Source organism: Eleutherodactylus coqui, chromosome 12, assembly GCF_035609145.1.
Source record: "Eleutherodactylus coqui strain aEleCoq1 chromosome 12, aEleCoq1.hap1, whole genome shotgun sequence".
NCBI classification, from domain to species: domain Eukaryota; kingdom Metazoa; phylum Chordata; class Amphibia; order Anura; family Eleutherodactylidae; genus Eleutherodactylus; species Eleutherodactylus coqui.
The window spans coordinates 27,125,158-27,269,336 of NC_089848.1; positions in this window are offsets into that span (position 1 = coordinate 27,125,158).

A 144,179-nucleotide genomic window follows, 5' to 3' on the forward strand; every position below is an offset into this window, starting at 1 on the left:
TGCATAATACGTATTGCTTAGGTATCGCTGCTGTCCGCTGGTGAAGAAGAGAAGTCTGGGGAAATCCAGGCTTTGTTCATCTTGATGAGTGTAAGCCTGTTGGCACTGTCGGTTGACAGGCGGGTACGCTTATCCGTGATGATTCCCCCAGCCGCACTAAACATCCTCTCTGACAAGACGCTAGCCGCAGGACAAGCAAGCACCTCCAGGACATACAGCGCGAGTTCAGGCCACATGTCCAGCTTCGACACCCAGTAGTTGTAGGGGGCAGAGGCGTCACCGAGGACGGTCGTGCTATCGGCTACGTACTCCCTCACCATCCTTTTACAGTGCTCCCGCCAACTCAGCCTTGACTGGGGACCGGTGACACAGTCTTGCTGGGGAGCCAGAAAGCTGGCAAAGGCCTTGGATAATGGTCCCCTGCCTGCGCTGTACATGCTGCCTGATCTCTGCGCCTCCCCTGCTACCTGGCCCTCAGCACTGCGCCTTCGGCCACTAGCGCTGTCGGATGGGAAGTTTACCATCAGTTTGTCCACCAGCGCCCTGTGGTATAGCATCATTCTGGAACCCCTTTCCTCTTCGGGAATGAGAGTGGAAAGGTTCTCCTTATACCGTGGGTCGAGCAGTGTGTACACCCAGTAATCCGTAGTGGCCAGAATGCATGTAACGCGAGGGTCACGAGAAAGGCATCCTAACATGAAGTCAGCCATGTGTGCCAGGGTACCTGTACGCAACACATGGCTGTCCTCACTAGGAAGATCACTTTCAGGATCCTCCTCCTCCTCCTCCTCTGGCCATACACGCTGAAAGGATGACAGGCAAGCAGCATGTGTACCCTCAGCAGTGGGCCAAGCTGTCTCTTCCCCCTCCTCCTCATGCTCCTCCCCCTCCTCCTCCTCCTCCTCAACGCGCTGAGATATAGACATGAGGGTGCTCTGACTATCCAGCGACATACTGTCTTCCCCCGCCTCCGTTTCCGAGTGCAAAGCGTCTGCCTTTATGCTTTGCAGGGAACTTCTCAAGAGGCATAGCAGAGGAATGGTGACGCTAATGATTGCAGCATCCCCGCTCAGCATCTGGGTAGACTCCTCAAAGTTTCCAAGGACCTGGCAGATGTCTGCCAACCAGGCCCACTCTTCTGTAAAGAATTGAGGAGGCTGACTCCCACTACGCCGCCCATGTTGGAGTTGGTATTCCACAATAGCTCTACGCTGCTCATAGAGCCTGGCCAACATGTGGAGCGTAGAGTTCCACCGTGTGGGCACGTCGCACAGCAATCGGTGCACTGGCAGATTGAACCGATGTTGCAGGGTCCGCAGAGTGGCAGCGTCCGTCTTGGAGTTGCGGAAATGTGCGCTGACCCGGTGCACCTTTCCGAGCAGGTCTGACAAGTGTGGGTAGCTTTTCAGAAAGCGCTGAACCACCAAATTAAAGACATGGGCCAGGCATGGCACGTGCGTGAGGCTGCCGAGCTGCAGAGCCTCCACCAGATTACGGCCGTTGTCACACACGACCATGCCCGGTTTGAGGCTCAGCGGCACAAGCCAGCGGTCGGTCTGCTCTGTCAGACCCTGCAGCAGTTCGTGGGCCGTGTGCCTCTTCTCTCCTAAGCTGAGTAGTTTCAGCACGGCCTGCTGACGCTTGCCCACCGCTGTGCGGCCACGCTGCGCGACACCGACTGCTGGCGACGTGCTGCTGCTGACACATCTTGATTGCGAGACAGAGGTTGCGTAGGAGGAGGGAGGGGAGGAGGGTGGTTTAGTGGAGGAAGCATACACCCCCGCAGATACCACCACCGAGCTGGGGCACGCAATTCGGTGGGTGGGTAGGACGTGAGCGGTCCCAGGCTCTGACTCTATCCCAGCCTCCACTAAATTCACCCAATGTGCCGTCAGGGAGATATAGTGGCCCTGCCCGCCTGTGCTTGTCCACGTGTCTGTTGTTAAGTGGACCTTGGCAGTAACCGCGTTGGTGAGGGCGTGTACAATGTTGCGGGAGACGTGGTCGTGTAGGGCTGGGACGGCACATCGGGAAAAGTAGTGGCAACTGGGAACCGAGTAGCGCGGGGCCGCCGCCGCCATCATGCTTTTGAAAGCCTCTGTTTCCACAAGCCTATAAGGCAGCATCTCCAGGCTGATCAATTTGGCAATGTGCACGTTTAACGCTTGAGCGTGCGGGTGCGAGGCGGCGTACTTGCGCTTGCGCTTAAACAGTGGCGCTAGCGACGTCTGGACGCTGCGCTGAGAGACATTGCTGGATGGGGCCGAGGACAGCGGAGGTGAGGGTGTGGGTGCAGGCCAGGAGATGGTAGTGCCTGTGTCCTGAGAGGGGGGTTGGATCTCAGTGGCAGGTTGGGGCACAGGGGGAGAGGCAGTGGTGCAAACCGGAGGCGGTGAACGGCCTTCGTCCCACCTTGTGGGGTGCTTGGCCATCATATGCCTGCGCATGCTGGTGGTGGTGGCTCCCCAGCTGATCTTGGCGCGACAAAGGTTGCACACCACTGTTTGTCGGTCGTCAGGCGTCTCTGTGAAAAACTGCCACACCGTAGAGCACCTTGACCTCTGCAGGGTGGCATGGCACGAGGGGGCGCTTTGGGAAACAGTTGGTGGATTATTCGGTCCGGCCCTGCCTCTACCCCTGGCCACCGCACTGGCTCGGCCTGTGCCCACACCCTGACTTGGGCCTCCGCGTCCTCGCCCGAGTCCACGTCCTATAGGCCTACCCCTACCCCTCAGCATGGTGTATTACCAGTAGTACAGAAACAGAACGCTGTAATTAAATGTGCCGCTTATTGGCCTGTGGTTGGAGGCTGACTTCGCTTACGGAACGCCAGGAAATAATTTTGAGCAAGCCTGCTGTAACACTTAGCTGGCTGTGTATGAATTAGGAGGACAACTACACCCAGCACAGACCCAGTACACTGAGGACAGTCACAGGCAGCCCAAATAGATTTTTTCCCCAAATGTTTTTGGAAAGGCCCACTGCCTATATACACTGTATATGTCTTCTCTCTCTGCGTCACCACTACTGGCCCTGGAGTATGTCAAATAACTGCACACTGTTGCACTGTGGACTGGAATACAGCGGTGATTTACCAGCCAACACAGAGCCAGGAAATAATTTTGCGCAAGCCTGCTGTAACACTTAGCTGGCTGCGTATAAATTAGGAGGACAACTACACCCAGCACAGACCCAGTACACTGAGGACAGTCACAGGCAGCCCAAATAGATTTTTTCCCCCAAATGTTTTTGGAAAGGCCCACTGCCTATATACACTGTATATGTCTTCTCTCTCTGCGTCACCACTACTGGCCCTGGAGTATGTCAAATAACTGCACTCTGTTGCACTGTGGACTGGAATACAGCGGTGATTTAACAGCCAACACAGAGCCAGGAAATAATTTTGCGCAAGCCTGCTGTAACACTTAGCTGGCTGCGTATGAATTAGGAGGACAACTACACCCAGCACAGACCCAGTACACTGAGGACAGTCACAGGCAGCCCAAATAGATTTTTTTCCCCAAATGTTTTTGCTAAGGCCCACTGCCTATATTCAATAAATATGTCTTCTGTCCCTGCCTCACAATATATGTCTTCTGTTCCTGCCTAACCACCACTTCTGGCCCTCTAGTATGAATAATTACTGCAGGGCGCAATGCTCTGCACGGCCGATATACAAAAAAAAAAATTGTGCAACACTGCAAAAAGCAGCCTCCACACTACTGCACACGGTTAGATGTGGCCCTAAGAAGGACCATTGGGGTTCTTGAAGCCTAAAATACTCCTAACGCTCTCCCTATAGCAGCTCCGGCACCAACAGCACTTTTCCTCCTCGATGTCAGAACAAATCTGTGGCGAGCCGCGGGAGGGGCCGATTTATATACTCGGGTGACACCTGATCTCGCCAGCCACTCACTGCAGGGGGGTGGTATAGGGCTTGAACGTCGCAGGGGGAAGTTGTAATGCCTTACCTGTCTTTCTATTGGCCAGAAAAGCGCGCTAACGTCTCAGAGATGAAAGTGAAAGTAACTCGAACATCGCGTGGTACTCGTCACGAGTAACGAGCATCTCGAACACGCTAATACTCGAACGAGTATCAAGCTCGGACGAGTACGTTCGCTCATCTCTATTAAAAACAATGGGCGATATTGCACATTCTTCTTTGCAATGTGAGGCTACAGTGAAAGCATCGCTAATGAGAATGAAACCATTGAAAATCATTTCATTGTCATACATTTTCACTCACTCTTGCATCACAGGGAAGTCGTATCGCTAGTGGGTGTGAGCCCTAAGTCATCTTTTTGTATGTAAAGCAACAACAAAACTACTGTAGACATTTAGAAAGTCTTCAGACTCTTTCTATTTTTTACATTTTGTTACGTTGTGGCTTGTGCAAATTTTAAAAAAGTCAAGTTTTTTCCCCATCATTCTACAGTCAATATCCCACTTCTAAATATCAAACTGCCATTGAAAATCATGGCTACTAGCCTCCTTAGCTGTTTTATCCATAGCGATCAAATGGGATTTATTCCCCACTGACAAGCCAATGATGATATTAGATAAGATATTGGTATTTCTCAACTAGCCTTCACATGCTAACTGTCCTCCTTGTTACTCTCCCTTGATATCGCAAAGGCAGTTGACGCTATCATGGGACTGTATGACTCTTATATTTTAAAGATTTTTTTATTTAACTTTTTAAGTTGGACCTCTGCTCTCTATACCAATCTCACATCTTAAGTAAAACATGCTGGGTATAAGTCCCCTCCATTTCCTGCAGAGAGGGGCACAAGATGGGCTGCCCCCTATTCCCCATCCGTTTGTCCCTATCAGTAGAGCTAGTAGCAGGAGCTATCAATGCCTGTTATAATATTAAAGACACTGAAGTAGCAGGGGTAACGCATAAATTATCTCTGCAGATGACATTCAATTAAAGGGGATGTCCAGAAATGCAACAAAATGGCTACAGTTTAGCCCGTGGAAATCCATTCTAGAACAGAAGAATACATCTGTAGAACAGAGGCAAATCGAGTAGGGACAGGGGTTAGGCTTACCATTCAGCTGAACAGGACTGAATAGTGTGGCTTAGGCTCCGCCCCATCCCATTGCCCCTATTTTCCCCTTTTCTCCATTTTTACAATCTTCGGTGAAATCTCTGGCCCTACTATAATTGATTCAAAATTACATGTCCTCAAAATGTCAATACATGAGAACATTGTTTATACCCATTCCATTGGTCTTTAAAGCCCCTAGATTAATCTAGAAATACTCATCCCATAGTATTCTTGGGTAGTTGCTTTGGGATGGCACCACTATCAGTGATATGCTACATGTATGGTGGCATTGCCTATGCATTACGTTTTTGGTGCCGCATATACAGCCTGGCCTGCATCATATTCCATAATCCTCTCAATAGAGACCCATGGGAATTCCTATTGCACCACAAATCCTCCTTTCTTTTTCTGCCACAGTATGGTACCAGCTACTAACACTACTAACATTTATCTTTTCAGTGGCCAAAGATAATCACTCATGCCTTGAAGAACCTATATATTCCATATCCAGAGTTTTCTATTCAATTATATCGCTTCATAACTAATGAGCAACTCATTAGTATTCTCTTCATAGCACAAAGATTTTCAATATCTAGGGCTTGTGGACAGCTCATACTCATTGCAATTGTCAATTGTCAGCCTTTTGCTTGTATACAATGCAGCAGTTCTTTCTCCTTCCCAGATCTCCTTATTCACCCAATGCTTTAGAAAGGAAACTTCTTCCATCCATCCATCCATCCATCCATCCATCCATCCAATCATCTCCCTTTATTGCTTGACCTCATATGACATAAGTGAGAACTGTTTCTAACAGGATAAAATTCACCCAGCTCTGATTCTTACTTGGCTAATGCAGTACTATTGAGGAGATGTCCAGAACTGACTAAAGTGCTGTCATTTGAACATTTCAATGTTTTCCATTCCTTAAAAATATCTTAGCTAAAAAAATGGTTTCTTTTTTTGCTGTCACAGAGTATTACATGTAATATGTCTAGATGGCTGATCCAGTCTAAAATATTTATATTTGTCAGAATTCCCACAGAAGCCAGATTCTCAAAGGAGGTTATTTTGCTGTGTTCAGGTTTCTTAAACTATGGCAAGTGATCGGCAGGAATTTTTACCAATTTTAACAATTTGTCAGAATGTAAGGGGGTGGTTGAGATGAACTGCTTGCAACCATGAACTACACCCACTTATCTATTATATGTCTGAACAGGACATTATTACATTGACTGTAATATGTGATTGTTCTCAGTAAGAGAAACGACGTAATCTTCTAGATATGATACCTTTTAATGGCTAACAAAAATACATGATGTAATAATAGCGAGCTTTCGTACCAACGCAGGGGTACTTCTTCAGGCTTATGGATTGGATCTGAAGAGGCATGGATATTTATACACACTTATAACATACATACTTATGACAAGGCACAGATATGGATGTGATTGGTTCGCACTTAAAAGGAATTCTGCAACAATACAAGGAGAAGGAAAGAAACAATCGTGTGCCTCTAGTAGTGACCTACAATCCGCAACTAGAGATACTAAGGAAAACTGCAAGAAAACTCCACCATACCCTGCACAAGGATGACCGACTGAAAACCATATTCCCGGACCCTCCGCTTCTGTGTTACAGGCAGCCTCCTAACTTGAGGAACTTTATAATCAGGAGTGCATTACCCTCTGACACACAAAAAAGAACTTATCCCTGTAATGTAAGGAGCTGTAAGACCTGCTCACATATACTGACTGCGGACAGGATACGGATCCCCAACACACAGCAGGACTATAAGATCCCAGGGACATTTACATGTTCCTCGTCCGATGTTGTGTACCTGATCATGTACAGTAAATGTACTGTTGGGGGTCTTTATGTTGGGGAAACAGGACAGAAACTGAAAGCCAGGATGAGATCTCATCGCCATACAATTGAACACAGAAAAAGAGAATTACCTGTGGCCGAGCACTTCTCTAACCATGGACATGACATAGGAGATATGAGAGTTTTGATATTGAAGGGTGGTTTCAAGTCACAAAACCACAGAAGAATTTGGGAATATAAATTGATAACAACCTTTGACACGCTGAATACGGGGTTAAATTATTCCCCAGGATTTATGCGTGAATGGGAAGTGTGAGACTTGATTGCACAGATAAGACCCCCATCAACAGTAATTCAGGGACCATAAACTTTCACTCCCTTATCAGTGCTTAGCTAAAAATGTTTGTGTATCTCTTGTAGAAAGTCAAGCCTGATTACCTCCCCCCCTCCAACAGTAATTTAGGGACCATAAAACTTTCACTCCGCTATCAGTGCCTAGACAAAAAAAGTTTGTTTGCTGTTGCAGAATTCCTTTTAAGTGCGAACCAATCACATCCATATCTGTGCCTTGTCATAAGTATGTATGTTATAAGTGTGTATAAATATCCATGCCTCTTCAGATCCAATCCATAAGCCTGAAGAAGTACCCCTGCGTTGGTACGAAAGCTCGCTATTATTACATCATGTATTTTTGTTAGCCATTAAAAGGTATCATATCTACAAGATTACGTCGTTTCTCTTACTGAGAACAATCACATTTTGCTCTACTGGCTAACACGGTACCAGATCTTTGTTTTTATTATACATTGACTGTGTTACATCAGTACTGCATTCACATGTAAGGTCCACTATTCTACAACACAGCATACCCTTACCATTGTTCAGATCACACTGGGAGATGTAGTTTCACATGGTAAAATCTTCTATAGCAGGTGATAGGTTGCCAATAAAGCTTTGGGATACTAAGTATACCACTAAACATCAACATATAAAGTCTGTGAGAGTTGAGTTGGGTCCAGCCGGTGAGCCAAGCTAGAGCCGTTGATCCTGATATCCTGTTGGGTGGTGAATGTCCACCCTGCCATCTTGAACTTCATTGGTTGAATCTCCACCCTACCATCTTGAAGATCATTGGTCGTGGCCTTGCTCGAGACTGCCGAGCCTAAGGAAGTGCATTAACTGGAGGTGTCCATGGAGTATTAGTGAAGTTCCTGACCGCTACCGAGAGAGAGACTGTACTCTGGGACCAGTAAAGCCCTTAGGAATATTGCTCTGTTACTAGAGACTGTAAGACTGCCAGCCTAACATGCCCAACCAAGTTCAGTTACTGTGATGTGCTCTTGAAGCCTACTGTCCCTATTAACATTGCAACCAATAAGCTGTGTCCTTGAAATGATGTATACCTTTACAGGAGAAACTGTAATCAATGTGCTTACTCAGAGACTGATCCATTGCCACCAATAACCATCAAGCGTAGTGCCTTTAGGAGACACTGTAAATGCCAAGCTTTGTGCCTATTCTATCTGTAACTGTCAAGTCTTATGCCTCAAGTTAGAGTAAAGATAAGTTCAAATTTACTGATGCATGCCTGCGTCTGCACTCTGCCATCCTCGAGTGGGGCTCTGCAATATTGGTCAAGGGACATACACAGAACTGAGCCTCTTACATGCAAGATGGCATTAGGCAATGGTATTGTTTTGCTAACAGCATGAGTCCTACTAATTGTGTTCTTTTGGTGATTTTCAAATGGTATATTATGCCAACCTGACATTGACAAGGTATTAACACAGTTGTTGTTATTGGTATTTGATATATAATGGCCAATAACAGGGAAGTAGCTTTTTTTATTGGATGACTGCCAATGGCTGTGTGTTTGGGGATTTCGTTCATGTTCTGCGTTGGCACTCATCCTTAGATTTCTGTGGTTGCATAATCTGCTGAATAATTAACTGGCATACTTAGCTGTTGTATGTAAATTATACGAAATAGTTTTAGACTTGAGTATAGCTTGGGTGGGTTATAGAACATTTTTTATGTATGTGACTAAAAGCCCTTTTAGACACGACGATTTCCGCTCAAAAATCACTCAAAGCCATCTTTTGGGCAATAATCGTTGTGTCTAACTGCACTGACATCATGCAGTTTTCGTTAAGCCGACACTAATCTTTCAGCATGCTGCAAGATCAGCGATAAGTTATCAGGAATTCACTGCAGGATACAGTTGATACTATTGTTTCAGCTGTATCCTGCTCCCTGAGGGCAGGGGGGTATAAAGAACAGAGCTGTCTAGCTGTGCTCTGCATACCCCGCTCGGAGCGACCTACTGTATAACAGCCAGGTGCTCCGAGCAGAGAACAGCAAGTGGCCCCGCTTGTCTTCTGCATCCCCCGTTCGGAGCGCTTGGCCGTATAACAGCTCGGCATTCAGAGTAGGGAACAGCTGGATGCAGAAGACAATCGGCCCCTCTTTTCTTCTGCATCCCCCGCTCGGAGCGCAAGGTGATCTCAACGTTTGAGCGATCACCTTGCACTGTAAAAAAGCACACAACAATTATCGCTCAAAAACCGCTCAAATGAATTTTATACATAAGTATATGTAAGACTATATGAACAACCGTTTGTCATAAGAAAAGGCTGCATTCCCTTATGATATCCCTAGGCAAAAAAGTTTTGTGAATGGAGAAGTTATTATCTGGGATCACAAATAATATTTTAAAGAAGGGAGAAATACAGAGCTGAAAGGAGCAACATGTCTCCCGGCTTTAAAAAAACTCTGGCAGCTACAAATTGCATAATGTAAGTCATACTTGGTAATCTTTAGTTAGAGCTCAGACAGGCAAGGGGTTTATTTTCTTTTATTGCATGTGTCTAAGTGCTGCGTGTGGCTGTGTTTCAATGAAACTTCCATTTCCAACCTAGATAAAACCAAGTAGACTATTAACTGGATTGTATCAGTGATTGTGTCATTGCCAAACTGCGCCCCAAAGCACACATTGTGACAACTGATAGCTTTGTTTTCCCTGAAGACTGCATCTCCAACCACCTGCTACCTGAGCATCCCTTCCTGGTGGCCCCCCATTCCAAGCATGACTGCAGGAGGCATAAATGTGAATATTAAAGTTGGACTTCACCAAGGCTTACATGATAAAATTGGGTACCCAGGCAGAGATAAATAAATCTCTATTAAGGTTGGAAACGTATTTCTAACATTTTTATTGTTTGCATGCTGTACTTATTGACATATTTATTTACTGATTGCACACAAAATATTTGTTCATAGAATGATGCTTACAGTAAATATATCTGCTTCCAGTAGACCTCACTACTCTAACTGCAAACACTCACATTAACTTACTCGTTCACCCCCCTTTCTTCCCCAGTTCCATTTTACTTTTCCAGCTACCACTACCATTCCACCTGAGAAGCCTTGCTACGCTGTTTGCTTAACATCCATTCACTTCAATGGGTGATATGGAAACAGCATAAGGCTGCCGCACTCGGCTGTTTCCATAACACTCGCCAAGATGGTCAGAAATCTAACTGCGATTTTCTCAGCTTGACCAGGAAGTGCTGAGATGGGACAAGCTCTTTAAGTTGGGTGATTGCGAGGGCAACTACATAGGGGCCTGATTGTTTTTCCCACTTTTCCTATCTGGCACTAAATCAGGGCGTCATTGAGGTAGGCACGAACCCGAAGGTGAAAATGGAGTGGTGCACCGTCCTGCTGGTTGACGTAATCATCAAAGTCATCATTCAGTTGCAGCATTATTTAATTTTTCAGCATGTCCAGATAGGATACGTGGTTACCATGGACTCTGAAAAGAAAAACGGTCTGTAGAGTTTGCAATGACACACAAAACAGAAGACATTCCATTTTAGTAAGTCACAATGATGCTCAGTCATGGCATGGGGATTCTCATATGACCAAATTCACTGACAGGGCTCACATTGAATCGATGTAATGTGGGTAAAAACCTTGTGCATCATATAAATCAGAAAACAGCCTCTCATACACATTGGTTGCTGAGTAATAAATTTATTGAAGGGGGACTTTAGAGACACCTTGTGTTATATGCTATTGTAGATGTATAGGGGCAGCAAACCAAAAATTCCCTTGTGCGTAAACATAGACATCAGATGAAAAATATATCCTCCAGCTTTTAATGTGATTTCTTTTGTGATGATACATACGGTGCTATGTTTTCATCCTGGATTTTGCACTGGAAAATCGGTTGTGTGGCATACAAATTTTAACAAATCTTATGCTAATACTAGCTGATATACCTGGCTTTGCCCGAATTAATTTGGTATAGGTGTTTGCCTGTTGTTCACATGGAAAATTTTATGAAGTTGTGGTTACTTCAGAGGAACTGAGGAATAAAATATGCATACACTTAGAGGAGTGTTAGATTCTCCTCAGACTGCATGTACTGATGTCCCTCTGCAGACTGTGCCACCCCTCGCACTCTCCTTACTTTTTATCCTTAAAGGTAATGCCCCTTTTTATTCAAATATACCCCCAGACTGGAGGTTGCAGCCTCTTCTTTGTCTTAAAGGCTCCATCCCTGCAGTCCATGGCCACTTCCTTATGTATTTCACAACCTTTAAGTATATGCACACAGAGGTCAGTTAGATTCTCCTCAGTATATAAACCTAGAGGGGAAGTAGTTAATTCAGTATATACACATAGAGGTGAAGTAGATTTTCCTCAGTATATACAGATAGAGGTGGGGAAGATTTTCTTCAGTATACAAATCATTTTCCTAGGCTTTATGGTTTCTGAGGAAAGAATTCTCTCATGTATCTCGGATTTTCAGTTTTTCATGCTTAGAATTAAATATTGAAGTTGTGATGCCTTTAAATTTCCTATTTACGACTTAAAAAATGGTCATGCCAAATTGCAAGTTTGTGCAGTACAGATGTGTGTTATTAGTTACATTACATAAGGGGTCACTTACTTTTGTGCTTAGAATTGAATAATCAAGTTGCGACCCCTTTACTTTTCCTACTTATGACCTAAAGAATGCTTGTGCCAAATTTCAAGTCTGTGCAGTAGAGATGCGTGTTATTAGTTACAATACATAGGCGATCACTTATTTTTGCCCTTAAAATTGAATAATCAAGTTGCGACCCGTTTACTTTTCCTATTTACGACCTAAAGAATGGTCGTACCAAATTTCAAGTTTGTGGTACACTTGTGTGTTATTAGTTACAATACATAGGGTGTTAGGAGTGTTAGATTTTCCTCAGACTGCATGTACTGATGTCCCTCTGCAGAATGTGCCACCCCTCCCACTCTCCTTACTTTTTACCCTTAAAGGTAACGCCCCTTTTTATTCAAATATACCCCCAGACTGGAGGTTGCAGCCTCTTCTTTGTCTTAAAGGCTCCATCCCTGCAGTCCATGGCCACTTCGTTATGTATTTCACAACCTTTCAGTATATGCACACAGAGGTCAGTCAGATTCTCCTCAGTATATAAACCTAGAGGTGAAGTAGTTAATTCAGTATATACACATAGAGGTGAAGTAGATTTTCCTCAGTATATACACATAGAGGTGAGGTAGATTTTCCTCAGTATATACAGATAGAGGTGGGGAAGATTTTCTTCAGTATACAAATAATTTTCCTAGGCTTTATAGTTTCTGAGGAAAGAATTCTCTCATGTATCTCCAATTTCAGGCTTTTATGCTTAGAATTAAATATTGAAGTTGTGATGCCTTTAAATTTCCTATTTATGACTTCCAAATTGCAAGTTTGTGCGGTATGGATTTGTGTTATTAGTTATATTACATAGGGGGTCACTTACTTTTGTACTTAGAATTGAATAATCAAGTTGCGACCCCTTTACTTTTCCTACTTATGACCTAAAGAATGCTTGTGCCAAATTTCAAGTCTGTGCAGTAGAGATGCGTGTTATTAGTTACAATACATTGGCGGTCACTTATTTTTGCCCTTAAAATTGAATAATCAAGTTGCGACCCGTTTACTTTTCCTATTTACGACCTAAAGAATGGTCGTACCAAATTTCAAGTTTGCGGTACACTTGTGTGTTATTAGTTACAATACATAGGGTGTCACTTACTTTTCCACTTAAAATTGAATAATCAATTACATTTCCTATTTAGGACCTCAACAAATGTTGTGCCAAATTTTTTGTACGTCACTTGGAAGTTAGAGAATTAGATTGAATTTTTTAGGATTGAATAATCGAGTTGTGACCCCTTTACTTTTCCTATTTAGGACCTAAAGAATGGTCCCGCCAAATTTCATGTTTGTACGTCATCGGAAGGTTAGAGAAATACTGGCGAGCCAGTCAGCTAGTCAGTGAGGCCTTTCGCCTTTATATATATCCAAAATATAGATTTTCATGATATAGTTTATCTTAATACAGACCACTAGAAAACTTTGCATGTTAGACTTCCTGTCAAATTACAATATGATGTAATGCTATGGCATTACAATATACTGCAGGAGCGATCAAAGCATCGTTAGTTGTTGTCCCTTCTGGGAACTAAAAAAACGAGTGAAGTTTTGCTAATTATTAAAAAAAAGTAATAAAAGTTAAGAAAATAAAACCTTTTGCCATATTTATAAGAAAGGAATCTAGGTAATAAAACAAAAGTAAAACATTATTTACCCCGCATGGTGAACGTTGTCATAAAAAAAAAAAAATAACGTCAGAAATGCGCTTTTTTGGTCACCTTGTCTCCAAGAAAAAATGCAATAAAAATTTGGCTTTTACAGCAATATTTTTAAGGTGATCCAAACTCCATATGGTGCCCCATTGGCCAGGGTTCTGTCGTATGTTTTTTTCCATATCGTTTCAAATTACTAAATGGCATTCGTCAAGGATGCCCCTGTCTCCTTAATTGTTCTCCTTAATAATAGAGCCTCTTACAGAAATTATCAGGTCAGGCTCCAAACTTAGAGGGATAGTCACTGGTCTTAGGCAGCATAAAATAAGCCTACTTGCGGATGATGCACTACTGATTCCTTCAGATCCTCTTCGCTCTTTAAGAGAATGATATCATTTTCTGGGTTGTTTTAGCCAAATCTCCAACTATAAACTTAATATTAGTAAATCACAAATTTTTGGTATTAATATTGCAGAAGAACCTTAAAATCTATCCAGCTTGAATTTCCCTTCCTTTGGTAGCAAGATAATATCCCATACTTGGGGATTAGGCTATTCTTTCCTCTAGCAAATCTTGTTTCTATACATTTTTTGCCCCTATTGTCTTCTATCAAATAGAATTAAATCGTCTCTCAAGCCTCAAAGTCTCTTGGTTTGTTTGTGCTGTACTGTACAAGATGCTAATTCTTCTCAAAACTCTATATACTATTTCCGTTCCTTTTCCCCATTTCATAATTAGAAAATTCCAAACGCAACTTTGAAATTTCAGATGGAATAATAAAAAAAACATTGTGGCTTCATCTATTATCTACCTTTACCATAAGCAGGGAAGGGGCTGGGAGTACCAAATTTACTTTGCTTACTATTACACTATAGTTCGTAATTAATCTAAGAACTGTGACTTCGACTCCTCAGACTAAGTGGCCTTCTATAGAAGTGTTCCCTAACAACAACAGGCCATTAAAATGACTTCTATTAGCTCTAGCGATTACCTTGTTAAATGTAAAGGCTCGTACTTACACTTTTCTGGAGAAACTTTTCCCCCTTATGTTGGCAACAGTTCATGTAGTGACCTGAACTGTGTCACTACAGTAAAATTACTTAGCTGCAAGTCAAGTGCAACTCTTAGCAAAGGGTGGTGATGCTGTATTTCATTTAATAAGATGGTGCCAGAATAGGGAACTAAATAGGCAATTTAGCCTAGTCATTTTTACGTTACTACAATTGTTGAAGAACCTGTGAAGAACTTCATGCATGCAGCAAAGATCTTCCACTGCCATTGGTCCACCTGACCAGAAGAAAAGAGGAGCTTTCTTATTGGTTAGGGGCAGAGCTGAAACACGTTTCCCTAAGTGGAGGAAACTGAGGAATTTCCATTTTATCTGAACTATGTCGCAGCTGCAAAAGATAAAAGGCCTGAGAGGTGAGAAAATGGGGGACTGACTAGACAGGGAGCCATAAGGAGGAAAGGGGGTAAGGTGGTCTGCAGCCTTCTTGCCGGCTTTCTTCCTTGTCCTGTCACTGGAGGAGCTACTGAACCTTCCTGCCACCCCATGTTGAGCTGATCATTTACCCACTACTCTGAGGGAAGCTTGCGGTCGTTTTGAAGACTTAAAATCCTTTCAAGCCATGTCTAACCTTAATGCTTTCATCAAACAGCCAGAGAAGCCCCAGCACTACAAGCTGCAGACAGCAGAGAATTTCCATAGGAAAAGCTTCAGGTTGGAAATTATTGTTAGTTGGGTTAATAAAGGGGTTTCAGTCTCAGTCAGTCTCTCTATAGCCTTCCCATAGCTCAGGTGGTGCCCCCCGCCCCACCCCCGGGCTTATCTATCCCTGGATCAAAGTTAAATTCTACTTTTAAAAAGTCTTTCAGACTGCCAGGTTAAATAGTAAATGGTATCCCTGCAGTTTACCCAAACATGTGTGATAGTCTTATTTCTCTACAAAGTTCCTTAAAATCAGGCACTGGCATCACAACTTTTTTAACTGCACTATCCTGCCAGATCCTGTTGTATACCTTCTCCTGTTTCCAAGATTTTATAGAGCATACTGCACTATTTGCCACTGTGACACGGCTTCTTAGAGATCCCTCAGAATAGGGAGTAGATTATATATTATATATATGTGCCGCTTTTAATATGTGAATGTATTGCTTGATAAAGGCGTCAGCCGAAACGCGTTGTAATAAAAGACGGTATATTATATACCAATCTTTTATGGACTATTGAATTATCTGTCCTGGACCCTGTGAGCACTGAATCTTTCTTTTCTACGTTGGAATCCCTCAGAAACCGCTCAGAAAATGCAGATGTCTTCCCATTCGTTGCAGGTTGCATCCAGGCTTGGAATTTTTGTCTAGGGGTAAGGTTCTCAAACCTGTACACAATTGCCCTCTATTTGATGTTTGTTAAAATCTTCTTTTTAAATAAAAATCCTTAATGATTAAAAAAATAAATCACAACAAACAGTAGCGAAATACCGTATTTTCCAGCATATAAGAAGACTTTTTAACCCCGGAAAATCTTCTCCAAAGTCGTGGGTCATCTTATACGCTGGGAATATGCTGTAGAAAAAAAAATTAATACTCCCCTCCCGCGGCGCTGCTGCAGGCTGTGACTCCCTCCCCCGTGTCGGCAGAGCATTGCTTTCCGGAGGTGGGTCTTGAATGCCCCACCTCCAGAAAGCTAATGTTCTGATTGGCTAACTCAGCATGGCGTCAGCCAATGAAAGCCGACGCTGTGTTAACTAATCACAGCCATTCAATGACATCAGGAGCGACAGCCTGCAGCAGCGCCGCGGAAGGTGAGTATTGTTTTTTTTTCTACAGTGTATTCCCAGCGTATAAGATGACAGTTGGGGGTCATCTTATACGCCCAGTCATCATATACGCCAGAAAATACGGTAGCTTTTTTCCCATTGCCAAAATTGATTCCTATAAAAATCAGTACTCGTCCCTCAAAATACAACCTGTCATACACATACAGTGATACCTTGGGTTAAGAGTGCCTCAGCTTACAAGCTTTTTGACTTGGAGTCAGGCTCTCTTCCAAATTTTTGCTCTAATTTAAGAGCAAAAATTTGGGTTACAAGCCTTGCTCTTAATGGTGCACCCACTATTGCTGGTGGCACTATTGAAAGCAGTGGCCTGCTGGCAACCCCTGCAGTGATTTTTGGGGAAGGGCTTTAAATATAAGCTCTTCCCTGAAAATCATCCCTAGCTGTAGTAAAAAATATATACTTGTTTTCCCTGCATTTTTAATTAATCCCCCCCTGCTGAAAAGTTTCAGAGCAGTGCAGTGAGAACAATCGGTGGCTAGATGCACCAGAGCCCTGGCAGACAGGTGAGTATAATTTTTTTTTTTTTACTACTGTTAGGGATGATTTTCAGGGAAGGGCTTATATTTAAAGCCCTTCCCTGAAAATCACTGCGGGGGTGCCGGCATCCTATTGTTTTTAATGGGGCAAGCCATCCCCATTGAAATCAGTGGGAGAACTTTGCGATCTGGAATGGAGTAATGGCTTTTCCATTCATTTCAATAAGAAAAATTGATTTGACTTACGAGTGTTTTGGGTTAAGAGTAGAGATGAGCGAGCACCAAAATGCTCGGGTGCTCGTTACTTGGGACGAAATTATCGCGATGCTCGAGGGTTCATTTCGAGTAACGAACCCCATTGAAGTCAATGGGCGACCCGAGCATTTTTGTATTTCGCCGATGCTCGCTAAGGTTTTCATGTGTGAAAATCTGGGCAATTCAAGAAAGTGATGGGAACGACACAACAACGGATAGGGCAGGCGAGGGGCTACATGTTGGGCTGCATCTCAAGTTCACAGGTCCCACTATTAAGCCACAATACCGGCAAGAGTGCCCCCCCCCCTCCCAACAACTTTTACTTCTGAAAAGCCCTCATTAGCATGGCATACCTTAGCTAAGCACCACACTATCTCCAACAAAGCACAATCACTGCCTGCATGACACTCCGCTGCCACTTCTCCTGGGTTACATGCTGCCCAACCCCCCCCCCCCGCACGACAGTGTCCACAGCGTACACCAAATTGTCCCTGCCCAGCCTTCAGCTGCCCTCATGCCATGCCACCCTCATGTCTATTTGTAAATGCGTCTGCCACAGGAAAAGCAGGCACACACTGCAGAGGGTTGGCACGGCTAGGCAGCGACCCCCCCCATAAAAGGGGCGGGCCGATAGTCCACAATGCTGTACAGAAGCAATGAGAAATCCAATCCTGTGCCACCTCCATCTGGAGCTGCACACGTGGGCATAGCAATGGGGAACCTATGTGCCACACACTATTCATTCTGTCAAGGTGTCTGCATGCCCCAGTCAGACCGCAGTTTTTTATAAATAGTCACAGCCAGGTCCAACTCCGCAATGGGAATTCCGTGTGCACCCACAGCATGGGTGGCTCCCTGGAACCCACCGGCGGTACATAAAAATATCCCATTGCATTGCCCATCACAGCTGAGGTAATGTCGTGCTTAATACAGGTGGGCTTCGGCCCACACTGCATGCCCCAGTCTGACTGGGGTTCTTTACAAGTGGACAGATGTAGGTTAAACTCCGTGTGCGCCTACAGCATGGGTAGCTCCCTGGAACCCACCGGTGGTACATAAAAATATCCCATTGCATTGCCCATCACAGCTGAGGTAATGTCGTGGTTAATGCAGGTGGGCTTCGGCCCACACTGCATGCCCCAGTCAGACTGGGGTTCTTTACAAGTGGACAGATGTAGTAACAACTCCCTGTGGACCCACAGCATGGGTGGGTGCCAGGAAGCCACCGGCGGTACATAAATAAATCCCATTGCATTGCCCATCACAGCTGAGGTAATGTGGTTAATGCAGGTGGGCTTCGGCCCACACTGCATGCCCCAGTCTGACTGCGGTTCTTTACAAGTGGACAGATGTAGTAACAACTCCCTGTGGACCCACAGCATGGGTGGGTGCCAGGAAGCCACCGGCGGTACATAAATAAATCCCATTGCATTGCCCATCACAGCTGAGGTAATGTCGTGGTTAATGCAGGTGGGCTTCGGCCCACACTGCATGCCCCAGTCAGACTGGGGTTCTTTACAAGTGGACAGGTGTAGTAACAACTCCCTGTGGACCCACAGCATGGGTGGGTGCCAGGAAGCCACCGGCGGTACATAAATATATCCCATTGCATTGCCCATCACAGCTGATGTTATGTCAGCTGTAATGCAGGTGGGCCAAAAATTTATTGGATTACACTGTAGGCGAGGGCCCACAAAAATTGGTGTACCAACAGTACTAATGTACCTCAGAAAAATTGACCATGCCCAACCGAGAGGGCAGGTGAAACCCATTAATGGCTTTGGTTAATGTGGCTTAATGGGTAACTAGGCCTGGAGGCAGCCCAGTTCAAATAAAAATTGGTTCAGGTGAAAGTTTCAACGCTTTAATGAGCATTGAAACGTATAAAAATTGTTTAGAAAAATTATATGACTGAGCCTTGTGGGCCTAAGAAAAATTGCCTGTTCGGCGTGATTACGTGAGGTTTCAGGAGGAGGAGCAGGAGGAGGAGGAGGATGAATATTATACACAGATTGATGAAGCTAAAAGGTCCCCGTTTTGGATGGTGATAGAGAACGATGCTTCCATCCGCGGGTGCAGCCTACGTATTGCTTAGGTATCGCTGCTGTCCGCTGGTGGAGAAGAGAAGTCTGGTGAAATCCAGGCTTTTTTCATCTTGATGAGTGTAAGCCTGTCGGCACTGTCGGTTGACAGGTGGGTACGCTTATCCGTGATGATTCCCCCAGCCACACTAAACACACTCTCTGACAAGACGCTAGCCGTAGGACAAGCAAGCACCTCCAGGGCATACAGCGCGAGTTCAGGCCACGTGTCCAGCTTCAACACCCAGTAGTTGTAGGGGGCAGAGGCGTCACCGAGGACGGTGCTGCAATCGGCTACGTACTCCCTCACCATCCTTTTACAGTGCTCCCGCCAACTCAGCCTTGACTGGGGACCGGTGACACAGTCTTGCTGGGGAGCCATAAAGCTGTCAAAGGCCTTAGAGAGTGTTCCCCTGCCTGCGCTGTACATGCTGCCTGATCTCTGCGCCTCCCCTGCTACCTGGGCCGCGGAAATGCGCCTTCGGCCACTAGCGCTGTCGGATGGGAAGTTTACCATCAGTTTGTCCACCAGCGCCCTGTGGTATAGCATCATTCTCGAACCCCTTTCCTCTTCGGGAATGAGAGTGCAAAGGCTCTCCTTATACCGTGGATCGAGCAGTGTGTAAACCCAGTAATCCGTAGTGGCCAGAATGCGTGTAACGCGAGGGTCACGAGAAAGGCATCCTAACATGAAGTCAGCCATGTGTGCCAGGGTACCTGTATGCAACACATGGCTGTCCTCACTCGGAAGATCACTTTCAGGATCCTCCTCCTCCTCCTCCTCCTCTGGCCATACACGCTAAAAGGATGACAGGCAAGCTGCATCTGTACCCTCACCAGTGGGCCAAGCTGTCTCTTCCCCCTCCTCCTCATGCTCCTCCCCCTCCTCCTCTGGCCATACACGCTGAAAGGATGACAGGCAAGCAGCATCTGTCCCCTCAGCAGTGGGCCAAGCTGTCTCTTCCCCCTCCTCCTCATGCTCCTCCCCCTCCTCCTCAACACGCTGAGATATAGACATGAGGTTGCTCTGACTATCCAGCCACATACTGTCTTCCCCCGCCTCCGTTTCTGATTCCAAAGCGTCTGCCTTTATGCTTTGCAGGGAACTTCTCAAGAGGCATAGCAGAGGAATGGTGACGCTAATGATTGCAGCATCCCCGCTCACCATCTGGGTAGACTCCTCAAATTTTCCAAGGACCTGGCAGATGGCTGCCAACCAGGCCCACTCTTCTGTAAATAATTGAGGAGGCTGACTCCCACTGCGCCGCGCAAGTTGGAGTTGGTATTCCACTATAGCTCTACGCTGCTCATAGAGTCTGGCCAACATGTGGAGCGTAGAGTTCCACTGTGTGGGCACGTCGCACAGCAGTCAGTGCACTGGCAGATTAAACCGATGTTGCAGGGTCCGCAGGGTGGCAGCGTGCGTGTGGGATTTGCGGAAGTGTGCGCAGAGCTGGCGCACCTTTCCGAGCAGGTCTGACAAGTGGGGTTAGCTTTTCAGAAAGCGCTGAACCACCAAATTAAAGACATGGGCCAGGCATGGCACGTGCGTGAGGCTGCCGAGCTGCAGAGCCGCCACCAGGTTACGGCCGTTGTCACACACGACCATGCCCGGTTGGAGGCTCAGCGGCGCAAGCCAGCGGTCGGTCTGCTCTGTCAGACCCTGCAGCAGTTCATGGGCCGTGTGCCTCTTATCTCCTAAGCTGAGTAGTTTCAGCACGGCCTGCTGACGCTTGCCCACCGCTGTGCTGCCACGCCGCGTGACACCGACTGCTGGCGACGTGCTGCTGCTGCTGACACATCTTGATTGTGAGACAGAGGTTGCGTAGGAGGAGGAGGAGGAGGGTGGTTTAGTGGAGGAAGCATACACCCCCGCAGATACCACCACCGAGCTGGGGCACGCAATTCGGGGGGTGGGTAAGACGTGAGCGGTCCCAGGCTCTGACTCTGTCCCAGCCTCCACTAAATTCACCCAATGTGCCGTCAGGGAGATATAGTGGCCCTGCCCGCCTGTGCTTGTCCACGTGTCTGTTGTTAAGTGGACCTTGGCAGTAACCGCGTTGGTGAGGGCGCGTACAATGTTGCGGGAGACGTGGTCGTGCAGGCCTGGGACGGCACATCGGGAAAAGTAGTGGCGACTGGGAACCGAGTAGCGCGGGGCCACCGCCGCCATCATGCTTTTGAAAGCCTCTGTTTCCACAAGCCTATACGGCAGCATCTCTAGGCTGATCAATTTTGCAATGTGCACGTTTAACGCTTGAGCGTGCGGGTGCGTGGCGTCGTACTTGCGCTTGCGCTCAAACTGTGCCGCTAGCGACGTCTGGACGCTACGCTGAGAGACATTGCTGGATGGGGCCGAGGACAGCGGAGGTGAGGGTGTGGGTGCAGGCCAGGAGACGGTACTGCCTGTGTCCTCAGAGGGGGGTTGGATCTCAGTGGCAGGTTGGGGCACAGGGGGAGAGGCAGTGGTGCAAACCGGAGGCGGTGAACGGGCATCGTCCCACCTTGTGGGGTGCTTGGCCATCATATGCCTGCGCATGCTGGTGGTGGTGCCTCCCCAGCTGATCTTGGCGCGACAAAGGTTGCACACCACTGTTCGTCGGTCGTCAGGCGTCTCTGTGAAAAACTGCCACACCGTAGAGCACCTTGACCTCTGCAGGGTGGCATGGCGCGAGGGGGCGCTTTGGGAACCAGTTGGTGGATTATTCGGTCTGGCCCTGCCTCTACCCCTGGCCACCGCACTGGCTCGGCCTGTGCCCACACCCTGACTTGGGCCTCCGCGTCCTCGCCCGCGTCCACGTCCTATAGGCCTACCCCTACCCCTCAGCATGGTGTATTACCAGTGATTTGATTTCCCAGCCAGGAAATAAATGGGCGCAAGCCTGCTGTTAAACTTAGCTGGCTGCGTATGATTTTTGTTTAAGTTCTCCACCCAGCACACACGTACCCAGAACGCTGAGGACTGTCAGAGGCAGGCCAAATAGAATTTTTTCCCTTTTTTTTTTAAAGGAAAGGCCCACTGCCTATATTCAATCAATAATAAATGTGTTGTGGCCCTGCAGTGTGTCACAGAACTGCAGTCTTGCACTGTTATTAACTGCAGCAGAGCGGTGATTTCCCAGCCAGGAAATAAATTGGCGCAAGCCTGCAGGCCAAATAGAATTTTTGCCCTTTTTTTTTTAAAGGAAAGGCCCACTGACTATATTCAATCAATAATAAATGTGTTGTGGCCCTGCAGTGTGTCACAGAACTGCAGTCTTGCACTGTTATTAACTGCAGCAGAGCGGTGATTTCCCAGCCAGGAAATAAATTGGCGCAAGCCTGCAGGCCAAATATAATTTTTGCCCTTTTTTTTTTAAAGGAAAGGCCCACTGACTATATTCAAGCAATAATAAATATGTTGTGGCCCTGCAGTGTGTCACAGAACTGCAGTCTTGCACTGTTATTAACTGCAGCAGAGCGATGATTTCCCAGCCAGGAAATAAATTGGCGCAAGCCTGCTGTTAAACTTAGCTGGCTGCGTATGATTTTTGTTTAAGTTCTCCACCCAGCACACACGTACCCAGAACGCTGAGGACTGTCAGAGGCAGGCCAAATAGAATTTTTTCCCTTTTTTTTTAAAGGAAAGGCCCACTGCCTATATTCAATCAATAAAATATGTCTTCTGGCCCTGCCTACACAATTCTGTCCCTGTAGTATTACTGCAGGGCGCAATGCTCTGCACGGCCGATTTGGAAAAAAAAAAATGTGCAACACTGCTAACAGCAGCCTCCACAGTACTGCACACGGTTAGATGTGGCCCTAAGAAGGACCGTTGGGGTTCTTGAAGCCTACACTAACTCCTAACACTCTCTCTGCCTAACCACCACTTCTGTCCCTGTAGTATTACTGCAGGGCGCAATGCTCTGCACGGCCGATATAGCAAAAAAAAAAAAAATGTGCACCACTGCAAAAGGCAGCCTCCACAGTACTGCACACGGTTAGATGTGGCCCTAAGAAGGACCGTTGGGGTTCTTGAAGCCTACACTAACTCCTAACACTCTCCCTACAGCAGCTCCAACACGATACCACTGTCCCTGATCTCTGTCACAACGTATCTGAGGCGAGCCGCGGGAGGGGCCGATTTTTATACTCAGGTGACACCTGATCTCCCCAGCCACTCACAGCAGGGGGGTGGTATAGGGCTTGAACGACGCAGGGGGAAGTTGTAATGCCTTCCCTGTCTTTCAATTGGCCAGAAAAGCGCGCTAACGTCTCAGAGAGGAAAGTGAAAGTAGCCCGAACATCGCGTGGTACTCGTTACGAGTAACGAGCATCCCGAACACCCTAATATTCGCCCGAGCATCAAGCTCGGACGAGTACGTTCGCTCATCTCTAGTTAAGAGCTCCATCACGGAACGAATTAAACTCTTAACCCAAGGCCCCACTATATATTGAAATTGTTTATTTAAAAGGCATGACCATGAAACACAAAAGGAGAAACGATTTACAGGTTCCCAAGGTTAAAATTAGTTATGTTACTGTAAGCTTAAAACTACACTGAAGGTGACTTAGTACTACAAAAAATATATTTATATGAGACATAAATTCAATATCTACAGTTAAAATAAGTGAAATTTTTCGCAGAGTTTTTGCAATTTTAATGTGACTGTTACTGTCAAAAGAAATTGTCCTATATGTACTCTCAGTGGCAGGGTGTCTTGGAGATTCACTTTAAGCACTATATACCCAGGAGCAGGAAACTCCACTATTAGGAGAGGCATACTAAAACAAGTAGCTTCCTCTCTGAAGCACTTGGAGCAACGATTGACATGGCTGCAATATATTACTGCTTCACCCTCCTTTGAAATATATTATCACTCACTGGTTATGGCGATAATAGCTGATGGCCCGAGCTTTTAGCAGCGGGGCCTGTGAGTACCAAATGATAGCCAGTGATGATGCCTTGAGTATGAGTTGTAGGACAAGCCCTTAATAGCAGATTGCTCCCTAATAGTAGAACAAGACTATATATTAAAAATACTAGTGAACCTACAGTTCTTCCTTTAAAGGGGTTGTCTCGCGCCGAAACGTTTTTTTTTTTCCCATAGGCCCCCCGTTCAGCGCAGGACAAACCCAAGGGATGTGTTAAAAAAACACAAATTTTATTACTTACCCGAATCCCCGCTCTGCGACGTCTTCCTTCTTCTTCCTTCACCAAGATGGCCGCCGGGATCTTCACCCACGATGCACTGCGGGTCTTCTCCCATAGTGCACCGTGGGCTCTGTGCGGTCCATTGCCGATTCCAGCCTCCTGATTGGCTGGAATCGGCACACGTGATGGGGCGGAGCTACGAGGACAAGCTCTCCGGCACGAGCGGCCCCATTCACCAGGAAGAAGACCGCACAGCGCAAGCGCGTCTAAAAAAGCAAGAAGACATCAGAATTAGACGGATCCATGGCGACGGGGACGCTAGCAACGGAGCAGGTAAGTGAATAACTTCTGTATGGCTCATATTTAATGCACGATGTATATTACAAAGTGCATTAATATGGCCATACAGAAGTATTTAACCCCACTTGCTGCCGCGAGACAACCCCTTTAAGTACTTTTATTGTTACTTTTATTGTTTCATGCGTATTTTAAATCAATTTTATGTTATTTGCATGGTGCTTATCTGCTGTTGTAGCCATTAACAGGGTTTTTATGTATTGGTGATACTACATCCCATAGAATTAATAACCTGGAAAATGCCATACTCAAAAGCTGCATCCGGTCTATTCTGGATTACAGAACTTTATACTTTAGGAGTGGGTATGATAACCTCATCAATTTCTGGCACACAATGTTTCTTTAACCATGTAAAAAAGCGTAACCGTGCTGTTTATTACCCAAGAATCAATGTGAACACTGTGTGCCCTTGGAAACAAAACACTGAGATATCAATAAGTTATTGAAGGCTTTGGGGTATAAACAATAAATGAGCATGTCATACATTGAAAATTCATATTTTACAAGTCATGATGTTCTACTTGTTTTTGCATCAAGTCAATTGAAATCTATTTTCCAAGTTCTGTTCAGTTTAATGAAACACATAGTTGCATTGAGCTTTACTCCAAGGATTATGTTTCTTTCTTACATATAGAGGATTCTGTAATAGTCCACCGTTGTCACATTTAAAGATGCAATACCATGAAAGTATAACAACCAGTTCCAACTGCTCAGATATGTGGTCTGTGATAATGCCTGCACTTCTTTTGGCAAGTCTTTTTACTTCATTTCCCTCTGGGATTAGCTGACATAAAGACATTTCATCAACAGCCAATTGTTGAAAGTCATCTCAGGAATATATCAAGATCCATGCTTTGGGATATGAAAGGCTCTTTGACATGAGTATCTAGTGGGGAAATGGATTGTAATAAGGTTTGTGAGTCTGGCTTATGAATATGTGTTCTGAATTGCCCGAAGTTCGTAGTAAGCATGTTGCTGTGGTGGTTCTGGGATTGCTGCCATACTGATAGTCTGGTGCAGGTTTTGCGGTCGTTTTCAATCTTCTGGCTCTGGTAAGTGTGGTATTAGGTGAGAGATGCCTAACCGCACCTGTGGGTAATTACTACGGCTATTTAGTCTGGCAGATGCTGGACTGAATTGCCATTAAATCTTCAGTTTAGCTCTGACTGTGGCCTCAGTCAGAGCTTGGTCTTGGACCGATCATTTGACTGCTGTATCTAACCTATATTTGTATTTGTTTTCTATTGTTTCTTATGTTTCCCTTGTCCCACATAGGGTTAACTAAGGGCCAAGGTATGAGGTCAGGTACGTCCTTGTCAGGGCAAATTGCTTGCGTTTAGGCAGGTCCCCATCCCTGAGGTTATTTTGATAGGGAAAGAGTTCCCATATTCTGGTTTGTTATTTTTTTACACAGAATGCGCACATTTGTACAAGATCTGCAGGTTACATATCCAGCACATCCTGGGTGGATGTAACACATGTGAGGGAAGGTTCAATATTTCTTTATGAAGTAGGCTAGAAGTAAAAAGGCTTCTTGGTATTTCTAAATTTCATACACTAAATCTCATCTGCTATATGGGACTACACCATAGCCTCAGGCATAAACCATTAGACATTGACAGTAAAAAACCTCCCCTAAAACTGTTTGCACACAAATGGGTCAGATTCTGCATGGGGGAACCCGCAGCGGCGACCCTGCGTACATGTCATTTTCCTTTTTTTTTGGGCTGCAGATGACTGCGGCAAGACGCCGCCGGGCAGGCGCAGTACAGATTTTTTTTTTTTAATGTTTCATTTTCCTACACCATCACTAAGCGATGACATGGGTCAGATGTCTTCAATTGACTTCAATGGAAGCTGTCCATGCGCACACCACACTACAATAGAGTAAGCCCGATTTTTTTTTCCTCTGCTTGCGGAAATCACTTTTTTTTTTTTCCGCAAGTGTGCAGGACGAAATGCTTTTTCATCGCGTGCTATGAATGGTATTTGCTGTGGATGTGCGGTGCGGATGTCGACCACGTATTCTGCAATGCAAATTCATTTGTGTGCAGGCAGTCTTATTTTAGGAGAGACCAGAACACTATACAGAGCTTCCAAGCTTCCTGCAACAAACTGTCCAGATGCCATTTTTTTCAGGTCTAGCCTAACATCTCTCCAATAGTGAAGGCCAAAGTGTTCCCAAAATGATGTTATTTTCAATAGTTCCAATATCAGCTACCATGTCCCTATGTGTGCCAGACACTTTGAGAGTAAAATAATAAACAATGTGCACTAACCTGGACTTATGTACTACAGATTCAGTGCAAGATGATTCCTTTCATACACACCGTGAATCTACGGCAACACAAGTCCATACATAAATAAGAGCCAGCTTAAGGGTGCATTCAAACGAGCGTGTGCGTATGCGTTCATTGGTGTGCACAAAACCATGCACCCACGTATGTGCACAAACACGCATGAATGTAGGTCTGTGCAGCATCGCCTTCAATGGGGCCACAGCTGCTGCCAGCAGCCGCATTAAAGAGCAATAGGATGCCGCCACCCCTGCAGTGATTTTCAGTGAAGGGCTTGAAATATAAGCCCTTCCCTGAAAATCAGCCATGGTTTGTGTTAAAAAAATAAATTACAAATTAAAAAAAATAAATAAAAAAAAATATATAAATAAATGTATGTGCTCACCTCTCTGCCGCTGCTGTGTAAATATTCCCTGTGGGGAGTAAAGAATCCCCTGCCACAGCTGTGACAGAGGATCGCGATGTTCTCCCAATGTTTGCAATGGGACCGGTGCTTTTGCAGTCCCATTGAAAGCAATGGGCTGCCGGCAAACCCTGCAGCGATTTTTGGGGAAGGGCTTTAAATATAAGCCCTTCAATGAAAATCATCCCAGGAATGTGTTAAAAATAAAAAATATATATACTCACCTCTCCGCAGCTGCTGGGGCTCAGGCACGTCTAGACTGTCTTTTCCCTACACTGCTCTGAATCTGTTTCAGCAGGCGGGGATTTAAAATCCCCGCTTGCTGAAAGGGCTGCGTCTGATTGGCTGAGCACTCAGCCAATCACAGGCAGCACTCAGCCATTCATTAAATTCAATGAATGGCCAAGAGTGGCGGGTTCTGTTATTGGCTGTAGCACCTGTGTCGTCCTGAAAACAGGCTGGGGCAGTCTGTAAACACTCCATGATTTACTGCATGGGGAACATACTTTTACTGACAAAATATTACTTGGGCCACCCCTTTAAGTAAAAAAAGACCACTAAGGTGATCTCTTGTTGATCAATCTTATTTAAACAGTGGCACACTTGTACACATTATCCATCAGTAAAAAAGAATGCAATATTTTGGACATCTCATTTAACCATATTTTATTCACAATAGAACATGGAACACTCATCAGATGTTGAAATAAAAAAATATATCAGGGAGAGCGCCTAGTATACGGACGGAATAGTAAATTGACAATCCGGTGTACTCTCCCGGTGTTAGGCGAGACAACAAAATTGGATTTGTGTCCCGCCTACACCTGGAATCCAAGAGAGCCTTCAGTAGGTTTCTTTATCCTTGATCCTCCATTTCATCCAAAAGAAATACCTGTGTATGTTCTATAATACACGTACTAATTCTTATTGGAGAGCTGCAGCTCTAAAGGTACCCCAACTTTCTGGCAGAAAAATGGGGGTGATACATAGACAGAAAAAAAAGAAAAACACCTTTCTCCAGCTGCGCTCTATTGCAGGATCTCAAAAACGTTTAGGGAATGAGCTACTACCACAACCGTACATGGTAAGCCAAGTTTTATTCCCAATACAAAGGTATAACATATAAATAGGGTAAAAATACCTCTAATGACAAGTATGCAACGCGTTTCTGCGTCTTCTGACGCCTTTATCAAGCATAACATATAATAACCCACTGCATATATATATATATATATATATATATATATATATATATATATATATATATAAAATAGACATACCTTAATCATGTATCAAAATGGAGAAAATCTGCTATCAAACTCTCGCTAGACGCTGACTCCGCGTGTATACACGGGGAGTGGAGATTGGAGTATTTCCGCTTACGGTCCTGCGTTCCATCAAATCATCAATACTAAAAAGATATGGAGATGGCGCCATACGTCATCACGTTTTCGGAGGGGGGGACTAGATAGACGACGTAGATAGACGACGTAGACCTTCACGTCCCCATCTATCAAGTTTCTGACTGATATTAATCTCCAACCATTGTCTTCTGGAATGCATGTTTTTCTTCAAGCAAAATAGGTTCTCCACTTTCCACTTATGCTCGGGACTTTGGTTCCATAGATTCCATGTATAGGATAGATTTTAGGGTGGCGAAGTCCCCAAAGCACCAGTGAACAGCGAGGAGACCTAGGATTGGGCTCTTACAGACCTTCGTTTGCTGAAACTACTCTTAATGGCAAGACCTCAGACCGTAAACTCGCAAAAAGGTAAAAAATTCTGCCGTATATAAACTCATGTACTCTTTACTCTCCTCTCTTCTCCCAGGTTACTCCCATTCCCTCCTTACCAAAGTTTATACTTAGGAATACGTGAAGAATATAAAAATATTGTGCTATACTTGAAGCATGACTTTATATAATGGGTTTATATACTTGTGTATCCACATTCTGAATCAGTGTTAAACCAAATTGTAAAAACTTGAATCGAAAATTCCAATTAAAAAAAAAATAATTATATTTTGAAATTGATGGCAGCAACACATCTGAAAAAGTTGTGACACAGTTAACAAAAGGCTGGAAAAATAAATGGTACTCATGCAAAAACAGCTGGAGGGCCAATTTTCCAGTAAGTCATATGGCTACATACAGGGCAGGACCTATGTTTTATTTAAACTCACGCAGGAGTGAGGAATTTAAATACTCCAAGAAAAAAAAATCATGTGCAACTAGAGATGAGCGAACGTACTCGTCCGAGCTTGATACTCGTTCGAGTATTAGCGTGTTCGAGATGCTCGTTACTAGAGGCGAGCACCACGCGATGTTCAAGTTACTTTCACTTTCATCTCTGAGACGTTAGCGCGCTTTTCTGGCCAATAGAAAGACAGGGAAGGCATTACAACTTCCCCCTGCGACGCTCAAGCCCTATACTACCCCCCTGCAGTGAGTGGCTGGCGAGATCAGGTGTCACTCGAGTATTTAAATCGGCCCCTCCCGCAGCTCGCCACAGATGCATTCTGACATAGCTCAGGGAAAGTGCTGCTGATGCTGGAGCTACTATAGGGAGAGTGTTAGGAGTAATTTTAGGCTTCAAGAACCCCAACGGTCCTTCTTAGGGCCACATCTGACCGTGTGCAGTACTGTTGAGGCTGCTTTTTGCAGTGTTGCACATTTTTTTTTTGTATATTGGCCGTGCAGAGCATTGCGTCCTCAGTCTGCAGTAATTTTACATAGTATAGGGCCAGTAGTGCTGAGGCAGGGACAGTGAAAAACGTGAAAGACATATACTGTCTATATAGGCAGTGGGCTTTTCCAAAAAAACTTGGGACAAAAAAATATATTTGGGCTGCCTGTGACCGTCCTGACTGTACTGCGTCTCTGCTGGGGGTAGTAGTCCTAATTAATACGCAGCCAGCTAAATGTTACAGCAGGCTTGCGCAAAATTCTTTCCTGGCTCTGCGTTGCCCGTTACATCACTGCTGTCATCCTGTCCAGAGGGAAACAGTCTGCAGTAATTTTACATAGTATAGGGCCAGTAGTGCTGAGGCAGGGACAGTGAAAAACGTGAAAGACATATACTGTCTATATAGGCAGTGGATTTTCCAAAAAAATTTGGGACAAAAAAATATATTTGGGCTGCCTGTGACCGTCCTGACTGTACTGTGTCTCTGCTGGGGGTAGTAGTCCTAATTAATACGCAGCCAGCTAAGTGTTACAGCAGGCTTGCGCAAAATTCTTTCCTGGCTCTGCGTTGCCCGTTACATCATTGCTGTCATCCTGTCCAGAGGGAAACAGTCTGCAGTAATTTTACATAGTATAGGGCCAGTAGTGCTGAGGCAGGGACAGTGAAAAACGTGAAAGACATATACTGTCTATATAGGCAGTGGGCTTTTCCAAAAAAATTTGGGACAAAAAAATATATTTGGGCTGCCTGTGACCGTCCTGACTGTACTGCGTCTCTGCTGGGGGTAGTAGTCCTAATTAATACACAGCCAGCTAAGTGTTACAGCGGGCTCGCGCAAAATTCTTTCCTGGCTCTGCTGTGCATTCTGTAAGCGAAGTCAGCCTCCAACCACAGGCCAATAAGCAGCACATTTAATTACAGCGTTCTGTTTCTGCACTACTGGTAATACACCATGCTGAGGGATAGGGGTAGGCCTAGAGGACGTGGATGCGGGCGAGGACGCGGAGGCCCAAGTCAGGGTGTGGGCACAGGCCGAGCTCCTGATCCAGGTCTATCGCCGCCGACTGCTGCGGGATTAGGAGAAAGGCACGTTTCTGGCATCCCCACATTCATCTCACAATTAATGGGTCCACGCGGTAGACCTTTATTAGAAAAGGAGCAGCGTGAGCAGGTCCTGTCGTGGATGGCAGAAAGTGCATCCAGCAATCTATCGACCACCCAGAGTTCTGCGCCGTCCACTGCTGCAACTCTGAATCCTCTGGCTGCTGCTCCTCCTTCCTCCCAGCCTCCTCACTCCATTACAATGACACATTCTGAGGAGCAGGCAGACTCCCAGGAACTGTTCTCGGGCCCCTGCCCAGAATGGGCAGCAATGGTTCCTCTCCCACCGGAGGAGTTTGTCGTGACCGATGCCCAACCTTTGGAAAGTTCCCGGGGTCCGGGGGATGAGGCTGAGGACTTCCGGCAACTGTCTCAAGAGCTTTCAGTGGGTGAGGAGGACGATGACGATGAGACACAGTTGTCTATCACTCAGGTAGTAGTAATTGGAGTAAGTCCGAGGAAGGAGCGCACAGAGGATTTGGAGGAAGAGCAGCAGGACGATGAGGTGACTGACCCCACCTGGTTTGCTAAGCCTACTGAGGACAGGTCTTCAGAGGGGGAGGCAAGTGCAACAGCAGGGCAGGTTGGAAGAGCCAGTGCGGTGGCCAGGGGTAGAGGCAGGGCCAGACCGAATAATCCACCAACTGTTTCCCAAAGCGCCCCCTCGCGCCATGCCACCCTGCAGAGGCCGAGGTGCTCAAAGGTCTGGCAGTTTTTCCCTGAGAGTGCAGACGACCGACGAACAGTGGTGTGCAACCTTTGTTGGGCCAAGATCAGTCGGGGAGCCACCACCATCAGCCTCACCACCACCAGTAAGCGCAGACATTTGATGGCCAAGCACCCCACAAGATGGGACGAAGGCCGTTCACCACCTCCGGTTTGCACCACTGCCTCTCCCCCTGTGCCCCAACCTGCCACTGAGATCCAACCCCCCTCTCACGACACAGGCACTACCGTCTCCTGGCCTGCACCCACATCCTCACCTCCGCTGTCCTCGGCCCCATCCAGCAATGTCTCTCAGCACAGCGTCCAGCCATCGCTAGCGCAAGTGTTTGAGCGCAAGCGCAAGTACGCCGCCACGCACCCGCACGCTCAAGCATTAAACGTGCACATAGCCAAATTGATCAGCCTGGAGATGCTGCCGTATAGGTTTGTGGATACGGAGGCTTTCAAAAGCATGATGGCGGCCCCGCGCTACTCGGTTCCCAGTCGCCACTACTTTTCCCGATGTGCCGTCCCAGCCCTGCACGACCACGTCTCCCGCAACATTGTACGCGCCCTCACCAACGCGGTTACTGCCAAGGTCCACTTAACAACGGACACGTGGACAAGCATAGGCGGGCAGGGCCACTATATCTCCCTGACGGCACATTGGGTGAATTTGGTGGAGGCTGGGACAGAGTCCCAGCCTGGGACCGCTCATATACTACCCACCCCTAGAATTGCGGGCCCCAGCTCGGTGGTGGTATCTGCGGCGGTGTATGCTTCCTCCACTAAACCACCCTCCTCCTCCTCCTACGCAACCTCTGTCTCGCAATCAAGATGTGTCAGCAGCAGCACGTCGCCAGCAGTCGGTGTCGCGCGGCGTGGCAGCACAGCGGTGGCAAGCGTCAGCAGGCCGTGCTGAAACTACTCAGCTTAGGAGAGAAGAGGCACACTGCCCATGAACTGCTGCATGGTCTGACAGAGCAGACCAACCGCTGGCTTGCGCCACTGAGCCTCCAACCGGGCATGGTCATGTGTGACAACGGCCGTAACCTGGTGGGGGCTCTGCAGCTCGGCAGCCTCACGCACGTGCCATGCCTGGCCCACGTCTTTAATTTGGTGGTTCAGCGCTTTCTGAAAAGCTACCCACGCTTGTCAGACCTGCTCGGAAAGGTGCGCCGTCTCTGCGCACATTTTCGCAAGTCCCACACGGACGCTGCCACCCTGAGCACCCTGCAACATCGGTTTAATCTGCCAGTGCACCGACTGCTGTGCGACGTGCCCACACGGTGGAACTCTACGCTCCACATGTTGGCCAGGCTCTATGAGCAGCGTAGAGCTATAGTGGAATACCAACTCCAACATGGGCGGCCCAGTGGGAGTCAGCCTCCTCAATTCTTTACAGAAGAGTGGCCCTGGTTGGCAGACATCTGCCAGGTCCTTGGAAACTTTGAGGAGTCTACCCAGATGGTGAGCGGCGATGCTGCAATCATTAGCGTCACCATTCCTCTGCTATGCCTCTTGAGAAGTTCCCTGCAAAGCATAAAGGCAGACGCTTTGCACTCTGAAACGGAGGCGGGGGAAGACAGTATGTCGCTGGATAGTCAGAGCACCCTCCTGTCTATATCTCAGCGCATTGAGGAGGAGGAGGAGGTGGAAGAGCATGAGGAGGAGGGGGAAGAGACAGCTTGGCCCACTGCTGAGGGTACCCATGCTGCTTGCCTGTCATCCTTTTAGCTTGTATGGCCTGAGGAGGAGGAGGAGGATCCTGAAAGTGATCTTCCGAGTGAGGACAGCCATGTGTTGTGTACAGGTACCCTGGCACACATGGCTGACTTCATGTTAGGATGCCTTTCTCGTGACCCTTGCGTTACACGCATTCTGGCCACTACGGATTACTGGGTGTACACACTGCTCGACCCACGGTATAAGGAGAACCTTTCCACTCTCATACCCGAAGAGGAAAGGGGTTCGAGAGTGATGCTATACCACAGGACCCTGGCGGACAAGCTGATGGTAAAATTCCCATCCGACAGCGCTAGTGGCAGAAGGCGCACTTCCGAGGGCCAGGTAGCAGGGGAGGCGCGGAGATCAGGCAGCATGTACAGCACAGGCAGGGGAACACTCTCTAAGGCCTTTGACAGCTTTCTGGCTCCCCAGCAAGACTGTGTCACCGCTCCCCAGTCAAGGCTGAGTCGGCGGGAGCACTGTAAAAGGATGGTGAGGGAGTACGTAGCCGATCGCACGACCGTCCTCCGTGACGCCTCTGCCCCCTACAACTACTGGGTGTCGAAGCTGGACACGTGGCCTGAACTCGCGCTCTATGCCCTGGAGGTGCTTGCTTGTCCTGCGGCTAGCGTCTTGTCAGAGAGGGTGTTTAGTGCGGCTGGGGGAATCATCACGGATAAGCGTACCCGCCTGTCAACCGACAGTGCCGACAGGCTTACACTCATCAAGATGAACAAAGCCTGGATTTCCCCAGACTTCTCTTCTCCACCAGTGGACAGCAGCGATACCTAAACAATATGTAGGCTGCACCCGCGGATGGAAGCATTGTTCTTTATCACCATCAAAACGGGGACCTTTTAGCTTCATCAATCTGTGTATAATATTCATCCTCCTCCTCCTGCTCCTCCTCCTGAAACCTCACGTAATCACGCCGAATGGGCAATTTTTCTTAGGCCCACAAGGCTCAGTCATATAATTTTCATAAACAATTTTTATACGTTTCAATGCTCATTAAAGCGTTGAAACTTGCACCTGAACCAATTTTTATTTTAACTGGGCTGCCTCCAGGTCTAGTTACAAATTAAGCCACATTAACCAAAGCGATTAATGGGTTTCACCTGCCCTCTTGGTTGGGCATGGGCAATTTTTCTGAGGTACATTAGTACTGTTGGTACACCAATTTTTTGGGGTCCTCGCCTACAGTGTAATCCAATTAATTTTTTGCCCACCTGCATTAAAGCTGACATTACATCAGCTGTGCTGGGCACTGCAATGGGATTTATTTATGTACCGCCGGTGGGTTCCAGGGAGCCACCCATGCTGTGGGTCCACAGGGAGTTGTTACTGCATGTGTCTACTTCTAAAGAACCCCAGTCTGACTGGGGCATGCAGTGTGGGCCGAAGCCCACCTGCATTTAACATGACATTACCTCAGCTGTAATGGGCAATGCAATGGGATATATTTATGTACCGCCGGTGGCTTCCTGGCACCCACCCATGCTGTCGGTCCACACGGAGTTGTAACTGCATGTGTCCACTTCTAAAGAACCCCAGTCTGACTGGGGCATGCAGTGTGGGCCGAAGCCCACCTGCATTTAATCTGACGTTAGCTCTGCTGTCCAGGGCACTGCAATGGGATATATTTATGTACCGCCGGTGGGTTCCAGGGAGCCACCCATGCTGTGGGTGCACACGGAATTCCCATTGCGGAGTTGTACCTGCCTGTGACTATTTATAAAAAAACGCGGTCTGACTGGGGTATGCAGACACCTTGACAGAATGAATAGTGTGTGGCACATAGGTTTCCCATTGCTATGCCCACGTGTGCAGCTCCAGATGGAGGTGGCACTGGATTGGATTTCTCATTGCTTCTGTACAGCATTGTCGGCTATCGCCCCGCCCCTTTTAAAGAGGGTCGCTGCCTAGCCGTGCCAACCCTCTGCAGTGTGTGCCTGCGGTTCCTCCTCATGGCAGACGCACTTATAAATAGACATGAGGGTGGTGTGGCATGAGGGCTGCTGAAGGCTGCGCAGGGACAATTTGGTGTGCGCTGTGGACACTGGGTCGTGCGGGGGAAGGGGGGGGGGGGTTGGGCAGCATGTAACCCAGGAGAAGTGGCAGCGGAGTGTCATGCAGGCAGTGATTGTGCTTTGTTTGAGGTAGTGTGGTGCTTAGCTAAGGTATGCATTGCTAATGAGGGCTTTTCAGAAGTAAAAATTGTTGGGAGGGGGGGGGGCCCACTCTTGCCGCTATTGTGGCTTAATAGTGGAACCTGGGAACTTGAGATGCAGCCCAACATGTAGCCCCTCGCCTGCCCTATCCGTTACTGTGTCGTTCCCATCACTTTCTTGAATTGCCCAGATTTTCACAAATGGAAACCTTAGCGGGTCGCCCATTGACTTCAATGGGGTTTGTTATTCGAAACGAACCCTCGTGCATCGCGAAAATTTCGTCCCGAGTAACGAGCACCCGAGCATTTTGGTGCTCGCTCATCTCTATGTGCAACTACACTAATGAAATAAAAAATGTCTCCCCCGATATGTTTTATTGTGACTAAAATATGGTTAGATGAGATTTCCAAATCATTGCTTTTTTTTTACTTTACATTTCTTTACATTTTACACAACTTTTTGAAATTGGGGTTATATTTCCCCCACTGCTGACGTGTTAGTAAGCAATGACAAACCACCTGAAATGATCCACTTCTATTCATAACAGGGTACACGCCGCACACAAGGGAACAATGCTTACTCATCTATAACATAATTGTAAGTGGGAGACTTACCTGTAAAGGACAAAGCTAGCAAACGGATTAAACGACAAAAGCTTCTCTGCTTACTCATGATACATATATTCCATGTTTTAGATGTCACTTTTTATTATTTATCGGTATTCTTTATCTTATACTACTAACACTGAAATATAAAGGAAATAGAAATATAAAGTTTATTCACCGTGTTTTTCATAGTTCTTGTAGAACTTCAATTATATGAAAAACAAAAAATTTATGCTGAAACTATACCAAATTGCCCTACGTTACCACAGTCCAAAGGTCACAACAGGACCTGCTCATGGTGGCTTCATCTCTTTTGTTATCTGTTTGTTATCACACAAAAGATGGCACAATTGTGTTCTCCTTCCATTTCACTCCATTTATAAATTCTTAAAAGTTTTTTAATATATTATCTGGTATGTTCATTGGTACCATTAAAAAAATACAACTCATCCCACAAAGAACAAGCCCTCATATAACCATGTCAAAGGAATACTTTTTTTTAAATAAAAAGAAGTTATGGCTCTTGGAAAGTGCAGGTGAACAGGCAAAAATAAAAAAAACAAAAAAAACTCTGGTCATAAAAGGCTTGAAATGCGCCTTTCAATTTTTAACAATAAAGATAACTATGAAGTTCTAAATATAAATAGGAAATCCTGAAAGCATCCGGGTTTCTAGAGTCAGCTGTCAGCCCTGCCAGTCCGATCCATTTATTGGTTGGGCGACACAGTGGATCCACACTATCTGTAAAATCCCCAACAATTAATTACTGGTCATTCCATGCTCTTGTTGACTTTCTCCTCTAAGGACATCTGCCATTTTCCAGAATAGAAGTGCTTTGGGGGGGCAAGACAATATTAGGTTAAGACAAGGGACAGGCTCCCGTAAAGACTACTTTTTCTGGGTGAAACCCTGCAAGAATCTGAAGCAAGAGAGGTTGTAGGAGGATTTAGGATGAAGACCACATACCATTTCATTCGGGAGCTCAACAGGAAGTTATTCTGATTTATACACAGAATACAACTTCTAGCTACAGAAAGCAAATACGGCCAAGTATTTTTTGTCTTAGTTGTAAAAATAATGATAGCCTAATAAAACAGTTCTGAAGTCTCTGACATTGACGCTACATGACAACATAAAATCTTATTAAATCATGATCAGAATGCGACACACAAAATCTGTCTCTACCTATAGAAACTGTTGGCTGGTCACAATAGGCAGGTCTGAGGGAAGAGGATCTAAATTGTTTTAGATAAATGTAAATTCTGTATTTATATTTTAATCTAGCACTCACTACTATTGGGATGAAATAAGTAAACTCAAAGGGACAAGGGTCAGACTGCATAGGGTGCTAGATATTGTGAGAGATGTAAAGACAAACAATTTAAAGCCATCTATCGCTTATAATGTGGATGACTTGTTGAGCAGAGTCTGAAGCACCAGGCAATCTGTGCCCAGCGACATATGAAGTGTAAATCTAGTACTGGAAGCGCCTTTTCTTCCTTATGTTGATAACAGTTGCAGTCATCCTTGCCCTATCTCAAAAATCCCCATCCTTATTATATAGGTGCCATCTTGTATCACAACTACTTCTACTGCGCTGCTGCTGTTTTCTGTGTTTATACTTGTTAGGGTAAAGGGCCCCCCTTGCATGTACAGTAGCCATTGTGTGGGCTCAGTCAGGGTGACGGCCATGATTGTTTGCAAAGTACACGATTCTTGGTGCAAACTGCTAATGGCCCTTTTACATGGGACAATAGTCGGCTAAACGACTGTACAAGTGCTGACTGAAATGAGAGCAGCAGTGACAGCATAAGTAGTGCAGTATAAAATGTAGTCTTTATTCCTCCACAGTCCACATACAATGTTTCAACTCCGAGGAGACTTTCTCAAGTATAAAACAGATCAGAGCATACCATTAATGAAGGTGTCACCTGTCATCATAGATTACACCTAGACCTGGTATCATCATGGCGCTCGGCCCCTCAATCCTTGCGTCATTGCACTGTTGCTGCGCATGTGTGGCATCCCACGGAGCACCACGTCATCACATGATCACTGGGAATCATCACGATACTTCAGCTTGAATGGACATCGGCGCATGTGTATAGGCATGTGATCCATTATGTGTTTCATACCCATGGCATCAATTCATACACGGTAATAACACCGGAAGACCGCGCATGCGCACAACACATCGGAGGCCTCAATGGATACTATTCACCACAGTTACTGTCATTATGTCCAGCATAAAACTTGTCACCCTTCACCAAATTCCTGCAGCACAAGCAACCCAAACAAGGGCAATTGTCCACCTTACAGGGTGTGAATGTCATCTGTTACTGTGCCGTCGGCTTATTAAATAAGGAGTGAATACGTTTGTCCCTCAAACTTGGACAACGCCGATAAGCCATCATTGGTGGACTTGCAAATTCCTCGGCACCACTTGTAAGCCTCACTATTGGCCAATGTTTTTTCAAAATTGCTCTTATACTCTTACTCTTAGGGCTATACATGGACACAAATGGTACCCGTTTAGGCTTATCCTTCCTCACTTTGATAGCTAGGAGAGCATCCCTACAAATCTAGCCTTTTCTGCCGCATCAGTGATCAAATCATGCGGGTAACCCCTATTCAGAAATTTGTCACACATTTGTGTTAATCGTATATCCAGTGTGCTGTCATCGGTGACCCATCTCACCTGGAAAAACTGACTCCATGGTAAAGAGTTTACGGTTGCACGTGGATGGAAACTGGTATATTTTAGAAGGCTGTTACGGTCAGGTTGTTTTACATATAAATCGGTCCCAAAGCCATCACCACATCTTGTCACCAGAACATCCAGAAATTCCACACTATCAAGTGAATATTTTACCATAAACTTAAGCTCCGGTCGCACATTATTCAATTCGTCATGGAAACACATCAATTCACTTTCAGTGCCTCTCCAAATCAAGAAGATGTCATCAATATATCTACACAAATAATGAAGAGGCAGCAGCACTCAGTCATAAACAACCATCAGATGTGAGGCGCGGGTCCTGTGTGCAAGCTCCACTGATCCCCACTCCTGGGATCCCCATGTCAAGTAACTGTAGAAGAACGGAGTCTTTTTCAAGCTGACCCCCATTACAAAACATCACAGACTTTATAAAAGACATACACCAATCAAATACATCAACCACTACACACCTAATTAAAATAGCAGAGGCTCACCTGTGACAAAGTGCAATCATAGAATCCCTGTGGCGTGCATGATGTCGGGAGCAGCTACGGTGTGCGCTGTAGTCCAATAACAGAAGCGTACTGCACATGCGCGAGATTGCTGGATATCTCGCGGTGCTACCCAGGCAGCTACGGTGTGCGTTGTGACTCAATACAAAGGATCCCATATCCACTGCGCATGCGCAAGAATCCTAAGCCTCTCGCGATAGTTCATAAGCCACACAAGCTTCAACATCTAATGCGCCGGTCTATACTGACATGATTTAAACTGTAACCATACAGTACAAGTGCATCCTTCATCCCTACAGTTGCATAGGGCTACATCGGCAGGTCGTGTGCTTTTTAAAGATCGCGGCAGCTACCCCCGTAGAGCATACTGATCTTAACTATATATTGCCACGCCCCCCCCCCACCTAACAGTCATCCACAATATTCTACATAACATCATTTGGTTGTCATAGTAACCCTATAAAGTGGGGTTAGTTCATGCAAGAACTGGATTTAATCAACAGAAAGAACCAAGTCCTTAGCGCAAATGCAACATTATGTAGCCGCCAGTATATTAAACACAAAAAAGAGCATCAACATATCTGTGCCAGGAGACCACCTGTTGCCAATGGGTTGAAGTGTACACAGGATGTTCCTCAAAAATGCCCATATAAATATTGGCATATGTCAGTGCCACATTCGAACCCATGGCGGTCCCCTGGCACTGTCTATAGTATTTGCCTGAAAAGACAAAATAGCTTTTGGACAAGATAAATTCCAACAAAGTTAGAATAACATATTCACATTCAACTGTGAGATCAGATGCAAGAATTTTATGTCTAACAGCTTCCATACCTCTTTCGTGGGTAATGGAAGTGTATAGAGAGGTCACATCCAGAGACGCGAGGATGATATCGCCAGAGATTTTTATCTCATTAAGCCTGGCCAAAAAGTCTCTTGTATCTCTAATATATGAGCTGCCCATAGTGGAAAACTTGTTCAAAACTTTATCCAAGAACACTGAAACATTCGTGAACATGGACCCACAGCCTGAGACTATCGATGGTCCCGGTGGGTTTCCAAAGATTTATGTATCTTGGGCAGCACATATATATCGTTGGTACAGTGGGTGCATCAATATACAGAAAATCATATAGGGCTTGATCAATATTGCCCTCAGCTAATGCATCTACCAGGATAGATCGTAAAGACGCCTGGTGTTTCATCGTGGGGTTACTCGGTTACAGCTCATACACCTGGGTATCACCCAGTTGTCTCAGGATTTCTGCTTCGTATTTGGACCAATCCATTATCACCACCGCCCCGCCTTTGTCAGCTGGCTTGATGGTGATGGATCCGTCCTGTGCCAGAGCGCACAAGGCCTGGCGCGCCCTCTAATTCGAGTTATGTTGCTGGGAACATGAATCAACAAGTGCAAGTAATCTATTGATGTCACGGTTGACCAACTCAATGTATGTTTCAATTCCATGATCGTTATCAGTGGTTGAAATCTGCTTCTATTTCGCAGACCCACCCCACTCAGGGTAAATGCCTCTCTGTGGGTGATCTGTGCATCAGAAGCAGATGTAGAGGTATCACTAGGCACCTGTTGGGAAAAATAAGACTTCAGTCTCAAGCGTCTACAACAACTTCGTAGATCCATATCTATATTGAACCAATCAACCCGAGGAGTAGGGCAATAGGACAATCCCTTAGATAATATGTTGGTCTCTACCTTGGTAAGTATTCTAGAGAAGATGTTCACCACTACCGTAATCCTCTTCCCGGACCGGGTTGTCCTGCTCGATGGTTATTTTCCGGGTCCTATGATGTTTGTGTTCACCCCTTTGCAGGGGCCCAACTCTCCCGTTTTTTTTCTTTTCCTGATCCATTGTGCCATGGCCTAAAAAATTCACCGACCTATTAGAGTCTCAAGTGGTATCATCTGTTGATGCGGATCCCGCAGACGTAAAACCACATTTCACAGGTTCCTTGTTCTGTCGTTTCCTCAGCATCCTTCTGTTGCGTCTGGTTCCTCTTATTTCATGATTCCCTTTAGATACCTGGCAATTATATACATGGCCTTTGTCATAATCAAAAACACGGAACCATTTCGTCCTTCTCACCGCTTCTATATCCTCTTTATATTTCTGTAATGCATTCTCCAATTTCTTAACAGAATGTTAAATCATGAATACAATGTGGCTCAATTCTTGTGATTTGGGATTTCTGATGTTTTCGCACCATAGTATACATTTTATACTGTGTACATTGATGTTATTAATTTTGTTTTCATTTGTTCACATTTCAGATGCAGACGGGTTTTGTCGTGTCGACGGTTCCCCTCTTCTTCTTCTCTATGCATCCCCTCATGATATATGGTTTAGGATGGAGTACACACAGTAACTATATGATCGTTGATGTACTGTATTTATTGCACCAAAATTTTTTTATATGCATAATCCTTAAATGTGTATAGTATGGAGGATTAAGGTTCTAATGAGACATCATTTTAGGTTAAAATAAAATGTAATTATGCTTATAGGGTGCTGGACATAATGACAGTTTCAGTGGTGAATAGTATCCATTGAGGGCTCCGATTTGCTGTGCACATGCGCGGTCTTCCGGTGTTATTGCGATGTATGAATTGTTGCCATGGGTATGGAACACATAATTGATCACATGCCTATGCACATGCGCCAATGTCCATTCAAGCTGAAGTATAGTAATGATTCCCAGTGATCATGTGATGACGCGGTGCACCGTGGGATGCCACGCATGCTCGGCAACAGTGCAAGGATGCAAGGATTGTGGGGCCAAGTGCCATGCAATACCGGGTCCAGGTGTAAGCTATGATGACAGGTGACACCTTCGTTGATGGTATGCTTTGATCTGTGGATATATTATGTCTGATTTGTATATAAATGTGCATGTAAGTGTTAGGGGGGGTTCACACAGGGCGGATTTGCCGTGAAAATTCCGGACGGAATTTCCGCGCAGCAAATCCGCCTGCGGCCGCTAATCTCGGGGTTGGCCAGCCATGTGGACGAGATTTCTCAGAAATCTCGTCCACACGGGATGGCCAATCCGCTGCAGTTAATCTGGCCGAAACCACGGCTGCAGCGCGGCTTTGCCGACCGCAGCATATCCATTCTTTTTTCTTTCCGTTGCGCCCGCGCTCTACTCTATGGGAGTGCCGGCCGCAGCGGAAGAGCGAGCGGCCGGGCCGCTTCAAAGCCGCCGCGGGTTTTTCCGTGGTGCTTCTCCCGGCGGAAATCTCACGGTTTTTGCTGCGGCCAAACCGCGAGATTTCCGGCGGGAATCCACCCAGTGGGAACCCAGCCTTAATGTTTTATACTTGGAAAATACTTCTCGGAGTCGAAATGTTGTAAGTGGACTGTGGGGGGAATAAAGACTACATTTTATACTGCACTACTTATGCTGTCACTGCTGCTCTAATTTCACTTGGATGAAGTGGGTCTCACTTGGATCGGACCTATTGGTGACTTCCCATGTAAACCCATCCAGCCATATCATGGTGAGAAGTGTGCTGCTGGCAGTTCCTTTTTCATCTATTGCACAAGTGCTGACGTCACTGCTAAGGTCGCTAGCGCTCATGCAGAGTGTTAGGATAGACAGACTTTGCCACTGGATCCCTGGCTTCTCGCTCAGCGCTTTACCTTCTATGCAAAGCGGGGAGCATTGACACGAAACAAGAAGCCCATGTTCCAATGATAGTTTTTATGCTGACTGAGAGTCAGCGATAACGACTCGTGAACGAATAGCACGCAATTTTTTTGCATGTACATTGCACCATTATTGCTCAAATTCATTCATTTGAACAGATTTTGAGGGATAATCGTTACATGCAAAGATAAGTGTGGGTGAACATTCCTTCTCACAGTAACATTTAGATTAGCCATAGCACTGTCGCCATCCGACTGTATATAGCCATAGACAAATACCGCATCACTCAGGAGCCTTGAGGCTAAAATATTTCCTGAGGAGAGACAAACAGCATGTTCAGGGGTTAATGTTAACATCTGCTATGATTGGGTATATGCTTAATATATAAGTAATTGCCTGCTCGTCCGAAAAGATTCGGGGGGCGGGGGGGGGGGGGGGGAGCTGGGGGGGGGGCCCAAATACTGAAATATTCTACCAACACCATAGTTACATTTACTCAATTCAGGAGACAGTGTGCAGACCACTGCAGAGCTAAATCTATTGCTTCCAGGTGTATTACTAGGGTACACAACATCAGGGGCACAAGTACCAAGGCATACTGTATGCCGCTGCCCCAATACACACACAAACATTCTTTTTATACATATATAGTTATCAGATTATGCCACCATTTAACCCCTTGAGTGGCAGGTTTCCTACCACCCTGTCGTGCCCACCAGGGCAGGTTTTTTAAAATGGTCTAATCATTGAATTTCAACTAGTTTTGCAGTTGCGTCTCAAGAGCCATAACTGTTTCATTTTTCCATTGACACGGCCATATGAGGGCTTGTTTTTTGCGGGACAAGTTGTGATTTTTTAAACAGGGGGGAGGAAAAAAAGAAATGGGGAAAAAAGAAAAAAAGGGGCCATGTCATTAAGGGGTTAAATAATGTATTAACTTCCTTCTCTGGGTCATTACGACGCACACGGATACCACATGCGTGATTGTATTTTTGATTTTTTACAAAGTAAAGGGAGACAAGTGTTTTTTTTTTATTTTTTTAATAATTTTTTTACTTTTTTTTTAATTTAATTTTTTTAATTTTTTTTTTTTTGTCCCTTTAGCGGACTTCCACAGGGACCCATCAGGACCCCTGATCACATTCCGGGGGTCCGATGGGGACAGCCCTTTACATGCTGCAGTGACCACCCCCTTACATGCTGCAGTCACATAGACTGCAGCATGTAAAGGGTTAACACAGCAGAGATCAGAGGTTTTCTCTGATCTCTGCTGTAAGAGCAGGTACCTAGCTGTCCTCTGACAGCTAACAACCAGCTCTCCCTGCCACAGAGACCATCGGCTTGCTTCTGACAAGCCGATGGTCTCTATGGCAACCTGTAAACAAAGCAGGAGGTTGCCGACATATCGGCAATATCTTCTGCTGGTTTTTCAAAGCCCTTGCTTTGTTCTCTGTGGGTCTGTGCAGGCAGAGCACACTGTCACAGCTTGTGGCACTGTGCTCTGCAGCTTCCATAGTGATACATAGCCCGGAAATCTTCCGGGCTGTATCACTACGGGCAGTGGAGTTCGTCCCGGAAATTTTCCGGGCGTGCCACTCAAGGGGTTAAGGTGCAAATAATGCTGCTATACTGTTACTACTATATACTGAGTGAGTGATATTACCAGAACATAAAGAGACCAGAAGAAAGGGAAAATCAGCTGTTAGGTCACAGTCAGCACACGGTCAAGTTTCTGCCAGCACACCTTTGCTTCTGTGGGTTCTATCCTGACTAGTTGAGGTTAACATCACCTGTGTATACCAGTCCTGGTTAATTAGTCCTGCATCTCTCAGCCTGGTGATTGACATATCTGTCAGCCAATCGGCTTCTCCCTCTTTCCTATATAATCCACTGACGTATGCAGTGATCCCAGGTGATGTCCTCTCTGACTGGAGCTGATCACGTTGCTTTTTCTTACTCTTCCAGCCAGACAGCAATGATGACTTCTCCTGGTCACAACTTGTCTCTGCAGAATTTGACAGGCAGATATTTTGGCTTCTTAGTTTTACAGCATCCTCTCTATGTTATCAACATCCCTACACAATCTCTCCATCCATAGTGCCCTAGATAGTAATAATACCACCCATGGTATCCCACACAGTAATATTGTTCCCCTGTAAGCTCTGTACAGTAAGTATTGCCTTTACTGCCCTCATTCAGTAATAATGCCCCTTGTTATACCCTCACAATATAATAAAGCCCCCTGCATGCCCTCACTCAGTAATAATGCCTCTTTTATGCCTCCACTCAACAACAATGTGGCCGTTATGGCCCAACTCAGTGTCAGGAATCAAACCCGTGATCTACTGCACTCCGAGTATTAGCCATTCCTTCTGAGTTGTCCAGCCTTTCTGGACAGTTTCCCTTGCATGACTGTTGTCCTGTACCCAGATCCTGCTAACCCAGCCCATGTCCTAGTTCTGCCTGATTCTTGATTAGGATCATTATAAAAGCCTGGTCCTGCCACTCCCTCAGTGCATGTTTATTGTGCTTTGTGCCTCTAGCCTAGCCACTTCTCTTTGTACTGCCTACCTTGCTAAATAGAGCATCCCGTGAACCAGACCCCAGCTATTCCTCTTGACTACGCTACTGCTGAAATCATCTGTGCTGCGCTGTCATACCAGATCCCGGCTGCCTCCTTGACCCAGTTTCCTCCCAGTAATGGCTACAAGAAGAGACTCTAGTCCCGCACCAGATTTGTGACACTTAGTAACAATGCACCCTTTATCCCCTCATTCTTTAGTAATGCCCCTTTATGCCCCTGATGATGATTATCTGTTCAGTCGCACCCAACCCTCGGTCACTCCGTGGATCTATGTTCTCCACGCATTTCTGTCTTTCATGGCTTCTTTCAATTCCGTGATTGACAGGTTCATGGTGACCTTGATTATGCCCCTAGTCAATATTAATGCCCCTGTTATACCACTAGCCTTTAACCCCTTAGTGACTGGCATATTTTGCACTTTAGTGAACAAGCTATTCACTTAGTATTTTTTCATTGTCGTATTGGAAGTGCCGTAATGTTTTTTTCATTGACATAGGCATATGAGAGCTTGTTGTATTTTTTAATGGCACAACTGTTGGGTACATATAATGTGTTATAAAACATTTATACATTTTTCGGGAGGGGATGTCAAGCAAAAAAAAACAGAAACCCCATTGCTTTTTGGGTTGTGTTTTATTGGCATTCACCATGCGGTGAAAAGAAACATGACAACGTTATTCTCAGCAGCAGCATGATAACAGAGATACTGCGTTCAATCATTTCTCTGACGACGCATTACGAGCCCCATAATATTTAATTTTTTCAACGAAAAATCTGTAGAAAGACTTAGTTTTTGCAAGAAAACCTGTATTTTCTATTGGTACCAATTTGGGCTACGAAGACTTTTTGATCACTTTTTGTGAGGTAGGGCTGGCAGAAAAGATCAATTTTAGAATATTTTTAAAGCTTTCGTGTTTGACATTCACGGTGTGGCAGAAATGAACTTCTCCCTTTATGCTGAAGGTCAATATGATTATAGCGATACCAAATTTATGTCGTTTTTTTACATTTTTATATTTTTACTGCTTTTACACAATAAAAACACTTTTTTTTTTAAGACATAAAGATTGAATTTGCATTGTGGTATTCAAAGACCCATAACTTTTTTATTTTTCCATCTACAGAGCTATTTTCAGTATTGTTTTTTGTGGGAAGAGTTGTAGTTTTTTTTATACTACTTTGGGATACATGCACATTTTTGAGATGCAATCATTTGATCTTAGCATGGCATACTGCATTATTTATATGCCGTCAGCCTATGAGGCTCTGCTGGAAGCAGGATCTGATACTGCTGAGATACTTGGTAGACGCGAAGGTCTTTGTGAGGCCTCCTGCTGCCATTGAAATCCATTGGCACTTCGCAATCGCTCATGGGGTGCCGATTGTTGACAGGAGCCCCCTTTCCCTGTCACCCTCTTATATGCTGCGATAGATATTGATCGCGGCATGGAAGAAGTTAAACAGTCTGGAAGGGAGATTAAAGTAAGTGCCTGACTGTCAGTAGACAGCTGAGCACTGGACCTGCTTCTGCTAGATTGCAGGAGCTTAAAGGTGCGCTATAAATTTACAATAGCGCTGGTCTAAGGCCAGGATGAAACGCCAGATATTTATGGCCTTTAGTCACTAAAGGGTTAATAATGCCATTTTTATGCCCCCAATCTCTACTACCCTGTTTCCCTGGAAATAAGACAGGGTCTTATATTAATTTAGGCTCCAAAATATCTTACTTTTTTCCATGTATAGCTGCCTGGACACTATTTAAATTGACTTTTTTTATTTCCTGTAATTAGGGCTTAGTTTTAGAATAGGGCTTATAGTTCAAGCATCCTAAAAAATCCTGAATAATCATACTGCATCCTCAAAAATCTTGAAAAATCATGCTAGGGCTTATTTTTAGGGAGGGTCTTACTTTCAGGGAAACACGGTAGTGCCCTAAGTGTCAATGCACCCACTCTTTAGTAATTCCCTTTATGCCACCAGTCGCAGTGCTTCTTATTCTTTGCCTTCCTTCATAATATAAAATAAAAAACTGTTTACTCACCTGTTGCTTCCTTTGCTGCTGCTGTTCTGGTCTCACCTCACTTCTGGAGCAGAGTGATTATGTGACCACGATCACTAATTAGCGGTATCAGTTTCATGATCACACTACCCTGGTTATGTGACTGCGTGCTAGGGGGCAAACAGAGATCGAAACACCGCGGATCAGACCAACAGTAGTGGGAGAAGCAACAGGCGAGGTAAGTAAACTGTTTTTTTTTTTATATTATGTTTCCCTATGTCATGGAGAGCTTGGGGGGCCCCCTTGAGGATGGGGGCCATAGACAATTGCCCACTTTGCCCCCCCCCCCCCTTCCATAACACTGGCCCTGGAGTCAGGTACAGGGAGAAGTGTCCACTGGGCTGTTTCGCTCAACTTGATTGACAGATTTCTCCCTATATACAAGCTTCATATCTCCTTTAGATACGTCAGTAAATATTGGAACATTTGTCTTTCGACGCACATTTTTCACGGCTGTTCACTAAAACAAACCTCTCTGCACAAGACTAGGTTAAGTCATGTATAAAACTTCTAGCAGCCGACCTACAATCAGTTTTGATTCTAAGCCACAAGTGAATTTAATGACTATGATGAAGGCAATAGCTTGGCTTTCTTTTCATGCAAGCTCATCTCCAGCAATTCTAATGTGTTTATTTGTTAAATGACTTAAAAGACCCTTTTATGTGAGAAGTACACATTTGGATGATCAAAATAAGCCATTAATGTAATCCTGGTAAACCTTTGGAAGATGTGATTTATGTTTTCACAGATGCATAAATCACTTTAATGGTCCCCCATGTTCAGCATTTACTTTGTAATAAATTATGTACGACCCTCTCTACAAATGAAACATTGTTGAAACATTCATAGGCTAGAGTTTCTTCAACCATCGATATGTAATATACACATATTTGTTATGTCTCTTTACAAGGTTTTGTTTCTGTTTGCTAAAGTGCTGGAATGTTTTTGTTTTTGACATCTTTTATAATGCTTTCTGCTAAATGAAGGCTGCATTGAGTTTTCCTTAGCATTGATGATGATTTATGACTTTCCTTACCACTTAAGCTCCATATACATCAGTGCTATGTATCTGATCTCTTCTAAAATGAAAGCAAATTAATGAGAAATGGATGCATAATGGAAACAATAAGTATTCGTTTTTAACAGAAAAGTTTAACGGATCCGTCAACAAATGGATCCTGATTTCTGTTTCTTTTCTCTCATGCTTCCGTCTTTCATTAGTTTGCGATGAATCCATTGATTAGACTCTGTCTGTGTGAACAGTGGAGAAAACAGATCCGTTAAATAAATGGAATAAATAATGGATAGAAATGGAAAACATTTAAATTAGTCTCCCATTGTCTTCAAAGTTAAAAAAGACATGGAATTGACCATTCCATCATGTTTTTTTTCTATCTTGAACGAAAGACATAGCAATGCCGACTATGCTATTTTATCCATCTAAAAAATAGGATGAATGCAAACTGAAGCTTTTTTGTTTTCTTCCCTATTGAAATCAATGGGACTTTAAATGGATACATCTATTCCTGTTTTTCTGGTCCAACAACAGAACAGAAGATTGGAAAACAGAACTCCGATGTAAACTGAGCCATAAAAGAAGCATCTAGTCGTTAACCCCTTAAGAACCAAGCACAATAAATTGGTCCCGGGGTTTAATACCGACCGATATTAAAAATACGCTGCATGCTTAAAGCTCCTGCTCCTGCAATCAAGCGGGAGCAAGTGAGGTCCTCGGCTGTTAGTCACAGCCCCTCGGAGGAGAAGGCAGAAGTGGTTTTTAAATGCTTTGGCCTTCTCCTTTATAGGCTACATAATGCTCAATGAGCACTATGTAGTGAAGAGAGGAAGCGCAAGTGTTACTTCTGCTATTTTACCCGGTGATGATGTGACCGTTGGATGCCCCTTGCCACGGCAGAACTGTAGGATCCTAGCAGACACAGATCAGTTCAGTTAGTGACTACTGCCACTACAAGGGGATCCTATGGATGCCGCTCCTATAAATTCCCCTGCTAAAGTTGAAAAGTGTGAAATGAAAGAAAAAAAGACAATGTGAATGACCCCCAGAGGTCTTATATGACGTCATGGGGGACATAGAAGATAAAAAATTGTTACAAAAATAAGTTTTAAAAAATTACAGAATATTAAAAAAATATATACAAAAAGAAAACTACCCACTGCCTATGCCAACTACAACCGTCCCCATACGTGACCTGTACTCTGAGACCATACAAATTGTATATCAAGACATCTGAAACACCTTCTTTAAATCCCACTAAAGATTTTCTATGGGGTTCAAGTCAGGCGACTGTGATGGCCACTCCAGAATTATCCAGAACTTCTTCTGAAACCAAACCTTGGTGGGATTTGAAGTATGTTTTGGATCACTGTCCGGTTGGAAGGTTCAACAACGCCCAAGCTTCAGCTTCCTCACAGAAGGCATGACATTTTTTTCCAAGATTTCCTGATAATTGATTTACTACATCTTGCCCTCCACACACTGCAGGTTTCCAGTTCCAGAGGAAGCAAAGTCGCCCCAGAGCCTCACCGAGCCACCGCCATGCTTCACCGTAGACAAGGTGTTCTCTTCAGCATATGTTTTATTTTTCCTCTTCCAGATATATTCACCTCTCCACAGCTGCCGGCGCTCAGGTGCTTCCAGCCATGCCTTCTCCTTGCACTACTCTGAATCTCTTTCAGCAGGCGTGGATTTGAATTCAATGAATGGCTGAGTGCTCAGCCAATCAGATGCAGCCCTTTCAGTAGGTGGGTATTTTAAATCCCCGCCTTCTGAAAGAGATTCAGAGCAGTGCAGGGAGAAGACACGGCTGGTGGAATCTTTCTCCATGTTCATCACTGACAGCTCCACAACTAGGAGGAAAAAAGTCTAGGTGGGAGTGGAGAAAATGGATTTTAAGGGACATGTTGCATCCATTGAGGGTATTTTTCTAGAAGTACTGTCACCAACTGAGTGTAGTTATCATCTCTTTTGTTGCCTAAGAATCAATGAACAACTCCCATTAAGGCTTGCCAAGCTTCTTTTTCTTTTCCCTCCAAAACTTGGTCAAATGCAGGATCCTTTACAAGTTATCGAATTTGTGCCCCAACAAAAATACCTTCCTTAACCTTTGCATCACTCAATCTAGGAAATTAGTCTCTTAAGTACTTAAATGCCTGTCCTTCCTGGTTCATACCTTTGACAACATTTTTCCTTAAACCCAGCTTTATATGAAGGGGTGGAAGAAGAACATCTTTTGGGTCCACGAGAGGCTCGGCAATGATATTTTTCTCGGTAGAATCAAGATTTCGTGCAGGCCAGTCCACTTGAATGTAATGTGATTTCCTATCCCTACTGGCCCACATACATAAAAAGCAACAGTATTTAGTGTACCTAAATTCCTAAGAGTACAGCAATGACTTTTAGATCGCCACAGATTTTCTACTTGTGTTCAGCATATTTGACTGAGTCGAGGAGGACTCTTATGTTTGTATAAGTCTCCTTCATGTGAAGTGCATGACCAACAGGAACAGAAGGAAGACGGTTGCTGTTGTGAAGTAATACAGCTTTCAAACTAAGCTTGGAGGAGTCTATGAATAGCCTCCATTCAGTGTGATGATGGTTCAAATTCAAACATTTCATCAAGCCATTAATGTTTCAGCAAACAACCAGATTGCTTTTTTTCTCAAAAAATGAAGCAGATCCCTCTGACCTCCTCTGTACTGTGAGACCCTGACGTCACGTTGGAGAAAATTCCATTTCTGTAGTCTTGACCCTAGACGTTCTGCCTTCTCCTTTAACAAGTCAAGGTCTCAAATGAGATTACTCAATTCCGCTTGACTCAGTCTGTGCGGTGTATCCTCTTTTACCTGAAAGTCATGGTAATGGGATGTGGAAGGCTTGTTGGGTTCTTCTTTTTCCACACTTACTTCATTTTCTACTTCAAGCTCATAATGTTAGAGTGAAGTAGGAACTGGTAAACTATCTGAATGTGGAAATAGGTCGAATAGCAGATGGACGTTTCAGATATTGAACTGTTCCCGTTTTCTTCATTGACAATCCTGCCTTTATAAGCGGAGTCAAGCAGAAATGGCAGTCATCTGTATGGTTTGTAGGCTTCCGCCAAACTATGGGCAAAGCAAAAGCCATAGATCGTTTTTTATTTTTCAGCTATTCTCGTAGTTTAACTGAACAAGAGTTGTAACATATATGTGGAGCCCATGACTTATCCTGGTCCCCTACCTTCATAACAAAATAATGATGATAGGCAGTCTTCACAAGAGGCATCAGATTGTGGTTCTGTGATGAAAATGTTATTTCACTACAAATGTAACAAAAATTATTCACTAAATTTACACATTTTTGTGGTATTTTGATATAGCAAATTTTACACTTCAAAAGCACTCCAAAATCTGAAATTCGGAAAAAAAAAACCAGAAACAATATGAAGCTCATAGTAACATTTACTATGCTTATAACCCACAAACATATGGAGAACGTTGTGTTATGTCAGTTGAGAGGTGTGACAACTCCCCCCCCCCAAAAAAATTCCCACAAAATAAAAATGTACACGCTAAAAAAATGACATGTCACTGTATCTCCAAAGCAAGAGCTACTCGGTCATTTTTATGGTGATTTTTGAATCCAGCAGATGGAAATAGATAAGAATACGCTAATTTTAAGCTTGAAACAAAATCAATATTGAGCGATGTAATTGGAGCAATTGCAGGTGAATGGAGTGAAGGGAGAGGGAAGGGGGTAATAGAAGATAAATGTGGGCATGTTTGATATGGATAGATATGATTCCTCAGAATAATTTCCCAAGGAACCCCAGTCCGACACCGGTTGAGCAAAGAGTCTAGTGAAAGTATAATTTTTTTCTTCAATGAAGAGCAGAGGGGTAGACTTTCATAAAAGATAATGGGGGTATATTTATCAATGCAACTTAATGGAAAAGAATGGCGTTCAGGCTTAACACCATATTTATAAAGTGCCACGACACTTGGAGGGTGCATGTGTCTTACTGGTAGTTGTTGAGCTGCTGTACTTGAAATTGGAAAATATGCAGTAGGGAAATTAGTGGTAAAATGTATTCACTATCCATGGTCAGGCCACACCATGCGTAGGCATCTTTAAATAAAATGTAAAAGTAAGAGATGTTGCGCAGGCATGCCCCTATTGAAGTATACTGTGGATGCTGCATTTAAATGACATACTGCTGCACAACTGGACTGTGCAGAAGTATTACTATATATGCTCCATTGTCTCCTACCTGAAGGATTTCTATAAGAACATATAATGTGTCTTGTTGCAAGCCCAAGTTACTTCGTTCGGAGTTCCTTCTCTTTAAAAAAAAAAATCTTTTCAATATTCAAATTATATGTGTCTTCAGCTACAGTAGAAGTAAAAAATAGTATAGAATTGATAGAAAAGTAAAAGACTGAATATGAAAGCTATAATAATACATTGTCGTATAGTTGGATGAATAGCTATACAGAGATGGAGCATTCCAATAAGGAGATGTAGGAAAAAATATTTGTATTAAAAATAAGCTTGACCGAGAATGTTTATCAAGGCAGAATGATTTGTCTAAGAACACAGTGTGCAGGACCAGTGGATGATTACCTACCGTATAATCATATATTGGGCAAATTGTATGAGAAAAATGCACCAGAATTCTGTCTCAGGGCTCAGACTAGTGTTTTTTTGAACGCATAAAAAAGTGCGTCTATTAGAGCCATCGGTTCCCTATGACACTGGTCAGATGTCTGTCTTTTACAGGCGCAAAATATGTGCCCTTGCAAAAGACAGGACATCCGTGCCTCTCATGCACAGCACAGACCTAACCGTCGCGCCTAAAGAATCCCCACAGGGAGTCCCCTCATCACTGAACACGTTGACAGCACTGTCACAGTGTTGAGTGATCAGGGGACACCCCGTGGGGGTTAAAGAATCCCCTGCCACAGCTGTCACCAGCTGTGAGGACTCAAATGCTATCCTATTCAATGGCGCCGACAGCTAAGAACGTCAGGGGACTAATATTTTTCAAAGTCACTCTGGGTGATAGTGGTGACTTGTGGCCCTGTGTCAATGAGTGTAGGCAGTGGCATACCATTCACGTATATTATCACTTCTGGACGGGGGCCTACATACTTAGGAATGCCCTTCGGAATGTGTGGACCTATTGTCTGTCCTCCTGGAGTTTGGTCCTTCTGCCCAGGGGTTGCCCATTTAAATGGTAGCAACTATTTATTTCATGTCCAATTTGGCAGCAGTGTTCACAGAATAACCGCGAGAAGCATGCGTAGCTTCCGGCCGGCCGATGCGGTTCCGGTGGTAACTTGTGCTCGGATAGTAACAGGCGCAGCATGGAGCGTGGGCTCTCTAGTTCGCTAACTTTCTGACACAGCACGGCAACACTGCGAGTTAGCTTGGTCATTGGTTTCTGCATCTCAAGCAGTGGGGCAGACATGTCACTGCTAGTTTGGTCCGCCTGTCTGTACAGGTTACTCTAGCAGGAGCGGGGCAAGCCGTCATCACTCAACACATTCATCCCCGTCTTAAGTTCCTCCCCCTCAACGATCTGGGGCTCCGTACCAGAATAGTAATGGCCAGCTCTTTAAGTTGTAAAAATGTACTATCGGGGTGCTGTACCGACAGCATCTTCAACTGGCTCCCGAGAGTCTCTGTTAATGAGCCCTCAATAAACTGTTCTCTAAGAGCCTGGTCGGCACCAGCGGCCTCTTTAGGGTCGGCCCTCATTACGGCCTTCATGTCCTCCTGTAGGGACAGTGTGTTGTCTCACCGAGTCTCTCCAATCTTTTGTCTTTTTATTAAAGAACCTTTTCTTTATCTCTGACATGGTATGCTTATCAAAGATGGCCTGCAGCCTATCCAAAATATCTTCTATGGACTTTTTATGTTCCTGCGGCCATGTTGTAACCTCCCTGGCAGTGGGACCTTCTAGCTGACCCATGAAAATTTCTATCTTCTGCTCCGTTGCTAGCGCATACAAGCGGAACACTGCTCCCATCTTCCCGCTGAATTCTCTAAGGGTATGGTGCTCGCTACTGTATTTAGGTAGCCATGGTGCTCCTAGGCAATAGGGCATAGTTAGAGGTGTTAGCATATACTGGGGTTGATTCTGCAGGCGCAATGACTGGTGCAGCAGCATCCGCTGGTGTAACAACATCCGCAGGGACATTAACGGTTGACTGGTTGCCCTCGGGGTTATCTCCAACATCCGACATCTTGACTTTAAGGCACAGAAGGTACTATCCTGTTCATGACACCAAACTTTGAGGGTTGTAACACCCCAATACACTTACTGTGCATATGGCCGGAGGCCTAGTCCTTGTCACGGTGACGCCACACTCTAATTAGACTCTCTGGATGATATGCCGCAGAAATAACGGAGACTAGTCCATTAATTAGTGATCCGAGAGTGAGCAGATTTACTAACTGAAGTAATTTGCAATGAACACAGTGGATTACAGTACTTGGGGAAAATGCAGTTGAACATGAATACAAGTACAGCAGCAGGAAAAGTACAGTTGTAATGATGACACGTGAACTTCAATGTTCTCTTTATAATGTTTACTGTAGATTGATGAACTAGACAATTTCCCCACTAGTAGATTTGACTGAAGAATTGATTTAGGTAAACTGAAGAATAACTGAAGCAGAAGAATAAGTGGCTAGATGACTGTTCCTGGCTTTGACTTCACTGAAAAGTTATAACTCACTATTATTGTAGAAGTGGATCTCGGAGAGATGCTTTCTTCCTCTGCTGTGGGATGCCAAGGGAATGGGTGTTGACTGCGTTCTACTTTGGGCAAAACGTGCTGCCCTCCTTGCTCTCTCTGTCTGACGTCCTCCTTCTTTCTGATTCTGATGACTGACTAACTGCTCTGTCTTCTTCTATTTATCACCTCTCTTTCCTTCCCACACTTTTTAAACTCCTCCTCCTGTATAGGGACTAATAGAGCTGTTTCCTTGCCCTTGGGCTCTGCACCAGTAAGATTAACCCTGACTATCAGCCAATGAGGAGCCAGCTGACATCAGGGATGAGCTCATTGCTTAGAGCAGAAGGGGGAGACACAGGGTCTCTCCCACAGACGGCACCTTCTGTATCCGAGGATGGCATACAGACAGGTAAGACAGGACTGTGTGCTATGCGTGTTTTGTAGTGCCCGCTGCGACACTGCACAGCCTCATCCTGATTCCTCTTTCACTGCCTCTTCCTCCATCTCCCTCTCTGATCATGCAGTAGACTCTAAGTTCAGAGAGGTAGTTTTGTGTAGGGGCAATAGCTTGCCTACTTCAGGCCTCTCCTCCACAATTGATGATTGGGCTGCAGGCTTCAAAGCAAGGAGTGGGAAATAGACAACAGAAGTTGAGCTGCCACATTCACCTTTACTAACATTAACATCCACCCCATATTCCAGAGTGTCCCAGGTCAGCAGCCAGTCCTTCATCACTCATCTATGTGAACATTAAAAAAAACATCCCAACCATGCAAGGAACCTGAATGAAAGCATTACACATGTACTTGCAATGGAAATTCTGCCCTTCAGGCTAGTGGACACAGAGGCTTTCCACAACGTGATGCTTTATGATAACCAACAGTACCAGATGCTTCTCAACAACTACAGCTGTGCTATAAGAATGCGTGCCAGAACTTCCTCTTGTGGGATCCCTCCCTCTTTTAAAGCAGCAGTTACAAAGCTACATAATAACAGGAAGGTGACATAGGACTAACTCAGAGACTTGGGGTCACCCCCTGTCCTCACCCTACAGTCCTAAGAAATCTGACCCCGTGTTTGTATTCAAAAAGCAGCACAATGGCTTCCAATGACGTATTTCCCCTTAGTTCTAACTAACTTAGTAAATAAAATGTTAAATAAATGTTGGCACTGGATTAACAAGCAATACACATTTAAAATTGAATTGAAGGTGGATGTTGAAGAGAATTATAAGGTACGTTCTTCCTTTTAGTATATAGTGTCCCACTAACTGGAGGCCTACAAAAATTGGCTATAATCCCAAGACTAATGAACACATTTTAATATTTGCTTAACACATATGTTAGTCAATGAGAATCAGAAACAAGTTACTGGGGCTTCAGGCAACATGACTGAGTCAGGAAAAGTGAAGAATTACCAATGGAGCACCAGCGGACTGTGAAGAGCAGATTCTAAAGGACCCATGAGACACCATCTTAAGAACCACCACATTCTTCAGTCTGGTGTAGGAGAAGACTAATATTCTATCATACCAAGTACTGATGACTTTAAAGGCTGCTGTTGCGGTGGTTCTGGGATCTGTTCCTTTCTAGTAATCTAGTTCAGGTCTTGTATTTGGTTATATTCATCTTTTGGAGCTCGTGGGAGTGGCTTTAGGTAAGGCTTTCTTGGTTTCACTTGTCGGTAATTTAGGAGGACTATTTAACCTGGCCTTGCGCTTTGCTCATTACTGTTTATTTCAGTCTCCCTCTGACTGTGGTGGAAGTTTGAGGTTGGTGCTGGATCTCCTGTTTTTTTTTCTGATTCTTCACTAAGCTAAGTACTGATGTTACTATTGTTGCTATCTTGTTCTCTATGGTTTTCTCCTCTCCCACATAGGGTCTCCTAGTGACCTAGGAATGTGGTCAGGTTCTCCCTCGTTAGGGTAGATTATCTGCATATAGGCAGGTCCCTCTCCTGGGTAAAGGGTTTATAGGGACAATGTTTCCCTGGTGTCTGTTTTCTTTATTGTTTACCATTGTTTGGTGTGCACTTGTGGTCTGTTTGTTCATAGCCTGTGAGTCTTTCGGATTTTCAGATCCAGCCCATCCTGATTGGACGTGACAGCGGTCCTTAAGTGTCCAAATTAGGCAATTGGTTCTTTCCCAATCTTGGTCATTTTTGTTCACTAGTAAAAGGTTTGCAGAATGTCTGCCCTAAATCATGTGCCTCATTTTCAGTGATTATTGGGGATGTCCTTGTCCTTGCCTTCAGCATGATGTCCTAGCCTTACATCACTTTGAGGTAAGAGTGTATGCTATGTCAGAGGGGTAACTTGAAGCTCCAGGGCCCCAATGCAAAATCTGTAACAGGGCCCCCAACTGTAATGCTTTATTCATACTACTAGGCTTAGTATTTGGAAAGGAGAGACCTTATGGCCCCCTAAGGCTCCTGGGCCCGGGAGCAACCACATCCCATGCATCCCCTATAGTTATGCCCCTGTTATGTTATTTCATCAGAACGATTAATACAATCTCTGTTATGCCTTACAGCTTTCTAAAAGGGCAACATAATTCCCCTGACTTACTATGGTCTAATGCATTATAACAGGAAAGAAGAGTGTAACCAACATTCCCTGTGTAAGTGGAAACAGGACTTTACTTCCCCAAACCCCTCATTTCTATCCAAAGATTAGAATAGATGTATTGAACTGAGCATTTAACGTGACTCCTTACTAGAGTCAGTCGTATAACCACAAGTCATGTAGATTGCTGTTTGTCTGGTGTTCTGTCCATTTTAATTAGTCGTTATTTCATAAGTTTCCACTTCCATGTATAAGAGCGGTTTTACTTTCCTGACACAAATAAGTACAGAATCCTTGCCAGATATGCTTCAAAGCTGCATGTTATTCAATGCAGTATCGGATAACTTGGGGTTGTTACAGGTATAATGCATCAATCTCAGCACAGGGATTCATTATTTTTTTTAGTCTAAATAGAACTTTGCATACCCAAGACATATAGTGTGAAAGGCAGGAACAACATGTCACTTAGTTTAGATTACATAAAATCATCTATTGTTATGACTGTGGTGCAAGGTACTTTGATGCTATTGTACAGACTAAGAATAATGCATATTGCACTTTGGGCAAACCTGTCATATTGGGTTAAAGGTTTTTTGTTTTTTTTAAACCTAAGGCACAAAGACTGACAGCTGACCCAATGTTCCCAAGAAATCCAATTATAAAAAAAAGTTGGTTTTGTACTTTATTTTCTGAAAGTTTCTTGCACACTTCTTTAATACTTTTCCAGCCGTACTTCATCTTTAACAAAGACTTTCTCCATATTATCTATCACGTGTTGTGTGCTGCTCCGCCAAGATGGCAAATCCAAATTTGCCTTTGCTGTATCCCCCAGTAGAGTCTCAAGAGCGTTTTTGCAGATACCAGATACCTGGACAGGACTGTAGAAGGGTATCAGCCCAGCACTGCCAGAGCCCTTCAAAATGTCATCTAGAAGACTACTGGTCTGCATGTTTATTACCAAATTGTCAGAAACAGACTCCATGAGGGTGGCATTGGGTCTCGATGTCCTACATTGGAACCTGTGCTTATAGCTCATCATCATGCAGCTCGAGTAGCATTCACCAGAGAGCACCAGAATTGGCAGGTCCATTATTGGTACCCAATTCTCCTAAAAGATGAGATCAATTTCACACTGAACTCATTCCATAGTGCCATGGTGGATGTTATGCTGCCTGCAACATTACCAAACATGACTGATTTGGTGGTGAGTCAGAAATAGTCTGGGGGAGGAATATCCTTGGAGGGTTGCACAATCCTCAACATAATAGCCAACGGTACCCTGACTACTGTTAGGTAGTAGGATAAACTCCGTAGAGCCATTGTTAGACCTTATGCTGGTGCAGTGGACCCTGGGTTCCTCCCGGTACAGGACAATGCCTGGCCTTATTTCCAGAGTGTGTAGGCAGTTCCGAGAGGGCAAATGCATTAATACGATTGACTGCCAGTCATGTTTCCCAGACTTGAATCCAATTGAGAACCTTTGGGACATTCTCTATCAGTATATCTCATGCCACCAAACAGAGCCACACACTGTCAAGACTCTCACTGGTGCTGTGCTCCAGAACTGGGCGGAGATCCCCCAGGACACCATTTGGTGTCTCAACAGCAGCATGCTCAGACATTGTCAGGAATGCATACAGGCACTGCGGCCTTATACACTACCAAGTCACATTATCAGTTACTGTAGTGAAATTCACACAAATTAAAGAGTCTATACCAGAATTCACCTTTATCACCTATTTATAGTCTGATTGGTGGGAATCTCACCACTGAGCTCCCCATGATCTTAAGAATGGAGGTCCCTTGATCCCCTCTTCTCATTACTGTAGGCTCGCTGACAGTGACATCAGATTGAAAGGAGTGGCAGATGCACATACACGACTGCCGCTTCATTCCATCTCCTCCTCACTGCAGAAGATGCAGTGATCCCATAGTGAGTAGGAAACAGGTGAATGAGACCATGATAAAAGTTAATTCTTGTACAGAATCTTCAGGGTGATTTGGAATCCAGCCCTCAATTGCTTGATGATTTTGGTTTCCATTCTTCAACATCTGATGTGTGATTTAATGGCTTTCCTTAATTTAATTGAGCACTTTAGTTACAGCCTTTAAGATAACTCTGCATGATGGCACCTCTGATAGACACTTCACACTTTCAACAATCAAGAAAAATTATTTTACTTAAAGAATATCTGTAATTGGCTACATGGCTCTGCAGCCTCGGCCCTGCTGACTTGATCCCTATTTTTTCATTTTCCATACTCACCTCCCTTTCCTCTTACAGACTTTTAGGTCCAGCTCCCAGCACTGTCAACATGTCGAGTGAGCAATCCCCACCACTCATTCTCAATGAATGATGTCCAAATGAGTTGACAGTTCAACATCACCCATTGAGTGGTGTGGACCGCCCACTGGACACATTGACAGTGCTAGGAGCCAGACCTAAATACAGCATGTGCAGGCGAAGGGAGCTGAGTATTGAAAAGGAAAAACAGGAACAGGGTCAGCGGGGCTGCAGCTACAGTGCTATGCAGCCAGTTACATGCAGTCACTTGAAGGTCTTCTTTAAAAATTAATGTCACTAATTAGTAAACCAAAGTGAAAATTAGATTGCGCATAACTGTCATTAAGTGTACTATTTATTCCTTGTAATTGATGTAAAAATCCCCAAATCCCATGACAAAGAAATGCAGTATGTATTTCAAATGAATTGTTTGTGAATTCATACTTTGGTAGTAATGCATTAAATGTCTCCTGTCATCAGAAAATGTCAAGAATAGACAAAACAACTCAAAAAAATCTTGATGTGGGAAGATGTCAAAAATGTACAATAATGAAATCCTCCTACTAATTTCTTTATGATGGTTGACAGTAAAAAAAAAAGTGCACGAAAGAACAAAATGCCATGAAACATGGGCTAGATAAAAGCTGCATATATCACTTACCAAATATAAATCCTTTCAGAACTTTCAAAAGGTGTAATGTTAAATGCCAATGACAATGTTCATAATGGCTGTTCTTTGTAAAGAAAACACAAAAGATTAGTTTATTATTCTTATATGAGGTTTAGACCTTACACATTAGAAACTCCACAAAGTTACATCAAGAATTCAGGGCATCCTAGTTTTCCAAATTCTTGCTGGAGGTGTGGAGTTACAGAAGGAACCCTGTTTAATTTATTTTGGGCTTGTCCCCTAATTCAAGTCTAACATACGGTGTCTTCAAGTACAGGATTCCTTATTTTATCTTCTCAATGTACCTCCATCTAAAAGATGTAGGCTCTCCACGAAGCTGATGACACATATTGTAATAGTAACCTGATGCCTAATAGCTAAAAACTGGAAATACCCAACTTACCGCTTGTTTTTGGAGTTGTATGCAGGAATCAAAGATATATGGGGGCTGGAGTAGCTCTACTTAATAATAAACTAGAAATGTTTGAAGTGGTTTGGTCCAATTGGGATACATACTGGATTTTACAAGGTCAGTAGGAATGTGCAAAATCGACTCTATGGAAACTACAGCTCCAGCATGTATTTCTCAAGCATTCTATTGCCCCATCTCCTATTCTTTCTTGTGTCTTGTCGTGTTTGTGTCCTGAGATATTTTTCTTTTTAGATAGACAGCGATGTTTGCTGGTAAGTACCATATAGGAGGGAGTGAGTGAGACTTGTAGTTTCAAGCTACATATCAGCAGGGATGCAGCAGCCATCTTGGAAAAAAGTGAGACAGGTAAACATCAGAAATGGAGGGCTGGATAAGAAGGTAATGGTTGCTCAGTTTAAACCTATAACCAGTTGTGCATAAACATGGCGCAAACCCCATTTATATCTAGAATTTTTTTAAATTTACTTCTCAACTGGAATATCAAACCCAAAGATTTGGTCGATGACCTTGCAAAGTTTATTCCAGAACTGATTCAGTAGTGGGCAATCCCAGAAAATGTGAAGGATAGATATGCAAGAATTCCCACAATCCCAAGAATTCGGCAGTAGTGCAGGATTGTTTGTGAAGGAGCTCTTTAGTATGGTACCAAAAAGAGTAATTTGTACTGGTTTTCCTTTGTGCTAATACACAAAGAGGATTTGCCTGCTATTCCACAGATAAGTCCCTAAACATCTTCTGGCAAAGGCTCACCGAAGTAAGTTTTTCATTCTAACATACTGTATATGTATGTCTAGTAAGAAAGTTTGGAAGTGGGTTGACAATTTCAATTATAGCCAATTTGAGAATCCTCATAGAAGAGGTAAGCTTGCATAAATTCTCAAAAGGTGTGTATGGAGTCATCTGAGTACTATCAAACAGGGAAACCAAGAAATGACGGTTTTCAAAGTAATGAAACTAGCTTTGAGCATGGAAATGATGTGGGAGTGAAAATGCACCAGAAACGCATAGTTTCCAGGGAGTAGAGCAGCGGCACCACCGTGGTAAAAAGCTGCTTTTCCGCTACTCCCACACCTGGCTCTGGTCCGGTGTACTGCAATCTTTCCAGGTTGCTTAAAGGGGTTCTGACATGAATAATGTTTTTATACTTTAGCAGCCATTGTTCCCTGGTCTGCCTAATGGACACAGGGAACCCACGATTTAATGGCTGTTAAAGCATAAAAACATACTACTTACCTAACACTTACCTTGTGTTCTGTTGTTGTGGACATCGGGGGGGTCATCTCCCGGCAGGCGCTGTTATTCTGCTTCTTCCTCCACGAGCGGCGCCGCTCCGGGATCGCGCGCATGCGCAGTGGAGAGGTGCCATCTGACAGGAGTCAGGACTCCACTGCGCACGCGCAGAATCTCGGAGTTCAGCCAGGACGGACGGGCCGCCCACAGCAAGCTCTGCTTGGGACGTGCTTGCTGTGGGCGGCCCGTCCGTTCACCTCGGAAGTGGCTGACGGACGGAGCAGAGCAGGAAGCAGTCATTTTGACCGCTCCTGCTCTGCTTCTACAAGCCACAGAAGAAGATGCCGGCTGGAGGGGACATGCCTGGCGATGGGTCCTGGCCAGGCAAGGTGAGTAAAATTTTTTTTTTTTTAGTGTCAGAACCCCTTTAAGTGCCCCAGTGCCATTTCGCGGCTCAACAAATACATATTTGCGATATTGTTCATATTTTAACCCTTTGCAATCCAATTTTGGATTCAGGATTTCCTAGGGGGTTTTCTCTTTCTGCCATTATACAATGCTGCCATCTGTTGGCTAGAGCCAGTACAGCAGTATGTGACATGCTGGAGAGGCCCCCGACAACAGAGCAGCCAGTAATATACAGTAAGAATACCCTGCCGGACGTCTACCGACATCGGAGCTGTACAGCCTTCAATCAGAATGTCTGAAGACTTCAGACAGTGGATTGGAAAGGGTTAATATTTACCTACAGGATGATTCTTTGGTTAAAAAACCTATTTTTTTCATATATATCCAATGGCTGTATGTGCGCTATTAAGAAATGTATGTATTTGCTGAGTATGTTGCAACTCAAAATTATTTTAGAGGATATGTCAAAAATGCACTTTAGAAATGGCACCAACTGGCCACTATGTAGCGTCTTTGAGGACTAGAATTGCTATTTCCTCAAATCTGCTCCATAGGCTTCATCCATGTCAATTGTTCTAGAGGAACATGCTTAAATTTTAATGGAACTGAAGAATGTTTTGGTTTCGTACAGAGATTATCAACCTGTACATATTATATTGATATCTGAAATACAGGATAAATATTACCTAATGGTCTATGCCTGATTGCTTACTCAAAAAATAAACAATACGGCATTTTACTATGCTTGCATAATTGAATGTTTTTACAATTGTGATCTTTTTTTTTTTTACCTTAGTTTATAAAAATATAAAACAACTATTTATATATAATATTATTGAGTATATATATATATTTAGTGAAGGGCAAAAATAAATAAATTCTAGTTAAACTTTTTTTTTTAAAGTTACATCATCTATAAATCCCTAACTATAGTGAGTTCTGTTTTTAAATAAAGTGCTGATGGCTATAAGGCCGGTGGATGGGAGCCCACAGCAGAGTCCCCGGCCAGTTACAGCACGTACCTGTGACTATCTGCGCTGCGGATGGCTGCGGTGGGCCACTGTCGGACATGTGCAGTACAGGATTTTTAAAGAAAATCATTCTGTCTCCCGCGCCATCGCTAGTCGATGACGCGGGTACTTGCGACCTATCTACAATATGAATTGCGGATGGGACGCAGGTTGGGCGGCTTCCATTGACTTCAATGGAATTCGTGCATGTGGAATCTGCACTAAAATAGAAAATGCTGCGATTTTATTTCAATGAGTGGAAATCATGATCGCTACTTACTAGAGATGAGCGAGTATACTCACTAAGGCACATTACTCGAGTGAGTAGTGCCTTAGCCGAGTATCTCCCCGCTCGTCTCTAAAGATTCGGGGGCCGGCGCGGGTGACAGGTGAGTTGCGGCGAGAGCAGGAGGGAGCGGGGGGAGAGAAGGAGAGAGAGATCTTCCCGCTCTCCCCTGCCGCTCCCCGCCCCCTGCCGGCCCCCGAATCTTTAGAGATGAGCGGGGAGAACCTCGGCTAAGGCACTACTCGCTCGAATAATGTGCCTTAGCGGGTATACTCGCTCATCTCTACTACTTATGTGAGCAGATATATGCACGTTCTATTGTTTGGATGTCTGCAGAATACCGTGGATCATCTGTGCGGGGGATGATCACGGATTCCGCAATACAAACCTGGACATGTGAGAGCAGCTTTAGGGTGATCATTTGTCTGCAGTCTGCTTTATTTTGTGTAGCATCCTTTTTGTTAAATCTGTTATCCTGACCGGAATTTCTGGTATTTAACTTTACTTATAGCATCCCGGCTCTACGGCTCTTAGGATATGAAACTTATTTTCATAATGATAAATTTATAAAATGCTTTAAATGATTTATTTAGCGACTTTATTGAGACTTTACAACTTTTCCTGTTTGAGTCATAATTTATACATTTCTTATGTTATTAGTTTACTCTCATCTACCCTCTTATTTTTCTTCATCTTTTGACTTTAACGTAGATAATAATGTGCAAACAGATGGCGTACTCTAAGGGACGCATTTTGCAAGAAATATAACAAGTCTGCTCTGAGTGGGTCTTTTCCTTCAAAGAAGAAAAATGCGCAGACATTTGAAATCTCTTATGTTTCTAGGACCTTCAAGGCAGCAGCGTCCAGAAGTGTTTAATTTTTAAAATCTACACTTCGTGGTACATCTACATTTTGAGCAGAGGGAATGTATTTAGATAAAGTTTCCATGTGTTGTTACTTTTGATGCGTTTGTGTATATCTAGTTTGTAAGCATTATGGCATGGACTTGATCTGATTTTTAAATATCTTTACAATATTTTAACCCCTTAGTGACCACCCCATAGACTATTTACGTCCTGCTTTAGTGGGCTTTAATCCTCAGGGTCATAAAAACACGCTTGCTCTGGGGATTAAAGCCACGTGGGATGTAGACGTGACAGCTTCAAGTGAAAAAAAAAGTTAGTTTCACCTCCCCTCATGGATTTGAACCGTGAGGGGAGGTGAAATTACTTACCTAAGGCCTTGGCGATGTCCCTAGATGGGATTCTTATCCACGGATCTTTCCCTAGCCTCAGCGCATGCGCCCATCGCAAAAACGGTGGACGCAAGCGCAGAAGCTGTGGAGGACCTGGGAAATTTAAAATCTCCTTGCTCCTGGCTACTAAAGGTAGCTGAGGGCTGCAGTGAGGGATCTCTGGTCACGTGATGAACATTATCCAATGGATAATGGCGATCACGTAAAAGTTAAAAAACAGTTGAAGTTTAATGCTCCTTTTGGTTTGGGCCCCATTATGCAGACAGACCTAAATTAGGGCCACTGAATTCAATGAATGGGCGAGCGCTGCCTGTGATTGGCTGAGTGCTTAGACCAATCACAGGCAGCTCTCAGCTGTCATTCAATGAATGCCCAGATATAGCCCTTTAAGCAGGCAGGAATTTTAAATCCCTGCCAGCTGAAAGAACTTCATTACAGTGCAGTGCAGGAGTGGAGAGGTGAGTATGTATGTGTGTATATATATATATATATATATATATATGTATGTATATATTTATTTTCTACTACAGCAAGGAATTATTTTTCAAAGAAGGGCTTATATTTAAAGCCCTTCCCGAAAATCACTGCGGGGGTACCAACATCCTATTGCTTTGACAGCTGTGGCAGGGGATTCTTTACTCCCAGCGGGGAGTCCCCTTGTCACTGAACACTGTGATAGTGCTGTCACAGTGTTCAGTAACAAGGGGACCCCCCGCTGGGAATATTAACATGCACCATGGACCTATGGTGCATGCATGTCCTATCTTTTGCAGGTGCGCACGTTTGCACGCCTGTAAAACACGGACATGTAAGCACACCATAGGGAACCAATGGTTCTAATAGATGCATGGTTTTATGCAGGCGTATGTACGCACATAAACACGCTCATCTAAATGAGCCCTCACTTGGATATTCTATATTAAAGTGACACATGTCAGATTTCCAAAATTTGGCCTGGTCATTGAGGTGCAAACAGGCTTGGTCACTAAAGGGTTAAACATTGATTATATTCTAAAAAGTAAATACATATCTGATTAGTTTTGATATAGTTATTGTGATGGCTATGTGTGCTTTATGTATACATATTTTTAGTTTTAATTAATATTTTATGTTTAAAAAACGAAACAAATGTAAAAATTAATATGTATGATTATCAGTAACATATAAAAATGTCACTGAAACACAACAACTCTTCTAATGGAGGGATTTAATTACGATGTAGTTTTGTAGGCAATTGGTTTTTTTTTAATGACAACTATATTTAAATATATAAATACCTAAAATAAATGATTTTCTAATACGGATCAGTCAGTAATTTTGAAGAAAAGCAACCAAATCCAGTTAGTAAATAAAATTCATAGCAGATTTTAGTAGCTAAATCGCTTCCTCTCACCTTGAGATACATGGTGCTGTGAGTGCACCCAAGTTCAGCGTTGTCCGGCCCGCTCCACCCCCACTCACTGATCGACCATCGCTCCTGAAAGCACAGGCACGATTATCATTGGGATGACTTGGCCGTGTAAAAGGGCCATTATGCCCCCATTTATGCACAAAATATTATTAAACCATATGCATAATTTTTGTCTCGCTTGCATTCTGTCCATGAACTGACACAATACATAATTTAAAAAGTACATCTCATATATGTCAATGAGAAATGTCTGTAAAGTAAAAATCACAAAAAGCATGCTTGCTATGTGTGATAGAACGTGCTGCTTACTTGTAATGTCAAATAGGTGGAAATACCGTTGACAATACTACAATATGTTTAAATACACTTTTTTTTAAACAATAGTTTTTTATTGAATTTTGACAATATTGAGTACATTTTGATACATGCATATGAGAAAATACATTCTATTTATCTCCACATTACAATTGTTTTTGAAATTGTTTCATTTCAAATGATGCAAATTGAATACATTTTTAAAATGATAAGTATGGCCTCTTGGCTTTGCTGCTAAGCTTGTATTACATGTATTTTTGGATATTATTTACTTCATAAGCTCGTGTTCACTTTGCAGAGATTATTGTTCTTCATTTGGTCATTGATCCGAGTTTAAGGCCCATTTAGGTACAAAGATGAACGCTCAAAAGATGGTTTTGAGTGATCAGTTTACATAAACTACTATCAGGTACTAATGCCTATTAGTACCAATTAGTAGTGTGTGAGCTGCTAAGAGCTGTATTCAGAGAACAGACCAGCCACTGTTCACTGAATACATTCCCTTTGTTCTGCCAGGCTGATTACAGCTTAGACCATGTAGCCTGTAGTGTCTAAGACCTTTTTTCTCTGAATGGAAGGCACATTTCAGGTTGTATGTAATCGGGTATGCTGATTTAAAAAATCAAGATGAAAAAATTCTCCGAAAACCGGAACACCTCCCTAAATGACCAGAAAAAACGGAAAAATGCACTGCCATGTTTCGATACAAAAAAAGGACTTTAACTCTCCTTCTCCTAAATCGTATATGAGTACATTGAGTCGGCTAATGAGTCTATGACTGCTGTAACGATTGTAATGGGTTTTTGTACTGTAATACAGAAATATAAATAACAAATATTATGGTTTTGGTGTTTCATGTATTTTGGCTTTAATTAATAATAAATAACAAATATATAAAATCCGAAAATTATTGATACAAATATGATTTTTCGTTTTTTCAAGTGTAAATAGGGAGGGGTTCCGGTTTTCAGAGAATTTTTTTCAGCTTGATTTTTTAAATCAGCATACTCTATTACATAAAACCTGAAATGTGCCTTCCATGTAGACAAAAAAGGTCTCCGACACTAAAGACTAGTAATCAGCTGTAATCAGCACACTCCAGGCAGAACACAGCGTGCGGTCCGTCTTATCAGCTGTTCTGCTGAACGACTGATTTCATGCCAAACTGAAGTCCATCGTTCGGCAGAAAACTGAAATATAGGCACATTTACACCCAAAGATCATCGCTCAAAAGACAGTTTCTGAGTGAATTTTGAGCAATAATCGTGTCTAAATGGGCCTTTAGACTGAATGATTTTTGTTCACTTTTGCTTATTTGAAGGACTGTTTGAAGGATAATCTTTTATCTGAAAGCATCTTCAGATGTCGGACGCCAAGTACTATTTTATGTGCTGCTTGCATCATGTGTATAGAAGAATCAGTAGTTTGGATTGAAAGCAGTGTCTGCCTGCTGCTGAGTTCCTGCCATACCCAGGAGATGTGAATCCCTCTACCCTAAGCCACTGGGGGATATTGATTCTCCAGACTCCATAAAATATTTCATATTTACTCAAACATCATGTGTCGACATAATATATTCTTCCTACTCCCAGGCCTATTATAATAAAAATGCCGTTGGCACCATAAGAAGCACAAATTAATTGCCTATTTGAATTGCAAACAAATGGGTTATGATTTAATCCAAATAATACATTGTGAATTTGTTATCTAAAGTGTGCAAAATATACACTACGTTATATAACCTGCTAATTACTCTGCTTCAGATATGAATCCGCATGCAGATCGCCTATTGAGATATGAATTCATTACTCTGAGAGTAATACTAAAAGAAGTAGAGGCTTTCATTTTCTTTGGTCTGACATACTGAGGATTTCAAGAGTTTCTGTTCAATACAAAATCTTCAAACGCTCTTCTGTTTGAGAACAATTAACTTTCAAGTTTAAAGATCAAAATACATTTCAATAACTGAAACCAATTTCATATAATGTTTTGTATATACTGTATACTATGTATTCACTTAGTCATCCGTAATTATTTTATATATCTACCGTATTATTAAATCATTACTTTAATTCACTGAAAGGTCTACAAATATACTTCATAATCAAAAGTACGTGCAACCCCTTTCCAAGTAATGAGTTTACGTGTTTCAGCCACAACTATTGCTAACGAGTGATTAAGATCAAGCACACTGCCATGCAATCTCCAGTGACAAACATTAGTAGTAGTATGTGTAAGAGGGTGAGCCACACCTTATACAGGACAGTAGCCCACAGCCGCTATGATCGGTGGGCAATGGCTGAGCTCAACCTCCCTCCTCCCGCTCAGAAATACGGCCAGGAGAGGGGTTGGGGAGAGAAGGAAGCTGAGAGACCTCTTCGCCAACCAAGGATACGGCCAGGAAGGTGGAGGAGAAGCACAGGAGACTGCGCAGTGAAGCTCCACTCCCATGTGGCAGGGAACTGAAGCGGAACAATGAGACCCCATGGTGAAGAGTTTGGAAACGCTGTGCCTCAGGGTTCCACCCCCTGTATGATGCTGGCTAAAAAATATAGTGTTTATGATAGAGCGATCACTTTGAAGTTGTCTTTAAACAGTAAGATGAGGAAAAAACACCCTGAAACAGCTGTATGCGCACAGTTCCTTGACTTGGTTTCCTATTCCCAATCATTGTTAAGACTTGTTAGAAAGTCACATTGATTCATAAAAAATGCTGCCATCCAATAGGTGGCGCTGTAGAGGTATTTTTCTATCTTCCTTGTTTGCATAAGTTATCCAGAAGAGCTAGCATGGCCTTATAAGTCTCCTTACTCACCTTCTAGGTATCCCCACACCCTTTTGGATGCTCTCCTTGGGGAGAGACCATACCATCCCCTGACCCACTCATCCTCTAAGTGTCTTTACACACTTTTTGGGTGCTCTCCTTAAGGAGACACGGCACCCTTCCTAACCAACAGTAGGAAAACACACAAAGCTATCACATTCTGTAAAGAAATAAGTAATTATAATATTCTTGCCTATCAATTTTTGTTTTTATAGATTCAACATCCTACAGCAGCAGTTGGCCAACATGACAGCATGGCCGACAACACATTATTGCTTCAGAAGGCTGGCAACAGCTGAGAGAAGGAGAATTTGAAAGGTTTATTTAATAAAAATCTATTATTTTTCAATGTGGGATTGCTTTAGAGGTTGTTCTTTATAGTTGGAAAACCCACTTCCTGATCAATGTTCACCATTAAAGACCGAATTAGACATTACATTATGGATTGGCAGATGGGAATACATATGAGGGATTGGCAGACTGTGAGATTAATCCCCATTAGGTAAGAAACCTTATGAAACATAACCTTACAGTTTTAAATACTTTGCATTTTGTACTTTGGCTTTACATCAAATTCTGCAATCTGTTCCGTGGCTTCCTAAGGCATTTTCTGCACAGTACGACCCGGGTGGTTTGAATGTTTATTCTTGCCAAATTCGAGAATTTGTGAAATAATTTATCAGCTTCAAACAACACTTTTCTAGATGTTATTCCATTGTCTGCTCAGAGCTAGCGAATGGTCATAGTTATTAAGCTTTTCATACTTCATATCGTGCATCTTGTCATTTACCCCCCCCCCCCCCCTCCAGCCATGAATGACTTATTAAATGCTCATTTGTATCCTGGGATGTGTAATTTAACATATTAACACTGATCTTTGAATTGAAGCAATATTTTATGAAGAAAAGCATATAAATACATTTGTCATCTTACATTATGGAGCAAGTACATAATTAATCATGGATTATGCAGTTCATATAAATACAAATTATATTTCCACACCAGCTTCAAATAAAAGAAATAGGAAAGGTCAGCAGATAATTCTGCCTTAATGTCCCAGATAACAAATATAATTAGATGTGATACCGAAATATTTCACAGCGTGTTACTATTGTTTTCTCATTTTACTCATTGATTTGCTGTATAAATAAAACCGCTGTTTGCATTGTGCTGATACTTTACTTTGTACGTGTAGGAACAGATCTGTTAAAGGTCTCTTAGTGGAAGATTATTTGGGGTAATTTCCTGCCATCATATAAGAATCATACTATAAGTTAGAAGGGATTAAATTTAGTACTGTATTTCAAAAGGAGGTTATAGAACAGCAATGAGAGTCTAGTGTATACTGTGTCAATAATTGAACATAATGCATCCATTTCTTCTCTTTGTCTGTATGATTGGTTAGTTTCATTCATGATAAACATATTTTTCTCTTTTTCATTTAGTGTTTACCCATCATGACTATTTTTTCTACTTCAAATGCCTGTTATAATTCAGTTTGGAACTGTATAAGAATATACAAGGTACTACCAATCATATATGGTGGGATTGTCCCTCTCGTAGGAAGTACTACCAATCATATATGGTGGGATTGTCCCTCTCGTAGGCCCTTTTGGTACTCAGTATTCTTCACAAACACAAATATTACCAAATGTTCTGTGGTAGTGACTGCACAAATTGCTCTCCTCTCCATATTAGCTAGTTTAGTTGCCTCTATAAGGAAGGATCTCCTATGCCACTCCCTGGTGGTGGCACATGTGGTCATACCCAGACACTGGAAGAGCAGCCAGACCCTCTCAACTGCTGAGTGGATCCGGGAGATTAATGATGTAAAGGCGATGGAGAAATTGATTGCAAAAGACTTGGGTCTTCAAGAAAAGTTCACTACTGTTTACTACAACTTAAATGATCATAATATCCACATAATCCCACCCCCTCCCTCATCCCCCTTTTTTTCTTCATTCTCACTTTTCTCTTATCTTCTTCTTTTTTAGGACTCAATTACTGTTTGTTAGATTGTAATTTTTATACCTCGAATAGCACTATCTGGACTAACTTAACCAATTTGCACTGTAAATTACTGAAGTTATTACCCTCCTATGTGAAACTACAATGGACGACCAACTATTTTTTTCTTACTGCACACGGTTGTTTTTTCTGTTTCAAATATATATTTTTTTAATTATTAAACACTGATTAAGCATGAAAAGTGCTACCATAGTGCAGGTGTCACTGGAGTTACCCAAAGAAAGAATAACAGAAGTGCTCAACTGAAGAGTTACTAGCCAGCATGTAGTATGTAGGACAGCTGTAGCCCTTGCACCATGGAGTCATTGGAAGCCAGATCTGAGAGGAATGGAGCAGGGAGGCAATGAAAAGATGAAAAACGGCATTAGTATCCAAGCAAAAGGATTGTTTATTGTGAGAAACTGAACACTTGAAGGGAGGCTCTAGTATCCTGTTGTACCTCCTCTAGCTTGAATACAAGATGTGATACAGGTGGGCATGAAGGCTCTAGTACCCTGTTGGGCCACTTCTAGCTTGGATGCAAGAAGTGATACATACGGGCATGGAGGCTCTAGTATCCCATTGGGCCACCTCTAGCTAGGATACAATATGTGATACAGGTGGGCATGAAGGCTCTAGTACCCTGTTGGGCCACCTCTAGCTTGGATACAATATGTGATATGGGTGGGCATGGAGGCATACAGTTTCTGTATGGTATCCTGCAACATATCACTCCACATTTGCTGTAACTGAGCCACTAGATAATGCAAACTTGTAGGCTGACGAAGTTGGCATCTGAGATGGCCCCATACATGTTCTATTAGCAATAACTCTGGTGACAAGGCAGGCCATGGAAGTGTGGCACTGTCGTGGAGGCATTCCTGTGCCACCCTTGTAGTGTACAGCCAAGCATTATCCTGCTGAAAAATGCCTCTTAGAAGTTCTGCCATGAGAGGAAAACATGTGGCTGCAGGATGTCCTAAACATATCGCTGAGCTGTCATTGTCACTCATGCCACTACTAGGAATGACCAACTGCCATATTCAGTGGCCCTCCACACCACCAGTGGGGGCAGTGTGCTGATCACAGCAAAGGCAGGATTGATGCACTTATCCCTAGGTCTCCAGACATGAACACGGCCCTTGCTAGTGCCTAAACTAAAATTGGTTTTGTCGCTGAAGACAACTCAGTGGCAGTCCAGTATCATTGTTCCCGACACCACTGCAAATGGAGGCGGTGGTGAGTGGCTGTCAAAGACAGTACAAGTAATGGGCACTGTGAGACCAAATGTCCTTCAACCAAGCGCCTGGAAATGGTTGCGACATGCACAGGGGCTTGTAACAATGGTGCCACCTGTCTCTGGGTGCAGACAATAAAATATTGGATGATCAAATGATCCTCTCTACTTGTGGTGTTTCAAGGGCGTCATGAGCTTGATGACCTCATGTGTGCCCTCATGCATCCAGTGCTCCAAACATCTCCTAACAGTCTGATTAGAACAGCCCCGGTGGTGGGCAATTTGTCAATACGACCATCCAGCTTCTCGAATTCCAATAATGTTCCCCCTATCAAACTCTCTTAACTGGGTAAAATCTCTTGGATTGCGTCATAAAGGCGTCTATTGGTCAACAAGCTCTACACAAGCAGAAAAATAGGTCCACTATGTAAAAGGCTTTTTATAGGCTAAGGGTGGAACTGCCTTCGGGGTCTCAAGTGGCAAGACTGTCCATCTAATAATGTCACAACTCTATTTGCATATCTGCCCAAGATGTAACTGCATGCCGAGTTTTGAGGCAAAACGACAACTCTAAGTGCTTGATTTTTTTTTTGACAATGAGTTTATTCTCATCTCCTGAACATTTGGACAGCAGCACCAATCTCCACCTCTTTATTGCCTTCTGCTCCATAGTTCAGTTTTGAAAACAAAAGCGTGACCATTTAGCATTCGGGGAGTGTATGTCAGGAATGTGTATGCCGTAAATGTGTATATGTGTGCATTCATTTGTTTGGGGCTTAACTTTTTCACCTAGTAATGATTTTCATTTTTTACAGCCATGTAGGAACTCCACTTGTTCTCTTGGAAGCTTGTTCTGCATCGGATTCACAATAGAGATCCATCTGATCAAATGACTAATGATGGCTTGGGACATAGAGCAGGACAGAGTCCTTGTTACAGGAACAAAGTAGAGATGCTTCAGGTACCTTCCCCAGTTTTATTCAGCCTAAATCAAAGATTTTTCCCCCTTGTTGATATGTCTCCAAATTAAGGCTTTTACCAAACTGGTGGTCGATGGTTCAAGTCTTTGGACTGGTGTGCCACGTTTAATAACCTTACATAAGTGGATGCACAGCTTTAACTCAGTTACATAATCTTCTGACAGTTGTCGTTGAACTAGCTGACAAGGAAGGGAATGTTGTAATATGGCCTACTCAGCAATATGAAAGAGAGATTTGTAGGCAGCTGAAGGATGGGAAGACTTAAGAAAAATTTTCATACAACCCAATGTTCTTATATGTATCTGAGATTTTAGATATGATTGACCAGACCTTTGAAAAGGAAAATATCCCTAATAAGGTATGGGATGGCCTCCATTGTAATTTTTCACGTGTACCAACATTGCGGTGTCAGGGGGGAAAAATGCTAGGAAGATCCTTCCTCAGAAAGTGAGGAGACACAAATTAGATATTAGAAAAAACTTTCTGACAGTGAGGGTGATCAATGAGTGGAACAGGTTACCACAGGAGGTGGTGAGTTCCCCTTCAATGGAAGTCTTTAAACAGAGGCTGGACAGACATCTGTCTGGAATGATTTAGTGAATCCTTCTGTGGGCATGGGGTTAGACCAGATGACCCTGGATGTCCTTTCCAACTATACCATTCTATGATTCTATGAAGTAAAATGGATAATACAGTTGGACACAATGGCTCCCATAGGTCTTGAGGGCCATTTAGACGGGACGAATGTCGGGCAAATGATGCAGGACACTTGTCCCTGCACATACTTGCTCCCATGCTGCTATCAGTGGCTCACAGTGGGGAGGCTGGAGTAGATTTCTCTCCTCACTCTCCCCCGCCCCTCTTCATTGACTTAACATAGCAGCCATTCAGTACTGAACGGCCGCTATTTACACTGAGCGATCAGTGATGCTGCATAAAAGATGGACGATGAGCTGATCGCTCAGTGTAAATAGCAGCCATTCAGTATTGAACGGCCGCTATGTTATGTCAATGGAGAGGGGCAGGGGAGTGTGAGGAGAGAAATCTCCTGCAGCCTCCCTGCCTTCATGCTGGCTGCTCTGTGAGTGAGCCAGCAATACCAGCTACCGTACAAAAGCAGGGGAGGGAGTATGAGTGGGGACAAGTGTCGGGCATCGTTTGCCCATCATTTGTCCCGTCTTAATGGGCCTTTACTGAGTTTTTGAGTTTTGCGTCCTTTTGGTGAGTCTTTATGTTTCATTCTTTATTGTTTGTTTGCATTTTTTAATAGTGTTTTGAATGTGCACTCCTTCTGTTTCTCTTTGACAGATTTACGTATTGTTCTGTTACTATCTGATGCATCTGTGTGTGTGTGTGTGTCTGGGGGTCTAAGTGTTTGTGAGGGGGGGGGGGAAAAAAAAAAAAAAATTTTTTGACTGCTTGCGCTTAAGTGTCAGTGGGTAAGAGGTTGCGCGAGAGAGGCAGCGGGTGAGGGGTTGCAGCAGCGGGTGAGGGGTTGCGGCAGAGGGTCAGCGGTTGCGGCAGCGGGTCAGCGGTTGCGGCAGCGGGTCAGCGGTTGCGGCAGCGGGTCAGCGGTTGCGGCAGCGGGTCAGCGGTTGCGGCAGCGGGACAGCGGTTGCGGCAGCGGGACAGCGGTTGCGGCAGCGGGACAGCGGTTGCGGCAGCGGGACAGCGGTTGCGGCAGCGGGTCAGCGGTTGCGGCAGCGGGTCAGCGGTTGCGGCAACGGGTCAGCGGTTGCGGCAACGGGTCAGCGGTTGCGGCAGCGTGTGAGCGGAGTGTGAGCAAGTCTATCTTCACTACTTCCACAAGTAAATTGTAGATCCCCATTAGGATGAGCTCCATGCCTGGCAATGTCATCCAGTGTGCTACTTGTGCAATGTATGCGGTCCTTGATCAGCCGATCGAGGGTGCATACTGTTGCGCAAGATGCATGCACGTTGCAAATTTAGAAGCCCAAATTCTGGATCTAAATGGGCAACTGGCAACACTGAGAGCCATTGACATCATGGAAAGGAGTTTGGTGCTCACTGAGCAGGCACTCGCTGGGGTAGAGGCGGGGGCGGATGGTAGTACGGAAGTGCAGGGGGAGCAGGCAGTCAGCTGGGTGACAGAAAGAAGGAGGGATAGAGGGAAAAGAACCAGGGAGGCTAGTCCTGAACTGGCACAACCCAACAAGTTTGCACGATTGGCAGATGAGGGGGATGCCATTACAGAGCCAGCACCGCTGCAGCACGACACGCCCTCTGAACGCCAGGGGGATGACAGCTCCAGTGAGACGGAGACGGGGAGCGCAGGGCAGGCTAGACAGGTTCTAGTGGTGGGGGACTCAATTATTAGGGGGACAGAGAGGGCAATCTGCCATAAAGACCGGGATCGTCGAACAGTGTGTTGTCTTCCTGGCGCTCGAGTTCGACACATCGCGGATCGGATTGACAGATTACTGGGAGGGGCTGGTGAGGATCCAGCAGTCATGGTGCACGTTGGCACCAATGAACAATTTAGAGGTCAATGGAGGGCCCTCAAAAATGATTTCAGGGACTTAGGGTCCAAGCTCAGGGCGCGGACCTCCAGGGTAGTTTTCTCGGAAATACTACCTGTACCTAAAGCCACACTAGAAAGGCAGCAGGACCTTAGGGAGGTAAACAAGTGGCTCCGGAGTTGGTGCAAGAAGGAGGGATTTGGGTTCCTGGAGAACTGGGCTGACTTTGCGGTCGGCTACAGGCTCTACCGTAGGGACGGGCTGCATCTAAATGGGAAGGGTGCAGCTGTGCTGGGGGAAAAGATGGCTAGAAGGCTGGAGGAGTGTTTAAACTAGGGACTGGGGGGGAGGGTAAAATGAGAAATAGTGGGGCAGCCAGTGTAATTAGCGATCTGGGTCCAAGCAAAGGGAATGGGGGACGAGCAGGGGGTGGGGTTAGTACAGTTAGAACTGATAGATCAGCCATAAGTACGAATAGCAACAAAACAAATTTAAAAAACAAAAAAAATGAAATAAATTGTATGATCACGAATGCACGAAGTCTGATCGGTAAAGTGGGCGAGCTTGAAGCAAGAATGACTGATGAAAGTTATGATATGGTCGGAATTACTGAAACATGGCTTGATGATAAGTGCGATTGGGCGGTGAATTTGCAGGGGTACAATCTCTTCAGAAGAGACCGAAGGAACCAGAAAGGGGGAGGGGTATGTCTGTACGTCAAATCGAACTTGAAGCCGAGGCTACGGGAGGATATAGGGGTAGGAGACGAACAGGTGGAATCTCTGTGGGTAGAAATACAGGGAGGAAAAAATAACAAAATCCTGATAGGGGTCTTCTATAGACCACCAAAAGCAACAGAAGAAACTGAAGACTTACTACTAAGGCAGATAGAAGAGGTGTCAAAACGCAACGAAGTAATTATCATGGGGGACTTTAATTACCCAGATATAACATGGGAGAACGAAACCTGCAAATCTCACAGGGGTGATAAGTTCTTGAGAGTAATTAAAGACAATTACCTGAACCAACTTGTGCAGGAACCAACAAGAGGGAGAGCCATTCTGGACCTAGTGCTAACTAACAAACCGGAACGTATAAAGGGGGTGCAGGTTGAGGGGCACTTGGGGAACAGCGACCACAATATAATCAACTTCCAGCTGTCAATCAATAGGAAGCCTTATCAGGGAGTGACAAAGAAACTAAACTTTAGTAAAGCAAAATTTGATGAGCTTAGAACTACTATCGGTAACATTAATTGGGACAACATCCTCAAAAATATCAGTACGGAGGAAAAATGGGAAAAGTTCAAAAGGATCCTAATCACCTCATGTGAGCAGTTCATTCCCTTTAAAAATAAAAGAAACTCAGCTAAAAGGAGACCAATGTGGCTCGACAAGACGGTACGAGGGGCAATAAATGAAAAGAAGAAAGCGTTCAAACTACTAAAGCAACAAGGCAGCGAAGCAGCGCTAAAATCATACAGGGAAAAAAACAAAATATGCAAAGACACGATTAAAACTGCCAAGGAGGAAGCAGAAAGACGGATCGCAAAAGAGAGCAGAAACAACCCGAAGCTATTTTTCAACTACATAAACAGCAAAAGGATTTGCAGGGAGAGCGCTGGCCCTTTAAAAAACAATGCAGGAGAAATCATTGATGATGACGAAGGGAAAGCAAATCTAATAAACAGTTTCTTCTCAAGTGTGTTCACCAAAGAAAAGGAAATGCCACACGAGATGCAGGGGAATAAAACGAACTCCTCACAAAATATCTCATACCTAACGCAGGAGGAGGTGCGGAAGCGTCTAAAGAAAACTAAGATTGATAAATCACCAGGCCCAGATGGATTACACCCAAGGATACTAAAGGAACTAAGTGACGAGATAGCTAGGCCGCTATACCTAATATTTCTAGACACTATCAAGACCGGAGTAGTACCATTGGACTGGCGCATTGCCAACGTGGTTCCAATTTACAAAAAAGGGAGCAAAAGTGAGCCTGGTAACTACAGGCCAGTAAGTCTCACTTCAGTAACGGGAAAAATTTTCGAGGGGATTCTGAGAGACGCCATCGATGAGTACCTCAAGGAGATTAAGGGAATAACTCCTCACCAGCATGGATTCATGAAGGGTCGCTCATGTCAGACAAATCTGATCAGTTTCTACGATGAAGTAAGCTCTAAGCTGGACCAGGGAGAATCTATTGATCTTGTATATCTGGACTTCTCTAAAGCCTTTGACACCGTGCCACATAATAGGCTAATATACAAAATGAGGCAGCTCGGACTGGGCGAAAACGTGTGTAAGTGGGTAAAAAATTGGCTCAACGATAGAAAGCAGAGGGTGGTAATAAATGGTTCGTACTCTGATTGGACCACAGTCGCTAGCGGGGTGCCACAGGGTTCAGTATTAGGCCCCACTCTGTTCAACATATTTATTAATGACCTGATAGAGGGGCTGCACAGCAAAATATCAATATTTGCAGATGACACAAAATTATACAATATAATTAATGCAACGGAGGACAATGTGCGGCTACAAACGGACCTGGATAAGCTGGGGGCTTGGGCAGAAAAATGGCAAATGAAGTTCAATGTTGAAAAATGTAAGACTATGCACATGGGCAGGAGGAACGGATGTCACAAATATTCACTTAATGGGGTACCACTAGGGAAAAGTGATATGGAAAAGGATCTGGGGGTATTAGTGGATAATAGACTGAGCTGGAGTAACCAATGCCAGTCAGCCGCTGCAAAGGCAAATAAAGTCTTGGGGTGCATCAAAAGAGGTATAGGGGCAAAGGACGAGAACATCATCCTTCCATTATATAAGGCACTTGTCAGGCCTCACATGGAATACTGCGTACAATTCTGGACACCGGTGCTCAGGAAAGATGTCACAGTGCTTGAGGGGGTTCAAAGAAGAGCGACTAAACTAATACATGGAATGACGGGACTGGAATACCCAGAGAGGCTATCCAAATTGGGACTATTTACTCTAGAAAAAAGAAGGTTAAGAGGCGACCAAATAACCATGTATAAGTACATGAGGGGACAATACAAGGATCTCTCCCGTGATCTGTTTACACCCAGGACTGCGACGGTAACAAGAGGACATCCGCTACGATTAGAGGAAAGTAGGTTTCATCACCAACACAGAAAGGGGTTCTTTACTGTAAGAGCAGTTAGACTGTGGAACTCTCTACCGGAGGAAGTGGTGATGGCAAAATCCATAGAGGAGTTTAAAAGGGGACTTGATGTCTTTCTGAAGAAGGATATTACAGGATATAAATTTTAGGTTAAGTGTCAATCCTGGTATACAGGCAGGTAGGAACTATTAGGGGTTGATCCAGGGAACAGTCTGATTGCCATTAGGGAGTCGGGAAGGAATTTTTTCCCCAAAAGGGCTAATTGACTTCTGGCCTTGGGGTTTTTTGCCTTCCCCTGGATCAACACAGGAGGATAGACAGGCTGGACTAGATGGACAATGTCTTCATTCGGCCTTACATACTATGTTACTATGTTACTATCTATATTTGATCATGTTCCTCAATCACCATGATCTCCATGTAATTGGTCATGTTACTATTATATGCGATGTGACTTGTAAATATATTGTAAAGATGAAGTCTCTAAAGCTCCGGCTGTTTCAATTCACATGAAGAATTTCTATGAACTCTATATACCCACATATATAATTTTCGTTTGTGTTTTGTTTATTTGGGCTTTTTGACCCTTAATATATGTTTCACTTTCATTTGCTCCTTTATAGTAGCATCATTTTACAGATTTTTTGCTCCCTTAATATGTTTTGTACTGGCTATATATGTCACATTTTGATTTTACTATGAATATTACCTAGCTTTTTTGTATATCACCCAGCTTTTCAATAGTCCTGCAGAATACCACACAGCTTTTCTGCGGTCCTGCGGTTATTCCCTTGTATGGAGGTGCGGTTGCGTTGTCTGGCTCTTCCAGAGTTCTAGACGGCGGTCCCCTCATACTCTTACCTTACACATTCTTTTCACTGGCACTGTTATGTGTTTTTTTCTTATTTTTTTCTTATTAATACTTATGAATAATATATGTTATTCATTATTCCTGAGTATAAGCACCTGTTTAGATCGGTGGGGTGAGTCCAACGTGACGTCATGGCCTCTTTCTCCTTCTTGGTGTTCATTTTTGAATGCCTGGATGGATGAGGGCTGTGCCGTGCTTCCTCTCTCCAAAGCTGATTCCTCCATTGGCAGTGGTGGAACTAAATCTCGCAAGATTTTGCAACTTGTATTAGAGGTGACGTTGCTGTGGCGTTTTCCCGCCCATGTGCAGTTTTTTCATCTGCTGCCATCTTGGTACACCCATAGTTCACATAGTAATACACTGATAATGCATTTTGAGAGCAGTTCATGATGTCACTTTCTGTTAGACCTTACACACATGCATTGCTCATTGGCAATCGCAGCTGCTGCTCATTATTCATCGTTACTAGACTATATAGGGGGTGATCTGTGATGGAGACACTACCCATTGACAAAGAGGTTGAAATGCACGTCGTGGTGTTTCTAAATCATAGGTGGGTTCTACTATCAAATTATACTATCAAACGTTTTAGGAGTTGATTGAGAGAGATCTTTTACCAATGCTTACTACACTTTTCTATTATTTGTACATCTATGCACTCGCACTCTGCTAACAGACTATACATTGCTTTTATCTCCTCTAGTTACTCTATACTTTATATGACTAGTATGATCCCACCTATGAATGAGAGGTTTTTCTGTATCATGGGTGAGTCTCTTTTAGGGCGAAGTCAGACGAGCGTTTTTTTTGCGCATCTGATAGAACTATTGGTTTCCTTATGACGTGTTCACATGTCCATTTTTTACACCTGCAAAAGATAGGACATGCGTGCACCACATAGGTCCGTGTTGTGCACTGTCACAGTATTCAGTAATGATGGCACTCCTCGTGGAGATGAAAAAATCCCCTGTGACAGTTGTGGCATAGGGTATAGAATAATTTCCTGCAGCACTCACTTTTTATGCAGATCTTGCAGAGGTAAAGGTATCACAATCCATGCAAAGCCACCAGCACTGGGACCATGGACCTCGGTCCCATCCAATGTTCACCAAGTCACAGAAAAGTGTGGCAGCATTAACAGTGTTTAAAAAAAACATGTGGCATAGGATCACAATGTTTTCCCATTGCTTTCAATGGGGCTGGCGCTACAGCTCCCTCATTGAAAGCAATAGGATACAGGCAACCCCTGCAGTGATTTTCGGGGAAGGGCTTGAAATATAAGCCCTTCCCTGAAAATCATCCCTAGGTGCAGTAAAAAAAAACATTATATATATATATATATATATATATATACACACACACACACATCACCTTCCGCCGATGCTGGGGCTCAAGCGCATCTTGTGGCTTGGTCCCCGACACTGCTCTGAAGCACTTTCGGCTGGCCAGGGATTAAAAAATCCCCACCTCCAGAAAGTGCTGGTCTGATTGGCTGAGTGCTCAGCCATTCACAGGCAGCACTCAGCCATTCATTGAATGACAGCTAAGTGCTGCCCGTGATTGGTCAAAGCGCTCAGCCAATCAGAGGCAGCGCTCAGCCATTCATTGAATTCAGCTGTTATTCAATGAATGGCTATCTTGTGTTATTTTTCATAGTATAACTTTTTAAACATTAAAAACTGTGGTTTTTACACAAAGAACAGAAATCCCCTGAATACCCCAGTAGTACAGTTAAATGCTACAATTCTAATTGTATGCAGCCACCAAAAGGGGGAGCTACAGTAACTGTATATGGGTTTACAAAAGAAGACATGTGGTCTGCCCCTATAGTAATTACACTTGTTAGTTGGGGTAGGGAACTCTCATTGCTCCCTCCACTGAACTGACAGTGTGGCCCATTATCTTCAACTGCTGCCACACTAAGCCCAATTCCCTCACAGTAACACAGCAGTGTAAGAGGATGTCAGGTGCTACAAGAACCTAAGAAAGGAGGTATGTGTCCCTCCCATTGATGCAACGGTGATGTGGCTAGCATATCACCACTCTGATGACCTGGGTGCACAATACGGCAATAAGAAGGATTAAGCCCCGCCCCTATATGGTGAATGAGTGCTTCAAAGTGAGGAGGAGCTACAGGAAGCCTCTGCCTCAGTGTGATGCAGCAACATTTAAAGTGACAAAGGCTGCCCTAGGCAAGAAAGCAAGGATTGTTTGCTGAGCCCAGTCATAAGACTACTTTGAGATGCTAAACCTACGGTACTCACAGTACTAATAGTTAGAGAGGATTGATAGTTAGAGGTTATTGCTTAAGTGACAGTTGTTAGAATTGCCATTTGCTGAGCATTGCAGAATAGAGCTTTTTCATACCAGTGCATATTGGCCAGCATTTTCACTGCTGGCCAATATACGCTTTGATCTGGAGCGTAGAAGCTTGTGAATGGGCGCACAAATCTAACATTTGTGCACCCCTTCACACGGTATGGGGCCCAGTGCATATGCACTGAGCTCACTATGCCGTCGCAAATTTCCCCTCTCTCCCCATCGCAGGCTCACCTGTACTCTCCTCCGCACTCATTCTTTGCAATGGGAAGGGGCGGGACAGAGGCAGGGCTAAGAGCCAGCCTGTCCTGCCTCCTCCCGTTGATGGCTATGGACAAGGGTAGGGGAGAGGGCGGAGCTTAACTCTGCCCATATCCCGCCCCTTGTCCACAGCCAGCAATGGGAGGAGGCAGGCCAGCGATTAGCTCCACCCCATCCCTCTACCTCCCATTGCAGAGTTCCAGCGGGGAGGAGAAGAATGGTAAGCCTGCACATGGGGAGAAGAGCAAAGGGAGGGAGTTTAGCAGCCACGCTGCTAAACTCCCTCCCACCTGCGGACGCTACCATGGGCTCCCATAGGAGTCCATGCAGCAGCCGACCCAAAAGATAGTTCCAGGACTATCTTTTGGGCCTGACGTAAAAATGCCTGGCGCTATATTGGCCGACTGGCCGGCCGGGCGCTTTTACGTCTCAGAAATATGGCCATGTGATCCGATGCATTGGAATCCAATGCATCAGATCACAGCGTATATCGGCCGGCTGTGAAAACAGACGGCTGATATATTCTCGTGTGAAAGAAGCCTCCAGTAGTAAAAAGTAAGAAAATGTAATGTTAACGGTCTTATTATAAAGAAAAAGGTTGGACTTTACTGTAGACAGTTATGGAATGTGTTCTGAACCCCCCGGTGGAGGGCCGAAATGTAATTCTATTTTTAGTGCGTTTAGTAAGTTATTTTGTTGCAGCAAACTGTCTCCGCCTTCGTCTGTTCCCACCGCGCCATCACACACCATCCACACGCATCTTTCACACCTGTAAAGCAGGAGATTCCAGTCAAAGCTGCTAAAGGAAATGAGTTGCCCTGATGAGATGGCGCCATACTCATGGAGTGCAGTATGTAATGTGTTTATGTAGAAAATTGTTTAATTGCCGATAAATATGTTCATAACTTTGATTCTCTACTCTTATGTAACATCCAAAACCCACAATTTGCAACATTAATCCCACCTTTGTTTAAAAAAAATCGAACATCAGAATGTTGCATTAGTGAATCGGGTGATGTCTACACAAACAGGAAGAAATAAACCATTTCATAAGTGTAAATAACAGTTGGTACTTTTCAGTCTGTCAGTTTGAGTTAATCTCAGTGGAAGTTTGTCTCTAGAGGTTTAATGCAATCAAAGAGAATATATTCTTATGGAGTATAAAAACTAATTAGGATATAATATATGCCAAATTACACAGAGTGATGACATCACAGTTCTAAAGAAGGACTGACATGAAAAGAATTATTTATGGAGAACAAAAAACACACACTGAAAACTATGGAAAGAAGTACAGTGAAAACTTTGGAAACGAACAGTGTTAATATTCTGTACAAGTCTGACAACGTGAGCATGAATGGGAATTTGTATATGTTTTTGCCTTCCTTACCTTGTATTACTTTCCTCTGTCAGTGAATCGTTATATCACTTTTAAAGGGAACCTGTCACATGTCTATTCTGCAGGCAGCACATTGTAGAGCGGGAGGAACTAAGCAGATTGATATGTAGTTGTATGGGGAAAGATTTAGCATAACCTATATTTTTTTCATTTGCATCTGTGCACTTCCTGATCTTAGAGGTCCAGTGGGCGGTCCTATCCATGATTGAAGTCTTTTGTATATGATTGTATATACAAAGATAGCTGTCAATCACTGATAGCTCCGCCCATTGGACTCCAACACAGATTGAGCAAAGGTTTAAATGAATAAAATACAAGTCATACTGAATCTTTCCCCATAAAGCTATATATCCACCTGCTCAGCTGCTCCTGCTCTATAACATGATATCTGCAGTTTGAACACTATTTTAAAGCTGACAGACTCCCTTTAAGGGTGGAAACATCTGTACATGTGCATTAAAGATCCAATGGATTTGATAACTTCGATGGAGCTTCCATCAACAATGGATCTTTCATGTAGACCATGATAGATCCAAAATATAAAGAAAAAAATGATCCTGCGCTCCTTAGGGAATAGTAGTCCAGGAAGGAACAATGCCACAAAAGAACTATACTTATCCTTTTAATGGTAAAAGTGCATAGCAGTGCAACGCGTTTCATCAAAATAATTGACTTTCTCAAGCACATAAACGGTATACAAACAAAACTACTTATATAAAAAAAATATACATGAATAAAACAGTATTACCTTCATAGAAAGAACTCCTTGACCTTGGCGTCCATTGCAGCCGGTATATGTGAGGATGCGTGGCTGCACATCGCATGTGCGGCACGGTGCCCGCTGACGCAGGGGGGGGGGGCTTGTTTGCTTGTCACATATGCCGTGCGGGTCATGTGACCTGACGACATAGCGTAATGTACTAGTGCAGCGTGGGTCCTGTGACCCGGTGACGCAAGGGGGCGTGTTTGTCCGTCACATGTGTGTGACAGGTCATGTGACCCGGCAACGTGATGTAAAGCTCAGAAGGGCCAAGTCACGGGGAGAAGGGTGCGGCGTACCACTTATGTGGGACGCAGAGATCCTGCATGCTCTCCTGTTCTAGCCCACCAGGATTCAAGGGATTCCAGGAACTTAGGATTCATTCCTAAGATTTTATAAGCTTACTTGGATTTGGAGGTGTGGGTGGAGTCTTACAAACAGGCCCCACCAGACACCGGGTGAGTACTCAAACCCCATTGCTTACCAATCTTGTTTCATATTTTATTCCATCCACACTGGAGGAGCGCTTTCCTGATTTTATCATGTAGACCATGATCATTGATGATCTGTCTCTGCATTTATGAACGACTGCCTGTTTACTATAAATGGAAATGGGCAGGCCAGAACAATCTTCGTCCGGCTCCGCCTCCATTCAATGAGTAATGATCCTCCTGTGTAAAAGCATAGGAGCAATCATCACTGGGGCGGCTGTTGGGTGCTTCAGTGCTCAACAGTCATTCCGTGTGAAAGGGACTTTAGGCTAAGTAAGAGATTAGTTATTGTGAACTTCAGAATTTTTTGTACCAGGTCCAGAACTATTGTGAGTGATTTATTTCACTAAGGCATGAAATTAGTGATGAATTAAACTAATATATATTCCATTAATTTTACAGTTATGGACACAGACATAACAAATGAATTTGGGGCTAATGGGCTCACTATGCTTGAACCCCTCCATGTCTGAAATGTGGAGCTACTATATACATTTATCTTTATTGAATTGTCCGTCACTCACATTTTATTTTGGTAGCGGAAGAAACTAATTACAGAGTTTCCCCGAAAATAAGACCTACCCCACCTCCAGCGTTCTTCAAGTGCCGCCTCAGCCAATCAAAGCCGTCACTCGATGAACCAATCACAGCCGCTCATAGAATGATATCAGGCAGCGCTCAATGAACCAATCAGAGCAATCGCTTGTTGGAGGCAGGGTATTCAAACCCCGTTGTCAGTAAGAGATACTCCGTCAGCGTTGAGGACTGCAGAGACGCGCCGGAGACCAGCTGGAGGGACCTGGATAGCTCCTGCTAGGTGAGTATAAGACATCCCCAAAACATATGACCCTGTGCCTCTTTTGGGGTAAAAATTAATATAAGATAGGCTCTTATTTTGGGGGAAACACAGTAGTACAGCAGTTACGCAAGTACCGTGCCATTTGATTTATGAATATATAATGTCTTGTTACTTTTGGGACACTTTGCACTATGTTGGGTGACCTCAACACTCTCCGCTTGATTTGATATGTAATCAGTATTGTTGCCCAATGTGTTAGTTATTTCACATTAAAGGGGTTGTCAAAGTTATTTATTTTTTTTTTATTCCTGCTGTCCATCGCCAAACATAATGAGAGAGATGGTACTAATCTCACGACTTCCCCCATGTCCAATGCTGCACCTCCATTCACAGCTCAAGGCCTGTGTTTACAGGTTGCAGTCATATTGTTGAAGGGACATGACCGGCTGCTGCAGCCAATTACAGAGCACAGTGTTCTTTTAATATTGTATTAAAATAGAAAAAATTAAGACAAAACTGAAACCCTATACAATCCCGAAGGAGGGGAGACAGGGAAGAAAAAAAGTCAGTCCCTGAGGAACCTCAACAAAGGTTCATATGGTAACTTTAAATGCATTCATAGTAAACCGTACAAATATGAGACGTACATTGTTGTATTAGATTGTGCCCCGTTTTCATGAATAAATTGGGCAATTTTTTAAATATTTATTTTTTATCTTCAAACACGGAACATATTGTGAAATACACCATTTTTTTCTAGGCTCCCAATATTCCGATTACAGTGGACACTTGGCCCAAGCAGTCATACTACGTCACGTCCCATTTTAAAATCTGACTCATATTCAGAGAACTGTTAATTCTTGGCTGGGTTTCTAATCTTCAGTAATCTGGAGACATCTGGTAACCGTTATCCAAAGCTCTGTACTAATAGATGAACTGGATCATGAAAATTGATGCTTCCAGTGTATTCTCCAATGTTTTATCTTCTCTGCAGGGGCTTTCTAACCTTTTAAACTATCTTTAGACAGATATCACATTCGGTTCAGGTCAATAGCTTTTAAAAGGACTTATTTTTAAATTGCACAGATAAATCTTTTTATGACAATATGACAATTATCCCAGGAATCTACGTCTGCTGCAGCTCATTTAGTACACAGTAATCAATACGATTGACGAGTGCATCAAATATTTCCTTTGTCCTCTTCTCTTGTCTATTGATTCTGCGTTGCCAAAGACAAGTCTACAAATGAATTCAACAATATAAGTAGTAAACACCAAGAGAAGACTTCTGAAAATGTCAATTAATGTTCCTTTCCTCCAGGCTTCTTCTGTTAGACTCATAGCTTTTCTTCCAAAACTGGTAAACATTGTCGTTGCGTGGTAATTACTATCACTGTATCGTAGGTGGTAGACTCATGTAGAGTCAGGTCTTAGAAAAGCTTTTTTATGTATAGATTTTTGGGTGTTGAAATCACAATTGAACTGCATAACTTACTTATCACGGTGTTCTTGTACCTAAGTCATATTACTGTTCCTTTACAGGGAGTTGTACTTAGACTGTCCATTATTGTACCTAACTGTGCCTTCAGCACAAACCTAGCAGACAGAGTGTAGCATGCTCCAACCCATGGACAGAATCACGTACTTCCATTGGTCAATCGGCCACCACTTTGGCATCTATTTGACAAGGATTCTGCTAGTTTCTTTTATACTGTACTTGACACATAGAATAATATGTTCAAGCACAGCACTTTTCTGTGCAGTGTAAAAGACCCACATGGTCAGAATCCACTGGCGTAACTATAGTGGATGCAGGGGATGTGGTTGCACCCAGGACCAGGAGCCTTAGGGGGCCTATAAGGCCTCTCCTCTCCATATAGGGAGCCCAGTACTATGAATAAAGCATTATAGTTGGGGGCCCCATTACAGATTTTGCATTGGGGCTCAGTAGTTTCAAGTTACGCCTCTGTCAGAATCTACGTGAAATGAAGACCAGAGAGGTCCCTGTCTTACACATTCTTCCCCATGGTTCCATCCTGGTTTCCTTCCCCAGTTTTCTGCATGGAGGATGGAACCCAAGACAGAAACGGCACTAGACTGTAAAAAAAAAGGAGGAAATTTACTAAGACCCGCATTTCCAATGCCAGTCCCAATATAATTTTCCTGGATGCACGGTGTACTTAATATAGGAAGAGGCACACACCTCTTCATGTATTAGGTGCTTCCCAGAATCTCTATGTGCCTAGACAGAGATGTAAGCCAGGTGGGAACTAGCGTACATTTCTGGTATAATTTAAGCTAGTTTCTGGTGTAAATTATACATCATTCGGCTAGCCTGGGTGGCCACACCCCCTCCTGACAAGCCCTGCCCACCTTTTAGAGAAGTGGTGAGGCAAGTGCAGAAAGAAGAAATATTGCAAACTTTTTCCGCAAGTGTGGCTTGCATGAAAAAAAAAAATTGCAACTTTTCTACATCAGAATTCTAGTGTTCCACACTCCAGTAGTGGAAAAAAGCCCAATTTTCATTACACAAACTGGATCTTCACCACATATGAATACCTACTGGGATCTACTGAGATGGAGAAATGTATTTTTAGACAGTTATATTACATTTTCCCAAATTAATGCCATAATATTATAAAATTGAGCAATGTTTTCTTTTTTGGTCTTATTTGACTGTCGTAGCTGAACCAAGATTAAATTGAGTCTATACAGATTCCTCGTTGGAAATGCCTCTTATTTAATTATTGATGCATCTTTAAATATTAATTTATTTCTAGATATTGATACTAAATAATGAAAGGCCTGCGTACAAGTTGTATTGGATTCCTGCCAGTGGCAATATAGCTTGGATTTTCAGGATAGCATATTAATATACTGTTATGCTTTGACATAGGGGTTGAGAGAACAAAAAATGCCTATTCATGTCTATACATGGGATAATGAACTCCCTACTGTAAACTAGAAGAATATTAGAAGTCGAAGACAAGTAAACATATGTGCTCACCCTCTCTTGTTTTCACCCGATCCTTATACTCCGGCTCTGTATCCAACCTATTGGCAAGTCGTGCAGTCCACCAAATTCATATGAAAAGTTCAGCAAAAAAGAGGTTCGCCTTCAGAGGTATGGAAAACCTTCGCCTTTATTAATAGTGTCTCAGCATTCAATAAAACCAGGAACGCGTTTTGGCCAACGTCAGACCTTGATCACCCTATGTTACACAGGAGACTGAATCTACGTATAACACCAATGTAATTAAAACATTGAAAACATATGGGATATAATTCAGTGTTCTTCCTCCTCAATTGGCATACCATAATGACATGCACGATTGCTGCAGAAGTCCTCCATATGCCAAGCATGATTCTTGAGAACATATGCAATTATGCATACATGTTTGAGATACCTATAAAATGCAGTACGTGGATTTATGGAACAACATTTCTCTGTTAGATTCTATGAAAAAATTAAGAAACCTTTCCCCCATACCTCTGAAGGCGAACCTCTTTTTTGCTGAACTTTTATTATTAGAAGTCACCAAGGTGTTTTGTGACCTTATGAAAAACATGAGACCATAGGCCACAAAATTTAGAGGTTATGTTTAGTGTTCTTCAAAATTTACGTCAAAAGGTCAAGTGACATCCTCCAGTCACATGATCTTCTCTAGCACAGGCAGGCTCTGAGAAGAGTTTTCAGAGCTCAGTAGTAAATGCAGCCTGTAGAAAGAATACATCACAGAAGGGAAAATATAAAAACATAAAAACAATCACAAAAAACTGCCATTACTTACTGACTAAGGAGGGCATATAGATGCATCCTCCTCTCACCATGCAGGTAGCTGACTACCAAATGAGGGAGCTAAAGGCACCTGTGTGGGACACCAATGAGACAGCCACTCACACTTGATAGAGGGGGGTGGCTGCTTGGTGTATGCTCCCACACAGAGTGGATACAAAGTGGCAGACCATTCTGATACATGTAGTTCACCATGCAGAGCAGCGACCTATTAATGATGCCATAATAGTTCGGCGGGTTGCCCTGCACTTCCATCAGTGAACCACATTGGTACTGCCACCCTGGGCTCTCCCTGGAGTCTTAAAGCCACACTGCATGTGAATGATAGATAATAAATGCAAGGCATTGGTTGGATGTTGGCCAAGATACATGAGCCCACTAACCACTTCACGGTTCCTTGTGTTGTAGTGGGTCCCTACACTAATATAAATGCATCACAGCAGGGGAAATCAAGAATGAAAAACAATCACAGAAAACGGCCGTTACTTACTGACTGAGGAGTGCACATAGATGCATCCTCCTCTCACCATGCAGGTAGCTGACTAATAAATGGAGGAGCCAATAACACCTGTGCAGGACACCGATGAGACAACCACTCACACTGCCTCCTGATAATGAGGGGGGTGGATGCTTGGTGTACACTCCCACACATAGTGGATACAAAGTAGCAAACCTTCTGATACATGTAGTTCACCATGCAGACCAGCAACTTATTAATGACGCCATGATAATTCGGCGGGTTGCCCTGCATATCCATCAGTGAACCACATTGGTACTGCCACCCTGGGCTCCCCCTGGAGTCTTAATGCCACACTGCATGTGAATGATAGATAATAAATGCAAGGCATTGGTTGGATGCTGGCCAAGATACATGAGCCCACTAACCACTTCACGGTTCCTTGCGTTGTAGTGGGTCCCTACACTAATATAAATATATCACAGAAGGGGAAATATAAAAACAATCACAGAAAACGTCCGTTACTAAGGCCGCCTGCAGACGAGCGGGTCGGATCCGGCGGCGAGAATTCTCACCGCGGGACCCGACCCGAGCGCCTGCAGAGACGAGCGCGTACTCACCCGCACCCGGCGGCCCCGGCTCTTTCATGTGCCGGCTGCCGGGCAGCCGGCGCATGCGCAGAGCGGAGCCGGCAGCCGGGTGAGTGACGTTTCTGTGCGAGGCTCTGCGAGCCCCGCACAAAAATAGGACATGCCGCGGTGTGTTTGCCGCGTGAGATTTCACGCGACCAAACCGCGGCCATCTGCATAGGAGTGCGTATTGGAATGCACTCCTATGCAGGCTTTCAGTGGCGGAAATCCCGCGGGAAATCCCGCCGCGGGATTTCCGCCCGTGTGCAGGCGGCCTTACTGAGTGAGGAGTGCATATAGATGCATCCTCCTCTCACCATGTAGGTAGCATGGTACAAAGAAGTACTCTATCCAGCCATAGAGGAAGGGGCTGTGTCCCCAAAATTCGTCATCTATATGCTGGCTGTTAAACAATGCATAATAAAGAAGAATTGGGTTAATCCCTTTGTCTAGATATGCCTTACCTTATAACGGTTGTGCCTACACTCCATTATCTTCTTTCCTTTAAGATTAGCACTTCAAAATTGATAGTACTGAGCCTATTTTCCTTATAATAAACACATTATTTTTGAAGGGGAAGTGAGATCTTCATATTAACCATTAATGAAAAACTTCTTGAAAACTATTGGTTATGAATAGAGATGAGCGAACCTACTCGTTTGGAGTAATTACTCGATCGAGCACTGCGATTTTCGAGTACTTCCGTACTCGGGTGAAAAGATTCGGGGGGCGCCGGGGGGAGCCCTCTCTCTCTCCCTCTCCCCCCCCCACTCCCCGCTGCAACCCCCCACTCACCCACGGCGCCCCCAAAATCTTTTCGCCCGAGTACGGAAGTACTCGAAAATCGCGGCACTCGGGCAAAAAAGGGGCGTGGCCGAGTAGGTTCGCTCATCTCTAGTTATGAACATAACGTTTCCAACTGGGGCTTATACTATTTAGTAAAGTCTAATGATGCCGTTGATATTACGATATGTTGTGTAGATGATGTCAATGTAAAAATCAATAAAAACCTACTGAATGAAAAAACTTCTTGAAAACACAGGTCTGCAGTGGCTGAAGTGTATATTATAGAGACAACTAAAGTATATCCCCTCATACAGTCCCAGTCATAGGCGTACCATCTGGGGTCACAATGATGATCGGGCACCCTGCGCTGACAGGGCCCAGAGGCCACCCTCTGCCATATACATATGCACATTCAGTGCGTTACCGGCTGGTCACTCTGTCTGCAGCACCACACTGATCATGCAGCAGGCAGTGCGGCTAGCCTGAGAGGAAGCAGAGAAAAGCAGGGGGGAGGAGGAGGGAGGCAGCCACATGGCCCAGCAGGGACTTGAGCACAGTGATGATGTCATCATGTGCACAGCGGCTGCAGCATCTGCCTTTCCTGCTGCTATTACACGGATAGGTGGTCTGAGACCCCGCTGTGTGTGTGGATATATATATATATATATATATATAAAAGTGTGTGTATCTATCTCTCTATCTATGGCTGGTATAAGTTATTAATCTCCCTGTATTTACTGTATATAATTTCACACTTTGCACTCAATTAAAAAAACGCATCAAAAACACATGCAGCTTTTAATAGTGTTTGTAGCTTCTTAATAACATAAGTGGTCTTTAAATCCTGCATGCAGATTTTTAATTGTGGTTCTAAAGTACAAGAAAAACATGAACCACCCTAAGGCCTCATGTCCACGGGGAAAATGGATTTTAAAAAATCTTTGCGGGAGACTGGTGCGATCAGCTTTCATAGGAAATAATTGGGCACCAGCAGGTAATCCTGGCGTGCGGATCGAACACGTGAGGAAACAACCGCAACATGCTCTATTTTGTGTGGTTTTCCAGCCCACTGCGTGCATTTACCGTGCAGAAGCAAGAAGATCCGGTCATGATGAAGGAGAGCCCCGCAGTGTCAGGACAGGTGAGTAAAGTGTCAGTTTTGGCCTCATGGCTGCTGGCATGGCTGGAAACCGCTGCAGGATTCTTCCCCTGGAATCCATGTGTGCCCGTGGATATGAGTCCTAAAGCCACTCTCATATGTACGTTCAGAAAACGCAGCTTGAAATTGTGGCATTTTTATCGAAATTTCGAACAGCATTTTTGAACGCCCTGTACAGCGTTCACAGTACAATCAATGGCAGCCATGTACCATGGTTAGTGCAGCGCTTGGGACACCGCGCTAATAGCAGTAAAAAACGGTGTGTGAGAGTGGCCTGCGGGGCTACGAACAAATTTCCATGTGGTGCAAGAAATGCGTCACGTTTAGAAAGATTACGCCAAGGGACAGATTATGTATGGAAATTCGTTTTGCAGCTGATTGCAGCACAATCTAGGTATGGGTCTGGAGGGGTGGGGGGTGGAGTGACCTCAGCGTTTAGGTACCCCCCTGGTATTTCCCACATTTAGTACTGGGTCCAAATCTGTCCCACAGCAGTCACAGTATACGTGTCTCCTAAATATCAGCCACATAAGTGCCAGGCAGAATGGCCCTAGCGTCACTAATAATGCACCACAAGTAACTGGCATAGCCAACAATCACCCCTGTAATTGTTAGCCAGAATGCACATCTTTAGGTACATTCCAAGTGCCAAATAGAGCAAATACTTACCTCTCTCAAGATTTGAACCTGGGACCTCTGGATGACATCTCTCTCCAGTGAGCTATCCAGCTTGCTGGACAAGCTCCTCTGCTGAACCTAGCCTTGTTCCATGCCCCTGTGAAATCTACTTACTGTCTCCCTGTCCTGGCCCCGCCCTGCTTCCAATCAAGCTCACTATAAAAAAGCCTGACCCGGCCACTGCACCAGCTTGAGATTATTGTGCTTACAGCTGTGATCAAGCTCCTTTTCTACTTCTCCCCAACAAGTGACCTGAGACTTCCTGATAACGACTTCTGGCTTTCCTTCCAATAATGCTACCTGCCTACTCCATCTGCACTGCAACCTGAAACTTCCCAATAATGACTCCTGGCATTTCTCGCGACAACGCTATCTGCTTCCTCCATCTGCATTGTGACCTGAGACTTCCTGGTAACAACTTCTGTCTTTCCTCCTGACAACGCTACCTGCCTCCTCCATTTGCACTGCAATTTGAGACTTCCTGGTAATGCCTCCTGGCTATCCTGAATACTTTCTAGATCTGCATGACTACTACACCCTTGACTCCAACTTAATGCTTGAAATGCTACAACCTCACTACTTCAGAAGGGTTGGTAATCCAGGGATTTTTCTTGGAGATTGGAGTTGAGAAGGAATTTTTTCCCTTAAGGGTGCCCACCCACTGGCGTTTTTTTTCACTGCGAAATTCGCAGGTTTTTTTTTTCTGCAGGGGGTCTATGGGACTTGTAATGTAAAAATCGCGATCGCGCAAAATCGCGATTTACCGTGATATCGCGATTTTGCGCGATCGCGATTTTAGCTTTGCATGTCCCATAGCCCAAAGACCCCTGCAGAAAAGAAAAACGCTGCGAATTTCGCAGTAAAAAAACGCTAGTGGGTGGGCGCCCTAAGGGCGAGCACCCACTGGCGTTTTTTTACCTGCGTTTTGCGTTTTTCCTGCACAGGCATAGAGATAACATGTGTTCCTGTCCACTGGCGTTTTTTTTGCGCTGCGTTTTTAACATAGGAACTGTCAGTTGCATATGTGTCCTTATTTTTCTCCATGGAAATTAATGGAAAAGCCGCGAAAACGCCGCGAAAAACGCCGCGTTTTTTCCCCGCGGAAAAAGCAAACGCCAGTGGGTGCTCGCCCTTAGGGTGACTACCCACTAGCGTTTTTTTTTACTGCGAAATTTGCATAGTTTTTTTTTCTGCAGGGGTCTATGGGCTATGGGACTTGTAAAGCTAAAATCGCGATCACGCAAAATCGCGATTTTGCGCGATCGCGATTTTAACATTACAAGTCCCATAGACCCCTGCAGAAAAAAACGCTAGTGGGTAGTCACCCTAATGGGTAAAATTGGCTTATACTTCATAGTTTTTTTTGCCTTCCTATGGATAAACATTGGGATGGTGGAAGGAGGAGGGGGGTTGGTTAAAGGCTGAACTGGATGGTTGTATGTCTTTTTTTTGGCCTAATATACTATGTTACCCCTACTATGGTCGTCTTTCCCCTACTACATGTGACTGACATCTGAGACCATAGAAATTGAACTTCTTCCAGAGACAGGTCAGCAGAGAAAGAAGTATTCCATGTAGGAACCATCTGCAAGAGCTGAATTTTGGCAGGAGAAAAAGGAGCAGTGCTTATATAGTGGCATCTCTTTGTAAATCCCCCCTTCTGGTATTTATACAAATATTCTTCCCATTCTATTGTCGTGTTCTATATAAACATATAAAAGACTTTCAGCAGCACTCACACATTTTGAAGAAAAACTCTTCTATTCTATAAAAGATAATGGTTTTATCATGTTTAAAGGCTTTTGCTTGGCGCATCAGATACTTTATCCATTATCTGACTGGGCAACTTTGCTATGAAGCAATTAAAGTCTAAAATGGTAAAAGTGAACACTTACTTTCACTCACACATGCCAGAGTATAGCATACAGAACAATTATTACACTAGCAATACAAATACTATAATAGGCTTCTTGGCGTTGTTGCAAGCATGGTATCTATTGACTGTGAGAACTATGGTTTATTTACAGGACCAACCTAATACTAGAAGTTGTGATAGTGACAACAGAGGAATGATCCTTATTTAAAAACTAGTAATTATTAGGAAATTATAGTGCCAGTGTTTCTGGTGGTGCAATGTGCCACAGCTGTTCAACATGCAAGTCACAAACACACACAGTTCTGCTACATGCACGTCACACATACAGCACTGCTACATACATTGTTCATATCATACAACGGGGATCAGAAGCAGCACAGCACTGGAGATGAAGAACCTGTGATAACATCACTCTCATGCTCCGCCCATGATCACATGACTGACGCTCATTCCAAGTGAATGACTTACATGCTCCACCCTTGATCATGATTAAATGAAAGTGATGTCTTCAAAGTCCTGCATCCTTGTGCAGATTACAGGCGGATTATAAACCCCTTGTGGCCTTAGTGGCTATGGAATACTAACGAATACCTAGCCGGACAGCAGCCATGTGTGTACAGGACCTGGGATGATGTCACCATCCTGTGATCAGGGGAGAAGCATGTCAGCCACTCACAAACCCACTCACTCATGCACAGACGGACCGGTCATCATTAATAGTTTGATAAAGCTAGATAGATAAGAAACAAAGTGCAAAAAGAAATCATTATAAGGAAGTGTAAGAGTAACTTAGCAGTTGTTTCTGCACATTATCCCCGGGGTTAATAAAATTCATGTAACTTCTGTACATTAGCGTTCCCCCTGGATAATAGAGTTCACTTAAAAGACTCATAAATGTGGTCAAAAGCAGGACAGGCTGGCTAGAATCAGTTTGTGGAGGGCATGTGAAATGAACTAATATATGCAAACATCATAGAAGACCTTGTTTATGATTTGCAGCAAAATGCGGGTGAAAGATGCCGCACTTTATGTTACTTATGAGAGTTGAATAATTATTAGATCACTGCTTGGCATTTCTCTATATAAACTATGCAAATCATAAAATGCTTCAGAAGAGTTTGGAAACATCACATGACTGTTTCTTATTGTATTCCTCTCCAATGCATTAAATAATAATAATTGCCTTATAAGTCTCCTCACTCACTCATCTTCTATGTGCTCTCCCTAAGAAGAAAAGATAGCGTTCCTGACCCACATCACAGGCCTCTCACTAGCCAAGCCAGAAACCTTCTGCACACTGATGAGGGGCAAACCCCCCTGAAACAGCTGTCTGTGTATGGGCTCTGGCTTCGTTTTCAATTCCCGGTCATTGTTACAAGGCTTGTATAAAGAGCCTAACATTGACTTGCAGGAATGCTGCCTTCCAATAGGTGGAGCTGCAGACGTATTGTTTCATCTCCCTCACTTGAATAATAATTAGGCATAACTGATAGATAAAGCTACAATACCCATTAAGAATCACATAAATTAGGTGATTAATCAAACAGAAGAATACTATAAAAAGATATATAAAAATTGTAGATATCCTATAAGAATCTCCTCTTGGGTATTCATTATTCTTTAAAGGGGTTGTCCCGCGAAAGCAAGTGGGTCTATACACTTCTGTATGGCCATATTAATGCACTTTGTAATGTACATCGTGCATTAATTATGAGCCATACAGAAGTTATTCACTTACCTGTTCCGTTGCTAGCGTCCCCGTCGCCATGGTGCCGTCTAATTTCAGCGTCTAATCGCCCGATTAGACGCGCTTGCGCAGTCCGGTCTTCTCCCTTCTGAATGGGGCCGCTCGTGCCGGAGAGCTGCTCCTCGTAGCTCCGCCCCGTCACGTGTGCCGATTCCAGCCAATCAGGAGGCTGGAATCGGCAATGGAACGCACAGAGCCCACGGTGCACCATGGGAGAAGACCTGCGGTCCACCGTGGGTGAAGATCCCGGCGGCCATCTTCGCAAGGTAAGTAAGAAGTCACCGGAGCGCGGGGATTCGGGTAAGTACTATGCGTTTTTTTTTTTTAAACCCCTGCATCGGGTTTGTCTCGCGCCGAACGGGGGGGCTATTGAAAAAAAAAAACCCGTTTTGGCGCGGGACAACCCCTTTAATTTAGGCTGGAGCACCTTTGAGTTACCATACAGAGTTGCGGTCAGCGGTGGTTGTCTATTGGTGAGTGCCATTTCCCTGTTTTCAAAGTTGGATTTTGCTTGTACTCTAAAAAGCACCAACTGTGGCAGGGAAAGGCCTAGACCATTGCTATTATTTGTAATCTATCCATTGTGTATATCCTGCATATCCTTAACAACTGCCGATATGCATTTTGACGGCCTGCAGCATTGGGATATGTATGGAGGGGGATCACACGGTGATCTACTTCCATACAACGCGGGTGCTGGCTTGTTTCTTACAGCTGACACCTGGTGGCAATGGCTCCGATAAGCTTCACAGCTCATTGAAGGTGTTAACTAGAGATGAGCGAGTATACTCGCTAAGGCTAACTACTCAAGCGAGTAGTGCCTGTCGAGTATCTGCCCGCTCGTCTCTAAAGATTCGGCTGCTAGCGGGGAGGAACGGAGGGGAGATCTCTCTCTCCCTCCCCCCCCCCCGCTCCCCCCTGCTCACCGCTGCAACTCACCTGTCGCCGACAGCCACATCTTTAGAGACGAGCGGGCAGATACTCGACTAGGGCACTACTCGCTCGAGTAGTTAGCCTTAGCGAGTATGCTCACTCATCTCTAGTGTTAACCCTTTAAATGCTGCTGTCATTTCTGACAGTAGCATTTAAATCCCCCAAACGATGTTCAGGGGTCCCGTACATGAGCCGTGCGGGTGTCATGGCAGCCGGGGGCCTAATGGGGTGGCTTGATAGACTGCCTGCCAATAGCAGTATGATATAATGCTATGGCATTACATCATATTGCAGGAGCGATCAAAGCATCACTAGCTGTGATCCCAGCTGAGGACAAAAACAAATGTAAAACCAACATCAATAAAGTTTTACTGATTATTTTTTAAAAAAGCAATAGAAGTTTAAAAATCCCCCTTTTGCCATATTTCTAATAAAAGAATCTAAAGAATAAAACAAAAATACATATTTTGTATCGCTGTGTCCATAAAAGTCGAATCTATCAAAGTAGTGAATTATGTACCCCACACAATGAACATCATCAGAAAAAAAACATAAAGAATGCCAGAAATGTGCTTTTTTGGTCAACCTGTCTCCAAGAAAAAAAATGCAATAAAAACAATCAAAAAGTCATATGTATTCCACAATGGCACCAGCTATAGGATGTACTGCAGAAATTGAGCCCACGCACAACTATGTCAACGGAAATATAAAAAAGTTTTTGCGCGCAGAAGATGGAGGCAGATAATAATTTTAAAAATTTAAATATCCTTGAAAAAAAATACAAGTATTACAGCAAAAAAACCCCAAAACTATGTAAGTTTGGTACCATAGTAATCGTACTGACCCATAGAATAAAGTCATCATGTCATTTTTGTTGCAGTTTGTGCGCCGTAGAAACAAGACGCACTGAAAGAGGGCGGAATTTCATATTTTTTCCATTTCTCTCCATTTTTAAAGCGTTTTTCAGTACATTATATGGTACATTAAATACCACTATTGAAAACTACAACTCATCCCACAAAAAACAAGCCCTCATATGGCTATGTCAATGGATAAAAAAGGAGTTATGATTTTGTAAAAGGGGAAGAAAAAAACGAAAATGGAAAAACGAAAAAAAAAGCTCGGTCGCCAAGGGGTTAATGCACTAGATTCATAAATTATGTTTTTGACAAATGGAACAATATTTAATTATGCTGTTTTAGCTATTAGGAGAAAAGACCTGTCCCCAAACTGTGCTGAACTTCACACAGGGCAGCATAGTCAATGACTGATCTGGTTAAAGAAAAGTACCAGGAAACTGTAGAGGTGAGACCCCATCGTAGATCAGGGTGGCCTTTCAAAGCTCAATTGCTGTCCTGTATTCTTCAACAAGTTATCTTGACAGGAAAGTAAACAAAAACATTTTCATCTATAAGAAGCAGTTCCCATTGTTTTTTGTCAATGTCCCTAAGGCTTTATTCCCACGAGCGCATATACAGCGCGTTTTCACGCTCCGGGCGTATATACGCTACCCATCTGAAGCATTGGTTCGCATGCGCAATTATACGGCATGTAAATACGTCAGTACCGTGAAAGATGGAACGTAAGCAGCCAAAATATGTCCGGCATATACACGGTGGCCAAAAAGATAGTTCTAGAACTATCCTTTGGCCAATATACGCCGGCGGGTCCCATAGACGCCTATGGGAGCAGGGAAAAGAGGGGGGGGGGGCATTTTTGCATTGTCCAACACTGCAAAAAGCTTACAGGTGCCTCTATATAGGCATTGGAAGGCATCCTGAGGATTTTGGCATGTTTCTCTATGCAGTTTAGATCTGGAACCAACAAAAGTCATCTGGACATAATTGTAGAGTATCCATAGGCTTCTATGGGCAGACAGAAATATCTTTCACATCTTTGGCAACTTTCGATCTGGAAAGCTGTCTTGAAAAACATGAGCCCACATTTATCAAAAGTCGAGTCATTTTAGCTAGTATCTGAAGGCCCATTTACACGGGACGAATGTCGGGCAAACGATATCCGACACTCGTCCCTGTGTTTCTGCGTTCCAGTAATGTCACACGGGAGCTACTGGTGCTGGCTCGCTCACGGAGCAGCCAGCAGGGGGACAGGGCAGTGCAGGAGATTTCTCTCCTCTCGCTCCCCCGTCCCTCTCCATTGAGATAACACAGCGGCTGTTCACTTCTGAACAGCTGCTGTTAAAACTGAACGATGAGCGATGCTGCATAAACGATGAGCTAAAATGATGCCACTTTTTCTTCTTTAGGGTTTTCGTTTAGTAGGTATTAAACTTTTTTCTCTTCTCATTTGCAGCTTTCTTTGTGACCTTTTAAAAAAGTTGCATTTCCTAAATTATTCTGGCGCAACAGAAACTTAAGCTCTTTTTTTTACTCCATTTTAATAAACTGCATGGATGACACAAATTTACTACTTTCCTAATCTAGTATGGCAATTATTAAGCCAGTAATTGAAATTGAGAAAAACTGTGTTAGCGCCTCACTTCAGAATTATTGATTTTGATAAATGAGATTCAATTGAACCATAATTAATAATGAAGGACGTGTCATACGGACAGATTGCACTCAGATAACTTACTTTATTTTGCTTTGATCACTCTTGACTTCTTTTGGGCCCGTTATTAAGTAGTTTGCTTCTTTGGCTTGACTAATCAAGTAAGAGGAGCTGCTTATTTCTTACAGACATCACCCTTCAAGAAGTTGTCTAAAGATGTCTAAATGATCTCAGTCTTTGAATCAATACAAGTGTGTGTAATTTAGCAAGACGCTTGCTTGAGAACAGAAGACAGAAATAAGCTAATGAGTTTTAAAAATCCTTAGACTCCCTTTAAATTCATGATGCCTCTAAACAAATAATATAAACAAAGACAACCATTCTGCCACCGGGTGTTATTAGGGCTTTAGTATCAAACTTAGGAAATACTTAAAACATAGCAGGGTTTTCAGATAACGTTTCCGAATAATCCACCGCGTGTGCACATGAGGAATAAAACCTTCTGGCAATTATAGGCCTTTAATCCTGCATTTTCCCCCATTTTCCCCTTTGTGGGGTGTATATCTTCTTCCATCCTCTCAGGACTGGTGGGAGAAGCTGCTACTGTGAGGTGTGTTCTATAGAATGTATACAGATAACTACAGAGATCTTGCTTTCTAAATGCCTACTACACACAGATATAACTTCATCAGGTTGGAATGTACAGAAAGACTTAGCAGTGTACATGTGTATAAACAGAAAATCTCACCATTAGGCTGGGCTCACACACGCCGGAATCCTGGTGGAAATCTCGCGGTTTGGCTGCAGCGAAAAACTGCGAGATTTCCGACGGAAAAACGCTGCTTCAAATCCCGTGGCACTTAACCACGGGTGTTGAAGCGGCCTGGCCGCACGCTCTTCTGCTACGGCCAGCGCTACAATAGAGGAGAGTGCGGCCACAGCGGAGAAAGAAAAAAATATGAATATGCTGCGGCCGGCGAATCCGCGCCGCAGCACCGGCTTCTGCCAGCTTTGCCACCCGCGGATTTGCCGTCCCGTGTAGACGAGATTTCTGAGAAATCTTGTCCACATGGATGGCTAACCTCGGGATTAGCTGCCGCAGGCAGATTTGCCGCGGCGAAATTCCGGACAGAATTTCCATGGCAAATCCGCCCAGTGTGAACCCAGCCTTAGCTCTACTTGCAGCTCTCCATGTGAACGTCTTTTTCCTCACCCTCCTTCCTGCATACAGTTCAGTGAGCATAATGACTCATGATGCAGCTCTGTGGTCCTATAGTCCACTTGTCAATAAAGAGCCTGCAGACAGTGGACACCGAGACAGTGGGAAGGGATACAGCACTTTAGAGGGATTTTTCAGCAATGTCATTTTAGATACATAATGTACATAACAGTTTTGTTAATTATGAAACTGGTTATCATATAAGCACAAGTTGTTTGAGAAGCTAGAAACACTTTAAGAAATGTATATGAATATAGTATACCTATGTAGAAATACTTGTAATTCAGTGTTTTGAAGAGTCAGATTTACAGATGTAATAATACATTATATTAGTCTATATATATGGATAAATTGACAGGACAACAACCAAACATTGAATGTAGTGAAGAGTTCATGTTGATAGGGGCTATATATAAAAAATGGAATCATTTGTCATTTTGGGGAAGTTCAAGTTGATGGCAAAATTGTGGAAAGTACTTTAAAGAAAACTTGTTACCAGGATGTTACTAAGGGGCCCATATGTACCCACTCAGTGGGCACCAGAACTAATTAAATATCTCCCCTATCAGCTAGAAATATTATTATTACTTATTGTTTGCTAATTGTTTATCATCTTATTATATCTATAGTTATATTTCTATATAATTTCTATATTTTTATATTCACTGATGTATCTAAAAAATGTTAATGAATCACTCAGGAAAAGCTCTGTCATACCAAGTTCCCGGCTTAAAGAAGCTGTGCATGACTCAAAAGACACCAAAGACAGAAGTCACGCACCAAACCTTCAGTTAGCAAGGTGTGAGAGGAGCAAAGTTGGCTGCAGTAGGCAATCATTTTCTATCGGGACAATTACTAACATTCCCAGTCAAACATAACTTTATCCCTTTGAAATGGATTAACTTTGGTGTAAGTTGTGTAAAGTTAGCGTTTGTCTACAACGTTCAGGATGCCAAGTCAATAATAACCCCTGCACTGGAAGCCAATTAGGCAAAAGTGTAGAAGGAGGAGATATTGAGGCGGAGAATTGTGAATGATGGATCACATAATAACTATATATATAGATGTCAACTTTTATTGTAATCCTGGGAGAGTCTATTGATCTCATATCTAGATTTTTCTAAAGCATTTGACACCGTGCCACATAATAGGCTGATATATAAAATGGGGCAGCTTGGATTGGGTGAAAACATCTGTATCTGGGTAAAGAAGTGGCTCAGAGATAGAAAGCAGAGGGTGGTAATAAATGGTTCGTACCCTGATTGGACCACCGTCACTAGTGGGGTGCCACAGGGCTCAGTACTAGGCCCCATTCTGTCCAATATATTTATCAGCGACCTGATAGAGGGGCTGCACAGCAAAATATCAATATTTGCAAATGATACAAAATTATATAAGACAATTAATACAACGGAGGACAATGTGCGGCTACAAACGGACCTAGATAAGCTGGGGGCTTGGGCAGAAAAATGGCAAATGAAGTTCAATGTTGATAAATGTAAGGTTATGCACATGGGCAGGAGAAACGGATGTCACCAATATACACTAAATGGGGTACCACTAGGGAAAAGTGATATGGAAAAAGACCTGGGGGTACTAGTGGATTGTAGATTTAACTGGAGCAATCAATGCCAGTCAGCTGCTGCAAGAGCAAATAAGGTCTTGGGGTGCATTATAAGAGGTATAGGGGCGAAGGACAAGAACATTATCCTCCCACTATATAAGGCACTTGTCAGGCCTCACATGGAATACTGTGCACAGTTCTGGACACCGGTGCTCAGAAAGATGTTGCAGCGCTTGGAAGGACTGGAATACCAGAGAGCCTATTAACATTGGGATTATTTACCCTGGAAAAAAGACGGCTAAGGGGCGATCAAATAACTCTGTATGAATACATTAGGGGACAATACAAGGATCTCTCCCATGATCTGTTTATACCCAGGACTGCGTCTGTAACAAAAGGACATCCACTACATCTAGAGGAACGAAGGTTTTATCAGCAACACAGAAGGGGGTTCTTCACTGTAAGAGCAGTGAGACTGTGGAACTCTCTGTCTGAGGATGTGGTGATGGCCAAATCAATAGAGGAGTTTAAGAAGGGATTAGATGCCTTTCTAGAGCGCTACGATATTACAGGATATAGATATTAAATAACCAGCAGGGTTGTTTATCCGGGTCTTACATTCAGAACGTTGACCAAGGGATTATTCTGACTGTCATTTTGGAGTCGGGAAGGAATTTTTCCCCCCAAATGGGCTAAATTGGCTTCTGAGTCATTAGGTTTCTTTTTTTGCCTTCCTCTGGATCAACAAAGGGGGGTGGAAACAGGCTGTACTAGATGGACACTGTCTCCCTTCAGCCTAACATACCATGTTACTATGCCTGCGAAACAACTGCTGAAAAATTTTCTCAACACAACAGGAAATGTCAGCCTATTGTTAGGCTTCGTGGTCACAGAGAAAACTGCCAGATATTAGGATTTCTTTTTAATATAGGCCGGGACATTGGAAATTTTTTTTTAAAAATCACCAAAAATTTTGAAAAATATGTTTAACATAAAAACTCATTTAATAGATCATTTTCTGATGATACATTCCCTTTAAGTCTTAGGCCCTTTTAGTCTCTTAGTGTTCAAAACCAGTTCTTTCAAAAGGAAACTGGAAATTCAAAGAGAGAATCCAGCTTTGTCTTTAAAAATATTGCATCAAAAAGTGCATGTGTGATTTCTGTCTTACACTTTCTATTGCATTGTTATTGTGAAAATTCTGTGACACCAGGTATATCTTGATTGTGTCAATTTGTTATTGCAGCTGCTTTGGAAATCAATAAAGTCACACTCAGGTTGATGTAACCAAAATTATTATTTTATTTCGCTATTAGCCAGCAAAGGGGACACGATTTGCAAAAATCTCGGCCACATGCTGCAGCCGATCCAGGCTGAAATTGACATGCCGAGCAGAATTCAAAGACGCGGCATGACAATTCTTTCCCTGTTTCTGCAGCAGCCTCTCTATGGGGGGAGATGGGTACAGTGGAATACAATCCACAGCGAGAGGCCGCATGTTTTGAAATCTTGCTGTATTTCTGTGCGGTCATTTCGTGATATTTCCGTGGGATTTCGGTCCCGTGTGATATCAGTTTCTGCTTTGTCGTCTTATTTTGCTATGCCAGCACACGTTATGTAATATTAGTTTCTGTTCTGTCATCTTGATAACTTATGCTATGATATCAATTACTTCTTATCAGCAGTGCTTCTTCTGGCCGTGTCATCTAAATAAGCAAGCCGAAGCAGCTACACCCTACAGCTAAACACCCTCTTAATATTTCAATATATGTCTTCTTAAAGCTACACACACACAATTGTGATCGCAACAAGGATTATAGTCATAAAGAGGCATATAAAGAATACATTTGACAATGTTAAATAAACATATTCTCTAACAGTATGGAAAGTCTGGCCCCTGCTCCTGTGTGTCACATTGGGTCAATCACTAAATACAAATTCTATATTTCATGTTTAGTTATGAATTTAATCATCCAATCTTTGTCAGTCTTGAGGGTCCTTTTAAACGAGCCGGTTATTGTTTGAATGAGTGAGTGATGTTAGTGCTAGCTCGTTCTCTCTCATGCATATACTGTTGTTTAGTCTTTCACATTTGCTGTATAAGTGACTGAGAAGGACTGAACAATTGCTGTTTAAACTAAAGATAAGTGAACGAGCCAACGATGATTTTTATGCCTGCAGAAAAGGAATGATGATTGAAAAGTGAATATTCTCGTTTGTCATGCGGTTGCTGGTTCGTGTTTAGACCGAACAATTACATCATCATTCACTTTTACTCATTTGAATGATAAAATTGTTCCAGCTAAAAGCACCCCTGATCTATGGCATCCTTGATGATTTTAGGATAAATGTTAAATACTGAGTATTATCTTATCCCAGTTAAGATCTATTTTCTCAGTATGTTCTTACCTTATTGGGTAAAAGAGAATAAAAATAGAATTTATAGTACCATTCTGTAAATCTGACAAGTAGCAGAATATCAATTGTATTTCATTACTTCATAGCTATGATTATTTCAGTAAGGCAAGCAACTGGTGAGGAACCATGTTTTAAATAATAGTAAAATCCATACCATGCATGACATTTGTTATGCATTTTTAAATTAGTTTAATCAAAAACGCTATATTTTCTTGACACTGCAATAAGTCCTGTGTAGATTGATTACCATCAATGACTTATATCATGTATTACATTGAAAAGAATAGTGTTCAGGCTGAACAGGTCCTTCAGAACAGGAACAGCTCTTTGTAGACACTGAAACATTTCCAATTACTACGCAAGTAAATTTGTATTTTTCTGGCAGAGTAATTGGAATGTTATATTTTTGGGTGTCGCCCTTTTAAACATTAAAGGTGTATTTTGTAGAGTGAAACCATAGCTTTGTTTTGTAATAGTATATAATGCTATATACACTGAATAGCCACCATCAGAGAAACCTGCCCTTCTACATCTGGAGCTTACTTGAATCGAAATTAGACATGAGACCCGAAGGGCAGCATAGAATAAAGTGGACGAGTTTTCCGTGGATCAGTTTCAGTGTAAATCCACATTAGAATAGGAGTAATCTGGGTGATTTGGAACGAGGCAGAGACAAGTTGGGGCCAGTATTTCAAATACTGTCAAGCTTGTGGGATTTTCTCATGCAACAGTGTTGAGTTAACCAAGAAAGGCGTGATCAAGTGAAATCATCCTGCAAAATGGGATATTGTGGGCATAAATATGAATGAACCAGAAAATGAGCCACAGGGGATTGACAGAGTCCAGTATTAGGGGGCAATTAACTGTTCACATGCTGAAGGGTGTGGTAGGGTTGAGCTGGGTGCAGCCAGAATATTCGAGTCTGTCTAACCACCTGGGTAAAAAAAAATCATCCAGAAGACTAGAGATGATATTAACAAGACTGTTTGTAACTGTACACCCCATCTTAGGGCCACTCCGTATACATTCTCACAGCACACGAGACTCTGCAGACTGGAACGGAGTGAGCACAAGAGACTCAGCAGATTGGACTGTCTGGGCACAGGAGACTGAGCTGACTGGATCACAATAGGTACAGCAGAACATACTTATCTGACAGGTACCAATGCAGAAACTTGAAGGAACTGTTTGTCGTCATCCAAGAAGGTGTTCAGGTGCGGGAAGATCCCTTTAAGAAGCTGGAATATCTGTTGCTGATCCCTTACAGTCTGCAAAAGCTATGGGGCTAAGTCATGTGTCGCAGGGACTCTATATCACCTAAACTATAAGCTCCATAACGTAGTTTATAGCGTTTATAGTTGGAAACAGGTTCTCTTTAATGAACAGCTATATCTGATACTTGCTTAGAATATCATTCTGTATAGCGGTAACAGAGAAACAATTTACACCCACGCTAGTCTTACAGTTGCAATAAAAGGTAAGTGAACCCTTTGAAATTACCAGGATTTCTGTTTTTACTACTAATAAAAAGTTGACTGATTGTTATCACTATCAGGTTGCTTTTCCACACTGCGTTCCAATGAATTTTTGATATGCATGTTGACTTTACATCAAAAACACTGTGGTTTTGCAATGCAGTTTTCAGCTGATCGGCTTCTACAGTTGAAGAACATTGAAATCATGTACTTCACCTGTAGAAGTTAATCAGCTGAAAGCCGCATCGTAAAACCACTATTTTTACCATTCTGACGCAAAATGCAGTTTTCATCTACATTTTTGATATACAGTTAACATGCACATCAAAAACACAATCTAAATGCCATAGGAATACCATGTGGGAATGCAGTCTTATAGACAAATAAGTGAAAACACAATCTGACTAATAACGCACAAACAGTTGTACACTGAGCTACTTGGAGTTCTGCATTGATTGCTAATAAAATATTGTCTGATTGCTATCTGAGTCACAATTGTAGATAAACACAATTTTACTAAAATGATAGACAAACATTTTCACCCTTCGTGTTTTTATTGAGAATATTGGGAGAACATCTGTGTTAATGAATTCTCCAAGAGCTAACTGCCAAAAATGTTTCAATTAAAGAGATTGAAAGTGTGGGTTTCACATGGCTTATATATAAAAGCACACAAAGCCTGGTTACTGACAAATCTGTTCTTCTTAAGAAAGATTCATTAGGGACATATCACTCAGGATGGAATTAGTCCTCGGACATTTCTGTGTTATTACTGTAGGGCTCGAATTCTGCACATCTTTACTTCAGAACTGCAAGATTAAATTTTGCGGTGGAAAAGCTTTCTGCGCTGGCATTAAGGATGTCCTGCAGAATTGTTGTTGTGCATTTCTAACATACAGGGGATGTAATAGCACAAATAAAGTCTGTGTAAAAAAACGTAATAAATTCCACAAGATGTTCCGCAGAACACATTCTGGAGTTCAATATGCAACAAAATGCATACTGATTGACAAAATCCGCATCTGTGCTACATCCTGCAAACAATTCCATCCCATGTGAAATGTGCCTTAGCGTCAAACATATCTTCATGTAAACAACTTTTAGAAGACCCCAGAAGTCATTTTTAAAAGGCTACAGAAGTATTTCTAAAGACCCGGGTATACAGCAAACCATCTTTAGAAAAATTATTTACAAATGGAAAAAAAGGGAGAAAATTCAGGACCGTTGCTTCTCTATTGAAGTAGGCATCTTGTTAAGATCACATGATCTGAAGCTAAAGGGATGTTGTATGATGTAAGAAGACAATGACCCAAAGTACACCAGTAAAGCAATGAAAAGGATGGTTGAAAATGATTTGGTCATTCCAAAACAAAAATCTGAGTCCTGATCCAAATGCTGTGGCATGACCCAAAGAGGGCAATGAATGCAATGTATCCTAGAAATATCGCTGAAATGAAACACATTTGTAGGGAGGAATGATCAAAATTCTTTCTCAATGTTGTACAAATGTTATTTACAGCTACAGTAACTGTTTAGTGGTGTTGATTGCTGCTAAAGGGGAACTACAGTTGATTACCATATATACTCAAGTATAAGCCTAGTTTTTCAGCACATTTTTTGTGCTGAAAAAGCCCCCCCTCGGCTTATACTTGAGTCATGGAAGGCTTAAAAAAAAGCCCTCCATACTCACCTCCCAGGCGGAGTCTGTGTCTCCGGCGGCGGTGCAGCAGGCTACTTGAATTCTCTCCGCTGTCATCCCCCGCTGTCCTCTTTGCTCGGCTCTGTTATCCCCCACCGTCAGCACTGTGTAAGTAAGAGCTGTGATTGGATAGACCGTCAACTAGTCACAGCCGTTGCAACGGCTGTGATTGGCTGACGGTCAATCCAATCACAGACGTTGCTCGATCATTCACAGTCAATCAAGTTGCTTTAGAATTCTCCCGGCCTTCAAATCCCCTGCCGTCAGTGCTGTGTAAGTAAGCGCTGTGATTGGATAGAGCGCCAGCTGTGATTGGCTGGTGCTCAATCCAATCACAGCGCCTACTAAAAAAGCACTGACAGAGCCAAGCAGAGAGGTCGGCGGGGGATGACAGTGGGGAGAATTCAAGCAGCTTGTCACACAGACACAGACGCCAGCTGGGAGGTGAGTATGGAGGGGTTTTTTTTACCTAGTATATATTCAAGTATAGCTCAGCTTATACTCGAGTCAATAAGTTTTCCCAGCTTTTTGTGGTGAAACGTATTGTCTTGGCTTATACTCGGGTCAGCTAATACTCAAGTATATACGGTAAATTCAAGGGTTCACTTACTTTTTCCTCCCTGCTCTTTAGATGATTACTTGGTGCCCTCAAAAAACATAAAGGGTGTGTGTAATTGTGTGGATTATTAGTTTAGCTAGACTGTGTTCATCTACAATTGGGACTTGGATAACAATCAAACCACATTTTATTAGTAATCAATGCAGAAAACGGGTGTGACTTTTATGTCTTTGCAACTGGGTGACAGTGCCTTTTGTGTGCGGCATAAAGAATCACAGCATGGTAACACATTTTCACTATATCTGATCAATATACCGTCCCCTTGTGTGATATTATCATTATCAGAGACTACCTGTCTTGCAAGTTGAGATTGTGTATATTTATGCATTTTTGGAAGAACATACAACGTGGCTGTACTAGAAGTGGGACTGTCAATGATTTTATATCCTTCTGAAGTAATACCTGAATCTTATTTTGCTTCTAACCATTTTTTTTATTTCCTATGAAAAGATGGCTATATAGTCTCTATCAAAAATATTGTATATATCCATAATATCATCCAAGATCCTCTTAACTATTTCAATATAGTGACCTCTGTCTGTTATAATAATATTACCACAGGTACTAGTGCAGTATGTCTCTACCGGAGGTATGGGTGGAGACATGGGTTGGCTGGGCTGGGTTCCAGGGAACGTCCAGGTCATGCCCACAGCTGCAGATTGGCTGCCGTACACACACACACACCCAGACACACATGTACCGGCTATCCCCCTGACAGCTCACACATCTCCTCGCTGGCCTCACATCTCCGCTCCCGTCCCTCGCCACTGCAGCCAGCCCTGCTGTCACTATCCCTGTCGGCCTCCCTCTCAATGAACCGCGCTTGCATCTCTGCTACCATCCCCCGCCGGCCCTGCTCTCACTGTCCATGCCGTCTCTCCGAGCCATGCTCTCATCTCCACTCCCGTCCTGTTCTCCGCGGGGTCATAGACAGCCGGAACTTACCCGTTGCTGCCTTCAGATTTGGCTGCTCGAGCATTGAGGAGGATGAGGATTCAGGCTTTTCACCGCTCAGTCACCTTCATTCCTGTCCCATTCCCCGGGGTTCACCCGACACCACCTTCAGATTTGGCAGCACAAGCAGGCAGGATGAGGAGGAAGAGAAGAATGGAGGCTGTTTACCGCCGGGTCATCGCCGCCATTGCTATTCATATTTGGCCGCTCAACCAAGGTGAAGGAGGATGAAGGCTGTACACTGCCAGCAAGGAAGCCAATTGGCAGTTGTGGGCGTGACCTGGATGTTCCCTATAACTCAGCCCGGCCAACCCATGTCTCCACCCATAATTCCAGTGGAGACATACTGCACTAGTACCATTACCACCTTTGTCAGAGCACTTAAAAACTATATATTTGCTATTTTGTAGCTCCTGTAGAGCTTTTCTCTCTTTCATAGATAGATTGTACTGTAGCTCACAATGCTGATATTCATGTTTTTAATATTCTGTGTTGTTAACTTGACAATGAGGTCAATATTCAGATACAACCTAAATGGTGGTGTGTTTTTTTCAGATCTCGGATACAGAATTATAAATGCAGCCTAATGTTTAATCTCATCGGTTTACTTCTCTTGAAGCAATTCTTCAAGTGCCTTGAGTGCCTCGTGACTATCTTTAAATATCTGTTTTTACTTTTGTTACTATGTAGTTTTAAGAAGTGTCAATTTGTTGGCAAATAATTTAATGTCTTTGATTTCTAAAAACGGATCCATACAAGAAGTGCAATGTAATTGCATATGGGCTGCGTTTTTATATCCACATCCATACAGCATAGTGGGCCCTATGTCGCAGATATCCATGGTAAAATAGAACAGGCTGCATTTTATTTTCTAAGAGCTGGTTGCGCAATTCCGACCAGCTAATGTGAGCGGAATTGTGTAATCCCATGTATTTGATTAAACAGCATATTACGATAGATCATACGATCATAGAATCCGCAACTCAAATTTGGTCGTGTGAGACAGACCTTAGCGGTACTTGTTTGTAAATACTATAGTTTAATAGTTGTGTCCACCTGTAGCTGACAGATTAAGGCTGCTTTCACATCTGCAGCGTTATTTTTCTGTCCCAAAAAATGAAAACCTGATGTAATGAAAAAGCGTACAGAGCCTTTCAGTTTGCTTTCTATATTTTTTTAAACCTCATTGAAATCAATGAGGAAAAAAAACGGATCCGTTTTTATATCAGTTTTTCTCATCCAAAAATGGAGCAGAGAGACAGAAACTCTGAACTGAGCCCTAACGCAGGTGTGATACTCACCTCCCTTCAGCTGCCGGGGCTCAGCCGCGACTTCTGGCGCTGTCCCCGGCTCTGTAGTTCTGAGCTATCAGCTTCAGCCAATCACAATCAGAGCTACCAGCAGCGCTACAGAGCCGGGGACAGCGGCAGACGTCCCCGCTGAGCCCCGGCAGCTGTCAGTGGCTTTGCAGGGAAGGGCTTCATAAGCCCTTCCCTGAAAAGCCTTTTAAAATAGTTTAAAAAAAATACTCACCTGCCGGGGCTCAGCGTTGCCTTCTGCCACTGTCCCCGGCTCTTTAGCTCTCAGCTATCAGCAGCCGGCGATTTAAAATCCCCGCCTGCTGATAGCTCTTATTGTGATTAGCTGTAGTGCTTCAGCCAATCACAATCAGAGCTACCAGTAGGCAGAGATTTTTAAATCCCCAGCTGCTGATAGCTCAGCAGCACTACAGAGCCGGGGACAGCGGCAGAAGTCCCCGCTGAGCTCCGGCAGCTGTCAGTGGCTTTGCAGGGAAGGGCTTCATAAGCCCTTCCCTGAAAAACCTTTTAAAATAGTAAAAAAAAAAATTACTTACCTGTCTGCCGCTGCTGTGTCCCCCGCAGAGGAATTTTTAAATTCTCTACCGCAGCTGTCACACATGTCCGCTGCGGTAGGGGATTCTGCTGCCGACAATTGATTTCAGGGAAGGGCTTTGAATATAAGCCCTTCCCTGAAAATCAAGTAAAAGTGGTTTAAGAAAAACAAAAAAAGAGATACTCACCTCCCTTCAGCTGCTGGGGCACAGCTGCGTCTTCTCCTGCTGTCCCCTGCACTGTAGTACTTATCTATCAGCAGCCGGGGATTTAAAATCCCTGCCTGCTGAAAGAGCTGAATGTGATTGGCTGAGGTGCTCAGCCAATCACAGGCAGCTCTCACCTGTCATTCATTCGGGGAGAGCTGCGTGTGATTGGCTGAGCACCTCAGCCAATCACATTCAGCTCTTTCAGCAGGCGGGGATTTTAAATCCCCGCCTGCTGATAGATCAGCACCACAGTGCAGGGGACAGCAGGAGAAGGTACGGCTGTAAAGTCCTTCCCTGAAAAACAATTCAGGTCGGCCAGCAGACAATTGTCTTCAAAGCAGCCGCGGCTCCATTGAAAGCAATGTGTGCATTTCCTATGGTGCACGCATGTCCTATCTTTGCAGGCACGCACCTGTAAAACACGGACATGTGCACACACCATAGGGAATGCATTGTTGTAAATATAAGCGTGTTTTTGTGCGTGCGTAGGCACGCACCAAAACACGTTCGTGTGAACCCACCCTAAGGGCTTAGTCTAACGGGCCTATCCGGGCGCCGATGCGCCCGTCTTTCTGCATGAAGAAGACGGCCACACTGCAGGTGCAGACGACTCTCTGCAGCGCCGGAAGAAAGAACACATGACCGGCAATGGAGCCGGTAATGTGTTCTTTCACCTGCAGTGCGGCCGTCTTATCCTGCAGGAAGACAGGCGCATCGGTGCTCAGATCCGCCCGTGTGACTAAGACCTAAGTATGTGATGTGCATGAACTCCAAGTAAAAAAAAAGCCATAACATGAAATAGATAATGCAAAGCAAAGACATTAATAAAAATAATAAAGCATTTAAAGTATTGATAAATGATGAGATGGATACCTCATATTGAATTCACTAGCTCCAACATAAGAAAATGATATTTACATTAAATTGAACATGAATAAATATGAAACTAAATAAATCCAGCGAATATTTGGAATTTCATTAGACAAACGGTAGAAACTGAGTTGTTGGGAAGACCAAGATGCATGTGCAGTGCAGCGATGTGACATTCTGGCATGGAGGTGGATTGGCAATCATTTCAGTATGTTTTTGCATCCATAGGGATATTTGCTAACATTCAGGCATTCTGTCTTGATCATGCAGCAGATGGGAAGCAGAGCAATATTTAGATTCTATATATTGTGACAACTCGGGGATGTCAGTTCACGGCATTGCTGGCTTCTGGGTAAGATGGTTGCCATATTTTCACATGGAACATTCTCTTTTCAAACCTGGCTTCGGCCAATTCAGCACATATTTTTCAGTGGAAGTAGCTTAAAGAGCACAAAATCCGTGGCCTGACTGTCCACTAACCAACACTCAACTCCCCTAGCTGACAAGGGTGCAGGCCTATCGCTTGTCACCCACAACTTGTTACCATCCTCTTAGTGATCCAGCCTCCCTGAGGCTAGCATTGCCTCTTCCTTCCAAACTGGAGGAAATTTCTGAGAATCTCATCTCTTTTTGAACACAAACAAAATCCTAGGCCTGACGGGCCACTAACCAACACTCAGCTCCCCTAGCTGGTGAGGGTGTAGGTTTACCGCCTGCCACCCCAGAACCCTACTTGTTACCACCCTCTTAGTAATCCAGGCTCCCTGGGGCTAGCATTGTCTCTTCCTTCCAAACTGGAGGAAACTTCTGAGAGGCTAATCTTCTCTTATTGACCCGTTTCAGGTGACTCTTTAAAAAGCCCAAGACCTGGACTGTCCTATGTAGATGGGATAGCTTGGAATCAGCCCATCTCTCCACCAGCTCTGGCAATCCAGGCTTTATTTCCAGGTTACACAGTCAGACTTACACAGAGCAATACCTCTTTCTTCACTACCTGCATCCTGCGTTCCTATATTTTTTACATAATTCTGTCACTGTAGTAGCTACACTGCTCCAATAAATTGTCACAGTATTGTGAGATTTAGTTGGCTTTGCTGGGGTCCAAGAACATAGTTTGTTTCATCCAAATCAGATAAAGACAAAGAATAAGTGTAAGCTGATGCATGTAAAATGACTTTTTCTTCTGGCTAAAATCGAGAAGAAATGAACATTCTATATAGTGTAATCCAGCCTGACTGAAGAAGGGGTGTATTTTGCCTCAAAACGCTATGTGTTTCAGCAGTTTTTTTTCCACAATAAAGTAACACTTTCTTCTAAATATCCAAGCATGTGCACAATTTTCTAAACAGGTTGCGCCACTCGATCAGCGCCTTTTTCTTCTCTACCCATTATCTCACTAGCCAACCTATCTAGGTTGCACTGTTGCTGATTTGGCAGCACCTGGAACTTGTTGCACCTATTCCTCTTCGCCACATACAGAAATAAGAAACTATATATTTGAACAATTACCAATCTCCTCACTGGATCTTCATTCTTTTTTCTCCTAAGCCACCACAATCTCTATCATACATTTTACCACAAAATACTGTGGTTTTGTCATGCAGTTTGCAGCTAATTGGCTACTATTGGTGAAATACATGATTTCCACTGTTCTTCAGCTGTCCTTAAGCCAATTGGACTGAAACCGCATTGCCAAACCGCAGCATTTCACAGTAAAATGCATATGGTTTTGAGACAAAGTGCAATTAGCATGTTTTTACACTACAACTTCAGCTCCAACGCTTTTATAAATGGCTCATGTATAATAATTAGTAATATATTTTTTGTAGTAAAATGGTAACATCAAGGTTAAAGGGATTGTCCAGGTTTAGAAAAACATGGCTGCTTTTTCCAAACACAGTGCCACCCTTGGCTGTGGGCTTGTGTCTGATATTGCAGCTCAGCTCCAGCTGAAGTAAATGGGAGCTGAGCTGCAATACCAGGCACAACCAATAGACAAGGGTGGTGCCATGTTTGGGAGAAAGCAGCCATGTTTTTCTAAACCTGGAAACCTCTTTATTGTTAGATATGAATGTACAATATTCCATCTTTTTGTTTTGCAGTCTGTACTGCAGTGACCCAGAGGATCCAACAGGGCAGTCCTAAGGTTAATAGGTCCTAGAGACCTCGCAATGAGCCCTCATGGGGACATAGGAGGCAGCCTTTAAGGAAATAGGGATAATCCTATTTTCACCAGCGATAGGGTTAAATTAAATCTGCCTAGTAACAGGGCCCCTGGTGATTGGATGTTTTCAGCTAATTTTTGGCTTGGTCAGCCTCTTCTTATCGTAGAATTTATGTGACTGGGGGGAAACTGGTCATGAGTGAAAACTGTAAGACCTCCTGAGATTGAGAGAGAGAGAGAGGAGGAGGAGGAAGCCGTGCGCATGCAGAGAGAGGAGGAGGAGGGAGCCGAGCGCATGCAGAGAGAGGAGGAGGAGGGAGCCGAGTGCATGCAGAGAGAGGAGGAGGAGGGAGCCGAGTGCATGCAGAGAGAGTAGGAGGAGGAAGCCGAGTGCATGCAGAGAGAGGAGGAGGAGGGAGCCGAGCGCATGCAGAGAGAGGAGGAGGAGGGAGCCGAGCGCATGCAGAGAGAGGAGGAGGAGGGAGCCGAGTGCATGCAGAGAGAGGAGGAGGAGGAAGCTGTGCGCATGCAGAGAGAGGAGGAGGAGGGAGCCGAGCGCATGTAGAGAGAGGAGGAGGAGGGAGCCGAGTGCATGCAGGGAAGGGAAGTGAGCAGTTGGTGGAGACAAGACATCAGAGAAGGAAGTGCTGCGGAGAGCAGAAGCCAAGGCTGAGGAAAGAGATTGAAGCAGGAGAGGAGTCTATTCCAACTCAGCAAGGAGACACTTTGTTGAAGACAATTGTTGTGTTGCGATAAAAAGGATGCACCATAGGGAAACATTGGAGATTTAAAAAAAAAATCACACATCACTGAAAGATAGAGCATGTCGTAATTTTTTTGTTCTCTCAACATCGCATGAGTGAAACTATGGCAGATGGGAGGAAATGCATTGAAAGTCATCAGTTTTATGATCTGATTTTTTACTCACTCTCGCATCAGGTGAAAATCGGTTGGTTTCACATGGACGATAAAATCACATAATTTCCCCGTGATGTTAGAGGGAGTACAGGTGCAGAATTATGAAACCAATGTCTTTTCATGGTTTCCTTCACATCTGCGATGTTCTCACTCCTGCGATGTTGTGAGTGAAAAAAACTTGCGGCATGCCCTATTTTTCTGCATTTTGCGGGGTTTTTTAATCCCCCATGTTTCCCTATGAAGCCTCCTTTCTATTGCATTGTGAAGCACAAACTTATGATTTTCGTACGATGCAATGCATTTTTAACATTAGAAAGTCTTATTGACTTTCATATTAAAACATTTCCGGCAAAATCACACAAAATAACATGAGAAAAAGCAGTGCTGATGCTCAAAAATTGCAGGAAAAAAGACGCGATATTGCCACGATTTTCTCGTGGCAAAAGTGCAATCACCCATATGGAATTCGTCTTAGGCCTACTTAACATGGCCATATGCATTTTTATTTTTGCCCGTATGCACCATATAATCGTAGGAGTGAAGATTTGGCGCGATGGAGTCCCGATCTTTATTCGCATATTTCATGCCATTCACACTGGGCACTGATGCGTGAATATTAAATTATACACAGAAGCGATGGAAAGCAGTGATCCGGAGAAAATGCTCAGAATGGCCATAATGCTTAAATAGGGTAACTCCCCCCCCCTCCCTTTTTTCCTTCTGCCATAAAAAGTCTATGGGAGCTTGCTGCGTATCACAGTATCTCTCTTTTCAAGTGCCGTATACGGGCTTATTCAGATGGGCGTTTATCAGTCGGGTTTTCATACCCAGCCGATATATGCTGCCCCTCTCTGCAAGGGGAGGAGGCGAGATGGGAGCTAGTGCACTGAGCTAGTCCCCTTGCCACTGCTTGCAATGGAAGAGGAGGGATGGGGCGGAGCTAAGTCCCGCCCGCTACACCAACTCCCATTGCAAACAGTGGTGAGGGGCGTAGAGGGGGAGGGAGCTCAGTGCATTATCTCCCGGTCTGTCCTGTCTCCTCTCCCTGCAGAGAGGGGGCAGCGTATATTGGCTGGGTGTGAAAACCCGACCGATATACACCCGTCTGAATAAGCCCTAAAACTGGTGATCAAAAACTGTTGCGTAGGCGCTATTTTTCTTGGCATGATTATTTTACGCGGCAAAAAAATTGGTCATCTGAATGAACCCATTGGATTTCAATGCTTCGTGTGGTCGCGTTTTATGGGTGATTTATTTTTCTTTTATGCGGCAAAATATCTGCGTAAATACGTCCGCCTGAATAAGCCCCCCTAGGCTGGGTGCACACGGGGGGAACTTGTAGCGGAACGTCCACAGCAGACATTGCATTGCAGATCAATAGCTGAAAGCCATTTGGTGCAGATTTGGCAGCAGGTTTATCGTGTATTTCTATGCGGACTTTACCCTTTATGGAGAAGAGGTGATTTCTCCTGCGGAAATGGCAATAAAATGACATTGATTTCCGCACCGCAAATCAGTTTCTGCATGGGTTTTGTGCAGATTATTTCCGCAGCTTGGGGATGAGACTTTCAAAACATTTACCGGAAGTCCCACGGCAAATCTGCCCCATCTGGACCCCCTTAGGGTGAGTTCACACGGGACGGAATTACCGTGGAATGTCCATGCGAACATTCCACACGGAAATTCTGCTGTGGTTTTAAACCCAAAACTAAGCAGTATAGTGATGAGATTTGTGGACAGGCTGTGCGGAAACTGACGTGCCGCGCCGAACTCAAAGCCACGGCATGTCAATTGTATCGCCGTTTTCACTGCGGGCTCTCTTCTCTCTATGGGGAGAGATTTCGGCAGCAGAATACAGTTGGACAAGCCAAGTGGTGCAGGTTTTGAATCATGCGGATGCACTGCGTGTCATCATTAAACTGATTTTTTAATTGTTTGCGGGAGATTGCGGATTGCGTTTTTTCCCGTGCGGATGTACATGGACTCAAATCCACAACCCCCTCCTCCCAGCCTTTTCCCCACCTCCCTAATTGATTTTAACCTTCAAATCTGCAGTGAATCCACAAATGTATTTGCAGATGCACTGAGGATCGTAAGCTCCCATAGAGGTGAATGGAGTACATCCGCGCGTGATCCGCGATAAAATTGCGATTATTATCCCTGCGTGGCATCCGCAAATCCAATACAAACAAATCTGCAGGTATTTAATGAAGTGTGGATGCCCAATGCTTCTCTATGGCCGCTTGATTTGTGGATCATATGCGCAGGTCCCGCAAATCAAATCCACCCGTGGACATTGGGCTTTACTGTGGGTCACTACTTGGGCTGAGGAAGCACTGACAGCCGGAAGTGACGTCAGATGCCAGGAGCAGCGCGCCGAGACAGAGGCACGAGCGGGGGGCTGAAGGGGACATCGGAGCAACGCAGCAGCGCAGGCGCCGATACCGGCGCCGAAGCAGGTGCGGGGGCAGTAAGGTGAGACCAGAGCGGAGCAGAGCAGTAGCCGGCGCCAAGAGGCCACCAGGAGTCCAGCGCCAGCAGCAGCGGAGGGGACCAGAACGGAGCAGCAGAGCAGCTGAGACAGGAGGGCAGAGTGAGTGGCCGCCGGGAGAGCGGATGACGTCACCAGGAGGAGTGGAGGAGCCGCAGGAGCCGATAAGTATCTTCTGTGTGTGTTTGTGAGCTAAGTGTGTGTCTTCTGTGTATCTGGTGTGCCCTAGTTGTGTCTTCTGTGTGTGTGTCTGGGGGTCTAAGTGTTTGTGAGGGGGGAAAAGGAAAAAAAATTTTTGACCGGTTGCGCATAAGTGTCAGCGGGTAAGCGGTTGCGCGAGAGCGGCAGCGTGTGAGTGGTTGTACAGAGGCAGCAGCGTGTGAGCGGTTGAGCGGGGGCAGCAGCGTGTGAGCAGGTGAGCAGTTGCAGCAGCGGGTGAGCAGTTGCAGCAGCGGGTGAGCGGGTGAGCGGTGGCAGCAGCGTGTGAGCGGTTGCAGCAGCGGGTGAGCGGTTGCAGCAGCGTGTGAGCGGTTGCAGCAGCGGGTGAGCGGTTGCAGCAGCGGGTGAGCGGTTGCAGCAGTGTGTGAGCGGTTGAGCGGAGGCGGCAGCGTGTGAGCGGAGTGTGAACAAGTCTATCTTCACTACTTCCACAAGTAAATTGTAGATCCCCATTAGGATGAGCTCCATGCCTGGCAATGTCATCCAGTGTGCTACTTGTGCAATGTATGCGGTCCTTGATCAGCCGATCGAGGGTGCATACTGTTGCGCAAGATGCGTGCACGTCGCACATTTAGAAGCCCAAATTCTGGATCTAAATGAGCAACTGGCAACACTGAGAGCCATTGACAACATGGAAAGGAGTTTGCTGCTCACTGAGCAGGCACTCGCTGGGGTAGAGGCTGGGGCGGATGGTGCTACGGAAGAGCAAGGGGAGCAGGCAAGAAGCTGGGTGACAGATAGAAGGAGGCGTAGAGGGAATAGATCCAGGGAGGCTGGTCCTGAACTGGCACAACCCAACATGTCTGCAACGTTGGCAGATGAGGGCGATGCCATTACAGAGCCAGCACCGCTGCAGCACAACATGCCCTCTGAACGCCAGGGGGATGACTGCTCCGGTGAGACGGGGACGGGGAGTGCAGGGCAGGCTAGACAGGTCCTAGTGGTGGGGGACTCAATTATTAGGGGACAGAGAGGGCAATCTGCCATAAAGACTGGGATCGTCGAACGGTGTGTTGTCTTCCTGGCGCTCGAGTTCGACACATCGCAGATCATATTGACAGATTACTGGGAGGGGCTGGTGAGGATCCAGCGGTCATGGTGCACGTTGGCACCAATGAACAAGTTAGAGGTCGATGAAGGGCCCTCAAAAATGATTTCAGGGACCTAGGGTCCAAGCTCAGGGCGAGGACCTCCAGGGTAGTTTTCTCGGAAATACTACCTGTACCTAAAGCCACACTAGAAAGACAGCAGGATCTTAGGGAGGTAAACAAGTGGCTCCGGTGTTGGTGTAAGAAGGAGGGATTTGGGTTCCTGGAGAACTGGGATGACTTTGCTGTCGGCTACAGGCTCTATCGTAGGGATGGGCTGCATCTTAATGGGGAGGGTGCAGCTGTGCTGGGGGAGAAGATGGCTAGAAGGCTGGAGGAGTGTTTAAGCTAGGGACTGGGGGGGAGGGTAAAATGAGAAATAGTGGGGTAGCCAGTGTAACTAGTGATCCGGGTCCAAGCAAAGGGAATGGGGGTCGAGCAGGGGGTGGGGTTAGTACAGTTAGAACTGATAGATCAGCCATAAGTACGAATAGCAACAAAACAAATTTAAAAAACAAAAAAAATGATATAAATTGTATGACCACGAATGCAAGAAGTCAGAGTGGTAAAGTGGGTGAGCTTGAAGCGAGAATGACTGATGAAAATTATGATATAGTCGGAATTATGGAAACATGGCTTGATGATAAGTGTGATTGGGCGGTGAATTTGCAGGGGTACAATCTCTTCAGAAGGGACCGAAGGAACCAGAAAGGGGGAGGGGTATATCTGTACGTCAAATCGAACTTGAAGCCGAGGCTACGGGGGGATATAGGGGTAGGAGACGAACAGGTGGAATCACTGTGGGTAGAAATACAGGGAGGAAAAAATAACAAAATCCTGATAGGGGTCTTCTATAGACCACCAAAAGCAACAGAAGAAACTGAAAACTTACTACTAAGGCAGATAGACGAGGTGTCAAAGCGCAACAAAGTAATTATCATGGGGGACTTTAATTATCCAGATATAACATGGGAGAAGGAAACCTGCAAATCTGATAGGGGTGATAAGTTCTTGAGAGTAATTAAAGACAATTACCTGAACCAACTTGTGCAGGAACCAACAAGAGGGAGGGCCATTCTGGACCTAGTACTAACTAACAAACCGGAACGTATAAGGGGGGTTCAGGTTGAGGGGCACTTGGGGAACAGTGACCACAATATAATCAACTTCCAGCTGTCAATCAATAGGAAGCCTTATCAGGGAGCGACAAAGAAACTAAACTTTAGTAAAGCAAAATTTGATGAGCTTAGAACTACTATCGGTAACATTAATTGGGACAACATCCTCAAAAATAACGGTACAGAGGACAAATGGGAAAAGTTTAAAAGGATCCTAATCACCTCATGTGAGCAGTTCATTCCCTTTAAAAATAAAAGAAACTCAACTAAAAGGAAACCAATGTGGCTCGACAAGATGGTAAGAGGGGCAATAAACGAAAAAAAGAAAGCGTTCAAACTACTAAAGCAACAAGGCAGCGAAGAAGCGCTAAAATCATACAGGGAAAAAAGCAAAATATGCAAAGATAAGATCAAAACTGCCAAGGAGGAAGCAGAAAGATGGATCGCCAAAGAGAGCAAAAACAACCCGAAGCTATTTTTCAACTATATTAACAGCAAAAGGATTTGCAGGGAGAGCGCTGGCCCTTTAAAAAATAATGCAGGAGAAATCATTGATGATGACGAAGGGAAAGCAAATCTACTAAACAGTTTCTTCTCAAGTGTATTCACAAACGAAAAGGAAATGCCACACGAGATGCAGGGGAATAAAACGAACCCCTCACAAAATATCTCCTACCTAACGCAGGAGGAGGTGCGGAAGCGACTAAAGAAGACTAAAATTGATAAATCGCCGGGCCCAGATGGATTACACCCAAGGATACTAAGGGAACTAAGTGATGAGATGGCTAGGCCGCTATACCTAATATTTCTAGACACTATCAAGACCGGTGTAGTACCATTGGATTGGCGCATTGCCAACGTGGTTCCAATTTACAAAAAACGGAGCAAAAGTGAGCCTGGTAACTACAGGCCAGTAAGTCTCACTTCAGTAAGGGGAAAAATTTTCGAGGGGATTCTGAGAGACGCCATCGATGAGTACCTCAAGGAGATTAAGGGAATAACTCCTCACCAGCATGGGTTCATGAAGGGTCGCTTATGTCAGACACATCTGATCAGTTTCTACGATGAAGTAAGCTCTAAGCTGGACCAGGGAGAATCTATTGATCTTGTATATCTGGACTTCTCTAAAGCCTTTGACACCGTGCCACATAATAGGCTAATATACAAAATGAGGCAGCTCGGACTGGGCAAAAACGTGTCTAATTGGGTAAAAAATTGGCTCAATGATAGAAAGCAGAGGGTGGTAATAAATGGTTCGTACTCTGATTGGACCACAGTCGCTAGCGGGGTGCCACAGGGTTCAGTATTAGGCCCCACTCTGTTCAACATATTTATCAATGACCTGATAGAGGGGCTGCACAGCAAAATATCAATATTTGCAGATGACACAAAATTATACAATATAATTAATGCAACGGAGGACAATGTGCAGCTACAAACAGACCTGGATAAGCTGGGGGCTTGGGCAGAAAAATGGCAAATGAAGTTCAATGTTGAAAAATGTAAGACTATGCACATGGGCAGGAGGAACGGATGTCACAAATATTCACTTAATGGGGTACCACTAGGGAAAAGTGATATGGAAAAGGATCTGGGGGTACTAGTGGATAGTAGACTAAACTGGAGTAACCAATGCCAGTCAGCTGCTACAAAGGCAAATAAAGTCTTGGGGTGCATTAAAAGAGGTATAGGGGCGAGGGACGAGAACATTATCCTACCGTTATATAAGGCACTAGTCAGGCCTCACATGGAATACTGTGTACAGTTCTGGACACCGGTGCTCAGGAAAGATGTCACAGTGCTGGAGGGGGTTCAAAGAAGGGCAACTAAACTAATACATGGAATGAGAGGACTAGAATACCCAGAGAGGCTATCCAAATTGGGATTATTTACTCTAGAAAAAAGACGGCTAAGGGGTGATGAAATAACTATGTATAACTACATTAGGGGACAATACAAGGATCTCTCCCAAGATCTGTTTACACCCAGGACCACGACGGTAACAAGAGGACATCCGCTACGATTAGAGGAAAGTAGGTTTCATAAACAACATAGAAGGGGATTCTTTACTGTAAGAGCAGTTAGACTGTGGAACTCTCTGCCGGAGGAAGTGGTGATGGCAAAATCCATAGAGGAGTTTAAAAGGGGACTTGATGTCTTTCTGGAGAAGAAGGATATTACAGGATATAAATATTAGGTTAAGTGTCAATCCTGGTATATAGGCAGGTAGGAACTATTAGGGGTTGATCCAGGGAACAGTCTGATTGCCATTAGGGAGTCGGGAAGGAATTTTTTCTCCAAAAGGGCTAATTGGCTTCTGCCCTTGGTTTTTTTTCCCTTCCTCTGGATCAACACAGGAGGATAGACAGGCTGGACTAGATGGACATTGTCTTCATTCAGCCTTACATACTATGTTACTATGTTATGATGCTGTGTGCTTGGCCCCCCGGATAAACTTTGCCAGTCAGCCCCTGGACTAGACTGCTTAGTGACTGCTGTAAAAGCACATATATGATCACTGGGGCGTTTAAACAAGATATTTTGTCAGATCATCACAGAGATATGAATTTAAAACTCCTGGGAAGGCAGGGGGTGAATACTTTTGCAATGCCCTGTACATATATTTCATCTACAGACTATATGCAGTTTTCACAGGCACAGTAGGTCAGCGTTTACTGAAGCACTTGTGTCGTGCTGCGGAGACGTGACAATGTACCAGCGGATGTATAACTGGCTCGATCTCTTTGTAAATCTATCTAATACTGCATTCACACCGCATTTGGCGTTTATGCTCAACTGGACTGTTTGCAATGGTCCTGCCTAACCTATCGACAGATATATGTGATGGCATGCCTGTATATTTGCGTGCGCAACTATGTCTTTTACTGTGCATCGTGCGTATTTGCGTGCGCAAAAAAACCCACTGACATGGTCCTATGTATTAAGATGCCTAATTAGCTTTATCAGGTTCATAGGTCCTCTTTCTCTGCACAAATCTGCAGTAAAAAAAATCATATATTTTTTAGGTCAATAGGTTCTGTTCACTGCATATTGCGTGCGCAAATACGTATGCATTCATCTTAAGGGCTTATTTGTATGGATGTATTTGAATGCAAAAAGTACGGCATAAAAAAAAAAACTGCTGCGCAAATATACAATGTCTGATGTGCAAAAATACAACACAAATGCTCGTCAAATACACATGTAGGGTCCCAGAACACCATCCTGGTCCCCTCCATAAATGTCATACATGTTTGTCCTGTGTGGATGCACTGTGCACAGCTTGTCTTGTCATTTCCAGTGTGTGTTGCACAGCTGCAGCGCTTGAGAGGTTAACAGTAATAAAATCATTGCCTGCATGTAGATGTATCAGTTTGTCTTGTCATGTGGTCTGTAAGAAGGTATAAATGTGAGTGCCTGAGAGCGGGAAGAGGTCTTCCATCTTGTCTACTGAGAGAGTGCTAACACAGAGCCACATGGAAGCACCTTCAATCTCCATGTAGGGGAAGATGGAGGAAGAGGAGAGATATCCTGTAGCGATTGGAGTCTGGATGTGAATAGAGTGAGTCCCAAGATCCTAGAGAGAGAGCAATTCCCAATAATTCTGTATAAAGAAACCCACTGTACAGGTACCAATTCACACTATGTGCGGCCGTCCAGAGTCAGGATCACCGCACAGAGGTACGCTACTGAGACACACCCACACGCCTGCCATGCAGGGCGGTATTGTTTAAAGGGGTTGTCTCGTGGCAGCAAGTGGGGTTATACACTTCTGTATGGCCATATTAATGCACTTTGTAATGTACATCGTGCATTAAATATGAGCCATACAGAAGTTATTCACTTACCTGCTCCATTGCTGGCGTCCCCGTCTCCATGGCTCCGTCTAATTCTGATGTCTTCTGGCGTTTTTAGACGCGCTTGCGCAGTCCGTGCTTCTGCCTGGTGAATGGGGCCGCTCGTGCCGGAGAGCTGGTCACCGCGTCGTCCATCGGAGCTCCGCCCCGTCACCTGTGCCGATTCCAGCCAATCAGGAGACTGGAATCGGCAATGGACCGCACAGAGCCCATGGTGCACCATGGGAGAAGACCCGCGGTGCACCATGGGAGAAAACCGCAGTGCATCCCTGGGAAAGGACCGGCGGCCATCTTAGGGAGAGGATTTTTATAACTTCATATTTCGTCAGATCGGTGGGTAGCAAGCGGTTTAAAAACCGCTTTAAATTGCTATTTTATGCCAGGGGGGTGACAGGGGGAATGGGCTGATGTAAAATTTTGATGTTTGGCGCGAGACAACCCTTTTAAGCCTTCATGTAAATAATTGTCTGCCGGAGGGTCTGTGGAGTGACCTCTACCCACCTTTCTCCTCTGGAGCGGCGCCATACAGAAACGTGGACAGTGGGACCGGTTTCATCCTGTGTATCCTCCCTGACCTCTGAGCTTTAGCCTTTTTGCACTTCATAGAATTGTACCTGCATTTCCTTGAATAATTGCTTGTGTGCCGGCGCATGCGCAGAGCGGAGCCGGCGGCCGGGGAGTGATGTTTCTGTGCGGGGCTGTCACTCCCTGCACAGAAGTAGAGCATGTCGCGCTTTGTTTGCCACGCAAGATTTCGCGCGACCAAATTGCGGCCGTCTGCCTAGGATTGCGTTTGCTAACGCAATCCTATGGCAGCTTCCAGGGGCGGAAATTCCGTGGGAAATCCTGCCGCGGAATTTCCGCCTGTCTGCAGGCGGCCTTAAACATAGCTGTTATATAAATCTTCCAGCTTTCCACTCTACACACTCCTGCACATTTCAGGTAAACAGTTACATTTAGCAGCATTAAATAAGTGCACTTTAAATATGAAAAAAATCCATCTTCGAAGATACCTGAAATAAAGTGCAAAAGTCTTCATCTGAGAACGTTGTCAGCTATATTTAAAGGTGGTTGTTTAGGTATTTCGTTTCTGGGTGCAGGTCAGAGCGTACAGTCCATATTTAAAACAACTAGGTCAGCTAGAATAACAGAAGTCTCTCCCTGTGGTGTTCCCCTTTAACCCCTTTGTGACGAAGCCTGTTTGCGCCTTAGTGACGGAGCCAAATTTTGGAAATCTGACATGTGTCACTTAACATATAAACAAAGGTTTTGTATATCCAAGCGATTCTGACATTGCTTTTTCTCCACATGTTGAACTTCATTTAGGCGGAAAAAATAGACCGATAGAATTTGTGTTTATTTATTAAAAACCCCAAAAATGGGAAAATTTTGCAAAAATTGTCATTTTTTCACATTTCAACTGTAATATCTCAAATATGTGCAAACATACTGTACAAATTTGTGCTCAGATATATATTTCCATCTGTTCACTTTATTCTGGATGCACATTTGAACCAATTAGGAGACGTACAAATTTAACAATTATTATCAACATTTTGAGGAACACTTTATTTTCCTGCACCAAGCCAAGAGTGCAAGGACTCATAGTTGTCAGAAATATAGATAACCCCACAAATGACCCCATTTTATAAACTACACCCCTTAGTGTATTCACTGAGGGGGGTCAGGAGTATTTTGACCCCAACTGTTTCTTTTCAGGAATTAAGACAATTTAGAATAGAAAAAATAAAATTTCATATTTTTGCAAATACGTAATTTTTAACACAGGATTTTTTCCTATAGTGCACATGAAAATGAGGATTTACACCTCAAAATGCATACCCCCGTTTGTCCTGTGTTCAGAAACATACCCATTGTGGCCCTAATCTTCTGTCTGTATGTACAACAGGGCCAAAACCGAAAGGAGCAGCTGGTGGCTTTCAGATCAGACATTTTGCTTGAAGGCGTTTTAGGCCCCATTGCTCACTTGTAGAGCCCTCGAGCCTCCAAAACGCGGAGGACCCCCACAAATGACCTCATTTTGGAAACTAGACCTCTTAGCGCATTACGCTTTTTAAACTTTTTTTTAACGTTTACATGATCGCTGCTATCCATTGGATAGCAGCGATCATGTGACCGGGAACCACATACAGCGGCTCCTGGTGACAGCTCCCTGCTCTCGGCTACTTATTCTAGCCGGGAGCAGTGAGTTTTTAAATTTTCCGGGCCTCCCGGCTCTCTGCGCATGCGCGTGACGTAACGCGTCTGGCGCGCACGCGCAGACGCCGGCGGCAGGGCCGGGGAGAAGAGTGAAGATGCCGGACAGCGCGGAGGACCGGGGGTGAGTACTCTCAGCTCCCTTTACGGATCCGATCCGTAAGGGGAGCTGAAATCTTAATTGTTTTTTTACTTTACATTGACTTTAACGCGATCGCCGGTATCCGGTGGATACCGGCGATCGCGTTACCGGGGTTGGGGTCCCGCGGCCCAGGATGACAGCTCCATGCTGTCCGCTACCTCCGGTAACCGGCAGCATGGAGCTGTCATGTCCTGAGCCTGCAGGGCCTTTATTCCTAGAGGAGGCATGTTTCTATGTCCTCTAGGAATAAAGCCCAGCAGGCCAGGACGTAGAATCCCGATGGGGCCGTCACTAAGAGGTTAAACAAGCAGAGGAAGAAATGGCTCTACAACACAGGGAGTCTATAATGTCTTTCAAACAAGAAAAAGGTGTTCAATCTGATGAGAGTCTTTTTGTAATACACATAAAACGGTAGGACGCTCAACCATAATGGGAGTTTATTTTGGGGGTGTTTTTAGTGAGTGCTACTTCTTCTGGAAGGTTAAGGTCGGGGTGACCAACGGAGCCTGCAGTGCTGATGGAGCCAGAGGATTTTCCAACGGCTGAATAACGTTGGCCAGGGTCCCTAAGCACCTTCTATCCTTTGATAATATATGACCTCCTCACCGTATAGATTATGGAACCAAGTTGGCATCTCAGGTCTTTTCACATCTTTACGTTGAACAAAAACAAAGTCATCTGTATCTTGCTCTCAGATAAACCCATATCCTTTTCTTTCATCAAAAGCACATACAGTCCCCATTTTCAGCTGTCGGTAGTATGAGTTCTCTTCTGTGTTCAGAGGTACAACGGCTTCACGTTACAACTTAAAATAAATAAACTCTAAATATTCCCTTCTGAGGCTGCCTGTCCACGGACAATTATTCATCGGGGATAAATCGCGGTCGAATCACGCTGTGTAAAGCTTTCCATAGCGTTGCTATGGAACGCGCCGCAACGACGTTCACGAGCGGAGAATCATAGTGCTCACCGCAGAGACCTGACCGCGCTCTCCCTAATCCCCCGCGGCGAAATATCGCTAGCGCTAGTTGTGGTTTACCAGCTGTTTGCAAGTGAGTTCTGAGTGGGGTTTCTGTTGTGTGTGATTTGCATTACCTGAGGTGTGTGTGAACAGCGACATGTTCATTGGGTCTGTGCAGGTGGCCAGACATGTGGTGTATGAACTGTCCTATTCTGTGTGGTATGCATTACCTGCTGTGATGGTGTGAACAGCGACATGTTCTGAGTGTCTGTGTAGTTGGCCAGACATGAGGTTTATGAACAATTGTGTTCTGTGTGTGTGAACAGTGTCGTGTCCTGTGTTTTGTGCATCTCTCCAGGCTCCTAATCAGGAAAAGACAGGTCCCAGATGAAGACAGCGGGGACGTCCTTAACAGGTATGTCTGTGGGGGTATCCGGTTTCTGTTGGGCCTTTGGACATATAGGGAAGCCTGCACCAGGGACAGTGTCTCTTACTTGCACCTGCATAGATTTCAGCAGTTGGAGAATCCACAGACTCCTCTAGGTCTTCAGGTATGCAGCAGTAGGGTCTCCAGCAGCAGCAGACTCTTGAGAAGTAATGGTATTCTGGCTTTGCTTTCAATTCCCAGTCATTATTACAAGACTTGTATGAAGAGTCTAACATTGACTGTCTTCCCTTAGGTGTCGCTGCAGAGATACTGTTCAATCTCCCTTATTTGCATATTACCCAGAGGAGCACGAATGGCCTTATAAGTCTCCTCACTCACCTTCTATGTGCTCTCCCTAAGGAGAAAAGATAGCGTTCCTGACCCACATCACAGGCCTCTTGCTATCCAAGCCAGAAACCTACTACACACTGATGAGGGGCAAACACCCCAAAACAGCTGTCTGTGTTTGGATTCTGGCTTGGTTTTCAATTCCCAGTCATTGTTACAAGGCTTGTACAAAGAGTCTAATATTGACATTGCAGGAAGCTGCCTTCCAATAGGTGGTGCTGCAGAGGTATTGTTCCATCTCACTTATTTGCAGATCTACAGCAAATATGACCTTTTCAATTGAATGGGTGAAGTCTGCTGCTGATCTGCGTCAAAATCAGAACCAATTGTATGTATATGAACGCAGAATTCGATACGGAGTTTCCACAAAGAAAAATTGTGTGAACGTACCCTAAAACGCAGTTATGGGGTGTGTCCACACGTCACTGAATTGCTGCAGATTTTGGTACATATATGCAGTAGATTTCACCATTTTAACCAAATTCAAATTAAATAGGTGAAATCAGCTACAGATCTGCGCCAAAACTCGCTGCAATATCTGCAGAAACAGCGACATGCGAACACACCCCAGGAATTCTTTGCACAGTGGTCCATACGCCAGATACATTTTAATTAAATTTGGTCATATAGATTATTACAAGAATTGTGTGTATAGTCAAACAATTAGAGCGCGAGTTGCTGAGTGGATTTCCGATACATAATTTTAGCTTTCCAATTTTAAAATGTTGACAATAAGCCCATCTGCACAACAAAACATCATCACACTAAAGGGAATATTTGCCTTGTTTTCTAATTTGAAGAACCTCATGTGGTCGTTCTGTAAAGGACCTGCTTACTGTAAATAATTCTCACTTCATCCTTCTCCCTTACGCTATATTATGTACAGAAACTCTGCCCTTTTATGTGAACTTTTCATGTTTCGCTTCTACTCTGTGGAGATTTAGAAGCCCAATACTAACAATAACTTGGAGTCGCGTATTTGCTGAATAAAGGCTGAATTGTAGATACAACAATATATGAACTTTAATATGTTCTAGCAACTAACCTATTGTGTAAATTTCAGTTGATTATATCCCCGGGGAGTATTCCAAGTTCCATCGCTTTTACAATAAGGATTTGGATTTCAGTGTGATTACTGACATCTAGTGCCCAACATGAAGAGGCGACAAATGGTATTGCCGCTAACAGCAAAGTAATGGATACATGATGATGTCTTGTAATTCGGGAAGGCAACATAATAACACAGAGAACCATTATATTTATGCTTAGGTACATCACTGGACATCTTATTTCTATTTCCTTTGAAATCACTTCAACATTTTAATTGGCTTATCTACTCACAACTAGAGTTGAGCGAACATACTCTGCTGAGCTTGATGCTCGTTCGAGTATTAGCGTACTCAATGGTGCTCGTTACTCGAACAAGCATCGAGCCATGTTCGACCCCGCCCCAGTTTTTGGCTCCGCCGCGATGCAGCGCGCATCATTGGCAAATTTTTTGTCTGGCAGGTGGGGGGGCTAGAAGAGAGAGAGACCTAGGGGAAAAAAAAGCTCAGTACCCGGCCTTCCACATACAAAAATGATCGAGTCGCCCATTGTAGTCAATGGGGTTCGTTACTAGAGATGAGCGAGTATACTCGCTAAGGCACATTACTCGAGCGAGTAGTGCCTTAGCTGAGTATCTCCCCGCTCGTCTCTAGTAACTTGAGCATTTTTGTATGTGGAACGCCGGGTGCCGAGTTTTGTTTTTTTTCCCCTAGGTCTCTCTCTCTCTCTTCTAGCCCCCCCCCCCCCCCCCCCACCTGCCAGACAAAAAATTTGCCAATGACACGCGCTGCGTCGCGGCGGAGTCAAAAACTAGATTCGGGGGCCGGCGCCGGTGAGTTGCGGCGGGGAGCAGGGGGGAGAGAGGGATCTCCCCTCCGTTCCTCCCCGCTCTCCCCCGCCGCTCCCCGCCGTCCCTGAATCTTTAGAGACGAGCGGGCAGGTACTCGAATAAGGCACTACTCGATCGAGTAATGTGCCTTAGCGAGTATACTCGCTCATCTCTATTCGTTACTCAATTAGGGCTCTCGAATTTTACTAAAAGCTCGACTCAAATAACGTGGACTTGAGCATTTGGGCGCTCGCTCATCTCTACTCACAACAAACGACATATCAATATAGTAGACCAAACAAACAGTGCGCTGGTCTCTACCCCAATACTGTGCATGATAAATTTATTAACAGGGAGCATGCCCTCTTGATGAATCTGTTGGGGTCTCAAAACACCAACTCTTTGATAAATAGGCTATACCCAGTATGATTCTGGAGTCCAGCCCAAGTTAAAAAAATATGACTTTCTTTCACACAAGCGGATATACGGCGACGTTGTTTTTACGTTTTCACGCCTGCTTCGTATAAGCGTCTGAATGGGAGTTTTTCCGTGGTCACGGCCAGCGTTTTCTCGTCCATTATCTTTTTGGCCGGCATATATTGGCCAAAAGATAATTCCAGAACTATCTTTTTGGCCGCCGTATATACGCCGGACGTATTTCAGCCGCTTATGTTTCATCTTTCATGGTGCTGACGTATTTACACCCATTAAGGTGCTTTCAGGTGGAATTACTATATAGTTCAAAAAAATCGTTAAAACGAGTGAAACTGAATGAAAATTGTTCCGTCTAACAACACGCCAACATTCATTTTATATAGGCATAAAAATCATCGTTGGCTCCTTCACTTCACTAATTAGCAATCATTCAGTCATTCTCATTCCCTTATACAGCAAATGTGAAAGACTGAATGATACTGAATGATTACTCGTTTGAACACGCCAATGATGTCTAAACAGACTGCACAAGTAAACGAGCTAGCTCTGACATCATTCGCTCGTTTAAACGATAAATCGGCTCATCTAAAAGCACCCTTAGTTCACACCTGTTCACACCTGTGTTTTAACAGGTTGGACTACGCATGCGGGAGCCCACAGCGGAATCCGACCCTGTTCCCGACTTGGTACCTATTATCTGTACTGTGGAAATTCTGGACGGCTAGCCATTGGACAAACATGTTACAGATTTTTTTTTCTTAATTTTTTTTAGGCGATGACGCGGAATCCGCGACCTTTCCGCAATGTCTATTGACTTCAATGGAAGCCATCCGTGTGGAATCCGCGCTAAAATAGAACATGGTGCAATTTTTTTCTCCGCTCGCGGAAATCACAGTTTGGTTCTGAGAGTGAGCAGGACGTGTGTTTCCATACAATGTAACAAATGGTACTTGCTGCGGATCAGCGGTGCGAGCACCGACCGTGGATTCTGCAATGGCATGGATGGCCTTATAAGTCTCCTCACTCACCTTCTTGGTGCTCTTTCTAAGGCTAGGTTCACACAGGGTGGATTTGCCGCGGTTTTGCCGTGCGGAATTTCGCCGCGGCAAATCCGCCCGAGGCTGCTAATCTCGGGATTAGCCAGCCATGTGGACGAGATTTCTCAGAAATCTCATCCACACGGGACGGCCAATCCGCTGCGGTAAGTCCGGCTGGAACCGCGGCTGCGGCCGCCGCAGCCGCGGTTTCAGAATATGCAGCATGTCCATTCTTTTTTTCATTCCGCTGCGGCCGCGCTCTCCTCTATGGGAGCGCTGGCCGCAGCGAAAGAGCGAGTGGCCGGGCCGCTTCAAAGCCGCCGCCGCGGTTCTCCCGGCGGACATCTCACGGTTTTTGCTGCGGCCAAACCGCGAGATTTCTGACAGGAATCCGCACCGTGTGAACCCAGGCTAAGGAGTGATGTTACCCCTCCCTACCTGCAAAACAGCTGTTACACACAAGCTCAATCTCTCCTACGTTTTATTGCTTTGAATTTACAATAAAGTAGCATTTTAAGTAAAGATCCGATGGGGAGTGTGATGGTTTTCCCTTGTTTGAATTAGAATTGAACTTTATGCTTGAAACATACACTAAGCACCACTAGGATTGTAAGACGCGCAGTCAGCTCACAGACTGACGTAAGTATCTTGGTGCCATGCTTTTCTTTATAGTGGATTAATTTAAAAAATATATATTCTACCTCTGAAAACTCCTTCAAGTAGTTCATCAGAACAATTCACTGTGGTTTAAGAAGTCTCGTGTGGCGCAGAGTGCTAAGGCAGTCCTAAGCTCTTGCTCACGACCTGAAGGTTGTAAGTCCAATCTCCGCATGGTTCAGGTAGCTGGCTCATTATCGACTCAACCTTCCATCCTTCCGAGGTTGGTAAAATGAGTATCCAGCTTACATAGTAACATAGTATGTAAGGCCGAATGAAGACAATGTCCATCTAGTTCAGCCTGTTTATCCTCCTATGTTGTTGATCCAGAGAAAGGCAAAAACCCCAAGAGGCAGAAGCCAATTAGCCCATTTGGGGGGAAATTCCTTCCCGACTCCCTAATGGCAATCAGACTGTTCCCTGGATCAACCCCTAATAGTTCCTACCTGCCTGTATACCAGGATTGACAATTAACCTAAGATTAATATCCTGTAATATCCTTCCACTGCAGAAAGACATCAAGTCCCCTTTTAAACTCCTCTATGGATTTTACCATCAGCACTTCCTTCGTCAGAGAGTTCCACAGTCTCACTGCTCTTGCAGTAAAGAACCCTTTTCTGTGTTGGCGATTAATCCTGCTTTCTTCTAGACGTAGCGGATGACCTCTTGTTACAGTCTTACAGCTTGGTGCGGGAAAATAAATTACTTGAAAGCGCTGCGGAATAAGTTGGCACTATACAAATAATAAGATTTTTCCTATTTTCCTTCTACTTCCTTTTTTCTTATGTTTTTTTTTCTTTTTCTTATGACTAGGGCCGGTTTACACTACCATTAGGCTCAGGTAACTATGTCTATTTCTCTGTTCCATTTGAGGAGTAGAGAAATGGAAAAAAAATTAATAAATTCAACTTTCTTTTTACCCCCACCCCCACCCCGCCATCGCAATGTTGATCCAGAGGAAGGAAAAAAAATCCAATAACGTATTCAAAGTTTTTAGGTTCATGTTAGGAGATGACAAAGTGTAGGTGGTCAAAACATCTGAAGATTAAACCTCAGGATTGACTCTGTTAGTAGAGTTGTAAGCTAACGATTTATATGTGGCTAATTAGACTTTTTACGTGCTGTTACTTTATGGCCACAATTGCAAGGCTGTGATATTTCATGTAGTCCATGGATTTCTAGGCATTAAGCTCAGCTTTTTAGATCACTGGGTAAAACTTTTTGGAATTGTGCTTAGTTAACTAACAATTGCCGGGGATTCAGACTTTTCTTGTTCTGGCCATTTTTTCTCTGTGTTCTATGAAAATCGTGATGACAGCCAAATTGATTTTCTGTGCCAGTTTCTTGACTGTGTGCTGCAAAAAGCTTTCCTTGCCTAAACGTATGTTTTAATTAATTTACGGGGTCTGTCAAACTGAATAATTCTGGAAGTCAATGACAACATTTTAATAGCTATCCTAATACAAAAGCAGAGTGATATCAAGTCAGTCATTAGAGCTTGACTGAATGTGAGAGCATATTAATTCATCTGGGCCAGGATGTTGTCAAAACATACACATGATGGCCCACTGTTTGTCCCTAGGGAGCATTTCATGTAAAGTAGGCCTGTCAGCCCAACATGAAAGATAAATGGTGTTATAAATACAACAAGTAAGGCTATGCAAGTGCTCCTTTATGTAAACTGAAATGCAATCATTGCAAAAAAATCCATCCCCTAGAAGTTGTTGGAATCAAATGAAACTTTCTGTGTGATTGTAACGTAAATATAAGTGAGTGATTACAATATGGGGGCAAAAGGAGAATTTATTGTGGAAGACTGAACACTTGTTGTACCTCCTCTAGCTTGGATACAAGATGTGATACTGGCGGGCATAGAAGCTCTAGGACTCTGTTGTACCGCCTCTAGCTTGGATACAAGATGTGATACTGGCGGGCATAGAAGCTCTAGTACCCTGTTGTACTGCCTCTAGCTTGGATACAAGATGTGATACAGGGGGCCATGGAGGCTCTAGTACTTTGTTATACTGCCTCTAGCTTTGATACAAGATGTGATACAGGTGGGCATAGAAGCTCTAGTACCCTGTTGTACCGCCTCTAGCTTGGATATAAGATGTGATACAGGGGGCCATGGAGGCTCTAGTACCCTGTTGTACCACCTCTAGCTTGGATACAAGATTTGATATCGGCGGCATGGAGGCTCTAGTACACTGTTGTACCGCCTCTAGCTTGGATACAAGATGTGATACAGGCAGACATGGAGGCTCTAGTACCCTGCTTACCACCTCTAGCTTGCATGCAAGAGGTGATACAGGTAGGTATGGAGGCATACAGGTTCCGTGTGGTATCCTGCGGCATATCTGCCCACATTCGCTGTAAATGAGGTTCGCAAAGATTGGCTGTCAAGGTTGGCATCCCAGGTGGTCTGATACATGTTCTGTTGATGATAAATCTGGCGACTGGGCAGTCACAGAAGTGTGGTAATCTTATGGAGACATTCCTGTGACCCCCTTGTGTTTAAGGACAAGTTTTTTTCTGCTGCCTCTTGGAAGCAGCCATGAGAGGAACACATGTGGCTGCAGGATGTCCTGAACATACCGCTGAGCTGTCATTGTCCCTCGTACCACTACTAGGGGTGACCGACTGTTGTATGCGATGACCACCCAGACCACCACACCAGCAGTGGGGGCAGTGTGCAACTCCACGGCAAAGCCAGGATTTAGGTGCTCACCCCTGGGTCTCCAGACATGAACACTGCTGTCGTCAGTGCCCAAATTAAACCTGCATTCGTCGCTGAAAACAACCCAGTTGCACCTCAATAGCACTGAAAGCAGAGGCAATGGTGGGTGAGTGTCAAAGGCAGTGCATGTCATGGGCACTGTGAGATCAAATGTCCTTCAGCCAAGTGCCTGGAAATGCTTCCGACTGACACAGGGGCCTGTCTTGATGGTAACACCTGCCTCTGGATGGCGGAAAACGAAACAGTTGTTGCTGCTTGTGCTGGTCAGACGATCAGATGATCATATGATGAGCCCAGCCTCCGTGTGTGTGTGCCCTTCTGCATCTCACTGGTCCGAACACATCCTAACAGTCTGGTCAGAATTCATCGATGCGACCATCCAGCTTCTCACATCCCAATAATGTGCCCCTCTCAGACTCTGGTAACGGGGTGAAATCTCTTCTCTGCGTCGTAGAGGCGTCTAGTGGTCAACAAGCTCTACACAAGCGGTAGAAGAGGCCACTACACACAATGAGCCTCCGAGAGGCTTTTATAGGCCAAGGGGGGAACCACTTTTAGGGCCTCCGGTGGCAATTTCACGATAATGACAATTTAAACTAAGACACATTTTGATGCAACACATTCTACAAAGTAATATAATGGTGTGAAAAAGAATAAAAGTAAGCAATTACATGACATATTATACTTTTATACAAATATATGCATTTATGTTACTGTGCTGTGCATTTATACTGCATGTGTATACAGATACATGTTTGTGTGTATATATACACACGTGTGCGTACATATGTACATATTTCTGTGTGCTTGCATGCATGTGCATTTATATATGTGCACACAAATATGTACATATATATGCACACGTGTATAAACGCGGACATGAGTATATATGTATATATATATATATATATATATATATTATACACATAAATGTTTGTGTGTATCAAACTACTAACGACCACTTGTCCATCCAATTTTTATGTGTGTGTGAGATGTGTGAATTATATGCAGATCCTGACAGTACCTGTGATGATGTCAGTTATTACCAGCCCCCACAAACCCCTGCGGTCTCAGTTGCTATGGATACAGCAGTACTCAGTCTGCCAGTTTGTACCTGGTTGTCAAACTGCTGCATACCTCCAATAAAGGGCACCTTACAAATGTACACATACCGGTTCTTAGCGCCGCCCCTCATTACATGACGGTGACGTCACCACTGGTCCTTTACACATTCATAGCTGGCAGTGCATATTGACCAACAACATTGAAGCATAGTCCTTCCCCACTATCTTCACATCTCCTGAATGTGATATCATGCCATCTCAAGTGCTAATGCCGCCAACACCAGTCCAGCCTTCATCTTATCGGCAACTGTTGTCCAGTGTTGAAACAAAACATTGCTGTCGTGTAAACATGTCACCACAAAGGGTTCAACGTAGCTGTAAAGCTAATGCAGCTTACATGACACAGCGACAAGCCACGATGTTCTCTCAGCCACCAGCTGAAGTTCGTAAAACACATGCAGCTCATATATGAAAGCTACGAGCGAACATGTCTCCTCAGCGAGCTGCTGAAGTTCATAAATCACGTGCAACTCATATGCGAAAGCAACGTAGCAGAGCTGTGTGCGTGACGTGCATGTTGCAGAGCTGTGAGGTGCATTGCACCACCAGAAACACTGGTACTATAATTTCCTAATAATTACTAGTATGTGTTACCATAAGGCCGGTCAGGGACCACGGGTGGCAGTGGCGCAGTTCGGGATGGTAATGCGCCCACGTTCGGGTCGGTGAGCGGCAGCGCCGTGCTCCAGTGTGCGAGGCGCGTGCGCTCTACCTCTGTGAGTTATAGTGGCTGTCTGGGAGCTCCAGTCAGCCGGCTTGATTGGTTTCCACCGATAGGGTGGAGATTCCTGAATATAGTCTGGCAGCTGCAGATAGCAGTTGCAGTTATTGGTTCTGTTCCCTGTGTGTCTGACCTCGGTCCTGCTCCAGTGAAAGTTACCTTGTCTCGATCCAGCTCTGCCAGTGTTCTGTGGTTTTCCTGTCATGTTGTTTTTTTCTATCGGCTTAGCCTGTTGGTACAAGTAAGTTGTCATCTGCATAGGTACGGCGGTTCCTTCCTGTTTTGCCACTAGGCAGCGTAGGCTCAGTGTTGGTGGTCTGGACCTGTCCACCTTTGGGGCTACCTCCAGGAAGGGACATTGGCGTGGGTGAGGGTCAGGGAGTCCCGCGCCATGCGTACCTGTGCACACTACTAGTATTGTAACATAATAACTGGCCCAAAAATATTTTCCTGCGTTTTTTTGAGGTGGGATTCACAGTGTGAATGGAGCCCTACAATACGATTACCGATCAGATTCGTAACCTGGCCGGGATGGTTCAGGACTAGAGATGAGCGAGCACCAAAATGCTCGGGTGCTCGTTACTCGGGACGAAATTATCGCGATGCTCGAGGGTTCGTTTCGAGTAACGAACCCCATTGAAGTCAATGGGTGACTCGAGCATTTTTGTATATCGCCGATGCTCACTAAGGTTTCCATTTGTGAAAATCGGGGTAATTCAAGAAAGTGATGGGAACGACACAGCAACGGATAGGGCAGGCGAGGGGCTACATGTTGGGCTGCATCTCAAGTTCCCAGGTCCCACTATTAAGCCACAATAGCGGCAAGAGTGGGCCCCCCCCCAACAACTTTTACTTCTGAAAAGCCCTCATTAGCAATGCATACCTTAGCTAAGCACCACACTACCTCCAACAAAGCACAATCACTGCCTGCATGACACTCCACTGCCACTTCTCCTGGGTTACATGCTGCCCAACCCCCCCCCCCCCCCCCCGCACGACCCAGTGTCCACAGCGCACACCAAATTGTCCCTATGCAGCCTTCAGCTGCCCTCATGCCACGCCACACTCATGTCTATTTATAAGTGCGTCTGCCATGAGGAGGAACCGCAGGCACACACTGCAGAGGGTTGGCACGGCTAGGCAGCGACCCTCTTTAAAAGGGGCGGGGCGATAGCCCACAATGCTGTACGGAAGCAATGAGAAATATAATCCTGTGCCACCGCCATCAGGAGCTGCACACGTGGGCATAGCAATGGGGAACCTATGTGCCACACACTATTCATTCTGTCAAGGTGTCTGCATGCCCCAGTCAGACCGCGTTTTTTTATAAATAGTCACAGGCAGGTACAACTCCGCAATGGGAATTCCGTGTGCACCCACAGCATGGGTGGCTCCCTGGAACCCACCGGCTGTACATTAATGTATCCCATTGCAGTGCCCATCACAGCTGAGGTAACGTCCGATTAAATGCAGGTGGGCTTCGGCCCACACTGCATGCCCCAACCTGACCGGGCTTTTTAATTCATAGACACAGGCAGGTACAACTCCCTATTGTGAAGTCCCTGTGGACCGACAGCATGGGTGGGTGCCAGGAAGTCACCGGCGGCACATAAATATATCCCATAGCATTGCCCATCACAGCTGAGGTAATGTCATGTTAAATGCAGGTGGGCTTCGGCCCACACTGCATGCCCCAGTCAGACTGGGTTTCTTTAGAAGTGGACACATGTAGTTACAACTCCGTGTGGACCGACAGCATGGGTGGCTCCCTGGAACCCACCGGCGGTACATAAATATATCCCATTGCAGTGCCCAGCACAGCTGATGTAACGTCAGCTGTAATGCAGGTGGGCAAAAAATTAATTGGATTACACTGTAGGCGAGGGCCCCAAAAAATTGGTGTACCAACAGTACTAATGTACCTCAGAAAAATTGCCCATGCCCAACCAAGAGGGCAGGTGAAACCCATTAATCGCTTTGGTTAATGTGGCTTAATTGGTAACTAGGCCTGGAGGCAGCCCAGTTAAAATAAAAATTGGTTCAGGTGCAAGTTTCAACGCTTTAATGAGCATTGAAACATATAAAAATTGTTTACAAAAATTATATGACTGAGCCTTGTGGGCCTAAGAAAAATTGCCCGTTCGGCGTGATTATGTGAGGTTTCAGGAGGAGGAGCAGGAGGAGGAGGAGGAATATTATACACAGATTGATGAAGCTAAAAGGTCCACGTTTTTGATGGTGATAGAGAACAATGCTTCAATCCGCGGGTGCAGCCTACGTATTGTTTAGGTATCGCTGCTGTCCGCTGGTGAAGAAGAGAAGTCTGGGGAAATCCAGGCTTTGTTCATCTTTATCAGTGTAAGCCTGTCGGCACTGTCGGTTCCGTGATGATTCCCCCAGCCGCACTAAACACCCTCTCTGACAAGACGCTAGCCGCAGGACAAGCAAGCACCTCCAGGGCATACAGCGCGAGTTCAGGCCACGTGTCCAGCTTCGACACACAGTAGTTGTAGGGGGCAGAGGTGTCACCGAGGACGGTCGTGTGATCGGCTACGTACTCCCTCACCATCCTTTTACAGTGCTCCCGCCAACTCAGCCTTGACTGGGGAGCGGTGACACAGTCTTGCTGGGGAACCATAAAGCTGGCAAAGGCCTTGGAGAATGTTCCCCTGCCTGCGCTGTACATGCTGCCTGATCTCTGCGCCTCCCCTGCTACCTGGCCCTCGGAACTGCGCCTTCTGCCACTAGCGCTGTCGGATGGGAAGTTTACCATCAGTTTGTCCACCAGCACCCTGTGGTATAGCATCATTCTCGAACCCCTTTCCTCTTCGGGAATGAGAGTGGAAAGGTTCTCCTTATACCGTGGGTCGAGCAGTGTGTACACCCAGTAATCCTTAGTGCCCAGAATGCGTGTAACGCGAGGGTCACGAGAAAGGCATCCTAACATGAAGTCAGCCATGTGTGCCAGGGTACCTGTACGCAACACATGGTTGTCCTCACTAGGAAGATCACTTTCAGGATCCTCCTCCTCCTCCGGCCATACACGCTGAAAGGATGACAGGCAAGCAGCATGTGTACCCTCAGCAGTGGGCCAAGCTGTCTCTTCCCCCTCCTCCTCATGCTCCTCCCCCTCCTCCTCCTCAACGCGCTGAGATATAGACAGGAGGGTGCTCTGACTATCCAGCGACATACTGTCTTCCCACGCTTCCGTTTCCGAGTGCAAAGCGTCTGCCTTTATGCTTTGCAGGGAACTTCTCAAGAGGCATAGCAGAGGAATGGTGACGCTAATGATTGCAGCATCCCCGCTCTGCATCTGGGTAGACTCCTCAAAGTTTCCAAGGACCTGGCAGATGTCTGCCAACCAGGCCCACTCTTCTGTAAAGAATTAAGGAGGCTGACTCCCACTACGTCGCCCATGTTGGAGTTGGTATTCCACTATAGCTCTACGCTGCTCATAGAGCCTGGCCAACATGTGGAGCGTAGAGTTCCACCGTGTAGGCACGTCGCACAGCAGTCGGTGCACTGGCAGATTAAACCGATGTTGCAGGGTTCGCAGGGTGGCAGCGTCCATCTTGAAGTTGCGGAAATGTGCGCTGACCTGGCGCACCTTTCCGAGCAGGTATGACAAGTGTGGGTAGCTTTTCAGAAAGCGCTGAACCACCAAATTAAAGACATGGGCCAGGCATGGCACGTGCGTGAGGCTGCCGAGCTGCAGAGCCGCCACCAGGTTACGGCCGTTGTCACACACGACATGCCCGGTTGGAGGCTCAGCGGCGCAAGCCAGCGGTCGGTCTGCTCTGTCAGACCCTGCAGCAGTTCGTGGGCCGTGTGCCTCTTCTCTCCTAAGCTGAGTAGTTTCAGCACGGCCTGCTGACGCTTGCCCACCGCTGTGCTGCCACGCCGCACGACACCGACTGCTGGCGACGTGCTGCTGCTGCTGACACATCTTGATTGCGAGACAGAGGTTGCGTTGGAGGAGGAGGAGGAGGGTGGTTTAGTGGAGGAAGCATACACCGCCGCAGATACCAGCACCGAGCTGGGGCCCGCAATTCTGGGGGTGGGTAGGACGTGAGCGGTCCCAGGCTCTGACTCGGTCCCAGCCTCCACTAAATTCACCCAATGTGCCGTCAGGGAGATATAGTGGCCCTGCCCGCCTGTGCTTGTCCACGTGTCCGTTGTTAAGTGGACCTTGGCAGTAACCGCGTTGGTGAGGGCGCGTACAATGTTGCGGGAGACGTGGTCGTGCAGGGCTGGGACGGCACATAGGGAAAAGTAGTGGCAACTGGGAACCGAGTAGCGCGGGGCCGCCGCCGCCATCATGCTTTTGAAAGCCTCCGTTTCCACAAGCCTATACGGCAGCATCTCCAGGCTGATCAATTTGGCAATGTGCATGTTTAATGCTTGAGCGTGCAGGTGCTTGGCGGCGTACTTGCGCTTGCTCTCAAACAGTGGCGCTAGCGACGTCTGGACGCTGCGCTGAGAGACATTGCTGGATGGGGCCGAGGACAGCGGAGGTGAGGGTGTGGGTGCAGGCCAGGAGACGGTAGTGCCTGTGTCCTCAGAGGGGGGTTGGATCTCAGTGGCAGGTTGGGGCACAGGGGGAGAGGCAGTGGTGCAAACCGGAGGCGGTGAACGGCCTTCGTCCCACCTTGTGGGGTGCTTGGCCATCATATGCCTGCGCATGCTGGTGGTGGTGGCTCCCCAGCTGATCTTGGCGCGACAAAGGTTGCACACCACTGTTCGTCGGTCGTCAGGCGTCTCTGTGAAAAACTGCCACACCGTAGAGCACCTTGACCTCTGCAGGGTGGCATGGCGCGAGGGGGCGCTTTGGGAAACAGTTGGTGGATTATTCGGTCTGGCCCTGCCTCTACCCCTGGCCACCGCACTGGCTCGGCCTGTGCCCACACCCTGACTTGGGCCTCCGCGTCCTCGCCCGCGTCCACGTCCTCTAGGCCTACCCCTACCCCTCAGCATGGTGTATTACCAGTAGTGCAGAAACAGAACGCTGTAATTAAATGTGCCGCTTATTGGCCTGTGGTTGGAGGCTGACTTCGCTTACCGAACGCACAGCAGAGCCAGGAAATAATTTTGCGCAAGCCTGCTGTAACACTTAGCTGG